The sequence below is a fragment of the Chrysoperla carnea genome, chromosome 1, assembly GCF_905475395.1.
Source record: "Chrysoperla carnea chromosome 1, inChrCarn1.1, whole genome shotgun sequence".
NCBI lineage: Eukaryota > Metazoa > Arthropoda > Insecta > Neuroptera > Chrysopidae > Chrysoperla > Chrysoperla carnea.
The window spans coordinates 8,357,032-8,501,210 of NC_058337.1; the positions used below are offsets into that span (position 1 = coordinate 8,357,032).

The following is a 144,179-nucleotide window of genomic DNA, read 5'->3' on the forward strand; positions in this document are numbered from 1 at the left end:
GTTACAAAAGATATTTTTGTGTTTTAATAATAAACATGTAAGCACTCGTTTCGTCCTTGACCGATATTTTCGAAAGAAACATTCCCACCCCTTTTGGTTTAATCAATTAAATGCATTAAACAATTAAATGATTGCAATAAAATTGATAACCATATTAACAAATTATTTCACATTAATAATCACTTAAAATATTAACAAAGTTAATAATTCTAAGTCGGTACGGAAATTCCAACAAACAGAAATGTTTAGTAAAAGACTTCAAAATAATTATGAAATACTCAAAAATACGTTGTTTTTTTGTAAATTATGCGGAGATTTTCTACCATTTGATGTGATTGAAACCAAAAATGAGAATTATTTTAAAATAAACACTTGTAAAGTTTGGTTTTATACAATTTTGTACTCGTTGATCGTTATAATTCATTTAACCGCTATGATCACTTCCCTACAACACAAGGATTTTCACATTCAAAAAAATTTTATTTTTGCATTCGGTGCATATGTTTTGCACGCAATTACTATAATTATAAATTTAATTGTGTTTTTATTTAATTTCAAAAAAATTTTGAAAATTTACAATAATTTAATTAAGTTTGATAAAATATTCCAAAACCTAAATTTAAGTCTAAATTACCTTGAAATAAAGAAAAATTTATACATCACCTTGTTATTGACTTATTTTCTAAACTGTACAATATTTTATGGATTTAAATTTTTGAGGATGGATAAATTCTACATAATTTCCTATTTTTTATTTGTTTGCGAAATTCTCTTGTCCACAATAAATACATATGGATTTCAAATGATTGTAATTTGTATTAATTTTCGTATGAAAATATTAAATAATTATTTAAAAAATTCTCTTAAAACGAGAAAAACTAACAAGACCCAATTAAATATTTTGTGTCAAACGATTCACAAATTACGGAAATTTTTATTTAAATCTAATTCGTATTATAATTTTATAATTTTAATGGCATTCATTTCGAATATATTTAGTTTGATTTCTATTAAATCTTTAATAGATTCGATTAGGGCTGGTCAAACTTTGCAATTTATTTTTGAACTGTCTCAAATGATTATTCGTATAATTAATTTGTTAATAATTATTTTTAATTGTGAATCGGTTAAAAACGAATCGGAAAGAACTGTTCCAATTTTAGGAGATATTTTAATGAATTCTTCACATTTGGACATTGATTTAGAAAATAGGGTATGTAAATGTATGTAATTTTAATTTTAATAAAAAGGAAACGTTGGGAAGTTTTCTCAAAAAGGCTGGTTACTAAGTCGAAAGTCGAAATATTGGATCTATATTCACTTCGTTTTTTAATAGTTTCTAATAAATAATTTTGTTTTTGTTCTAAGATAAAATTCTATTTCGAAGTTTTGGATAAAAATGGTATAAAATTTTCTGCTTGTGGAATTTTTGAAATTAAATATAGTATGATGATTTCGGTAAGATTTAATTTTTAAAAAATTTCAACTTTTAATTTATTCAGTTCCCACCTGAATATTAATTTTTTACAGGTTTTAACAGCTATAATTGGTTATTGGATCCTGTTATATCAGTTTCAATTGGTTTAACTTATCCCACCAAAAACATAAATGTGTAAAAAGGCGTAGATGTCACAGAATCCCAATAAACTCAATTACGTCAGCCCAAAAAAGTTGTGAAATCCCGTAGAGAAAAAAATTCTTCGAAAAAATTTTATGAAAATGGCATAAATTTATTGAGTAACTTTTCCGTAAAGAAGCATTAAAGTATTACATTAGCAACTTTTCGGTGACTACTATCTCGCTCCTCCCCTCTAATGTTATGACGTTATAATTTTTTCACAACTTCTATTAAACATCAAAATTTAAATTTAAACAATCAAAGTATTCTTTAGATTAAAGTCAAGCACCTCCTTAACAAAGGCCGAATTTTTTTTACTAAAGTACGAAAATTATTGGTTTAAATTTCTTATGTAAGTTTCTCCTTAGTACGTATTTATTTAATATTTTACTTAGCAAGTTTTTTATTTTTTAGATTCGTTTTTATATTCCGAAAACTTGCGAAGTAAAATATTAAATAAATACGTACTAAGGAGAAACTTACACAAGTATGACAAGCCGTATACATACTAACATTCATTCAAACATCCACACACAAACCGTGACAAACCATAATGCATGACGACTTGTATTTATAGACGAAGAAACGAAGCACTAAAAATGATCAAAGTTCGAAAAATTTGAGCAGTAAGTCGAATTTGAATGCGGTTTTCGGACGAACAAACGAAGGAATAAAGTTCGAAAAGTTTGAGCGTCAGGAAATTTTTTAACCTAATATGATTTATAAGAAATTAAAAATATGCAATTAGCATAATTTATATGCATTTTATAATTGCATTTTTAATTGACCGTAAATATGAAATTCATAATTCAGTTAATAGTGATGAAAATGATTTCAAAATTGTTACATGTGAGTTTTTAGGGAAGTTGAAAACGAATATTGCGACAGAATTGGTCTCAGAAGTATTCATTCTCTTGTCGCGCACATACTTAATGCAAATTTAAGACTTATATAGTTTTCTCATGAATGCCATTGTCAAAACTGGACCAAATTGAAGCGGGACCTCATGGGAAGCACCAGCTCCGACGCAAACTCCAACGCAAGGGGATAAGGAGGTGGATATGGTGTCAGAAATGGGAATGAACATTCGAATATTTTCAAAAATATCCAAGTGGGGTATTAAATAAAAGGGCATAACTTCTAAATTATAAAATAAAATAATTAATAGTTGTGAACTCGTTTATCGGGAGTCTGCCAAATTTTATTACTAGCTGTTAAACTTCTCATCTATTTCCATGGAACCATAATGTGACACAGCGAAGCATGACAGGGTACAGCTATTATTTTTAGATATTTTAAAGACACCAACTGTATGAATCAATTTTTGGTTTAATTTGATATAATATAAAACTCGGTTGTATGTTTTTATTTCTTTTAATGTCATAGATAATTAATTATATAATCTAAATAATTTGATAGAATTATATGTTATTTACAACTAGAATAATTTTTTGAAAATTAAGTACAATCATTTGGTTAGTTGAAAATATAAAATTTAAATTATATATTTTTTATGGAATGTACAATAATATATTACTAAATATACAGCCTGCTGCCTGTTCACTTTTTTAACAAACTCATCAAATAATTATCAAAATTAGTTTGAATGACAGGCATAATACAAATTTTATTTTAATCAATTTTATTTTAAAGCTTATAGTATCAATGATAGACTACAGAATAAATTTGTCATTAGCTTTTCCTAAATTTTATCGTCATAGGCCAATTTTTTAAATATTTTTTTTTAGTTTTCTATAACAGATAAATTTTTTTTCTGATAAAAAAATCCGATTCAAATTTCCAATTCATTCTGATTTAATTCCAATTCAATGCAATAGAATCTAATATGAAAGTTCCAATTCGATCCCATTTATGAATTGAAATCAATTGGAAATTTTCGATTAGTTTCTATTGGATTCTCTTGGAATGAATCATATAATTTTTCCAATTAAATCTGATTCATTTCTATAATTGGTTTCAATTAGAATGAATCGGAAATTTTTCCATTTGCATCCTCGATCGATTCATGGCCGAATTTCATAGCCGAAAATATATTAAATTAAATTATTTATTATTGCAAGCAATAATGTTTCACTATTATCGAGCATTTTAATTCTTTCTCAATCAATAGTAGGATTACTATTGATTGTAGGATTACTATTGATTATACTCAGATTAGGCTGCTTGTTGACGAGCTGGCCAACCCTTCACTCATTATAAAGAGGCACAATATTTTACCGATATATTCTCTGTTATAAACAAATTGGCCTGGTTCTACGAAAATTATTTTATGAAAATTTATTCTGTACAATATAAATCAAATTCCTACAAGCTTTTCAAATTATAACTACAACCACATATCGTTGAGTTATATTTTAATTTTCCGTTTAACATGATTTTTATTTCTTTTAATATTTGTGCAATAATTTTTAAAATAAAATTATTATTAAAAACTGATGGATTGCAAATTTGAAATAATTAATTTTTACAGTTAATCGAAGAGAACGCACCAAATTCTAGAACCGTATTGTACCTACTTCAATTTACGAAGTCATAGTAAATTCAAGAGAAAATTCAATGCCATTCGGGCCTGTAGAGTAAAAGTTTAAAAAAATCATGAAACAAACCTTTATTGTTGGCAAATTAAAAATACATTTGTTAAGTTTTAACTCGAAATACAAGATCTTGAGAAGGTATTTTGTAAAGCACTGTTCTTTTTTCAGTGGATTTTGATTATGACTTTGATTATGTGTAATCCTGTTCCATAAACTGGATTACACATAAATTTTAAAAGCACATTTGAGTTTTACGTTCAGTTAAAAAATTGTTCTTGATGCCCTGATTATAATGGCCTGATTATCTCCCTGATTTGAATTTGATTTTAGCGGATGAAAGGGAGTAAAAGAGCGTTATAAAAATTGTTTATGAAAACTCGTCTTTTCGAAAATAACAGCAATGAAGGAAAATGTGTGTCTCTAGACTTTTTCGAACGCTTAATTAAAGTTTAATACTGCAGGAAATGAAGGATTTGTCCCAGGAAAAGACACCGAACCAGTAAATTTTTAAGAAATAAGATGAACATTATTTGATTGAATGTACTCAACAAAATTATATTCATGCGAACTTGTGCATTTTCGATTTACGCCCATAAAGTGGGACAGAAGTATCCTACTTCCGGACACCACATTCTATTTATCAAAGATTTTTTAAAACTACTGAATTTCATATTTATATTTATTTATTTATGTTCAGGTCAAAAATTTTCTAAGCGTTTTTTGACTCTTAGCAATTTTTACCAAACCTCACCGTAAAGATTATCTTGTGGTTCTGATCAAAAATTTGATTTGAAAATCATATGACGAAATTATTTCAAATGCTTAACACTTTGGAGGGGCTCTTTCTCCTATGCCCCGTGAAGGCCCAGATTTACGATGAATGCATAGTAAGCACGTGTTTAGACCGGCAACAACTGAAGGTCGGCAAATTTTAGCGGAAAGCCTTCCCCCCGCGATTTGCCTTTAATAATACGGTGGTGTAAGAAAAGTTATACAAAATATTACGTTATATAATATCGTTTTATGAAAAAATTATTGAGTCTAAGAAAAAAAATATACACACCTTTGGTGTAACTTTTTATAAGCTACACTTTATCTCATTGCTATTTTTCTTCAAAAATTGATTTTTCTCTTCGAAAATTGATTTAGAAGTCGATTTTATTAACTTGCATCCCTCATTGTTCAACTAAAGCCCTGGTGGGAAAAATATTTGAATAAGAAAGAATAAGTTTTAGTAAATCTTAGAAACTCTGAATATTTCTCAACGTTTTTGGACTGTCTAATTCAGAGTTATCCAGACTTATTAAGTCTGAATTATACAATCCAAAAACGTTGGGAAATTCGGAGTTATTCAGCGTTCCTAAGACTTTTTCCAAGTTTGTAAGACTTATTAAAACATATTCTTTCATCAAATATTTTTTCCACCCGGGGGGAGTGTACGTTCAAGACATCGTAATAGAGATTATCATTCATATGAATTTTCACACAATTATTTTATTATTTTGTAAAAATATTACCTATATTTTCAAATACATCATATTATTATTAATTTTTAAAATATAGGCAATATTATTATATAAATGATTAGATAAATCATTGTGTGAAAATCTAATAAATAAATGCGCTAAATTCGGTTCTGCACGAAACGAATACGTAGTTTGAGTTCAAAAATTTGAGTGCGTTCTTGCGTCACAATACATAATCATAATTATTTTGGAGTAATTTACAAAAATATCTACTTATAACATATCTATATTTTATAATTTATATAAAATATGACTATATAAATATATAATTTATTATTAAATCTTTTATGTTTGTTTTAAATATACACCCGCCTTCAAAGTTTATAAATGTAGTCTTCTTTATTTAAATTTTCTTTAATCTTTGCTCATGTAATAATGACAAATTCCGAATAAATAAAAAATGTTCTTAAAAATTGGATAGACTATAAAATTGATTGTCAAAAATATACTAAGCTTCCGCTGCGGAGAGTAAGACCGGTGTCGGGTTTAGAACGGGTAGATCGGGGCACCAAGTTCAATAGAGTTCAATACCTATTTTTATTGATCTAAAAGATAACTAAACTCAGTTTATTAATTTTTATAAACTTATGTCGTAGAATGTTTGTAGTTTTCTATTAATTTAATAAAAAAATGTGGTACAAATTCGAAATAAGTTTTTTAAATTATAATCAACTAAGTCTACCTATTTTTACACCCTGTATACATAAAATATATCGAGGTATACTTTAGTACCAAGTTTGTAACGCTTAAAAATACTGTTGCTATGAACAAAATCTTGGTATGGGTGTTCATAAAATCACCTAATTAGTCCATTTTCGGTTGTATGTCGCATCTGTCCGTCCGACAACACGATAACTCAAAAACGAAAAGAAATACCAAGAGAAATTTTTATAGCGTACTCGGGGCGTAAAAGGAAGGCGAATTCGTAAATGAGCAATTTAGGTCAAATGGGTCCTGTATCTTGTAAACCGTTAGAGACAGAACAAAAGTTTAAATGTAATAAATTAGCGTTATAAAAAACAAGCTTTTGTTTAAAATTTAAAATATTTTTTCGAGAGCATCACTGCTTACCCGTGAGGACACAAATTAAGTTAGAAACCTTTTATAGTCGTATTATATAAACACGACTGTCTTTCTAAGACTGACTACCTTTCTTTACTTACATGGCATAAAAAAACAAACAACTATGTAAACAACACTGACCATACATGGTATTTCAGCAATTGACTGAGTTAATTGTTGAAATACTATGTATAGACAGTGTTGATTACGCAATCGTATGTTTTTTACGTCATGTAAGTAAAGAAAGCGAGACACTCTTAGATAGACACTCATACATGCATGTCACACACACATAAATGATATTACCATTTAATACTATAGTACATAATTTACGCCCTCATAGATAAACAGCAATGTTTACGAAACAAAAGTTGTATATTTTTTATAAGAAACATTTAAACTTTTGTTCTATCTCTAACGGTTTACAAGATAGGTCCCACGGACACAAGGTCAAATTGATCTATGTTGCTCATTTACGAACTCGACCTCACTTTTTAAGTCCTAAAAATTTCAGCTTGATCTTTTTTCGTTTTGAGTTATCATTTTGACAGACAGACAGACGAACAATCGAAAATGGACTAATTAGGTGATTTTATAAACACCTATAACAAAATTTTGTTCATAGCATCAATATTTTTAAGCGTTACAAATTTCGAACTAAACTTACTGATAGAGTTCTATCAAAACTAAGTGGCACCGAGCAAGAGAGAGTGTATGATGTATATGTATGTGCACTCGTATCTATACTCTCTCTTGTTCAGTGCCACTTAGTTTTGATAGAACTCTATCATGTATATATTTTATCATAGTATAAAAATAAAAGTTCAATAAGAAATTTACAAAATTTAAAAAACTCCCGGCAAATGCGATTTTTTCCGGGTAACTCTCACCAAACTGAACCGATTTTGTTGAAACATATCTAAGAACACTCTCCATTAAATTACCTTTCAAGCAAAAAAAATCTTAATCAGTTCATCTGTTTGAGAGTTATGATGCCACAGACACACAGACATAGCAGTCAAACTTATAACACCCTTCTTTTTAGTTGGGGGTTAAAAAAGATCTCATAAAATTTAAAATTAATTTGACTAGTAATACAAATATTCCTCCAAAAATAAATAGGAGACGATTATAACTCAAATTAGCCTGTTTTTGAATGCGTTATAATTTTGAATTTTATTTTGAAAGGACTTTTTAACTCCCGGCTCAAAAAATGTCTCCACACAAATACCAATTTGAATGTCCCGGTAATGTACTTTATTTCTACAATATACGTATATTACCACAGCTATGTATCAACCAAAACTGACATAGCCACACGGACCACACATTATACAATACATACGAAACGACCCCCGTACAATGTATATACTCGTAAATAGATGTCAGGAATCGTCACATTTTGCAGTTTATGTTGCAGTTTTTCCTGAAAACACGGATAAAACGATGTTTTATAAAAAAGAAACCTAGCTAGATCGCCCCAAAAAAACCCTGCATACTAAATTTCTTGAAAATTGTTGGAGCCGTTTCCGAGATTCCAAATCTTTTAATGGACAGTCTCTTATTAATACTTACAATATAGGGAATTTGTCAAAATATTATTACAAGACCAAACTTATATACAAGTGATTACTTAAGTGTTACGTCTACAAACGAGCCACATTATAAAAATATGACAAATAAGACATTCATAGAAATAAAATTCTTATAACAAAGACTAATATAACTATATCGAATGATACAGTTTATAGAAGGAAAATGCACCGGCTTAGTGCAGTCCGCCACCAAATTAGCAAAGAGTAACATTCACTAGCTAATTCTTACTGATGATGACTGCTTGGTAGTCGAAAATACGTATTTTAAAAATACAAAAAACTGATCTAGGAAATTGGGGTAAAAATCGAAATTTATTTCTTATTATTTGTTCTAAATAGTCTACGCTAAATGAATCAATGATTCATTAAATGAATCGTGTATGGAATCTGTTGAAATGAATGATTACCACGAGGAAAGTCGTGGGCAAGCAAAAGCTAGTAACTATTAATTGTATGAAAAAATATTTTTAAAGTTTTTTTGCATTTCTCACCGTTTAAGTTTTTTTTCTCATCTTAAGTTTGTAGTTTCTATAGCTCCCATATTTCACACATGCCCAATATAAAGCGATCAATGTCTTAAAATCAGGTTCTTATAATAAACACCCAACAATGATACAAAGTTCTTATCAGATTCGGGATGCAAAGACGAACAATGCATATTCCATGACTTATTTTCAACTTTCCTTTAGCTAAAGTTTAAGGAATAAAGACTTTTTTAACAAAATAATCTATCTTTGTTACACTTATAAATATTTTTATGAATATCTTTTTTTATTATATTTTTATTTATAAATCTGACTCTATATAGTGACACCCGGTCGGTAGTCTTGATAAAAATGATTTGATTTGTTAAATGTTTGTGATGTAAGGTTTCTTTGAATTGTAAAACGTATAAGTATTGTGCTTTACTTATATCAACATACTTATATGTTGTGTGTATGAAATATTTTTTTCTTTCAAATAATTGTCAATTGTAGAAATTACTTCAGATATACCCGGGTTATTTAAGAAAGGTCAACCTCAAAAAAAAAACAAAGTAGGTTTTTAAAGCACACAGTTTAATTTAACTGGTTTGATCTTTTAATTCTACTTTAAAATAGCTTATTTGTAGAAAAATTATAAATTCGAATCAATTAAATAGGGTATTCTACAATGTTGAAAAAGTACTTCAAAATATATTTCAGCAAAATAAACACGCTTTTTTGTCATAAAATTAAATTAAATTTTAAACCTTTTTATTCTCGGAAAAACGTCAGCCATTTTGGTGACGTAATATTGGTAAAAATATTGATATATGTAATTATTATACGTATAAATATAGTTGATGGTAATATAATCTATAATTACTATGAAAGCCATCAACAATTTAGTAATTAACACAAATTATTTTTGCCTATATGATGTCATATCATGGCGGCTTGAGTTTTAGGCATAGAGATATGATAGATAGAGAACGCTAGCCTGTAAGTCGATGCGATATGCGAAGCGGGAGAGAAGACTGTCAGTGAGTTCCCCTGTGTCCTTGTCTAATACATATACTTATACTTACTAATACATTTAATAAGTATATATGTGCATATGATTATGACAAGGACACAGAGGAACTATCTGACAGTCTTCCTTCTCGCTTCTCAAATCGCATCCTCTTACAGACTCCTGGCGTTCCCTAACTGTGTTATCTCTATGGTTTTAGGTTTAGTGATATACATATTAAAAATTTAGACTTTTAATTTTAATATAATAAAACAGTAATGTGCTTTTATGATTCAAAGTCATGAATATTTAAGTATATTTCTACAAAAATTTTATTTTTTATCAAATTTCATAATTGATTTTTCACTACCGATAGTAACTTATTGTACTATTAGAATCGAAAACGTATTTTGAAGTTCCAAAGGTTGGCCTCTTTAAAATAACTCGAGTATAGTTCTAAAACTAAAAAATACAATTAATTTTTTTTTTAATATTTTGAAAGAAAATCAAATGTATTCCAAAATTTTGGTACTTTTTTCTGTGCATATAAAAACTTCTGGTTAGTAATATTTTTATATTTTTACATACAAACATTCGCTTTAAAAATTTCTAAGCTATGTGAATCCATTGAACCTGGCAAAAGGCACATTTGCAAAAATTTATTTAAATATGATAACCTAACCTTTATTTGAGTTATATGTCGATGTCTATTCATTTTAAAATGTTTTTTATAACACGAACAGAATACTTAGTGATTTATTTCAATCTAAATTGCTAAATAATCGCATTATATTTTGTATTGCTAAATAATAATTACGGCTAAAAATAATTTAAAATTGCACATTATGCCAGCGTGTAACATGTACATAGTTGTAGTCGGCTTGATATTCGTTATTAATTTATTTCAATTACTTAATTAATATCAAGATTAAATTTATTTATTTTATATTTATTATATTGTTTGTTCTAATATGTATCAATGAATATAAAATTTGTTAATTAACAATCACTTTTGTTTTGCCACTTAGAGTCTAGACAACAAATTCAATTTGATGAAATATAGAGATAATAGTCGTAAAAATATGTGTGATAGCTCGTTGGATTCAGAATAAGGTCTAGAAAAATATACTAGAAACATCTTTTAGCACATAAATAAATGCAAAAGTTATATTAAAAATGAAAAAAAAGGTATTTGTTTTCCTCCCAATATTTCATAAACTAATAATATTTATGAAATTTTTCTTAGAAAAAAGATTCTTAAAGAGAAGGAAATTTTCAATATAATATTCCCACTCCCAGAAGTCTATCTCTATTATTTATAATTTTAATTTAACGCTGAAAAATAGGTCTTTATATTCAAGTTAATATTTCAACAAGCTAGATAATTGTTAATTAATAAAACTTCGGATTTTCGTCTTCATTATAACTACTACAACAATTTAAAAGTGACGCACGAAGACCTATTTTCAGCGTTAAATTTAAATAAATATTTTAGATAGAGTTCCGGGAGTGGGGGTTTTTTTTATTGGAAATTGCCTCCTTTTTATACCATGTATTTTATACCATGTATTTCATATATACATAGTATATTAAGTTTAGTCCCAAGTTTGTAACGCTTAAAAATAAAGATGCTAGGAAAAAAATTTTGTCATAGGTGTTCATAAAATTACCTAATTAATCCATTTCCAGTTGTCCGTCCGTCCGTCTGTGGACACGATAACTCAAAAACGAAAAAAGATATCGAGCTGAAATTTTCACAGCGTACTCAGGACGTAAAAAGTGAGGTCAAGTTCGTAAATGAGCATCATAGGTCAATTGGGTCTTGGGTCCGTAAGACCCATCTTGTAAACCGTTAGAGATAGAACAAAAGTTTAAATGTAAAAAATGTTCCTTATCAAAAATTAAATAACTTTTGTTTGAAACATTTTTTCGTAAACATCACTGTTTACCCGTGAGGGCGCCAAGTAGGCGGAAATTTTATAATATGTGCTATACTTGATTATCAGTTATGTATGTGTCACATGTTTGTATGTGTTATGTGATAAAGAAATCAACACTGCCTATGCATGGTATTTCAACAATTAACTCAGTCAATTGTTTGTTTTCAGTTGTTAAGAATCTTTTTTTTTAAATTTCTTAAATATTCATATTTTCTAATATGCGAAAAATGAAATACCTTTTATTTTTTACGAACACACGTATTTTTAAGACCCATTATCTGTATATTTCACCAATTTGAACTTGTTGACTAGACTATTAACTCTTATAATGGTACACCTCTTATGTTTTTATTGATATTTGTAGAATATATTTGACACCAAAGAATCAATCATCTTGATGTTAGAGCATTTAGAATCAAATTTTATATTCACATTATTTGTAGTTGTGGTGAAAGAAAGCAATTTTGTACACAAAGAGTGTAGCTGTAGCCGTAGCATACAAATAAATGTTTATTTTTTTTAAATTTTATTGTAATTAGACACTTTATGGCACAATAATTAATTAAAAGCATCGTTAATTTTTGAACACACACAACGCAATGCGATACTATAACCAAACTTCAGTTCAGTTATAGATTGTAAACGTTTTTAATTATTTTTGGCACTAATAACAATTTTAAAAATGATTATCCAAAAGCAGACTGACTATTTCTTGTTTTACAATTTTGAATGAATGCTATTAATATCAGCTGTTAAGACTCTCTATTTGCTATAAAACAAATTCCCTTTCTAACTCATTGCTCTCCAACTGTAGCTGTAATTGTAGCTGGCTAGCAGGCGTTGATGGTGTTTTACGATTAACATTTAATGGAACCATAATATCATGTGGTTGGTGTGTTGAATTTGATGATAAATCAAGTAACATTGTTTCTGGTGAAAATCGAACACGCGCACTTTGGTTAGAATCGCCTCTAGCTGATACAAAGGATGCATCATCACTAGTGAAACTGTCTGGTGGCGTATCAGGACTACATTTACTAGAACTACCACTACCACCAGATGCAGATGGATAATTGGATCGTTTTAAACTGGATCGTAATTTGGGTACACCTATATCTAATGTTCCCGGTCGTTCACCCGTTCGTTCTGATCCACCATTTGATTCATGTGAATTTTGTCTAGAATAATAATCTCGTGTTAAAGATGACATTTCACATTTGATATTATATTCGAATTCTGCATTCGATAATCTTCGTGTTGTATAATAATGTGTTGGAGTATTTGAGTAGGCATTATTTGATTGTGGATAATCAATGATATCGTCATCCAATCTAAATGTTGGATTTATATTTGAATTATTTGTATTTGTTGAACTAGCATTTGATACATTTGATGGTGTACGTCTATGTGATGAAGACGATAATCCAAAACGTGATGGAGTCCAATTGTGCGAACTTGGATTTTCATATGCATGTTGTCCATAGCTAATTAAATCAGTATTAGAATCGGTGTAAAGACCAGGAATACCCACTGCAGCTCCTGAATAATGTGCATTAGATGCATAGTCACTTGTCGATCCATTGTTACCACCGTAAGAATAATCATTTCTATCACTAAATTCACTACTGTAGTTAAATGCTAAATTTGTTTCTGTCCGTAAACCCTGATCTGTTTGTCTTGAACAATAACCTGCACTACCATAATGTCCAGTTCCAGTCATATCATTGGAACCATGATAATCACCAGGTATATAAATGCCAGGCACTCGTTCAAACGTATTGTAACCACCTGAAGCTGAATCCTTTCGATATGTGGCAATCGCCGTGCTATATGTATCGGAACCGTCATTTGATGTTGAACTTGACTTACGTCGCGGTGTTGTCGAGTTTATATAATGTTGTGGTGAATCAGTAAATCGAAGAGGTTTTTGTATTGTTATTAATTGTAATGGTGATGGAGCATTTGCACCAAGTGCACTTAGTGGTGGTCGTTGATGTTTTGTGCTTCCATGGTATGTGTTATGACTGTATGATGTGCCTGTACCTGATGATGAGCCGTATGTCATATCATCATACTCACTTGGATGTCCACTTCGCCAATGTATCATTTCTACTCCAGAATCAAGCCTAGATCATCAAATATATTCAAATTAGTAAAAAGAAATTTCATTTTAATACAAAATACACCATCAAACATTTAATAATCGAATAATAATACAGTAACCTTGTCGCCTGAAAGTACGGGTTAGTTTGTGTCAAATTCGGTAGTTCTAATTTTTTGCAGTCTTGTTTATGTTGGTCTAATGAATAATCCAAGTTTGTAACCTCGAGCGCTGAACGCAACTTTGTCAAAAATCGACAAGCTGTGAAAATTTCAGATTTTGGCGGTTATAACCTTTAAGGACTAGTTTTTGTACAAGGGCGTGTTTTAAGTAGACAGAATTTGCTACAATATGAGACTAGAACGGCCTCTATAGCCTCAATAGTTTCCGAGATAAAGCCTTTCAAAGTTTTTCAACATAACTTTATACAACACAGCTTACGTCAAATCCGGTAGTTTCGATTTTTAGCAGACTTGTTTATGATGTTGGTCCAATGAATAATCCAAATTTGTGACCTCGAGAAACCTTTTACAGTTTCGGAACAAATCCTAAGTGACAACATATTTTGGCATTGCAGCCAAAGTATAGCAATTTCAAAGGTGGCGCTCATTCGATTTATGGTGGTACTACTTACTTATAGAAAATGATTAATCCATTTTACTCATACGCCTTAGACTACAATATCGATTAGTTTAAGTTTTAAATTTTTTGAGTCACATTTACAAAACTTATCCAAATAAATATTAATTTTTTTTTTTACCTTTGAGGTTGTAGCCTTGGATGTAATGGTGATACATTCGATAGTCGTACATCATAGCCAGCAGCAACACCAGCCAGCATAGCTGCCATATTGTATAAGACTAGTTCGATTATACTTAATTTTGGTGCTTTGTTATTTCGGCCGCCTAAATAGAAAATAATTAATAATAAACTATTAACTAAAAACAAAGAAAGTACGACCAAAAATAGAACCTATTTTTGTTTTAAACGCCGCGACATCCATATAACAAAAAAAGTCAGAATGTTTACATGTTTATCAAAACTGAAGAAGTTTTTACAGTTATCGGTTCTCATAAACAGAAAGTAATTGAGACTAAAAATGAAACTTCTGTAGTATTATTACAGGGTGGACCATTTTAATATATAATGACTAATAGCTAATGGCTTTTGTAGTTAACCAGTCAAAAAAATAACTCAAACAAAATTCGCAGAGTTTAATGAGGGACATCATGTTCTGACATCAAATTGAACCTAGTTCTCCGGGTAGCTTTAATAATAAATTTAGATCCTAAAAGGTAAGAGATAAAAAATAACATTTTAAATTGGAAAGTTGATCTTCATAAAAAAAGTACCATTTTTTTAAAAATCGTTAGCTTTTGGAGGAAATGCGACTTAAATATTATGATAAAGTCATTATTGCATTTAATCAAAAGAAAACACGCTAGCTGTAGAAAAATGATCTTGTAAATTTAGCTTAAAGTTATTAACACAGACGAATTACCTTTATTGATCCTTTATGACTTGTGTCAATAAAGTTTTCAAAGGCAAGCGTATTTTTTTTATTAAATGCAATAATGACATAATTTTTTCTACGAATGCTAAAGCTTTACAAAAAAATGTTTTCAATAATAAATGTTAATTTTTGATGAGTGTCAACTTCCTAATTAAAAGTGTTATTCTATCTCTTACCTTTTAGTATCTAAATTGACTATTTAAGTAATCCGGAACACTAGATTTACTCCCATGATTGAGAGACTAATCAATCAAAATATAGGCTCTTTCAATAAAAATGATATTTTTGTAAATTGAAATTTCCAGTTGTTAATAATTTTTTTGTGGATGTGAATACAGTCTGAAGTTTTATCATGCAACGACTCGCGATTCTTGAACGCTTAGAAATTATTGAGGACAGTGTCTAACGTGTCTGTTAAGTCTTGCATGTAAATCATACTTAACTCGGAAAATTGTATATTTTGATTTTCGGGGCATAGACAATGAATTTCTTGGTCCCCTGGTTGAATTTTCCTTTTTTATTATGGTTAAAAAAAAACTTAAAAATCAATGACTTCCTGAGACTTTAGACTCTGTTTCTAAGCTACCCTGGTGGTAAAAATATTTGAAGAAAGAATAAGTCTTAAAAAGTTTTAGAAACTTTGAAAAAGTCTTAAGAACTCTGAATTTCTAAACTTTTTGGGACTGTCTAATTCAGATTTTTCTACCAGAGTATCAAGGATAGTGAGTGAAAATATTTCACACCTGGAATCACACAAAAAATTTTATGAAACTGCAAATTTAAAAATATTACTCTTATTGAAAGATCCTATACATTCCATTAAACTCCAAGTCAAAGTTGATTTTTAGCACACGGCTTTCTTAATTAGTTATTTCCAGAATCGCTTTATTGTGATAGAAAAAACAAAATAAAACAGATGCTAAATTTACAGAGAGAGCAACCGCGCTGTTTTTAAGCTGAACAAGACTATTATTCAAATGATTTCATTTTAGTATTTCTGATTCTGACTTTTTTTGATATATGTAATGGGTTATCCATCTTCAGTGTCCTGTATGTTTACAAAAAAACGCAAGGTAAATATTAATTTGCAAAATTACCGGAAACGTTTACGGAATGAATCGAAGAATTGACGCATTAAATCTTTTTGATTGACACGGCGCTTAATTTGGAAGTAATACAATATATATGTTTTATTTATATTGGAATTTAATTTTTGAATTTCCTGATGCCAATTCCATTATTTTAACACAATGTTCTTTTCATATGACATCTTATGGATTATCTTCAAAAAGGTTCGATTCCATAATACCACAAGTCACAAGTGCACTTGTTGAAAATGAACTAGTGGCATTTTAAAAGTTGGTTTTATACTTGTGGGCAGTACACATTTAAAAAATAAGCTAGTATAGAGCCACTTTCTCATAAATTGATTGTGAGCCATTCAGGCTTCCGTAGTCTTCTGTACTATCAACTATTGAAATGAGTTGCGCCAGGATCAGAATCCGGAAGCATTTTTCACGCTGATTACTGGTCTATTATAATTAAATACGTAGAATAATAGCAAAGCAAAATATGTCGTTTTCTATTTTCTTTTTATGCAATTTGCCAACCTGCAAATTTTTCAAAAAAATTTCGAAAAAATTTCCTTTAAACAGTTACCAGCTGCAGAAAGTTTTTGATCCTTAAAAATAATTCAAAAATATATTTTGATTTGCGTAAACAAAAAACATGTGGCGACTGAAGTTGGATTACCCTGTGCGTAGATGCCAAAAAAATCATTTTAATATTAAAACAAAAAGTATAGTACCCAATGCGCTTGTAAACTATTTTAGGCGCGCGATCTTTGCGCCATCTCATTGTTTACTTTTTAAATAGTGGTTCAGCGATAACTGACAAACATATAACATAATAATGTAAACAGACTATTTTAAATTTTACAATAACTAAATAATTTCTTTAGGATGTCAGTAAAAATATTAATCAGTGTCTTCCACGAAGTCCAATTGGACATTTTTCGTAAAAAGTGTATTTCGAAAGTTGCCAAGTTTGTGTTAAGTTTTCACGTTTCAAACGTGCATGAAAAGATCAATGAAAATATTATCGAGGAATTTTTCAGAAAATAGTTATAGTAATAAAGATTATTTTTTTTCAATGAAGTTTAGTAAATAAATACTTGCCCTGAGCCCTGCTGTTAAATCTTATCAACATAAAATGTTTAGGTTAATTATATTGAAAGATTGTTTACTTACCTTAAAAAACACTTCATAAAAATTTATTTATTTTTGGAACTGTTATGAACAGGTGTTTCTCGTAAAAATGTTTGAAAAATCCCTCGAGAATCATTTTCATTGATCTTTTCATGAACGTTTGAAACCTAAAAACTTGTACAGTAACTTTGGAAAAAGGCTCTTTTTACGAAAAATGTCTAATTGGACTTCGTGAAGCCACTGTTTTACATTTTTAATGACATTCTAAAGCTTTTACTGCCATATGTTTGTGAGTTTTCGCTGAACCACTATTTAAAAAGCCAACTATGAGATGGGGTAAAGGTCGCGCGCCAAAAATACATGACTAGCGTATAATTAAATGTATCACAAATGTTGTTAGCTTTATTGTACATTCTATATTTAAATGAATAAGACAACTAAGAACTATTTGAAAACATACCTTCATTAGGTACATATAATGTGGGCATTGGTATAGAACATGGAAGTAGTGCAGCTCCAAGGCTTACAGTGCTGGGGATTGAATATTCTGAACTCCATTCACAGTCTGATGTCATACCAAAATCTACCAAATAATACCCGCATGCACAAACCATATAACACAACGATCACAAAAATAATAATAACAAAACTTAATTAGAAAAAATTAAATCAATGTAATTAATTAGTCAACAAATTACAAAAATTAACACAACAAGCTATAACAATAATTTATTGCAAAATTGTATATACTCTGTGTCACAAAAAACACACATTGTACTATACAGGGTGGAACATTTTAATCTAATCAAAAAGCCCGTTTTGTAGATAAGCAATCAAAAAGTAATTTAAACAAACGTTGCAGAGTTTGATGAGGGACATCATGTTCTGACATCTAGTTCTCCAGGTTGTTTAATAGTCAACTTAGATCCTAAAAGGTAAATGAGAATAAAACTTTAAATTAGAAAGTTGATACTCATAAGAAACCAACATTTTTTCGAAAATCGGTAGCTTTCGGATAAATATGTCATTATTTAATCGAAAGAAAACACGGTAGCCACAGAAAAATGCTTTAGGCAAAAATTTTCGAGGGCATTAGAAGACATTCACCTGTGTCCATGACTTTGACCTGAAATTCTAGTTTCAAGGTCATTTAACTTTGATATTCAAATGATCTTAGTAGTGATCCTTACCTTTCCGAGAAAACGCGACTTAAAAATTTGCCATTATTGAATTTAAACGAAAGAAAATACGCTAGCTTTAGAAAAATTTTTTAGGCAAAAGTTCTCAAGGACAATAAAAATCATTCGCCTGAAACTAAAATTTCAGGTCAAAGTAATGGACACAGGCGAATGTCCTCTATTGCCCGTGACAACTTTTGGTTAAAGCATTTATCTGTAGCTAGCGAGTTATCTTTCCATAAAATGCAACAAAAACATATTTTTAAGTCGCATTTCCTTCGAGAACTAACAATATTCGAAAAAATGTTTTAAATACAAATTTTTAGTTTTTTATGAGGATCAACTTTCTAATTTAATGTGTTATTCTATCTTTCACCTTGTAAGATCTAAATTTTAATTTAAAGCAACCCAAAGAACTAGGTTCAATCTGGTGTGAGAACATACTGTCCTCCATCAAAGTCTGCAACTTTTGTTTATGTTATTTTAAAATGGGTTTACTACAAAACAAGCTATTACCCGTAATTAGTGTCCGGCCGAAGCTTCGGCTTCGGCCACCTTCGGCCAAAAAAACCACCTTCGGTCAAACATTCGGCTTCCGCCTGAATTCAGGCCGCAGCCGAAGCTTTGGTCGAAGGTTCTTAGCAAACGTCGGAATTGAACGAATTGTTCTAAATGTTATTATTTTGAAATAAATTTCAAGGTAATTTTTTTAATCATCTTTAGATTGACTTCTAGATCAACTTTTCAAGATCATTACCTCTAAATCAATTTCTAGAGATCAACTTTAATATTAAAGTTTTAAAATCATGTTTTTAAACGTTCGGCTTCGGCCAAAAATCGACCTTCGATCGGACACTACCCGTAATAGATTAAAATGGTCCACCCTGTATAAAAGTAAGTAAATCACAACATAAAACTAAAGAAATATACTTCCAAACTAAACTTATTGACACTTCTTCGATATCAAATTTTCGTTAGTCTGGGTTCCATTTTATTCCAAATAGTTTACAGAAAAAATTAGTTCAAATTAAATTTAACTGTATGATCAAAACGATCTACAGAAATGATTTTAAGTTTTTTATTTTCCCGTTTCTATTCTGCTTCAACTAAGGAGTCTAGTCCCCTTATACTTAATTTCTTATGTAAACCAAAATTTCGATATGTTTCTCTCTAACCCATGAACATTTTTTTATGAAACATGATATGAAGCCATAAATTCTTACATTTTAACTCGTTTTAATTCGTTTACTTATATTTTTCTCGATAAATTTCATCAATTAAAAATAATTCCTTAAGATGTAATCTCATGATGACACTTTACGCTGGTTTTTAGAGTCAAATTAAGGTTTTATCTATCTGAAAAAAATGTCTCTGAGTTTTGTCCAATGTCAAATTGTAAAAATGAACGACCAAAAAGTTCATTAATATCGTAAGTTGATATCTCAAGATATACACACTAAAAGTAAGTTCTTAACCTCATTGATTTAATTAAAATTTTATGTAATATTTTAAATTGATATATCTTCTATTCGATAGTTGAATATAAATTTATTTTATTTGGTTAAAATCAATAAATTGCTATTGTTTATCAATAAATAAAATCAATTTAGCTGATAAGTGGACGCTGAAAAGTTTTTTCCAGATGGCAGCACGGCTTAAATTGGCCACGTGGTCTCATGTGTCGCGCAAACTCAGCGTCAAGCGTCAGCACGAAAACACACCTTTATAAATACTGACAGCACGTCCCCATATAACAAAAACGTGAAACTCCTATGCCGAGCTATAAGCGCCCGTTTCTGAATTTACGGCGCCTATCTGGGCGAGTTCTAGTCATCGGCCGTTACGTACTTTTAATTGCGCATCAGGCTGTCTTTCTCTCGAACGCGAGAGAAAGCGATGTTTCACAGTTGAAACAATTGAATTTGTTTTCTATCACTTTCAATTGAATGAAATGAAAAAAGAGCCCTAATGATCAGTGCAAAGACCAAACGACCGAGGACTAGACCTCGCCCAGATAGGCACCTTTTTTTTTGCTACCATCTCTACTCGAGTTTTATGTCCTTGTTATATAGGTTCGTGACTCAAAGGCTAAATTAACCGTTCACCACTGATCCCCATATAAATGGATAGAGGATCCCATGTATTGAAACTGATCAAATTTGAATTATAAACTAGCGCCTTCAAAATGAGTGGATAAAAAAAAAAATATACGTCGCAAGCTCATATTTAACAAATATATCCTTCGCACATTTAGTTCCCAGACACTCAACCTGAAACGTTGGAAATGCTTCAATATTAGACCCTACATTTGTGAGTTTTTATAATGATTTTTGATTGGCTGTAACTTCGTTCATAATGGCTTCGTTTTAAGCTTAAATGTCTAGTTTTAAATTTTGACAGAAAAAAATTTTTTAGACCTCACGCTTGACCTCTTTAGGCCTCATTCTCAATGCGAAGAAAAAGTTTTCTCAATTTTTATATTTTTCAAAATTATTTATGAGATAAAAAAACATTTCCTGGCTAACCAATACTTGGATCGTTTAGCCTAGTCTGTTTTTTTCTTTTGTACGACCACTTATCTCTTAATGAAAAGTCAATTTTTTATCATCGATGTTTAATGAGCTAATTATGGTACAGCGAACGCAGGTGTGTTTTGACAACATCCATCAATGTTCTTTAATTGCCTTTCGGTATTTTAGAGAAGAATTATTTTTTGTATGCTCATTGTTGATTGGAAAAAGTTACTTTTGGAAAATATGCCATAACTTTGCAAATATTGCGAAAATTACAAAGATTCTAGGTTTAGATATATACAGGCTGTCCTTGAAAAGCGTGAACAGCGTTCTACGAACAGTACACTATTAAATAAGTCGATTTAGCAAAACTTACTTTTAATTCAATCAAATTAAACATTCGATCAAACTGCATCAAAGCTATTTTTTATTTTAGAAGGAGTAACTTTTAGTACAGGAGACGGTAGAAGATCGCCCTTTGCTCATCTGGCAATGAGATAAGAAATATTTTTATGAAATTTTATTGATTGATAAACACGATTATGATAGCTTGTCTATCGAAAAGAGTTCATGGCTAATTTTAATCAATTTTTTTTGCTGGCAAGCGTATAGCATTATTTTCGTAATTAAATTATCTTTCTTTTGATATACTCCAATCATCTTAGAGTTTCACTTCGGAATCTAACGGAATAAGCTGAATTTTTGTACAAACCTATATTTTGATAGTACAAATGTTGTCTCAAAAGTCACATATGGTCACGCGTGCGCGTCCTTAGATCTTCAAGGCCAAAGGCCTCGAAATCTGTTTTTTGTGAATATCTCATTTCTTTTACCTTCAATCGTATTAATATTTATTATAGAAGTTGTAAAGGGTAAAATTTTCTTCAAATTTTGTCGGAAACTTTTTTTGTATTTTGAACCATTTTGGAGATAGAGTGCTCAGAAGATGGTGAGCTCAGCTTATCTCTATAAATATTGACCCAGCACTGAAGTACGTTAAGCTGAGCCCTCCATCTTCTGCGCCCTCTATTTCAAAAAAGGTTCAAGATACAAAAAAAGTTTCCTACAAAATTTGAACAAAATTTTATCCTTTACAACTTTTATAATAAATGTTAATATGATTGAAGGTAAAAGAAATGAGATATTCACAAAAAACGGATTTTCGAAACCTTTGTCCTTTAATATCTAAGGACGCCATATGTGACTTTTGTTTTGAACAGATTGGTGTAGTAATAACGGTATGAACAGGAAAGTCAATATAGGTAACTACACCGATCTGTTAACCATTCGAAATTGATATCAGACGAAAGATAATTTAATTACGAAAATAATTCTATAAGCTTGGCAGCAAAAATAATTGATTAAAAATAGCCATGAACTCTTTTAGATAGACAAGCTATCATTGATAGGCGTGTTTATCAATCAATAAAATTTTATAAAAAATATGTCTCATCTGGTTATCAGATGGGTGAAAGTCGACCTTATACCATCTCTTAGACTATTTATAATAAAGTTAATTTAGCTAAATCTACTTAAAATAAGTAGGTGTCATAGCGTTGTTCCAGTCTTTTACAGCCATCCTGTATAATAAGTATATTATAAATGAAAAGCTTTTAAATTAGACTATAATTATTAGAATACCACCAAAAAATTAGAATCGATTAAAAGCACATATAAAAAAGCAAAAATAGCACAGAAACAGCTTACTTAGGGATAGCATGCAAATTGATTAAATCTAACAATAAGTGGGAAATGAAATACACATGCAGAAATAAAATAAAATATAATCAAACAATACATATTCGTTGCGTGTACCATTCATGTATTTATTTCATTAAGTTTTTTTACACAATGATTTCATCATTCATGTAATAATATTGTCTATACTTTTAAATAAATAATATTATTTAAAATTATAGGCAATTTTATTACATTAATGATGAAAGTATTGTAAGAAAATTAATCTAATGAATCAATCAAATTAAACATGAAAAAGGGGTGAACGTTACATCAAATCAGGTATGTTTATTTTTTGGATATGTTTGCAATGCAATATTAAGTTCAAGTTTTCGACCTCGGCAAACGACTTTTTTATTTCAGTTTTTACCGATTTTGACCTAGAAGCACTGGTTTTTCATCAAAAACTGTAGTATTTATTTTTAAAGAAGGTTAAATTTGCAACAATTTGAGATTTTTATAGGACCGATAATTTCGGAGATAAAGCTTTTTAAAGTTTCTATTTTTTCAAGTTATACTACGATTTTTCGTATAATTTCATTTTGTAAACCATTAGAGATAGAAAAAGTTTAAATACAAGAAATGTTCCTTTTAAAAAAATAAACAACTTTTGTTTGAAACATTTTTTCGTAAACATGACTGTTTGCCCGTGAAGGCGCAAATTAGAATAAAATTTTGGTGTCTAATTTTTCCACAACTATAAAAGATAAGGAGTTGAAAATTTGAAGGTAGCTTCAACTAGTAATCTTGTGTAACATTCTGGAAAAACGAAAAAAAATTCTAGAGAATACTTTTTCGAAAACCAGTGATATTTACGATGTTCCAAAAAAAACTTTTTTTTTTTACATTTAAGCTTTTGTTCCATCTCTAACAGTTTACAAGATGAAATTTTGCGTAAAATCGTGTAACTTGAAAAAATAGATAAACTTTGAAATACTGTATCTCTGAAACTGTCGGTCCTTTTATCTCAAATTGTTGTAATCGGCAAAAACTGAAATAAGGCTGAAATTTCGAGGTTTTTTTTATTTTTCGGCATGATCTGATCGTCTGCCGAGTTCGAAAACTTGGATTTAACAATGCCTATACTTTGCAAACAACATATCAAAAACCAAAAATGCTTGATTTGTTGCAACGTCCAATGTTGAATTTGATTGGCCTATAAATAAAAAAATGAATTAAAATTTTAAAATACAGTAGGTGGTGTAAATTCGGTTATGCACGCAACGAGTACTATATTACAGTTACAATTTTGAATGTAATACTGTTATATGTAATAATGTTTGGTTTAAATTTAAAATAATATAAATAAAATAAATAAAAACAAAATTAGAGTGTTGTAAACCAAAATTTATTAATACCTTATATTTACACATGTCACATGTTTTAACCATCACCAGGATAGGAATAGTAATATAAAAAAAAAGTTATAATAGTATCAAACAATACTTACACTTACTAAAATTTAATATTAATAATTAATTAATATTAATAATATTATATATTATTATTTATTATTTTAATACTTACTAATTCATTTATTTATTTATTATTTACTTCTAATTAGTAAGTGTAAATAAGTTGAGAACAACGGCAACGTAAAAAACAAGTTTTTCAGAAAATATCATTTACATTTATTGTCATTATCATTATCAGGAATGTTTGTTTTTATTACAAACAGTCATTTTAAACACTTTTCAAAATCATCAATAACATCAGTATAAACAAGTTGAAAGTTATTCCCTGAGATTGGGATTTTTGGAATTTCCGGTATTTATTACAGTAACTTTGTACATTACAGTCTGCATCAAATCCGGTAGTTCTGATTTTTTGCAGACTTGTTTATGATGTTGTCCCAATGAATAATCCAAGTTTGTGAATTCGAGAGCCGAACGCAACCTTGTCAAAAATCGAAAAATCTCTGAAAATTTCGGAATTTGGCGATTATAAGCCTAAAGGACTAGTTTTTTTGATAAAACCTTTTCAGAATGTTTTTAAAGTAGACTAAATTTGCTATAATATGCTATAGAATGGGTTCTGTAGACCCAATACTTTCCGAGATAAAGCCTTTCAAAATTTATCGACGTAACTTTATACATCAGAGCTAACGTCAAATCTGGTTGTTCTGATTTTTAGCAGACTTGTTTATCATGTTGGCCCAATGAATAATCCAAGTTTGGGATAGTTTTTTCCAAAGGGATAGTTTTTGAAGTACCTTTTCAAAATGTTTTTAAAGTAGACTAAATTTGCTACAATAGTAGTCACTGAAGATCCAATAGTTTCCGAGAAAAAGATGTTCAAAATTCATTACTTTTTCTAACTTCGAAATTTTTAAAATATTTTAGACGTCGCTCGAATTACTCTAGTGAGAAGTAGTTCTACTTACCTTCGACAGAGTGTGCTAGTGTTGTTCAGAGTCAAAACTCATTCAAAACGGCATAATATTGCAAAAACTTGCGAAGTAAGAAAAAATGATAAACTTTGAAAGGATTTATCTCGGAAACAATTGGGTTTTCAGTGACGATTCTAGTCTCATATTTTAATACATTTAGTAAGTTTAGTTTACGTCGATAAATTTTGAAAGGCTTTACCTTGGAAAGAATGAGTCTACAGAGTCCATTCTTGTTTCATATTTAGCCTACTTTAGTTCTTTAGCAAATTTAGTCTATTTTAGTTCTGAAAAAATTTATCAAAAAATTAGTCTTTAAGGGTTATAGTCGCCAAAATCCAAAATTTTCACGGATTTTTCGATTTTAGAAAAGTTGCGTATCATAAACAAGTCTGCAAAAAATCGGAACTTCCGGATTTGATGCAGGCTATCTCATACTTTCAAACTGTATTAATTAGTTAAAAAATATTAATTATCGCTGAAAACGCACTATACAAAAATATAAATTCGAATCAATTAAATTGTACTATTAAGCTCGAAAACACACTTTAAAGTTAAAAAAGTTGGCCTCGATAAAACAACTCAAGTATAGGCTCGTTGAAAATGGTAAAAATAGAGATAATGCTGTTAAAAATATGTGCGATAGGGCGTTGGGTTCGGAATGATGACTACAAAAATGTACCCGAATCGTTTTTAGCACATAAAAAATTTGCAAAAATTATAAACAATTAAAAATGAAAAAAAGAGATATTTTTGCCAATATTTCATAAACTTTTAATATTTATGAAATTTAAAGAACAGATTCTTAAAGAAGAGGAAATTATCAATAAAAAACTCCCACTTCCGGAAGTCTATCTCCATTATTTATAATTTTAATTTAATGTTAAAAATAAATCTTCGAGCTTCATTTTTAGATTGTTATAGTTGGGACAAAAATACTTACGTCACACACTAAATATTTTTTTTAAGGTATTAAATATTAATTTAAAAATTTGAAAAATTATGGTGTGTTCTGGAAAGTTTAAAGAATTTATTATCGTTGGAAATTTATATTTAAGTTAACTTTTCAACAAGTTAGACAATTGTTAATTAACAAAACTTTCTCGAATTTTCGTCTTCATTGTAAACTAAAAAAATGTTTAAATAATTGGGATTTTGAACCAAATTTTTATAACAAAACTTTTTTTATTTTTTCATGATAATTTTAAAGTTATAGGCAGTTTTAAAAAACTTTTCAAAATAGAAATGAAAACACTCGACAAAAAAATGTTCGTAAAACATCGTTGTGATTGTGACGTAATAATGTTAATTGAATAGTATACACTGTATACAATTATTAATTAACATTATGACGTTTTCGATTTTTTACGAACATTTTTTTTGTCGGGTTTTTTCGTAGCTCTTTTGAAAAGTTCTTTTAAAACTGTCTGTAACTTTAGAATTATCATGAAAAAATAAAAATAAAAACAGTAAAATTTTTTAGCTTCATGGAATTCTTCTTATGTAAATACTTATATAATAAAAAAAACAAGATCACGTGAGAAGAGTTTTTTATACTTTGCTTACAATAATTTTTTTAAGTTTATTAAGAAATGCACGATTTATCAGTTTTGTAAAATTAAAAAAAATATTATTAACATAAAATTAAAATTTTTAACGTCTTTTGACGTGATCATCTTAAGTATATATATAAGAAGAAAATTCCAGAAAATTTTGTTAATTAACAATTGTCTAACTTGTAGAAAAATTAGTTTAAATCTAAATTTCCAACGATAATAAATAGTTTAAAGTATTCGGAGAATACACCATAAATTTACAAATTCTTTAAATTAATATTTAATACCTTAAATAAATTATTTAATGTGAGATACTCGTTTTTGACACTATTACAACAATCTAAAATTGACGAAAAAAGACCTATTTGTAGCGTTAAATTAAAATTATAAATATGGAAATAGACTTCCGGAAAAGGGAGTTTTTCATTGGAAGTTTCCTTCTCTTTAAAAACCTTTTTTTAAATTTCATAAATATTAATTGGCGAAAATAGGAATTTATTTTATTTTTTTTATCTTTAATTGTTTATAAATTTTTTATGTGCTAAAAAACGCTTCCAGCACATTTTTCTAGACATCATTTCGAATCTAACAAGCTATCACATGTATTTTTATGACAAATATCTCTATATTTCATCAATTTGATCTTGTTGATACTATTTATTGACTTTCAACTGATTAATATTTTTCATTAGATGAAGTGCCAAAATGGCTGTTATTTAGGAATGTCAGCAAAATGTCTAATTAACCAAAGCAGAGTAAAAAAATTTAGTAAAAAAAAAAAGGATAATTAGTATTGAGTCTGAGAATTGATGACTCCCTAAAAAACTTGCTTTATTATTCAAATATATTATATAAAAAAAAACTACATATAAAGCCTAATATATTTGTTCTCAGTAACAATTACAAAGTAAATAAGATAAAATTTGTATTTTTATGAAAATCAATATAGGTGACTAAAAACGAAATAAAAATAAAATTTTAAAATCACTATAAAATAAATGAAACGCATATCTTTTAATGTCAATAAATATATGTTTAATAAAAAAAGAAGAATATCATTTACTAACGATACGATACGATACGATACGATAAGATACGATACGTTATACGCAAATATAAATAATTATGTAAAATTTTTTTGAGAAAATAAATGCAAAGTAACCAAAATTATGGCCCATCCGTCCGCCAAACTATTGAAAATCATAAACAATTAATGTATGTTAGAGAAATATAATATTAGTAAAGACGTTTTTATTTTTATGCTGAATCTTATTTTTATTAATTTTAATCTAAGCTTTAGAAAAAAGAATTTCCATATTCCATATGTGGTGCATTTCCTTATTATCAAGTTAACCGTAGAACATCTATAAATTACGTCACGCGCCAAGAGCTACAAGGATAAGGGCTTTCCAAGATATGTGGAATAAAGAGGTAGACTTAATAATACGACCGCGACATTTGGAAAGATCTATAGACCGAGTTCAAAAACATTTTTCATCGCTCTATTGACTTTCGTTGCCATTTTCAAAATATATTTTTCCACCGCTTCGAAGGTGTGGTTAGCACCCCCTGGACAAAAGCACCACTAGGCATTATATAACTTTTGATCTTGAGGGTGAACAAAGCTTAATCTTAAATTTTCATCGAAATCGGTGCTATAGATCAAAATTTTAATTTCGTCTTTTTTTCTCCTCGTTAATTGGAATAATAAGAAAATTTACAAGTACAATTACCTCTATCCGTGGACACACTGTATATAATGATTTTTTCTGTCGCTAAATTTACGATTCATAAAAGTTGGTGACGCAATTATAGAATGTTTCCTTACTTAGCATATGCAAAAGCATTCATGATTTTCGGCGGAGTTTGTTTTAACAAGGATTAAAAAGGCAAGAAAAGTCAAAAGTAAAATATAATTTTAAAAGTCGCTATCGAACAATCTATATTTCTCGCGAGAGTTATTATCAAAATAAAAATATAGCTTGTTTAGAAATGTGTCATATTTTGTACAAGTACCCTGAAATCACAGACAACTAATCTAAGTTAACGATAGTAAAAAAGAGATAATTAAAATCATGTATTTACGTTTGGTCAAGATAAAATCGAAAGATTTATCTAGAATATTTCAAAATTTAAATAACAAACAACATTTTTTAATGAGCCATTCCTTGAACTTAGAGAAGAATATACGGAGATATGAGTTTCACCAGCGGGAAGATGAAATAGAAAAATTGATAGAAATAGTAAAAACATGAGCTAAACTTTTATTATAAAAGTTTCTAATTTATTATTTTTATTATTAAGGTCAATCTTTAAAAATCAGATAAATGTTCTTGGTTACTACATAAAACATTTATATGTATCATAGTCTTGTTTTATACTTCCTGAAATCCAAAACATTATCGCTAGTAACGTATTTTTGGCACGCAACCTTTGCGCCATCTCATAGTTTAATTTTTAAAAAGTGGTTGGGCAAAAACTACAAACGTATGGCATAATAATGTAAACAGACTATTTTAAAATTACAATAAATAAATAATTTCTTTAAAATATCATGAAGAGATTGATGAAAATAATTATCTAGGGATTTTTCGAACAGTTTTACGAGAAACACCTGATCAAAACAGTTCAAAAAATGCCACAGACAGTCGCTTATAAACAAATTACTTAATTTGTTTAAACAATTGCAAAATACATGAGATATAATAACAAAAAAAAAACTATGTATTCTATGAACAAAACACAATCTTTTCACCAAAATAAAATATCTATACAAAAAAAAAAAAAAAAAAAAAAAAAAAAAATGTTAATTTTTGACCCTTAATTTGGTTATAACAATTTAACGGTCAAAGATAAAAAATCGCAAGTCGCAACGAGTCCCAAACGACGTATTTTGTTATAATTTTAATATTTTGGCTCTAAATTTTTTTTTTACCCGACACAGTGGTTTTCTTTAAAAAGTCAAAAAAACATCAGAGCAATGAAAATTGCCGCTCAAAATCATAATTTTTAACAATGAAGCTCATGATTTACAAATTTTTTTTTATCACCATCGTATTCAGGGAATTTTTTGTTATAAAAACAGTCAATAAACTAGCCTCTTTAAATTTCTGACAAAAATGGCTAATTCTGACTTCAATACAACCAACTTGAAAAAACTTTCTAAATTAATTTTTACTGGCATTCTAAAGAAATTATTTATTTGTTGTTAAATTTTATAATAACAAAAATAGTCTGTTTACATTATTTTTTTGTGAGTTTTCACTGAACCACTATTTAAAAAGTTAACCATGAGATGGCGCAAAGGTCACTCGCCAAAAATTCCTTACTAGCGTATTATCTTGGCAATTTTTATCTCAAGTATTAGTCTCTAAATGAAATAAATATACAAAAATAGCTTGTTAATTAAATTGTGAAATACTTGAAATAATTTTTAAAATAAAAATTGAAAAATAAAATGACTACGCGATAATTTTGTAAATATATAAATTCCCCAAGATGAAGTAATATGATTTTCAATTTGAAATACATAATTTATGACTATTAAAAAATAATAACTCAGACTCTAAGAAAGTAAAAAAAAAAAATAATGGGTGACTACTTGACAGTTGACATTATAAATAATATTTATAATAAAAAGCAAACTAGATATATATATAGAAAATGTTTGTTTAGCCATGCTTACTAAATTTTAACTAAATAAATAAAATAAAAAATCAATTTTGTATAATAGATTAGATATTTAATACGACTTACATTGTATGTATCGTAGATTTTCCACTAAAGCATGTAAAAATTTATTTATTTCAACTAAGTACTAAAAATTTTATTTTATAAAAAATACTCGTGTCAAAATATATTTTTATTTTTTTAAATTACACAGCCGTATTTTTTTTAAAAGTTAAAATATGGCAAAGAAATAAAATTGCACGGCAATAATAAAAAAAAATGTACACCTAACATTTATACAACTTAGCCGTAACGACACTGGCTCATTTAAAATTGAAATAACTTTAGTTAGTTTTAATTTTGTACTTTTTTACTTCAAATTAATTAATAACGCTCAATCTTCGGAGAATCATTTTGTGCTAAATTAATTAATTCTTTAAATATATCCTGAATTTTAAAAAATAAAAATTCAAATTAGAATAAAATTAACAGGCTCGTTGACTAAATTGTTTTTATCACTTCAGGTGAAGAATTCTCACTGCAGGAGCAGAAAGGTGAAGTTTGTTTTTGAAAATCTTTAGAAGTACGCAAATTATGAACGTTTAAAATTCCTAATTAAACAAAGAGGAAGATATAGGTTAGTAACGTCATTGTCCCATATCACCATAGAGATACATATAAAACTTTGTTTTGCCAAAAGGAGATGGACAACAATCTTTGAATGCTTATAACTTCTTCGTTGTTTAAATCAATTTTAATTTCACTTTCAAATTTTATTATGTTATATTGTCTAGTTTTACATTTTTATGCATAATATGGCAAATTTGACATCAGGCAACTATCATATTGGAGAGAAATGTCTTCTTATAGTTCTAGGGCAAGTATGCACGTCGGCAATTCATTTGCTTAAAAACCAAATTTTGGGATGTTAGTTTCAAGGTCACTTCTAACAACTGTTTCTTTTTATCTAGGATAAGCTTGAATCGAACGTTAATGAACATTTTTTGTTATTAGTAAGTTATCCGAAATAAAAAGTTACACATGTTTTGTTCGAAACTTTTTTTTTTTATAAAAAGCCAATTTTTTTTAAAAACTAATTAAACAATTTTTAACAATTAAAAATTGAGGCTTTAGAATCAAACAATCTGTAATTACTCTTCAAAACTTTATGAAAAATGTTCAAAGATGATTTTAAGATTTTGAAAAGCTCAAAAATTTAATTTAAAATAATAAAAATAACCTTTTTGGAGCATTTTTGACGTAACATTCTCAAAAAACTGTGGGTAACTTTATTTGTTTCAAAAAATTTACATTTGACTGTTTCTGTGGAGCAGGGGGGATATACAAAAATTGATTCGATAGGGTTCCTGGCAACATCCGGAATATTAATCTACAAGCTTTTCTGAACAAGAATCAAGTGACAAAATGTGGTCCTCGACTTCTGCACACTCAACTCTATCTAGCTCCTGCTCTATTTCATATTTTTAATTATTTTGTAAACTTACGTTTACCATCCATTATTAATAAAGAATTCCGATAAGTTTGCATGTTTATTAACGACGGTAACTAGCGTTTAATTATTTTAACATTAATACTAGATTTCTTCATTTCACTTGACATTATAGAAAAAAAATAGAAATACATAATCACAAAAAATAAAAAACAAAAATAAACTAATTCATCACAAAATGAATTGCGTTAATATTATTAATCTGAAGTAAAAAATATAAGATTAATTCAATTAGTTGCAGAAAATAATTGTGAATTTATTTTAAATGAGTCTGGTCTACGACTTTAAGGGCACTCTGTAAAAACATAATAATTAGTCAAGAATCATTTAATTGTATTTTTAAGATCCTAAGGAATCTAACGTTTTAAAGGTCCTTATTTTATAATTATCCTTTGCAATATTAAGAATATCGTCACGAATACTAAAATGGGAGAATTTAGTTTCTTCTCATATGCAATCTAATTTAAGTCGTACGTTTAGAGAAGGTCGAAGAAATAGGTTTTTATCAGGACACTTTAGAGTATGTAATATTTGCTGTTAAAAACTTTACGGGTTCGGCCTTATTTTAAACTGCTATTAAATATACACGTTATGTGAACGATGTCATCTTTGTAGTCCTTTCAATTCGATTTTTATAAATTAAAGAATACTTTAAAGTATTTCCTGCCATATTTGATATATCGTATTCTTTTTGAGTAAAAGTGCAAGTCTACAAGTTTAAATTGGTAAAATATAGAGGTAATGGTCGTAAAATAGGTGTGAGAGCTCGTTGAATTCGGAACGATGTCTAGAAAAAAGCACATAAACAATTTCAAAAGTTATTAACAATTAAAAAAGGAATTTCGTTTTCTCCAATTTTTTATAAAATATTATTTATTTATATTTAAGAAATTTAAAAAAAAGTTTATAATTTTAAAAACCACTAATAAATTTTTCGAGTACGGAACCCTAAACTCTTATTTGAAACATATCAAAGAACACTCTCCATTAAATTACTTCTCTCGTTAGAGCCTTCTCCAAACTGAACCGACTTTCAGGATCATCACCTATTTTTTAGTTGTTCCTGGTACGGACCTGTAACCTCGCACCTGAAACTTGGCTAAAAACAGTCCTCATTAAATTACCTTTCAAACGAAACAAAAAATTCCAAATCGGTTCATCCATTTAGGCGCTACGATGCCACAGACAGACACACATAACGGACAAACTTATAACACCCCTTTTTTAGTTCGGGGGTTAAAAAATGACGCATGAAGATCTATTTTCAGCGTTAAATTAAAATTTTACAATAATGGAGATAGACCTTCGGGATTGGGAGTTTTTTATTGAAAATTTCCTCTTCTTTAAGAATCTTTTCTATTTTTTTTTTTAAATTTCATAAATATGAATAATTTATGAAATATTGGCGAAAAATGATTTTTTTACGTCTTTAATTGTTTATAACTTTTGCAATTTTTATGCGCTAAAAAACGCTTCTAGTACATTTTTCTAAACATTATTCCGAATCCAGCAAGCTATCACACGTATTTTTACGACCCTTATCTCTATATTTCACCAGTTTGAACTTATTGACTAGACTACCAACAAATGTGATCTTTACAAAGATATAAGTTAGAAAATGTATCTTGTATAAATTGTGTAGCATTGTGAGAGGTAAATGTCTTGTTTTCCAGATAAAAATAGAAACATTCAAGAATGATACTAAATTGATTTGTTTGTAAATGAATAACTGAGTCAAGTCAATCCAATAATTTTTGGGTATCATCTTCAATAGAATCAGAATGTGATTGTGTATCAATGTCTTGTTGATTGTTGAAGTGTTCACAACAAGTGTGTGTGGTTCTTGTATTATCGTAGTCCATACTTTTACCTTTAGCAATAACAAATTTTTTTGCTGAATAAATAGTATCATAATTTTTAGTATCGGTTATGTCACCAATTGAATGTGAAAATCGTATCATTGATGAACGCTGATGATTTTCATCGATTATAATGTCTTTATTATTATGATGTTTACCCGATAATTTTAATGTTTTAAAATCAAATAATGAAAATTTTCTTGATAAATTTTTACATACTTCTTCTGGGAAGGATATTTTCTTATTTGAAAATGCTAAACAATCGGTTGATTGTTCGTGCTTATCTAATTCTAGACAACTTTTACACGTTGTATTGTTGTAATTTGTATTTGTTGTTAAATTAACTGTTTTTAATAAATATTCTTGATATGTATTAGAGTTAGTGTTAGTGTTACCTATATCATGTGGAGTTGCTGTACATCCTGGTGTAATTGCATGTGGTTGCTGTGATAATAACACTGGACTACCACTGATACTGCTGCCACTACGTATTCCTAATGATTTATCTAAATTTGGTGCACTTTTACTCCATGTGGCGCCACGACCAGCTGGATAATGTGCCATTGGTGAACCTAGTGATGGTAATGTACCACGTTCTCGTTGATGACATGTACTTGGACCCCATGTTTTGCCTTTCACACCATCTGCTGGTACTGTACAAAATAAAAACATTCAATCGTTAATACTTTCTTAAATATTATTTTTTCGCGGAAGTATTTATAATAAATTTCACACTCTACACATTTACTCTAGTAAACGAGTTAATTGTTGAAATACCATGTATAGACAGTGTTGATTACGCTATCGTTTGCTTTTTTTACATCATATAAGTAAAGAAAAATAGCCACACATACATACATGTAATTGTATTTAATTTGCGCCCTCACGGGTAAACAGTGATGTTTACGAAAAAATGTTTGAAACAAAAGTTGTAAGGAACAATTTTTACATTTAAACTTAGATGGGTCCTACGGACACAGGACCCAATTTACCTTTGTTACTCATTTATTTACTCGACCTCATTTTTATGTCCTGGGCACGCTATGAAAATTTCAGATTGATATCTTTTTTCGTTTTTGAGTAATCGTGTTAACAGACAGACAGACGGAGACAACCGAGAATGGACTAATTTGGTGATTTTATGAACACCTTTAGAAAATGCAGTCGCACGGTTTTTATAAAGATTCATTGACTTTCAATGGATTCAAAAATTTTAAGATATTATTTATACCTTATGGTTCTCTGTTATAGAGCGTAATGACATGATTTTTTGCATAGGTAATGGTAGTTTAAGGGTCATAAAAGGGCATAGACTAATTCCCGGAAAAATTCACGGTGCCTATGAGGAAGCATACAGGAACCGTGTTTTTTAAAGGATTTTGTAAAAGTTCGTGAAATATATTTTTAAGCATTTTTTTCATGAAGGCTTAATTAATTTATTTACACACAGTAACGACAAAATCTCTTTTAATCGCGGATAACATCGTGGGGCGCAGCTAATACTTTATAAACGTTAATATTATATGACTGCCTGAAAATTTTATGACTGCCTCTTGGTCCAATTATTTTTCAGTGTTTTATATTTCATTAAAAACAAGTGAAAACAAACAGTTGACTGACTTAATTGTTGAAATATAATGTATAAACAGGGTTGATTACTCTGTCACATGACACATACATACATGTCAAACATACATAACTGATATTCCCTTATATAATTTACGCATAATTTGGGCTCCCACGGATAAACAGTGATGTTTACGAAAAAATGTTTCAAGCGAAAGATGTTTATTTTCTTATAAGGAACATTTTTTACATTTTACGTCCTAAGCACGCTATAAAATTTCTGCTTGATATCTCTTTTCGTTTTTAAGTAATCGTGATGACAGACGGACAGACAGGCGACAGACAGACAACCGGAAGTGGATTAATTAGGTGATTTTAATGAACACCTATACCAAAATTTTGTTCATAGTATCAATATTTTTAAGCGTTACAAACTTGGGACTAAACTTAATATACCTTGGTATATTTCATATACAGGGTATAAAAACTTTAAGAGAACAGTACAAATAAAGCTGTTAGATAGGTAATACACCCAAATATAACACATTCATTCTTCCATTTACATTGAATACGCAAGAAAACATATAAATCATTAATTAATTCTTACATGCGATTGCACGAAGGTGAGGAATGGCAGGTGATCCAGGTGGACTTCGAGTTTTTCGCTCTAAGGCCATTGTATTTTGAACAGTAATCGTATGTCGAAAATCTGATGGAAAACTAATATTTTGACCAGGTTCCTTTTTCAATAACTTTAATCGTGATCGTTTAAATTTTCCTTTTCGTTTATTTGGTGTGGGCGTATTTTGATAAATCATCATGTGTAATTCTCGTTCAAGTAATTCAATTTCACGTGCGGCTAATTCTTCTTCGCGTTTTCGTAATTGCTCTTCAACAATTCGTTGTTTTAACTGTGCACGATTTAGAACTTCTTCTCGACAACGCAATTCCTGTAAAAATAATGCTTTTTTATTTTAAATAATTAACATTAGAATATGTTTATACCCTGAGTCTAGCCAATGTTAACGTGATAATTTATTTTCTAAGTTTTCGCGTTAAATAAAATCCGAAAAGAAAGAAACCAGTCCAGTAGTTTCCATAATGACTTTAACAGTCAAGGTCTATTAAAATCTAAACCGACTCAAATCTTTCCAGTAATGGGCCTCCACTGTTAAAATCGGTATGTAAACTACTGGATTTGTTTCTTTCTTTTCAAATTTCTTTAATGCAGTTGAGTTTTTGTGTTTTTTTAGTGTCCCAGCAATAAAAAAATCCTCTTAATATACCACTTCTTTAGTTTTTTTTTAAACTATCGTATCATATTTATGGTAAGTACGTAAATCTCTCCTCTAAATAAATAAAAAGCCTCTATTCTTTTGCTGGTTTGACACTAACCAAATGATCTTCACACACCTACTTCAAATAACAAAAAGAAAATTATAGACCGTTTAGTCATTTTATTAAGGATATTATTGGTATATGAGAAATATGAAAAAATTATCGTTAGAATAGCGTGCAACTAAACATTTATTAATTAAGAATATGAATATTTTACCTCTTCGTAAGAAATACATGCCTTCAAGAAGCGTTAAAATAGATTTTAATAAATTATTGAATTAATAAAATTGATTACAGATAAGATTAATAAATTAAAAGACTGCTTACTTTTTCTTTCATGCGTAAATCTAATAGAACTTCTTCGATTTCTTGCCGCCAACCATCTTGCATAGTATGAAAACTTTCGTGTGGTGTTTGTGTAAAAGCAGAGTGTGCAATTCCATCTAGTGCTTTTAAAATTTCCTCAAATGTTGGCCGCTGGTGAGGATCGGATTCCCAACATGCTAAACATCACATTCAACATTTTAAACTATTTTTTACAAAATAATTTACATAATTTTATCGAAGTTATGTTACAAACATGATAGAGCAAAGCTACATTTTGGCAACTCATTTAAATAAGTACAGAAATTTGAGAGGCTGTTGTCAAGAGTTCACGCCTAACAACTTTTACCTCTGTGGAAATTTTCATACCCAAGGATCTTCTCTTTCAGGAGACCCGGAAAATTTTTAATAGCATTACAAGCTAAAAATTGATTAATAAACCAATTAATCTGCGGAAACTCAATGTTAAATTTTACAAACTTGCTGTCAGAACATAGCGTTTTTTGTAAAACAATTTTCTTGCGATAAAAAAAAAAAAGTTGACGTCCAATGCAAAAAAATTAAATGGAAAAGTTTTAGACCTCAAAAAACCTATCGATTGACGGCTGGTAACTCCGTTTTGAGTAGGTGTCGAGAAAACTTGAAAAAATAAGCGAAAATAGTCGTTTTTATATTTGTTTATAACTTTTTGACTTTTTCGATTTTAAAGTTGATATTTGTCGAAGGTATAAGTAATAGGTTCATAAACCCTCAATTTTTTTTTTTTAATTTTTCGAAATATCGCATTTTTTTTAAAAAAATCAATTTTTGTTTTGAAATTTATAACTATATTGTTTATAACTTTTTTTCCATTTGAAACTTATAATTTTTAAAATTATGAGTAATAAAACTGTAAGATCACAAATCTTCAGTTTTTGTTTAACAAAAAAATATGGAAAATTTTTCGAAATATCGCATTTTTTCGAAAAAAACACCTTTTATAAAAACTTTCCTCTTGGTCGAGGAATTATGGTAGAGCGGTTTTTTGGAAATTTTAATTTCCGTGTAAATGCAGTTTTACTCTCACGGGCTCGAGGGCTATAAGCTATATGTGGTAGAGCGTTGTAAAGACCTTTTAGGGATATTCTGTACATTACAGCTGATTTGAACTGAAATAATAATAATAAAAATGATACTAACCTTCCATTAACTTTTTCCAAGTTTGCGGACATGTGCTTGGTATTGGTAATGTTAATTTATTTACAGCGACTCCATAAGCTACAGCCAATGTTGCAATACCTCTATAGGGCGTTTCCCCAGTTAATAGCTCCCACAATAAAACTCCATACGACCAAACATCACTAGCACGAGAAAACAATGATTGTTTAATGACTTCAGGCGCCATCCAAGCGTATGTTCCAGCTTGTGACATTCTGGTTGTTTTGTAAACTTCACGAGCCAATCCAAAATCGGTTATTTTTAACGTTTTATATTGTAAATCATCATTCTCTATCGCTTCGCTAATTAAAACTGAAACAAATATTATCAGGTTTTTGTTATTCAATTAATTGAATAATTGTATTTAAAATCATTATAATAATAAGGTATTATAGTTGGGTATATCTACCGGACGGATTTTGAGAGACGGCAAATTTTTTGTTAAATAGGGTTTTTTTGTTGTAAAAAACAGAGAATGGGAATTTTCCGGTTCCGGAACGTTCCACACGACCTTCTGCACGCAGTTTTAGGACAGTTTATCTCTACATTGTTTTCTTTAGTGACGTTTTCTTGAATATCTCTGCTTTTATTGATCGCTACGAATAAAATAATAATTGTTTGTTATGAATTTTTGCATTGATCTAGCCTGCTTTCGGATAATAAACAGAGCAAAATAATCTTAAGAAAACCTGTGTAACCTCATATTTTCAACTTTAATAACTTTGCGAAAAATGAAGGAATTAAGTTAAAATTCTGGAAAAAGATGGAACTTATGAGCATAAAAAAGGGTGTAAAACTTTAGCCCGATACATAACCTCAATTTTGAGAAAAACGGCTCTTCAACAGCTCGTACAATTCGAGTAATCATCGACTTTATTTTTTTTTTAATTGCAGGTTTTTTATGTAGGTACTTTCGGATAGTGCAAAACGATTTTTTTTCAAAAGATGATGAGGAGCCGAATCATTGCAAAACAAAACTCCAGAAAACTGGAAAAAAACCAAATTTACATCAATCTAATTTTTTTCAGATTTTTAAAAATACCGTATTCAAAACCTGATAAAAATTGGAAACTTTCAATTCTTGTACCTTTTAATGATGCAAATCTGGATTTTTCCGAATTTTTTGCATTTTTCTTTTGTAATGTTTCGGCTCATAATCAGGTTTTGAAAAAAATCGTTCTAAAAATTTCAAGCGGGCTAAAATTTGCCACACTTTTTACTATCATAAGTTACATCTTTTTCTAGTCAATTCCTTCATTTATTGAAATGTTATCAGACAAAGTTGAAAATATGACATTACTACGGTTTTCTTGAGACTTTGAGGTTTCGATAGTAGGCAAAGTCGATGCAAAAATTCATAACAAACAATTCTTTTTTCTATTCGTATCAATCCGATCAATAGAAGCAGAGATATTCAAGAAAACGTCACCCAAGAAAACAATGTAGAGATAAATTGCCACAAAACTGCGTGCAGAAGGTAGTACGGATCGTTCAAGCACCGGAAAATCCCTTTTGTCTGTTTTTTACAACGAAAGAAACCTATTTTAAGAAAAATTAGCCTTTCTCCCAAAATTTGTCGAATTGTTTATCTAAATCCGATAGATTTACCCCACTATTGGAGAATATTACACATCTAGGGAGCAAAAGTAAAGAATATCTTAGATCTCATGTACGTTGTCAAGATAAACATACAGCGGAAAATTGACACTTTCCGCTCGAAGGGGAAAAAAATTTTCTAGTTTATGAAGAATTTTTATGTTTATAAAAATTTCATGTCAATTTTGCTATTTTTACAAATCTTAATAAATTTCATGATTTTTCAGCAGACTTAACTAAGCAATGGCAAAAACACATTTTCTAATCAATATTTCTTTGTTCTCACTCATACGAACATTTTGAGTCGGGTTCCATTAAAATTGTATTCTTCTTTAGAATTGCAATCTTAAATGCTTCAATTCCTATAGTATGGCTTAAGCTGCCAATATTAATTTATATAAACAGAGATATTAAACCATTTGGCTAAACCATGGCGGCATTGTTGTAACTCTTTTTTGATTCTAGGGGTAGAACAGAGCTAGCGCCATAGGTAGCCATTTTACCAAATTCATACTTTTAGGATATTTGAAGTTATAATATTTTTTTATTTTTTTTCACGCTTAAGTAAGATTATAATTGGCAAAAATTAGTGATTAAATAATAAATTAGTAAATAATTAAACGTAAAATATTGATTTAAATATTGAAATATTTTTGAAATAAATGGTGTGTTAATTGGGCCTCTTAGAACGGTTGTGAAACCACGTTTGCAAGCAAAATGTGCTCCAAATTTTCGAATTCTCCTAAGAGTTACCTACAAATTTTCGCCTCTTTATCTTTTACATTATTGGAGGAAATAGACAAGAAACATTTACCTTAATTTGCACCCTCACGAGAAAACAATGATGTTTACGAAAAATTGTTTCCAACAAAAGTTGTTTATTTTTTATAAGCAACATTTTTACAATTATACTTTTTTGTTCTATCTCTAACGGTTTAACATAAACAAAACTCAAAATTTTAACATTTCTGAAAACCATTCAAATTTTTCAAGTTTCATATCTCAAAAACTATTGGATACACGGAGCTGAGGGTCAATTGTTAAAAATTTAATATACTTTCAAAATAATAGTAGCAACTAATATCAAAAGCTCATTGTTTTTTAATTGACCTGCAAAAACGAAAAAAAATCCGTAAATTTTGCAGTTTTTCACGGATTACGCAGGTCGCACAACTTCTTTTTTGTTTGCAAAACGTAGTTCCACACTCCCACACTCCCCTAAGGAGTCCAAATAAGATACGAAAAAGTAGCTTTACATCTCGTTTTGCGATTTTAGTTTTTTTTTTTTTGGAATATTTTTACTGGCGTATAAGTACATTTATTTCTATTTCAGTCGTCGATATTTCGAAAGACGCGGATCTCCGTGTCGTAAATTTCACACAGGTTAAACGCAAGGCCCAAAAAAAATGGCAGACCCTCATGCCCATTAGCTCGATCCCATTAAAGGCATGGCCAACCCGTGAATCACAAAGTGAGAAGATGCGAATGAAAATTCTCAATCCAAGATTCTAACTGTATATTCACGGATATCCGTGTCTGAAATTATCGGCACAAATATAAATGGCCGTTTTTTTTAAATTGACATATGCTTGAAACGGATATATGGTTTGGTATATGTGTAGCCCAAAATTTTTTTGAAATGCTTATTTTGGATTTAATTTTGACATCTAAGAGGTATTTTTAGTCGCTGAATACGAATCCGATGTTAAATAACTCGACTTCTGACACCTCTTCCGAAAATATGGCAATTTTTGGCAAAAAATTTGACTTTTTTCCACAAAAACGGTACAAGCAAATATTTTTCTGGCAAAAAAAAAAAATGTTTATATATTGACGTTGAAATTCTAAATTTAACATTTACACAATTATATCAAAGTAATAGCAAATTTTAGAGACTATGTTAAAAAAATGATTTAATTTTTAGTTACTGGCAAAAATGGTACGATATTTGGAAGACGCGACAGAATCCATGTAATCCCACATCGGATTCGTTATCAACGACCAAAAATACCCTCTAAAGCACAGTTTGACGATAAATATTTAGTTAACCGTTTTTGTACCAAAAAGTGAAATTTGCGACCAAAAATGAGACGATTTTCGAAATGCGTGACAGAATCACTGTAATCTGACATCGGATTCGTATTCAGACAATACATATGGCTGGAGCCCTATGCTCTCCTATTACTAGGTTGGCTGAATGTTCCTTGGGGTCCTATAAAAAAGTTACAAAAAGTTCCATTAAAATTGGTGACGATTCCCAACTTTTCCAATGCATCCCGGCTTATTAAAACTGTACCATTGATAAGAAACACATTTTTCCGCAAACCGTATAGTTTAGCCAAAAAAACAACTGGAAAGTTTTATCCAAAATTTTTTTTTCGTATTAAAATTGCTATTTTGTCTAATTGTTTCTGCGGAACCAAGCCACTCTTCGAAACAAATTTTTCAATTAAAATGTGATTTGTTTTTCTAAAATGATCGTTTTTGTTAAAATTGAATGAAGAAACGCGCAAAAAAAATTTTGCGTTTTTATCAAGAAGAACTTTCTAATTCAAAGTGTTTGTCTAATATTTGCCAGTTATTAATCAGAGTGAGGCTTTATTTGAACCTGAAAACTAAGATCGAATTCAACACTTGTACAAAGTGTGGCTTTGAAACAAACATTTTTCGTTTGAAACATTTTCCTCGATTAAACTTATTTTTCGAGCTTCTAGTATATGTCCAATTAAAAAACAAAAAAACAGCCTGTATATTAGTTATATAAATTATACGCACGGATATCCGTGGCTGGTGGCAATAGACCCTCTGATTTCGAAAACAAAATGAGATCTCGAAAATTGTTATTTATAACTGTATAAAAATCGATCATTAAATTTAGAATGGAGTTGTTCGAACACTATCGTATATTTAAGATAAGATTATTTGGAGTAGATGATAAGCGTGAACAGAATATCTAGGTTTTTCGAGCTTTTCTCAAATTTTCTGAGGATTCAGTGAATGAACGCAATCTCAGGGTTAACCAAAAAGCCAGATAAAATAAAGTTCAAAACCCCGCCGACTACAAAATCACGCTCTTAAAAGTATAAAAACAAGAAAACTTCTAAGAAAAGTTTTCCACAGGACAGAAGAGAGGTCCCCCGACTGTAATGACGATTTTACTTATCCTAACAATTTTAGATGAAAATATTTTTTTCGTGATTGTGCAGTCGGCGGGGTTTTAGTTTTTGAACTTTATTTTATTTAAACTATTTTGGGGTTATAATTCCTTGATAAAGTATAACAATAAATATATTATTTTGAAAAGTATCAACTACGCCGTTTGATTTGATACCTAACATGGTATCATTAAATTAAAATTTGTCTTTATGTCCTCTAGAGCATATATTATCCGTTTTAATGTGACGTCACATAGCCTATAACTAGCGGACGATCAAGACACTTTCAAAGATATCTCATTTGTCAAATTATGATAAGTAGTATGATAAGTTAGAAGGGAACAGATGAACACAAATATCGATCAAACACATAACCTTCGCCGTCGTCGGGATAAAAACTCACAGACCCGTGCTAACTCGACCCCATTAAAAGCATGGTCAACCCGTGGATCAGTGAGCGAACGCAATTATAGAAGGAACAAGTGAAAACAAACAATTGACTGAGTTAATTGTTGAAAAACCATGTATAGGCAGTTTTGATGACGCAGTCGTTTGTTTTTTTGACGTCACGTAAATAAATAAAGATTTCCACTCTTAAATAGCCACACACACATAACTGATATTCCCATATGAATACATATTACAAAATTTTCACATTATTAGCGCCCTTGTGGGTAAACAGTGATGTTTATAAGAAAATGTTTCAAACAAAAGTTGTTTAATTTTTTATAAGACACATTTTTTATATTTAAACATTTGTTCGACAGCCGACAGACAGACATACGGGAATGGACTAATTAGGTGATTCTATGAACACCTAAACCAAAATTTTTTTCGTAGCATCAATATTTTTAAGCGTTACAAACTTGGGACTAAACTTACTATGTATATTTCATATACATGGTATAAAAATACTATTAATTTTTCACCATCTCCGATAACGAATTCGTAATCTACGTAAAAAATGCTTTAATTTGAGTTCTAGTTCTAACGTTCTAGTTTTTCTACTTTTTTATAAACAATCGAAGACAAAAGCAGCGTTAACGTTAGATACCCGTTAGCAGGCCCGTGCGAACTTCCATTGAGAATCTCTCCATATAAATTTCAATTAACAATATAGTCTTGAGCTCGGTACATTCTTTGACTTTTTCTTTGAGTGAAGTACTTCAAACAGAAAATGTATATCTTGGTGAGGCTATCTAACTCCTGCGAAACAGATTTTCGAAAGAGTACAGAAAAATTTTCAAAATCGTGATTGATATCTGCGATGAATACGACATAGAACGCTCAAATAAATAGACTGATTCAGTTGAAGATTATAGATCGATTTTTCAATAAAATGAAAAATTTTTATGAAGACCCTTGCGCTCAACTTTTTGAACTAGACTATTCAATTTTGCAAGATGATTCCCGTGACATCTGGGTCGACGAAGTTCAATTTTGGAGAAAACGCATATTTGCAACAAAGATGCGTTTCCAAATTTATACCAAATGCATCCATCGTTTTCTGGCAGTTTTGCTTGTGAAAACAGCGACGATTGAACGCTCTTTTTCATCGTCTCAAAAAATACCTTAGATCGACAACATCTGATGATCGACTAAACGACTTAGCCTCACTCAAAATACATCACATAAAACATAAAAATAGTGACTGAATATCACATTATACGGCTGTTAAATACACGATAGTGTCCGAATACCCTTGCCGTTAAATTTAACAAGCAAAGAATTCGTAATCGAACTTTTAGTTGTATTCAAACATTTATTTTAAAGGGATAAAAACTTAATATTGATTAAAAGAAAGTATACAAACCGTTTGAACTTTTTAAATCCCTATGAATAAGTGAAATTGGTGCTCCAGAATGTAAATATAACATTCCACGAGCAATTTGTATTGCCCAATCAACTAAAACATCGGGTCGAATTTTACGTCCAGCTAAAACACGGTTTAACGATCCTCCACGAGCATATTCTAACACTAAACATAAATGTGGCCACTGTAAACAAACACCTTCTAATGCAACAATATTCTCATGTTTTAATAGTCCAAACAACTTAGCTTCTTTCAACACATTATCTAACGTTACAGAAACATCTTCTTCAGAATCTTGACGAACAGCTTTCACTGCAACTTCATGATCGTTCCAAACACCACGATATACTTTACCAAACCCACCCACACCAATCACTTCACCTAGTTCCAGTTCTTTAAAGTCGATTTCTTGTGGTTGTATATCTCCAATAACTGAATTTACATGTGTCGTATTAATTGGATCATCTTCTCCAACAAAATTTGCAGGAAATATACCGACTTTATCTCCAATTTTCCCCGTCCACCAACCTTCATCGCCAGATATTTTTGCATCTTTAGATAGCACCTCAACAACTTGGCCTTTGCGTAAGGATAACTCATCCTCACCGTTTGCTGTGTAATCATATATGGCTGTACATAATGAGAGCATTGTGGGACCTCCGTGAGTCGCCATTGAATAAGATGACGAGGAATTAATACTTTTTCCATTACGCGAAGATGCCATGGACTTTACGGAACAGCTAACAAAGTCCAATAGTGGAGGCATAAGTTATTTGCTAGTGTCAAAAATAATATTTAAAAAGTTCACACATTCCTAATAATGGCTATTGTTAAAAATAAAAGCATTTATTTTTATACAAACTTTTTGATTATTTATGTTTGACTTGATAGATGTTTACATCCACTAATTTGACTTATGATTTACACACACACAATATACATGGTTTTTTAAACACCACCACATTTTTAACTTTTTAATCATTGTTTTAAATAATCAGATGTTTTTTATTCAATTACTTCATATATTTTGTTTAATTATTCAATTCATTTATTGTTTTTCAAGTAATGCAACAGCTTTGACATGACGTTGAAAGTTTAATTTTAAGATACTAAAGAGATGTTTCTATTCTGTTACTGTAGTCTGTAATCTGTATCTGTAAGTGTATGGGTTACGATTGGTACGAAGTACGTCCCAATTTTATGTTCAAGTTATTTCACCCCGAGTTACAACAACAACAAAAATACGCTCAAAACTTTATTCCTTTACATTTTTACAACAAATATTACATATTTCATATTATTTCATCTATTTTATTTATTTATTGTTTTAGGAAAGATCAATTTATATTAAAATGTGTATTTATTCATATAAAAACAAGTTATTTTAATTATCATCAAGAGTTTAAAAAATTATTTTGAAAATAGTGGAATTTTAAGATCATGAAAATATTTTATTCCGTTTGTATCTTTGTTCAACTTGTACTTATTTAGATAAATCTTTGTTTGTTTATGAAACATTTCTACTTCCATAATCTCTACATATGGGAATTATCTTAAGGGCGTTTACAGCTATCATCCTTTATAAGAAAACATACTTTTTTAATTAAACAAATACTAAGATCAAAAATAACTAAGAACGAATATATTATGTTCAAATTCCTAATTAGATAAGAATGAAATTTGTTTTCTAACTATGTATACCGATTGGAAATTGGTATACAATCTAAACTCTTTAACAAATCTACCCTCAATCTTTCAGCTACATAAGTTCGAAAGCGGTACATATTATATTCAGCTCTATCGATTAACTCTAATATCCGGTTTTTTGGCCGTAAAATATGCTTAAGGCGTACGTTATGTAGACCGTAAAGATGCACGCTTCAAATCACAAAGGTTTCGGTCTTAATAATGACTATAGATTGTAACGACTGTCTTTTTGGTTTGATATGAAAGCTAAAATGGTACTGAGATAATCGTAGCTCCCTGAATTATTTGGAGCTGTTCAAAAAGAACAAGGTGTGTGTGCTTATATACATAATAAGCGTGTGGATTTTCAATGGTGAACTTAGACTTAGGCTTGATACCGTCTTAGTTCCAGTTTCATATGCCACCCTTTCGGCTGCCATTTATTTGATTTTCGAAAATTTTTGAAAGTATTTCTAGAATTATTTTTTTCATTTTTTGAGAATTCTGTTAAGTCAATTTTTCACAATGATAACTAGTTGAAGGTACTTCCAAATTTTCAACTGCCTATCTTTTATAGTTTTGGAGAAAATGGACATCAAAGTCTTGACCTACTTTACGTCCTCACGGGTAAACAATGATGTTTACGAAAAAATGTTTCAAACAGAAGTGTTTTCTTTTTTTTTATAAAATAACATTTTTTTACATTTAAAATGTTTTATCTCTAACGGTTTACAAGACCCAATTGACCCATATTGCTCATTTACGAACTCAAACTCACTTTTTACGTCCTGAGCACGCTGTAAAAATTTCAGCTTGATATCGCTTTTCTTTTTTGAGTTATCGTGTTGACAGACAGACAGACAGAGAGACAACCGGAAGTAGACTTATTAGGTAAATTTATGAACACCTATACCAAATAAAAATTGTTTCAGGGTGCTTTACATTGTATAATGAGATTAATTTCACTGAAAATACAAAAATTAAAAATCGATTGAGGAACATAAATATGTACACAAAATTTTTCAATTTATCTTTTTTTTCTTAATCCGTAATATTTTTCGATGAAGACTTATATTGATCAATTAAAAAATTAGTATTGCGGCAAATTAAAAAGTAAATTCATTCATTTAATTATTCAAACATTTTTTGACATAATTTGGATTGCCCTTAAATTGGTTCGCCTTTAAAATTTGGACGTTCCGAAAATTTTTCATCCCCTAAAATTGCCCCGCCTTAGGCCCTATAGGGCCTCAGCCTAAATCCAGGACTATGGATACGCACAAGATTGTAATTTTTTTCTACTAATTAAATGTTTACCAACTAACAATTTTTTAAAACAAATGAACGGACGAAATTGTTTAATACATCATATTTTATAAAACGTATTTAATATGAATAATATCAAGATTTATATTTTTAAATGTGTAAAATAAGAGAAATAATGAGAATAGAATGTCAATGATATTTATAGAAGAGTGGAAGTGATTGGATGAATTACATGCTGGTTGAGTCCGTGTAGGAGGTATTAAACAATAATTCAAAAGAATATAATCGACAATCAATAAAATCTGTATGGAAAATTAAGGACGCGTCGCAACAATTACGACGTTTACAATTACATTGAATGCTTCTAATTTCACACCTGTTTAAAATGTTAAAAAAAGTATTAAATAATAAGTTTATCAATAAATATGTTTGAATATGAATAAATAAAATGTTTGACTGAGTAATGGAATGTAATTAAATTGATTATAAAGTGCATAATGTGTGTTACTAAGCAAAGCGGTAGTAAACATAACCTATGTTTTAGTGAATAAATATTACTTAAATTAGTGTATATTTATAAACTTAAAAATTAGCATTTATTTCTGTAAAAGTATTGCAAATATGTGAATCACAAAAGGTTTTTTTATTTGATCGTCATAGATTATTTTCCATAAAAACAGTTGTGTTTGTGTTGATTACGACGAAAGTGTCACATTTGTGTCATTCAAACAAATTGATTAAGTGAATTGCATAAATAATATTTTTGATTATGGATGCAGATAGTTCATCATCATCCGATGAAGATTTAAGTAGTTCCGAATGTGATACAGATTCATCATCCAATGAAACACAATCTGAAAATTATGAGGAAGCCAAATTATTTGGACAGAGATTTCAACTTCCACAAGGACTCTGTGAAAATAAAAATGTATTTAAAGAATTATTTTCACCAAGATTATGGAATAGTTTGTCTGATGCAAATCGACAACATCTTAAAAAGTTCTTACCAAATTTCCCTGAAAATGATAGCGCAGAAAAAAATATTACATTACAAAAATTGTTTGGGAGTGAAAACATTGGTTTTTCAAATCCATTAGATGATTTTCATAAAAGTCTAAGAGCAGGTAATTACATTGTTTCTAATTTGTAAATAAGATCGTTTTGATAATGTTTATCGTATTTATCTAGGACATTATCGTCCAGAAATAGCACGAATGAGAAATTTAATGCGACGAGTGCAACGTCGAGAATCTCGAGCGCAGCAAAGGCGATATTTAAATCAATTGGTAAAGGATGTTGTAGCGTCTAGGCAGTGGTTATTGAATGTTGCCAATTCATTACCACCGGGTGCAATGGATACAGCAAGACTAGCACCTCCTCCACCACCTGTAAAACTTGAAACAATAATAAACGATCCCATACAACGAACGAAACGGAGATATTTTCAAGTAATTATTTAAGAATATAACATTATGTACTTATTGTGCTTTTGAAATTTTTTTTGGCTATACAAGGTGTTTTTTTAACTGGAGATTTACAAAAAATTATCTATGACTTCGTGTTTAAATAAAAAACACTTCTTCCACATTCTACGAATTTTCTTAAATAACAACAATTATCGCATAACAAATCTATAATAAAAATATTTGTTATTTTTTGCTCAAATAAAAAAAAATTTGCAAAAAAAATTTTTTTCAGATAAAGTTATATAGTGGAGAGTCGTTAGAAAAAGTTTACCATGTACTCTCTTCAAAAAACTTCAAATTTTTCAGTTATTTGACGTTAAATACTCCGAATTTCAATCACCAATAACTCGGAAAATATTGACTTTTCGAAATTGTATATGTGTATACATGCAGACGGTCAGACTCATCACTTGAAGTTGTATCACACACAGTAACACATAACCATTATACACAGTGCATATTACCTCTTTATTTTATACATAAGAACGTCCATAAAATCTCTTCTTACTTCATATATTTTATATAGCTAACAAGATAGCTCACAATCAGTATGTAATATACATTCCTCTTGGAAGTCTAGACGAAGAAAACCAAGACAAACTTTCCTCTTGGTCGAGGGATTAAAGTATAGTTTTTGTGCGGGGTTAATTGCTTCGTCTAGACTTTAGACATGATATTTTAACAGCAAGTGAAATTTTTTAATTTTTGATGCCGAAATCGGGCAACGAAAAAGTGCATTTTTTTGGATGAGTTTTTTGCGATATAAAGTAAAACTCGTAAAGCTCTGAAACTTGCACACGTTACTAATAAATAATTACTTTACATTAAAAAAATATATATATAGTTGTTATCTTTCGTGTAACGACGGCTATGATCTCGTTAAAATCGACTTTTTCTTCATTCCAAAAAATAGACTTTTTTCAAAGACCCAATTCGGCGTCAAAAATTAAAAAAATTCACTTGATGCTAATATATCATGCTCGAAGAAGTCTAAACGAAGAGATTAAGCCCGGAAAAACCGCTCTACCATAATTCCTCGATCAAGAGAAAAGTTTTTACAAAAGGTGTCCTTTTTCGAAAAAATGAATTATTTCGAATTTTCAAATTTTTTTTGCTAAAAAAACTGAAGATTTGTGAACTTATTACTCATAACTTCACCAAATATCAACTTTAAACTCGAAAAAAAAAAAATTTATAAGCAAATTTAAAAACGACTATTTTCGCTCATTTTTTCAAGTTTTCTCGGCACCTACGCATCGAAATCGGACTTACAAGAAGTCAATCGTTTTATTGAGATCTCGAACTTTCTAATTTAATTTTTTTTTTGCATTTAACGACTCCTTTTTTTTTTAATCGCAAGAATACCGTTTTTTTTACTTTTGCGAATTTTTTCGTTTAACTTAGGCATTGACTAGCCGTATTAGCCATAAAACATTTTTTCGAAAAAAGTTGGCTGTCGGGGTAAATACGACTTAAAAATATGTCATTATTGCATTTATTCGAAAGAAAATACGCTTAAAGTTTATCGATAATTGTAGGTCAAAGTCACGGACACAGGCGAATATCCTCTACTGCCCTTGACAACTTTTGACTAAAGTATTTTTCTGTAGATAGCGCTTTTGGCTAAAGCATTTTTTTGTACTGACCGTTTAGAATCTAAATTGAAAGATGAAAGAAACCCAAAGAACTAGGTTTAGTCAGATATTTAGGTGTATAGATCCTTTGATCTTCAATACAATGCATAAGTCTATATTTTCCGGGAAAATATTACTAGCAATTTTGAAAATTGAATAAAAGATTCTATCTTTAATGTGATAAAACTTTTAAGGCGGTTTTAATAGTATGGAATATACGTATATGGATGAATTTTTGTTGACTTCGAGTTGAGACATAGAATACCACGATACTCGAAATAAAATTGTAAAAAAAATACAATTAAAAAAAAAACATACAACAGACTTACATGTCGCTAAATATCGATATTTTCAACAAATTTAGCTACTGACGATGATTGCGTTGCAATCGAAATGTTGATATTTAGCGACGTGTAAGTCTGTTGTAAAACGATAGATGGATGATATGTTTTCATAGATTTCTCCCAAACTACTGGTGTAAATTTAAAATAAAATTTTTAAATTAAAATAATAATAAATTATTGAAAACAAAAACAAACCCGTTGTGCACGACTAATTAAGAATTTATGAGCACGGTAGTGGGGACACAAATTTAAAAAAATATTTTTTTTCAATTTTCATGGTGAATTTTATTATAACCTGACAATATAAGACAAAAAATAAGAATAAAATTTTTCGCTATCTAGAGTAATTTTCAAAATATCGAAAATTGAAAATATTGTGTAATTAGTTAGGGTTCGATATTTCGACGTTTTTGCTAGAAAATGTACTAATTGGCGAAAATCCACTCAATCCCAAAATACTAGATTATCTATTAAATTTTAGAAAAAATGTGTTGTGTTAACTGTATGCTATACAGATTTGAATGATAAATAATTTTAAATTTGTTTTTAAAGGAATTGGATGCAATTCGAACGGAAGTTGGTGAAACAGGTGCATGGTCTGAAGATGAAAATTATCCAGAAGGCATTGATAGTATACCATTATCGTCTAAAAGTAAACATAGAAGATTGAATGTACCATCTTCAAGCGTGATCACACCGCCAGAGAGTCCAGGAGCCGATGATGTAAATGTATCAACATTAGTTTCCCATCCTCCAGATCGAAATCAACCACAAGAATCACACATGAATGATGAAATATATAAAGCTTTATTGCTCAAACATAAGCTTAAACGAAATAACCAAACGGTAATTTATAAATTTTTTTTTGTGTTGCCTTTAAAACTAAATTAACCGTAACAACTATGAAACCACCAAATACGCCTGCAAACAACTATAAAACAAAAACATGTTAGGAAAATGATAAATTTTTAATTATTGACTAACAGTCTGCTCAAAAAATTAAAATTTGCGAAATATAGAAATACTGATCGTAAAAATACATGTGATAGCTCGTTGGATTCGAAATAATGTCCAGAAAAATGAATAGGGGGCGTATTTCGTTAAAATTTTTTAACAACTAAGTTAGACATTTGTTTATTAACAAGATTTTATCGAATTTTCGTTTTCATTGTAAACTAAAAAAAAATCTTAAATAATTACCGTAAATTTTTTTTGGCTTCGTGGTGGAGCAGCCCCTCTCATATACATACTTAACAACATCACGTCCAAAGAATTAAAAAAATTATTATAAACAAAATATTAAAATTTTTTAATCTTCTTTTTGACGTGATTTTGTTAAGTATATACAGGGTAAGGAATGAAGAAATAAAATTTCCAATTTACTTTGCTTAGTCCACTTTTATTTATTTAATATTTTAATAATTTAAAATATTTTTGACTTTTTTCGTCTAACACAGACATTTTCATAACTATATAGACATTTTCATATACAGGGTGTCTACTTTAGTTGGCTACATATGGACAATTTTTTTTTATAAATTTTACGAAAAAAAATATTCTTTTTAAAAATCTCTGCTTTCGAAAGTATTTACATTCAGCTATTCACTTTTTACTTGATTGGAATGTTAATGGTCGTTTAGAAATTAAGATCATTTTGAACAAATAAGGGACACGATTCAAAAAATCACTTCCAAGATATGTAGGAGTGTATTTAAACAATTTTGTAAAACAACAATTACATGCGTGGAACGTGAAGGTGGATACGTTGAGGCAAAAACGAACTAAAGATAACTGTTTTGGAATGAATTGTTAACGATAGGAATGTTTTGACCACTTCAATTTTAAATTAAATTTTGCAAATCCTACTTATAAAACACGTTATCTGTTATCCAAATTAACCCGTCATCGTAATTAAAATGTTGTTTTGCTAGTTTGAAATATTTATAACAAAATAATACAGAAAATTTATTTTTCATACATTACGTTACAATATTATTGTTGAGGTAAGTAAAAACAGTTATCTTCAGCTCGTTTTTGCCTTAACGTATCCACCTTCGCGTTCCATCCTTGTAAATTGTTCTTTTATAAAATGTTTTAAATACACTCCTACATATCTCGGGAATGATTTTTTGAACCATTTCCCTTATTATCTGTTCTAAATGGTCTACATTTCTAAACAACCATTAATATTTCAATCGAACTTTTCAATTGGTGGAACTCCTGTACATTCGATGTCAAGAGTGAATAGCTGAATGTTAATAGTTTCGAAAGAAGAAATTTTTATAAAGAACAACTTTTTTTCGTAAACCTTATAATAAAAAAGTTTTCCATGTGTATCAAACTTAAGTAGTGACTTCCTGTATGTATGCGCGGGTATCCGATGAGCTGATATAGTTTGGAAATATCGCAATAAATTATAGATTTTGATTATCCCACTTTCTTATTGAAAACCCGACATTTCTAGATTTCAGCATCCGCTATTAAGTGGAAAGATATACATTTCGATTTTCTTTAATTTTAGTAAAATTAAAATTCATTGATAAAATAATTTATTTTACATTTTTAGTTTATTCTGTTAATTACAAAAGTTGATTTAATTGTTTCAGGATAAAATGGAATTAAATACGTGGGGCGTTAATCTAAAGGATATTGCCTCAAGAACGTTATTATCTACAAACAACAAGAAAACGTTACTAAATTTACAAAAATCGATGTCAATTCAACAAAATTCTGAAAAACTAGCCAATCGTAAAACAACAGTTAAGAAGGAACCTGTACAGCATATAACTGTGTCTAAACCTAATAATCGATTTACTCCAATTAACAATCACCACGATACAAAATACAACCTTGGAAATCATTCTATACCATCGACGACTACCACCATTACTTATAAAGATCAACAGTCTTTAATGGGAACGGGTAACAACAGTTCTGGATCAGAACTTGATATGTCTGATACAGAATCATTGATTGATCCTGTAATGAGCCCAAAAACTACCATAAAAACATCAACACCAATGCAAATGCAAATACAAAAACAGACAACAACAACATCAAATACTTTATTATCATCTGCATCGATTGCAAATACAATCGATTCAAATATAAGTAACGATTTATTAGATGATCCGATGTTAAGTAAAACAATTAAAACTGAACCAACTCCCTTAACAGCTGCACCAACATTTAATATGATTACAAGTATATCACAATATGGGGGAAAAGTACAACCAGCAACTTTATCCGATTTAGAGGGTATTGACATGTTAAATCTTCCAGTAGATTTAGATGAATCCAACATTGGCATTTTAGATGAGATTACACGAAAAACACCAGAATTAATGCAAGAAACACATGCAAGCTTTTTATCATTAATTAGAGACATTATTTGTTCTACTCCAGATCATAGAATGAGTTACACCACTCTAGAAATACGTATGAAATCATGGCAAGAGAATCCAATCAGTCCATTAAATGATTGGTATAATTTAGTTGATAATTGGTTAGAAGTTTTATCATGTGCAGTTAGCTTTTTAAACGGAGATTTTCCAGAACAACCTGACGATTTTGTACCATATTTAGAATTAAAACCTGCTTTACAAGAATACCAGTGGATTGGTGCTGGTAGAGATAGCGATAATCTATTGACACCTTTATTTCAATATTGGATTGAACATCGTGAAGAAATGACTGCAGAAAAAGCTACTACACAACCAGTTGAAGTCGAACAAAATGAATTACCTAAGTCACCTCCACCACCAAGATGGCCAACCACCTGGACGGTTCGTAAAGCTGAACCAGATGAAATTGATACATTTCGTGAACAAGAACGCCGTCGTTACGAAAATCCACATAAAGCGTTTACATATCGAATGTTTGGTTATGAAAGTGTTGTCGGTCCGGTTAAAGGAATCTACAATCAAACTGCAGGTGTAACAAAACCTCGTGGCCATTCTATGTTAAGCTCGGATCGACCAAATTTTGTAACAATTCTTACATTAGTACGTGATGCGACTGCTAGATTACCAAATGGTGAAGGAACACGCGCCGAAATTTGTGAATTATTAAAATCGTCTCAATATATTGCTCAAGGTGCATCGGATACTGTTCTTCAGTCAGTTGTAAGCGGTGCTTTGGATCGAATGCATACCGAATATGATCCATGTGTAAAGTATGATACCAAACGAAAAATTTGGATATATTTACATCGAAATCGGACTGAAAGTGAGTTTGAAAAGATTCATCAACAGCATCAAGGTATGAGTAAACATCAGAAAAAGAATAATTCCCGAAAGAGTAAAGCAAAACCAAAAGTTGAAAAAGCATCTCCACAAAAAGTCCCACAAACTTCTGATGTTTTAGTTAATAACGTAAATACAAGCACGACCGATCCATTAACTATGGCTAAACAAAGATTTAAAACTCCAACAAATCGCAATGCCACTGTTAATACATCGACGTCAATCGTGAATTCAATACCAACAGATCCAATTAAATCAACACCAGCTGGAACTTCATTACTAATCAATCAAAATGCAAATAAGCAATCTTTGATAAATAAGAATGTCTTAGATAAAATACAATCTTCGGTTGCTACAAATATTAAAGTTCTTAGTCAAACTGTTCTTTCACAAGCAGCTAATTCACCCCAAACTCTTTTAACAAATGCTGTAAATAAATCTTCAGCTGTTACAACTACCGTGCAAACATTACAAAGTATAATTGCACCACGTGTTAATAGTCCTGTCTTGAAACCTGTTCAACAAATTGGTGGAAAAACAGGTGGAAAAAGTATTGTTAAAATTGTAAATAATCCACAACAAGGAAAATCATTAATCAATATGACTGCAGGACAATTAATTACAAATCACCAACCGCCTCAATTATTTGTTAAACAACAGGGAGTGGTTACATCAAGTTCTGGTGGTCAAGTTCAGACTATTATACCCTCAATAAATATTAAATCAAATCAAGCGGATGCTAATTTATTAGCGCAAATATCTCAACAGACACAAAAACAAGCAACAATAATTGCTTCACATCCGAATACACAAATTTTACAAACAATTGTTCAACAACCAAGACAGACGTTGGCAACACGACAAATTATACAAGGTATTTCTAATCAACAACAAATTGTTGGTCAGAAAACACAATCTGCTACATTGTTAACACAAGGCTCATTGCCTCAACAAATTATTCAAGTTGCTCCAGGGCAAAAAATTGGACAGACTGCAACTCTAGTTCAAACGAAACAAGGTGGTAAAACTGTGCTTACATCAGCTCAACAATTAATACAAAATATCAAACAACAAACAAAAACTGCAGGCATTCAACAGCAAACCACAATTTCAAATAATCCTCAAGCAATTTTGAAACAACAAGTTGCATTGCAACAGTTTCAAAAACAGTTACAACAACAAACGTCATCTACAACTGTTAAAAGTGGGACATCGTTGCTTGATCAAAGCAATCAAAGAGTACAAACTAATAAAACTGGTATAACAAATACACAAGCGCCACTTGTAGCAAAAGTATTAACAAATGCATCGGGGCAAGTCATTTCAGTTGAAAGTTTACTTGCACACCAAAAACAACATGGCAGTTTACCTCAAGGTACAACATTAAGAGTTGCTGGAGGAAAATTAGGACAAGCAAATTTAATTCAATTGTCTGGAGCAGTACCAAATCAAGTGACTCAATTTGCAGTAGTATCGCAAGGTAACCTTGTATCATTAACAGGTCAACCTCGTTTGATTGCTTCTGTTGCTCAACAAACATCTCAATCGACAAGCACGGTGAATACACCACAAATATTAGTGGCCACACCATCAAAATCACTACCTGTTAAAAATGTTCGACAAGCTACGGTTCAACAATCAAATGTAGCTAAATTAACGGTACCTAATAAAGTAACGCATCAACTAATTAATGCAAAATTTATAACTGCTCAAAATTTAACTCCAAAACTAACTACAACAAGTCAAGCAAGTCAAATCAAACATGTAAATCAAACTCCAAAAGTTGTATCTGCAGCAACATTGGGTAAACAAATCAGTAAAAGTGGAACAGTTGTTAGTACGAGTCAACCTACTGCGATTCGAATGGTAAATCCGACTGGTGGCGGTCTTAATTTTACTCATATAGCTGGTAAACCCATACTTTTAGCAAGTAAAGGAAATACGATTGGAGGACAAAATATTATATTGCGGCAAGGTGTTGCACAAGGGACAACTGGATCCAGTTTTGTAATATCAAATTCATCACGAACAATGGGACAATCGACTACAGCAACATTGACCAATCAAAATAATCAAATTGTTTTGGGTACACCTTTAAAAATACAAAATGTTAATGATGGTAGTTTGTTGACAGACAGCTCACAGAATAAAAGTGTAGATGCTGGTGGGGGACAACAAACTGTTTTACTTAGTACACAATCGTCAACGCAAGATGGTAACACAACAAGTTTACCAACACAACGTGTTGTTTTAGCTAGCCAAGGACAAGGTGGTCAACTTGTGGCACAACAAATATTATTGCCACAAGGTTTTCAAGGCGGCACAATTAATATTAAAACACTTCAAGGCTTAAAAGTTATTCCTTTAGCAGCTCAACAAGGGAAAGGTTAGTTTAAATTTTATTACTCAAATTATAATCGACGGTATTAAGGTTGATTCGCATTACGTGAACTATCTCGTTTCCATATTATTTTAGAGAAGGGGTAACGGAAAATTGGTATGACATTTTGCAATATCTGAATACAAAATCAAAGACCTGGCTGAAAGGTCAGGTCATGCAACCTAGACTTTACACTAACGCAAAACATTTTCTAATAGGTGGTAATCTCACCAAAATGGTCTGATGTTTAAAAAATACTTTTTATACCATGCATATATGCAATATGCAAGGTATACTAAGTTTAGTTCCAAGTTTGTAACGCTTAAAAATATTGATGCTATGAACAAAATTTTGGTATAGGTGTTCATGAAATCACCTAATTAGTCCATTTCCGGTTTTTCTGTCCGTCTGTCGGTCAACACGATAACTCAAAAAAGAAAAAAGATATCAAGCTGAAATTTTTACAGCGTATTCAGGACGTAAAGAGTGGGGTGAGTTCGTAAAGGAGCAACATAGGTCAATTGAGTCTTGGGTTCGTAGAACACATCTTTTGTAAACAGTTAGAGATAGAACAAAAGTTTAAATGTAAAAAATATTCCTTATAAAAACAATAACCAACTTTTGTTGCGTAAATTAGGCGTAAATTGTATAGTATGTAATGTATGGGGATATCAGTTATGTATGTGTGACATGTATGTATGTGCGATGTGATAGAGAAATCAATACTGTCTATGCATGTTATTTCAACAATTAACTCAGTCAATTGTTTGTTTTCACTTGTTTATAACCATTTCTGTGCTTAAAATTTTCTTCAATAGTAACCTGAATATGTGCAGCTATTCCGCGCTTGAAATAGCTTTTGATTTTGAAATACTAATTATTTTTCAATTTTTTTATCTAGTATATTTACTTCTAGTTTCTTCTAAGACCTCACTTATAATATAAATATCAACTAGAAGTAAATAACTAGATAAAAAATTTGAAAAAATAATTAATATAGTATTTCAAAATGTTTTACAACCGATTTTTCCCATGTTGTTAATTTTTTTGTAAACTTTTACATTTAAACTTTTGTTCTATCTCTAACGGTTTACAAGTTGGATACTTTTTTTCGTTTGATTGAATGAGCAAAAAAATTTCATTTTAAAATTCGCGTATTTCGGTCAATTTTGAAGCTAGAAAGTCGAAAAAAAAACGAAAATGTGCACAAATACTTCAGGTAGAACTTTTAATTGATCTTGTTTTTTATTTGATGTATAGTTTTTTGTAATTTGTAAAAAACTGATTAACCACCCCCCCCCCACAACTACCCCCAAAAAAGGGGGTTAGGTACGCCTCTGAGAGGTCGACTTTTTTTACACCGTCGTGAAGTTGGCCCCCGCATTTTTTGTTCCAGAATATAAACCATATGGTTCGATTGTACTCGCATTAAGATGGATTGTTCCAGAATTTCACTCTTTTGTACCACCCCATTCTCGAGATATTCAATTATATATGCGCGGGGGCCAACTTCACGCTAGCCCCCGCATTTTTTGTACTGAAATTTTAATGCTACCTTTCGGAAGAACAATCAAAATAAAGGATTGTTCCAGAATATAAAGGGAAAAAAATCAAAAATACGGGGTGGGGAGCCAAAAATATACCAACCCACTAATACAAGTTAACAAGTTACCAATTCAGTAGAATAACGCTATAAACATAGATTTCTTACAAAAGACTATAAAATTGATATTATTGTTCATTTTGAGAAATGTATACTGAAAACGGCAGCCATGGGGAGGATATTTATAAGGGTGCAATTACATGATGATGGAAAATTATGTAAATGCTACTTCTTGAGACGTTAGTACTGAGCTACTGTATGTGCCAATTGATAGATATACGTTAAAAAAGGATTTTTCCAGAATATTTAATCAATACAACTTCAAATGGGGCGTGAGGGAGCAAAAATTCACCCCCGATACAAGAGTAAGCACATAGCGCATTCGTTTGTACTGGTTTATGAATAGAATTTTTGGAAAGACCACTTATAGAATAACTTAGTTTTCAATTTTCACTACTTTTAAACCAAGAACGTAGCCACAGGGAGGTGATATATATTCGGGGGAAACCTAACCCTCGCTGTGCTGCTTCCTGTGACGTTTGTACTGGGTTACTGTATACGCCAATCGATAGATATACATTAGTAGAGGATTGTTCCAGAATATTAAATCAATTCAACTTCAAATGGGGCGTAGGGGAGGAAAATCAACCCCCGATACAAGAGTAAACACATAGCGCATTCGTTTGTACTGGTCTATGAATAGAATTTTTGGAAAGAATACATATAGAATAACTTATTTTTCCATTTTCACCCTTTTTAAACCAGGAACGTAGCCACAGGGAGGTTAGATATATGCGGGGGAAACCTAACCCTCGCTGTGCTGCTTCCTGTGACGTTTGTACTGGGATACTGTATACGCCAGTCTATAGATATACATTAGTAGAGGATTGTTCCAGAATATTAAATCAATACAACTTCAAATGGGGCGTGGGGGAGGAAAATTTACCCCCGATACAAGAGTAAGCACATAGCGCATTCGTTTGTACTGGTTTATGAATAGAATTTTTGGAAAGACCACTTATAGAATAACTTAGTTTTCAATTTTCACTACTTTTAAACCAAGAACGTAGCCACAGGGAGGTGATATATATTCGGGGGAAACCTAACCCTCGCTGTGCTGCTTCCTGTGACGTTTGTACTGGGTTACTGTATACGCCAATCGATAGATATACATTAGTAGAGGATTGTTCCAGAATATTAAATCAATTCAACTTCAAATGGGGCGTAGGGGAGGAAAATCAACCCCCGATACAAGAGTAAGCACATAGCGCATTCGTTTGTACTGGTATATGAATGGAATTTTTAGAAAGCCAACTTATAGAATAACTTAGTTTTCAATTTCCACTATTTTTAAACCACGAACGTAGCCACAGGGAGGTTAGATATATGCGGGGGAAACCTAACCCTCGCTGTGCTACTTCCTGTGACGTTTGTACTGGGATACTGTATACGCCAATCGATAGATATACATTAGTAGAGGATTGTTCCAGAATATTAAATCAATACAACTTCAAATGGGGCGTAGGGGAGGAAAATTAACCCCCGATACAAGAGTAAACACATAACGCATTCGTTTGTACTGGGCTATGAATGAAATTTTTGGAAAGAATACTTATAGAATAACTTAGTTTTCCATTTTCACTATTTTTAAACCACTTTTTGTGTTTAGTTTTTGAAAGGAACATTTTTTACATTTAAACTTTTGCTCTATCTCTAAAGGGTTAGAAGATGGGTCCTTCGGACCCAAAACCCAATTGACCTATGTTGCTCATTTACGAACTTGACCTCAAGTTCAAAATAAGCAACATAGGTCAAAAATAAAAGAAAAATAAACAAACAAAAAAATATTTCAATTTATTTTAAATATTTTTTTATGCACAAAAAATAATACATTTTTTGCCAAAAAATGATAAATTTCCCGTTTTTTGCAAAAACATGGATCAAGGAGCCAGTTTACGGGCATGCAACTTATTATAAAATCGATAGTTAATACTAAAACCTACAATTTAAATAAAAATTTAACTTTCTAGAACCCAATGGCTTAAAATGGCAGCCGTTCTGAAAAGATCATTTCTAAAAAGTGATAAATTTTCTGTTTTTTGCAAAAATATGGGTCAAGAAATCATTTTACGGACATGCAACTTCTTATAAAATCGAAAGATAATAAAAAATGCTACAATTTAAAAAAAAAATTAACACTCTAGGACCAAATGGCATAAAATGGCAGCCATTTTAAAAAAATCATAAAATTTAAAATTTTGGCCGAATTATTCGGCGAATTTAGTTAAAATTTTAACTGAAAGTTGTACGTGTTATAACCTAGTTTTGGTATAAATTTCATTAAAATCGGTCAAATATTTTTCAAGTTACAGTCAAATGAACTCATTTATCATATACATGTATAATATATATATATGTATAACTTGGGGAGGGAGGTAACAAAAACCCCCCCAAAAAAAATGTGGTGTAGTTTATAACCATTACTACAAACTTACCAAATTTAGATATGCTCCGATATCTCCTCTTTAAAATAAAAAATAAAAAAGATAAAATTTCTGAAAAAAATACCATTTTTGACGCCATTTTGTTTTTTTGACCTGTTGCACCACTCCGAGAAAGTAAAAAATTTCAAAAAATACTTATTTTTAAGTAAAAAGCAAAACCCCAAAGTTTCGTTGCCCGAACTTTTAATCCATACATAAAGCCTATTTTTATTCTACTAATACATGAGTGAGTGAGTTACAGTTGTAGTAGTTACAGTTGTAGTCATTTGAAACAATATGATTAACTTGTAGTTAATTCGCGTAGTGCTTTCCATATGGTACTTTGACTTATTAGGTATACAAAGAATATTATTTGGATAATTCAACATATAGATTGGTATCTTTCCGTTTAATATAACTTCGAAAATATTATTCTATCGTGGATTTTTATTGTGTCAATTTTTTTGCTTTTTTTCATTTATTATCATTTTTACAATTTTTTGCTTTTATAAGCTTTATTTTTCCTTCATATTTTTGGTGTTTTGATTTATTCGCCGAAAAATAAAATAATTTTTTTTTAATTTTTGATTAATTTTGTTTTTATTATATACATGTATAAATGTATGTATTTTTCGATTTTTGAGTTTTTTTTTTTGGTTTATAATTTTGTTTTATTGTTTGTGCTTTTTTTTTTTGTTCACTTATTTTTTCGTGTCGGAGTTTATTTTTAATTATTTCGATTTATTTTTGGAATTATTATTTTTTTTAAATTGAACTTGTTTTTGATTTTTTTTAAATTTAAATTTGTTTTATTACAAATTTAAAATGCCGAGAACTTTGAAACTACTCCCGACTGAAATTTTGGATGAGGCTCTTGATTTTAATCTTTATGATGAAATTGGTAAACTCATACCTCCGTCCAGTGGTATATGGAGAGAAATTAGTAAACGCCTTAGTAATCAAATTACTCCAAAACATTTATGGGTAATGTTTCATGGAAATCGATATAAGTTGAAAAATTTGTATTTCGAAGCTAAAGGACTCTTCATTCAAGAAGAAATTATTGAACCGAAGGAAACCGAAATAAACACTGGTGATATAAATAATACGTCTACAGAATCCGTTGCTTGTTCTGATTTATCTTATTCCATCATAGAAAAGAAAGATGTCAAAAGCAAAAACTTTCCTCTTTTGCATACTATTCTTACAATATCTGCGGCTCTTTGGTCTAAAATAATACCTTCCTCTTTAAACTACCAGGATAAACGTGATCACACTCGTGGATATTCTGTTTTAAGAAAAGGGTGGACTGATATAATTTATAATGCAATATGGGAGCAATTACGAATTCCATGTGCGTTTGTCTTTAAGCGAGGAATCATATCTGAAAGCCCAGGTTGTCCCTATTTAAAAATATCGGCCTTGTGCCATGAATGCCATTCAAATTTAAGTGCACATTTATTATTTAAGCCAAAAAAGACAGATGAAAATATTATTTTACAAGTCACGGCTTCTGACACCCGAGGTCATGCGCATATTAAAAAACGTCGCCTGGCTGGGCAATCCCGCCGCGAAATCGGAAAGGAATTAACTAGCACACAAGCAGCAAATTGGAGACGTGAAAACGCAAACCGCTGCATGCTATACGGCGAACCACAACCCGCAAATCTTTATAGTCTTGAAGTATTAAGAAAAGCAAAACAGGAGATTCGCGATGAGATTTTGATTGGAGGGAAATGTACCGATTTAGTAGAATCATTTCATAATCTTAATGAGTCTGTCGAATTTGCAGATATTATAAAGGAATTGTGCTTAAATAAATTTCACCTCATATACTGGACCATAAATCAAGCGACAATTTACAAAGAAATGAGCCACCGTGAGAGAATAAGCATTTCTATAGATGCAACTGGATCACTTGTGCAACAGGTACACAAAGGGAACGACTATTCCGGCAGTATTTTCTTATATCAATGTGTAGTTTCCTCAAAAAGTGCAGTGGTTCCAATTGTACAAATGCTATCGGAAAAACATAACGCAAACATGATAGCATATTGGCTTCGCGAATGGCTACGAACAAGACTCCCCATACCTTTTGAAGTTATCACGGATTTTTCACTGGCTTTGATGAATGCTGTTTCTTTGGCATTTAATGGAATGGAGCTATCCAACTATATTGACCTGTGTTTGCAAATTTTAAAAGATGCAAAAGATGACAATGTGCATTTACCCCGAACATTTTTACGCATTGATATAGCCCATCTTATTAATTTGGTATGCCGTTGGAAGTGTTTCCATAGTACACAATTTAAAGTGAAAGATTTCTACGTCCGTTGTGTTGGTATCCTGTCGCAGTGTACTACTTTGGAAGATTTTAGGGAAATTTTGCTTTCCGTTCTAGTCGTTTCACAAAGTAAAAGAAGCGGTCGAGTAAAGGATATGGATTTTTTAACGCCTTGTGAAAATCGGGAGGTCTTTCTCATGAATAGAATTAAAAGCTATAAAATAGAACAATTCGTTAATAAAACAACTAAAACAATTGAAGGGGATACTTTTGTAGACGATGTTGATAAGTACGAAGAGGAAATTTTAGCGGAGGCTTTCGTAAAAGATGCTACTAAGAATAAATTGACAGAGATACAAAAAATTCAAGCAGAAGCACTTCAAGAATGTGGTGTCCAAGGAAGTCGCCTTAATGCATATTACTTACCAAATTTTGCTCAAGATTTGTTAAGAATATGTAAACACTTCGTAATGTGGACAGGAGTTTTATCTTCGAAGTATATGGCGACTGTAACTGCATCGTCATCGTATGTGGAAAGTTACTTCAACGATTTGAAGAATTCTGTTCTCAAGAACGAGAACTTACCTATTCGAGCTGACAAGTTCTTTGTTCACCACGTACGATCTATTGAAGGTACAGTGAAATTGGTTAAATCAACTCTTTTACTGTCAAAGGAGCAACTAAAATTTAAACCAACACAAAATGTCAATTCTATTTTCATTGATAAAAGTGAAAATATCAGTCAAAATCTTGAAATATGTAATAATAATTTAGGGACCGATCTTGATCATTTAAACGAAGTTGAAAATTGGAAGGGAAAAGCAGCGCAAAAAATCAAAACGAATAAATATTTACAAAAATGTCCTGGAATGACATCAATTGAAGGCAAACCAATAACAATTAGTTCAAAAAAATTGTTATTAAGAAATGGGAGTATTCTACCTTCTTTAGTAATAAATGGCATGAAAATACAGGTAACATATACCTGTCCTTTTGATACTTTGGCCCAAGCATTTTCTGCCGCCTATGTCGATATAAATTCATATAATACATTCGTTGACAAAAGCGGCATTCAGTTTTTTGAATTAGTAAAAAATTTTGTAATGCAAGGGCCTAAGTCTTCTATTTATAAACAAAGGGCCGACCTCTTATTGAAATGGCGTGGGAATTCCCTGAAAAATAATGTATTAGATTGTTCTGGAAACGTAATAGAGCTGGCAGAATATCTCTTTAAAAATGAGCCCAGTGTCATAAATATCCGGAAATGTAAAAAATGTAATTCCGCACGTTCATCTTCTGTTGTTGCATTATGCTTAACTCCCCAATATTTTTATGAAACTGGTTTTGCTGGTGTCGAAGAAAATATAAAAAAATCTCTACGAATCGCTTTAAATCAACAATGCAAATCATGTAAGGAGGATATGGAAACTTCTACTGTTATTGGGAATCATTTAATAATTGACGTAGAATTTACAAACTTTCCGAAACACAATGATCCAGATTGGTCTGGCCAAATAAAATTATCAGATTTGCCTGTAGAGATAAATATTTTCAATGACAATTTTAAGCTTGTCGCTGCCATTACAAATTTACCTCCAAAGGTGGAGAATAGTATTGGGCACTATGTAGCATACTGCCTTCGTGCTTCAAGTAAATGGCAGCTACACGACGGCTTAAAGTCCGAAATAATAACGGTCAATCCAAATAGAATTAAAACAACGGTGTGCGTTTTAATTTTTGTTAGAAAGTAAATAATTTGCACAACACTTACCTAAACAATATTCCTCCCCTTCCTCTAGTACAACATATACAGACTTCATTTACACAAACTTCTCTCATATATATAAACTATATGTAAAATTCTATCACAAGCTGTTTGGACTCGGCGTCAACATATCAATCGGCACATTGTCTTTGTCCCCTCCACATAAATTCCCCCAACCTTCTGATAACAGCCCAGTAAAAACATTTTGCAAATATATTAGCTAAAAACGAGAAAGATATTTGTTGATTGTTGTATCGGTGGGATATAATACCGTTTACGTCCCCAACCTTTGCAGTTTGATTAATTTAATATCATGAAAAATCCTATTCTAAAGTATATCTGTCAATTGCCGTATACAGTATCCCAGTACAAATGTCACAGGAAGTAGCACAGCGAGGGTTAGGTTTCCCCCGAATATATATCACCTCCCTGTGGCTACGTTCTTGGTTTAAAAGTAGTGAAAATTGAAAACTAAGTTATTCTATAAGTGGTCTTTCCAAAAATTCTATTCATAGACCAGTACAAACGAATGCGCTATGTGTTTACTCTTGTATCGGGGGTTGATTTTCCTCCCCTACGCCCCATTTGAAGTTGAATTGATTTAATATTCTGGAACAATCCTCTACTAATGTATATCTATCGATTGGCGTATACAGTAACCCAGTACAAACGTCACAGGAAGCAGCACAGCGAGGGTTAGGTTTCCCCCGAATATATATCACCTCCCTGTGGCTACGTTCTTGGTTTAAAAGTAGTGAAAATTGAAAACTAAGTTATTCTATAAGTGGTCTTTCCAAAAATTCTATTCATAAACCAGTACAAACGAATGCGCTATGTGCTTACTCTTGTATCGGGGGTGAATTTTTGCTCCCTCACGCCCCATTTGAAGTTGTATTGATTAAATATTCTGGAAAAATCCTTTTTTAACGTATATCTATCAATTGGCACATACAGTAGCTCAGTACTAACGTCTCAAGAAGTAGCATTTACATAATTTTCCATCATCATGTAATTGCACCCTTATAAATATCCTCCCCATGGCTGCCGTTTTCAGTATACATTTCTCAAAATGAACAATAATATCAATTTTATAGTCTTTTGTAAGAAATCTATGTTTATAGCGTTATTCTACTGAATTGGTAACTTGTTAACTTGTATTAGTGGGTTGGTATATTTTTGGCTCCCCACCCCGTATTTTTGATTTTTTTCCCTTTATATTCTGGAACAATCCTTTATTTTGATTGTTCTTCCGAAAGGTAGCATTAAAATTTCAGTACAAAAAATGCGGGGGCTAGCGTGAAGTTGGCCCCCGCGCATATATAATTGAATATCTCGAGAATGGGGTGGTACAAAAGAGTGAAATTCTGGAACAATCCATCTTAATGCGAGTACAATCGAACCATATGGTTTATATTCTGGAACAAAAAATGCGGGGGCCAACTTCACGACGGTTTTTTTTACAAAGAGTTTACAACCTAATAAACAACTGTTGAAAGTTTCAAAGATGCATTAATTTTTTCTTTATTACCATGATATTCTATTTAATTTTATTAGACTAAGGCGGTATTCTCAAAATCTATTTGTACGATATTCTATTATGAATTAGTATTGTACTAGTAATTTAATTGTGTAATGTTTATAGGTTTAACAGCCGGTAGACAACAATTATTTACACGGATTGTAAATCCAGTGAGTGTAACAACTGCAGCAGTTAGTGAATCATCTCAATCAAGCTCAAGTAATACAGGTACTGTAAAAGTGACAACACATACGACAGAACGATAAAAATAAACATACCTAACGATAAAGATAAAGATAAATTGTAAATATTTAGTTAATTTAATCATGATTATAAATATAATATATTGTAAATATGCTTTAGAATTTAAGATATAAAACAAACAAATCATGTTGTTATCAAAATATTAATTCATAAAATATTATTTTTATTTATAGACAAAAACAAAATGTAAAAAAAACACATTCATTTCAATTCAACTAAAAACAAAATTATTATTATTATGTAAAAGTATATCCTATGTCCATGTCACCATCATATTTTTTTTTACAAAAAATATATCAAACATTTAATTATATTGTTAGTAGCTTACTCAATTCTTACTGTTTGTAACTTTGGACAAGCTGTGAAGCTTTTGAATCTAGAATAATAGGCTTTTGTCCTAAATTTGATAAGTTGGCTTATACATTACATTCATATCTGATTTACATTTAATAAAAAAAAAAAAAACACTAATTGTATTATTAGTCGCATAAAGGAATACATAAAATAGTCCGTTCCGATTTTGATGTTTTTTTTTTTTTTTGTTTCTTTTTATATATTGTTTAAAATCAGAAACCTTTCAAAGGGGGGATATTATCTGGAGAGGGAAAACGCAATGTCCCGATTCATATATCGACGCCCAGACTAAATCACTAATGATAGAAGTCATTTAAGAAAGGATTTTTCGAAATTTATCCCCTAAAAGGATGAAATAGGGCATGTAAGTTTGTATGAAAATATATACAAACCGTCCTTTTTGAGTTCATCGCTCAACCGATTAAAAAAATTCCTTCATCTACAGAATGCTACATTATCAGCAAGTATAATGGGCTGTATTTTATTTTCAAAAAAGTTAGGACCCCGCACCAAAAGTTAAAATCCATTCTTATTGTTATTAAGTTAAAATAAATGTGTGGAAAAAAAATCATGCAAGAGAGAATTTTTTTTATAAGTTGCACAAACATTGTTTACACAAGATAAATAACTAGCAATTATCCACTTTATAGTTTTCAACTCTCTTACCTTCACTTTTGTTCACTAATTAATGGATATTAACTTTTATTACGAATCCCTAATTATTTTGATACGAAAATACGGCCATGTCACTTGCTGATAATGTAGCATTCTATAGATGAAAGAATTTTTTAAATCAGTTCCGTGGTGAACTAAAAAATGTCAGTTTGTATATATTTTTATACTAACTTTTATCTCCTATTTCCTCCATTTAGGGGATGAATTTCGAAAAATCCTTTTTTAAATGGCACCTACCTATTCTCTCTAAATTTCAAACTTCTATCACTAGCGATTTAAGCTGGACGTCGATCTATCAATCGGGACATTCCGTTTCCCCCTTACAGTTTATTTCCCCTCTCTGAAAGTTTTCTGATTTTAAACAATATATAAAAAGAAACATTTTTTTTAAAAATAATCAAAATCGGAGCTGTTTTTGAGGACTACCGAGTAAAAACATTCATTGATGCGACTATATATATTTTGCATTTTCAAAAATCAAGTCAAATTTACTTCGAAATCAATGCAGAGTGTCATGGCGTCTTGAATGACATCACGACTTGCCATACAATCATTTTTGTGTATGCAAGTTTAAGCAGTTTTAATCAAGTAACCGGCTTCGTTCTATTAAAATGAAATGTTGTTTTCTGATTGGTGTTTGCTGTCACGTGACTGAATGCCTAATTTTACTAACATTATTTTATAAAAATAATAATAATCCTCGATTTTTATGAAAAATAATTTTGTGTTTTATTATCTACATATCATGATAATAAATCATTAGAAACTTCTATTCAATCGATTTATTCTTAGTGGACAAAAGCCTATTCAAGGTAGAGTTAAGATTATGTCGCCATTTTCAGCCAAACAGGAGATCCGCCAGGGTACACTCCTCTATTTACCAAAATTATTATAAAAATTCGTTAGGCCTAAATTATGTAACTGTATGAAAAGTTTTGTGTTCGCCATTTTCTGTTTTCTCTTACCTTTGGAAAATGAAGGCCTAACTTTATCAACAAAAGCTGAATTACAGCAACAAAATAAACCATAAAATTAAAATATAGAAATTGAAAAATTCTAATATTTGAGTGCGAATTATTTGCTCGAATAATATAAAATAAAGTTTTAGAAATTGAAAAATTCAAATAATTGAGTGAGAATTATTTGCTCAAAGAATATACAAATGTAATTCATTTATATTTTTAGACAAATAAATCATTAATCATTGGAGACCCAAACAAAAAATACGTTGTTACAACAAAACAAAACATAGCGTTTTTGTTTACGGATAATCAATGGCTAAGTTAAGCGAAAAATTCTCAAAAGTAAAAAAAATAGGTTTTCTTATGTTTAAAAAAAAATTGACATCCAAAGCAAAAAAAATAAAATTGAAAAGTTCTAGATCTCAAAAAAACCTATCGATTGACGTCTGGTAAGTCCTATTTGGATGCGTTAAGTGTCGAGAAAACTTGAAAAATTGATCCAAAATAGTCATTTTTACATTTGCTTATAACTTTTTTTCTTTTTCAAATTTAAAGTTGATATATAGTGAAGTTATGAGTAATCGATTTGCAAATCTTCAGTTTTTTCTTTAGCAAAAAATTTTGAAAATTTTTCGTTATATCGCATTTTTTCAAAAAAGGACATCTTTCGTACAAACTTTCCTCTTGGTCGAGGGACTAAGGTAGAGCGGTTTTTCGGGGTTTAATATCTTCGTCTAGACTTTAGACATGATATTTTAGCAGCAAGTGAATTTCTTAATTTTTGATGCCGAAATCGGGCAACGAAAAAGTGCATTTTTTTGGGATGGTTTTTTTGCGATAAAAAGTCAAACTCGTAGAGATTTGAAACTTGCACACGTTATTTATAAATACTTACTTTACATTAAAACAAATGTTTACAATTGTTATCTTTGGTGTAACGGCGGCTATGATCTCGTTAAAATCGAGTGTTTCTGCATCTCAAAAAATGCACTTTTTCGAGGCCCGTTTTCGAAATCAAAATTAAAAAATTTCACTTGCTGCTAAAATATCATGCTCAAAAAAGTCTAGAAGAAGAGATTAAGCCCCGAAAAACCACCTTTTTTTGCATTTTCAAGATTGTCACACTCTAAAACGTAAAACTACAAAATTTGAGGGGGGGGTAAAACTACAAAAATCGTTAAATAAAGATTTCGTTTTTTGTCATTTCGAAACGGAATTAAAAAGTGATATAATTTGTTTTTATGCAGATTTTTATAAGAATTACAGTGAATGAAAACAAAAAATGAAATGTTTAGCAAATAATACATGTGAACAAGTGAAAACATTTGATTGAGTTAATTGCTGAAATACCTTGTATAGAAAGTGTTGAATATCAGTGCTTGCATTATTTTTTTTATAAATTAGAAGAGTTTAAAAAACCAACACAATTGTGACGGTATATATTAAAGTATTTTCTAAATTTTTTTGTTTTGTTTTTCAAGAATGTTTCACAAAACCACTAGTTGAAGTTACCTGCAAATTTTCAACTCTCTATTTTATAGTTTTGGAGAAAATGAACACCAAAGTCCTAATTTGCTCCTTCACGGATAAACAGAAACATTTACGAAAAAATGTTTCAAACAAAAGTTTATTTTTATTTAAGGAACATTTTTTACATTTAAATTTTTGTTCTATCTCTGTTTACAAGGTGGGTATTGCGAGCCCAAGATCCAATTGACCTTTGTTGCCCATTTTCGCCTAACTTTTTACGTCCTGAGCACGCTATTAATATTTCAGCTTAATACCTCTTTCCGCTTTTGAGTGATCGTGTCCACAGACAGACAACCGGAAATGGACTAATTAGGTGATGTTATGAACACCTATTCCAAAATTTTGTTCGTAACATCAATATTTTTAAGCGTTACGAACTTGGGACTAAACTTAATATACCTTGATATTTATTACATATATACAGGGTATAAACTGTCAGGAAAATGACGTTTTACCTTACGTTCATCATTTAAATGCTCTATATGCAGACTTTGAAATAAGGTTTGAGGATGTTTTAAATATGGTAAAATACTGCAATGGATAATCAATTTAAATGGTGACATTGACGAAACGTATGTGTCATTACAAGAGGATCGGGTCAAATTAAGCACGAATGAAGAATTGAAGGTGTACTTGAGAAACGGGTATTGACTATTCTTGCGTCAAAAAGATATACCTGTAGGTTATTCCGCATTATGGAATATTGTCAGAAAAGTTTCAGCTCGGTTACCCATCCCCTGACACAAAAAAGAAACAAATTGGAAATAATAAACAGAGGAAGTTAGGTTAGGCTGTCCACGAAGGACAAACTTAAAATATAGAGCCCATTGTGATATATATGTGTTTTACCACCTTTTCCGCTGATAATTTCATTTATCAGCTCCTCAATTATTTTCAGAAGCTGAGTGCACTTCCTTCATGCATATACCATGTACTACAACCATTGATTAAATTAATTTTTGTTGTGACGGCGGGAATCGAACCGGCATACCGCGAGCGGAATTAGTTATGAGTTTCTTAGTTAGAAATTAGTTAGTTTATAGGAATTAGTTAGTTTTCGAAGGAAATAGAGCTATCGCTTTTCATCGATCCTACCTAATATATGTCAGAAATGACCATCGTTAATATATATATATATATATATATATATATCGTTTATTTCGAAAACCTTTACGATTATGGGGGTCACTTTATTACAAAGGATACTCAGAATTACAGACTTAAGCCAGTTATGTAAAAATAAATAGGGCATTCCATTTGATATAACGATTTTAGGCGTATTTATCCCAAGCAGTTATTCTAAGGAAAAAGGTACTCTGTTTAATTTTTTTCTAGACGCTTTAGTTTTCGAAATAAAAATTCTAGAAAAATTAAAAATGCAATATTAAAAAATGGATAATAACTAATGTTTTTTTACACCCGACTAGAGTTAGAAATGAATAAAAACACGTTTGAAGTTGATGAATTTTCAAAAATGCTAACCAGGGGGTCTACACAAAAACGAAAAACATGGAAGGTGATCCACGAGACTAAAAAGTATGAGGATCTCTGGTCTAATACATATTAAAGCTAACTTAACGTATACAGGGTGGGCCATTTAAATCTGTACACCTAAATATCTCGTTTTATAGTTAACCAATAAAAAAATAACTAAAAACAAAAGTTACAGATTTTGATGGGGGGGCATCATGTTTTGGTTGGACCTAATTCTTCGGGTTTCTCTAATGGTCAATTTAAATCTTAAACGGTAAGAGATAGAATAACAATTTAAATTAGAAAGTTGATCTTCATAAAAAATGACAAAATTTCGATTTTTGGCTTTTTTGGACAGTCCCCAGATAGAGGTAACTATACTTGTAAATTTTCTTATTTTGCATTTTAAGAAAAAAAGTCATTCTTTATAAGAAGTTTTGCTTATTCTGAAAAATATGTATGCATATTTAAAACTTCTAAATAATGTACAGGGTAGCCAAAAAATTGAGATCACTATTTTTCTTTTTGGTAAACTAGCCTAGGTTATAACTTTTGCAATTTTGTATGTACTAAAAAATGCTTCCAGCAAATTTTTCTAGACATCGTTCGGCATTCCGAATCCAACAAACTGTCACACGTATTTTTACGAGCAGTATGTCTATATTTTATCAATTTAAACTTGTTGACTAGACTAAACAGTGATTTGCAAATACTTTAAAATTAATAAATTATGAAAAACTTTAAAATTGAATTTTTAATATTTATTGTGTTATTTTTATCTTAACTGTATAAGAGCCCGTAACTGAAAAAGGTATACATCTAACGCCTCAAATATCTAAACTAAAAGTAACTGAAAAACATGTAAAAAACATGTTAAGCACGCCAGACTAATACAAATTTTTTAATTTTTGAATTAAGCTAAAAAAAATATCATTTTTTTTAAACCACCTTCTTAAAGTTTACCCAATTTGTAGTAAATAATGAACCATTTTTGAAAAAATTTGTCTGGCTTAAAATTTTTGTGAATTAAACTTCTAACAGACCATTTATTATAAATTTTTTTCTTTACGAAAATGCATTCCAAAACACTTTAAATTTTTTTGAAAATAAAGTTAAAGATCTCTCCTATCTGTTGCAACTTGTCTGTGTAAATTTGCCAGACTTAATTTTAAAATTGGTCTGTCAGCGAAAAAATGTTTTTTACTATGACAGACTTCATTTTCTGTGCATTCAAAATTAACCCTGGTGGAAAAAATATCTGAAGAAAGAATAAGAAATTCTGAAAAACTTTTAGGAACTTTGAATTTCTCAACGTTTTCGGACTAGTCTAATTCAGAGTTATTCAGAGTTCTTAATACTTTTTTAAAGTTTCTAAGACTTTTTCAGAGTTTCCTAACACTTATTAAGACTTATTCTTTTTTCCAATATTTTTTCCACCAGGGAAGTCTGACAAATTTAACCAGACAAGTTGCAACAGATAGAAGACATCTTAAACTTTATTTTCAAAAAAATTCAAGGTGTTTTGAAGTGCATTTTCGTAAAAAAAATTTTTTATAACAAAAGGTCTGCCAGAAGTTAATCAACAAAAATTGTATCCCAGACAAATTTTTTCAAAAATGGTTCATTATTTACTATAAATTGTGTAAATTTCAAGCAGGCGTTTTGAAGAAAAAAAATCTTTTTAAGCTTAATTCAAAATTTAAAAAAGATAACAATTAACAAATTTTTATTAGTCTGGCGGGTTTAACATGTTTTTCAGTCACTTTTAGTTTATAATTTTGAGATGTTAAATGAGTGCCTTTTTCTGTTATGGGCTCTTATACCATAATAATAGCATAGCTAATGAAATAGTTTGTGTTGTAGATATACATAATATTACTATAATTTGTACCATATACATAAAAATTAAATCATGTCATTAATGTTATTAATTAATTAATTAAAAATTTGTAAATATGTTTAAAAGATAATTAAGTGCATAATATTATTATTAACGATAATGTAAAATGTAATGATTGTATAAACATTTCGAAATATAAGTTGTTTTTAAATTTTGTATTTAATACTTAATTATGTATGATTTTGTTCATTTTTATTTCATTCATTTTATTCTAGTGGTTTATTTATATTCATATACAGGGTGGGCCATTTTAATCTATACATCTAAATATTTCGTTTTGTAAATTAATCAAAAAAAAAAAAAAAAAAACAAAAACAAAAAATAAAAAAACTTGAACAAAGTTTCAGTTTGATGGGACACATCATGTTCTGACATTAGATTTGACCTAGTTCTACGGGTTTCTTTAATAGCCAATTTAGATCCTAAAACTGATCAAAAAAAACAAAAATATTATTTTGAAAAAATTCAAAATTTTGTACTTTGCGTACCTTCCACCCCTTGTTTATTTGTCGATGTTTCTCATTCACGTATTTGACATTTCAAATACCAAAACCCTTCTTGATACCAAATTTTATTCAAATCAGACTTAAATTGTGACCGCTAGAGAGCGTACAGACACATAATTGTATACTCTTATATATAAATCTTCTGCGCCCTTTATTGCAAAAACGGTTCAACGTATAAAAAAAAGTTTCAGACAAAATTTGTAGAAAAATTTAACTTCTGCAACTTTTAAAATAAATATTAATACGATTGAAGGCAAAAGAAACGAGATATTCACAAAAAACTGATCTTCAAGAACTTTGACCTTGAATAACTAAGGACGCGCACGTGTGACCATATGTGACTTTTGAGACAACATTTGTACTATCAAAATAAAGATTTGTACAAAAATTCAGCTTATCACGTTAGATTCCGAGGTTGATCCCTTTTTTTTTAACTAAGATGATTGGGTTTCTATGCATTAATTCGTTATTTTATACATTTTTCTGTTGCTTATGGCTATATACTTCAATCAAATTAACTTTTCCTTATACCTATAAGGAAATTGATAGAAAAAAAAAATTTCAGTTCGAAAGATATTTAAATATGTGGGGGAGTGGTCTTGGATGCTTAACTTCCAAAATCGGGGATGCTACCCTTGGGGAAACGCACCGCCATCTTAAATTTAAGGGTACGTCCGGTTTTTCTGCCTTATCTCGTTCCCTAGCATTTTAACGAAAAAAGCAAAGAGATAAAAGTTATTGTAAATTAAAATTTCTACAAAAAAGGACATAAATTTTTGCGTTAACTTTTTTACTTAAAAAGTTATCGCATAATTTCGCTTAGAAAATAGGAGTTGAAGTTTTTTCCTCGTTATTTCCGCTGCTTTTTTTTTAAGAATTTGGTAGAATGTTTTTCATTCAGATGACTAATTTTTTACCAAACTTTTGTTTAAATATTATGCCTGTAGGACGCATAATTATTTTATTAGAGAGTGTTTCAAATTTTAGTGAAATTTACATAGTCGGATATCTTTGAATAGTCGACGAACTATCTTAAGTCGGATATCTTTGAATAGCTATTAAATAAACAAATCGATTGGCGTAAGTTATTAAGATCGGCTTAGTTTACACGTTTAGTCTCTAGAGCGCCACAAAGACCAAATATACGTATATAGGCTGAAAATGAAAATCAATGAATTATGGTGAGTGGGGTAGGTATATTTGAAAATCTTAACTAAAAAATTTAAAATAAAAAAAATTATTTCAAAAATCAAAAGACTCGACTGCGTTAAATAAAAACTGAAAAGAAAAAACAAGTCAAGTAGTTTACACAGCGACTTTAACAGTCGGGACCTAGTATTGGAAAGATTTGAGCCGGTCTAGATTTAAATGGGTCTCGACTGAATTTGTTTTTCTCTTTTCAGTTTTTATTTAGCGCAATCGGAAATAAAAAAATGCATGTTTTTTTTTAACTATTTATTTTGGTAGGTAAAATAAATTACAAACAGAACAGTAAGTAAAAAGTTTCCAATACAAATAATTACAAATGCAAATCATTTAATTTTACAATTAAATAAAAAATGTAAACTGATTGAATTGTAAAATAACAAAGCAAACCTTTGTAAAAGGCATTGGAATAAATTTGATTCCATAAAGTTCCTTAAAGCATTTCACTAAAATCTATTTGTAATTGTAACCATCAGATAAACCTCATTTATAGTTTACTTATCTTTTATCTAGTAGTAGGGGAGCTCAACAGAGGATTTGGATTCAACAACCTAATAGAACCTTTTTTTTTTAAAATCCTACTGATTTAGTATCGTGGGCTCCCCTACTAAAGTACCTACTATTTTATAAATTTAATTTATTGTAGACATTATTTTATTTTATTTCAATCATTTATTAAGTAAGCATTTCAAGCATTTTCCTTAAACGTTTATTTAGCCTCAATCAATTTCAAATCCACAAATATTAGAATAAAGAAAGGTCGCTAATCAATTTAATAAAAGTGAAAACTTTCACCTCTGCGATGAAAGTAAAATTATAAGTTCGTGCCACACCAACAAACTTAATAAACGTCATCAATTAAGAATGAAAATCTCTTTATAAGTAAACCATCACCCAGATCAAGTAACTAGCTAAGATTATTGATTTAAAAAAAATCATAGGTAGTATTGAACCCCAACCTCTTTAAACTTTAAAAAAAAAAATTTAATTATATAAGATATGAATTGAAAAATCTCGAATAGTCCATCAAATGGGCATAAATCCTTTAGCAATACACTGGATATAAAAATTCCGTTCGATTATTTCAATTTTCTACCACTGTGCCCCGTTATATCCAAGTTATCCAATTGCGACTAGAAACATTGTTTTCCTAGCCATTTCTTGTGGAAGCTGTAGGCAAGTATTTGGTGCTCGGCGAATACTTCAGGATGTGCGAAATGAAGGTCTCCACGGATTAAACATTGGGTTTACAACAACAAACAATTACAAAGTCGCACAAAATTATTTAGCAGTTTTTCTTTTTTTACAGTCTCATTATCCTAAATTGACTTAGGTCAGGAATGGCGAACCAATGGCACGCCACACAATATTTTGGGCATGCCACCGATATTTGTTATCAGACACATTTAATGGTTTGAAGAACAGCTCGTGCTATTTTAAGCATATTTTCATTAAAGACTTGCTTAAAAAGCATTTGACAAATGACTTTATTCATTCAATCAGCATGCATTCAAAGCATTCTGGTAAAAGTAACATCTATTGCAATCCTAATTTAAGTTATTTGCCATCTAATCTGTAACAACAGAGGTTAGAGGTTTCGAAAACATTTTTAAAAAAATAATCAAAATCAGAGCTGTTATGAAGGACTCTTTAAGAATGGCTATTTTATGTATTGCTTTATGCAACTATTATAAAACTGGCGCTGTTTGATTTTGATCACGTGTTCAAAGCACTGACAATGCCTTAACTCTAAAACGCCAGTACTTGCAGTACAAAAATGGCGGCGATATATGAGTTTTATGACGTCATTAATTCCTCTACAGTACTGTGGCATTGTACTGGAAGTCTATAACGGAACGAATTTCTCTACAGTAAGAGCACGTACAGGATACAGGATATAACGATTTGAATTAAGTGTATAACCGAGATTGCGCAAAATGTATTTTTTGTAGTAAATAAAAATGGCACCTTGATGTATAAGTGGTCGCCACTCCTGTCCTAGGCCCTTATTAAGAACCTATGTAAAATGTTGAATATTTCGATGTACTTATTTAATAAGACGATGTATTGTAGGTAAAGTTTAGGCTAGGCACTATAGATTCTAAAACGTATTGTATTTTAACTTTGTAAACTGACGATATAAATAAATTATTTTCAATTGAACTCCTAAGCCCTTATTAGGTTAAAAACGATCATGTCACACCCTATGCTTCATTCTAACTACCCATATGAATGGTAAAAAAATTATCTTACGAATAAAAACCATATAACATCATTTTTATGTGTTTTATTTAATTTAGATTTGAAATAGATTGATCTTCTACTAATACTGTTGCTTCAATATTGTTTATTTATTCATCGATTTTCTATAATAGATTAAAATAATTTTTCTAAAAAATTATCATTATCTACAATTAAATTATTTAATTATCACCTTTACTAAGTACATCATTAAATACCACTTTGACCAAATCGAACACAGCACTTGGAGATCCGTTCGCATCAATTCGTTTGACTAGACCTTGTTCATCATATAGATTTATAATTGGTAATGTATCATTCTGATAGGTTTGAAAACGTTTTTTTAAACTTTCAATGTTATCGTCAGAACGCCCACTGCCTGCAGCACCTCGTGACAAACATCGTTCTGTACACGTCTGAAATGAATTACATATTTTATTACATGATTACATGTAATCAAGCAAATAAAATCGAAAAAACAGTCTAACCAAGAAATAGACTCCTTGTCAATAGATTCTTTTAGGAGCCAGTAAAAAATGTTTACATGTAATCCAATTAATCTACGGAGGCCCAATTATAAATTTGACAAAATTGCTACGCATCCAAATCGATCTTACCATACGTCAATGGATAGATTTTTTTGTGGTCTAGCTAGCACTAACCAATTTAATTTTTTTTGCATTGAACGTCAACTTTTTTTTTTTTATCGCAAGAAAACCGTTTTTTTTACTTTTACGAATTTTTTCGGTTAACTTAGCAATTGACTAGCCGTAAACAAAAAACGATATGTTTTTTGGCTTGTTTCCTTCTATAACAACGTATTTTTTGTTTTCTAATAGCAATTTTGCCATCCGTTTCATAGATTAATTGGATTACTGAGTGCACTCAACAAAATTATATTCACGCCAAATTATGCTTTTTAAATTTAGGCCCATAAAGGTGGGCTCTTTATTTTACATTTAAAAAAATATTGTATTTATATTATGGATAATTACCAACACTTTTTAATTCCTGACATTTTTTACATAACTTCACCGTTTTCGAGATATAATAAGCATTTGAAAAAAAGACGGTTTTTCGCCGAAAACTCGTTATTGACGAAAATAAAGATTATTTTGAAGTTTTGGTCAAAAATTTAATTTGAAAGCCATTAGATATTATATTTTGGACAAATGTAACTATTTTTTTGCTCGTGACAATTTTCATCAAACCTCACCTTTTTCGGTATATAAACAATAAAGGACAAATTTTTTTCCGAAAATTCGTTACTGACGAAAATAAAGATTATCTTGTAGTTCTGGTCAAAAATTTGATGCAAAAACTATATGACTTTTTGTTTTGGACAATTCTATACACTTTTTGACTCGTGACAGTTTTTATAGATCGATAATCTCACCGTTTTCGATATATACAGGGTTTTACCGAAAATTTGTAATGGATGATTATAGAGATTGTTTTGGGATTCTGGTCAAAAATTTAGTTTGAAAATCATATGACGTGATATTTGGACAATTCTAAAGACTTTTTGACTCTTGACATTTTTTTACATTACCTCACCGTTTTCTTTTTTAAGTTGACATATGCTTGAAACTCGATAAATGTTAGTTTCAAAGGCACACATCTTATACTGACATGGAATTCGATCTAAATTTTCAGATTCAATTAAAACCTCACTCTGATTCATAACTGACAAACTTTAGATGAACGCTTTAAATTAGAAAGATATTTTTCATAAATACGCAAACATTTTTTTGTAAACCGAATAGTTTAGACACTAATTGGTAACAAAAATCTAGTTTTTTTGTGCGTTTGTTCATTCAATTTGAACAAAAATGGTCTTTATAGAAAAACAAACCACTTTTATTGGATTTATTGGAAAATATTTTTCGAAGAGTGCCTAGATTTTTTAGAAACAATTGTACAAAATAACAATTTTGATACGAAAAAACAATTTTGTGTAAAACTTTCCAGTCTCCGTTTTTGCCTAAACCGTACGGTTTGCGGAAAAATGATACTTTTTTAATCAATAAGAACATCCTAATTTAAAGTGTTCATCTATCGATTACCAGTTATGGAGTAGAGTGAGCTTTTCATTGAGCTTGAAAACTTAGATTAAGATGAATGTCTGCGTAAGACGTACCCAACAATTTTCGCTTGAAGCATTTTTAAAATTTATTTTTCGAGTTTCAAGCATGTGTCAACTTAAAAAGAAACCCTGTATATACAAAAAATCTATCATTTTATTTTATTTTTTCAAAAAAAGTGTTTGGATTTGTTCAAAATAAAAAGTCATATAGTTTTCACACCAAAATGTTGACCAGAACTTCAAAATAATCTTTTCTTTCATTGATAACGAATTTTCGGCAAAAATTAGTACTTTAAAATACTTATTGAATACTAAAAAACCAACATTTATTACGACTTCTTCATATACCACCATCACCATGTTAAAGGGCAAAATTTCAGTTTTTTTAGTAATACTTTCGTTTGGGTATCGAAACACCTTAACCTGGACTAGTAAAATTATGGTGCTTTTTTTATCCAGAGTGTCCACACTTAGATGATAACATGCCATTATTTTGTAACCATTCAACGTATCTATTTTGATGAGTTGTCATTCAACACGTCAACGTAGTTTTAAACTAAAGACCATAAGTAAATGAAAATAAATAAATAAATATAGCTTAAAGAATACCTTTTCATCGCATTCAAAGAAAAGTACAAATAACAGTTGAACTTTTTCAGACATTTGCTTGTTCCATCCAATTAAATTATCCTCATTCCTTGGAAATCCATCAATTAGAAACTTATCATTTTTTGAAACATTCATTGCTTTTTCAATTAATCTACATGTTATTTCAACGGGAACAATTTTTCCCTCTTTGATATGTTGTTCAATAAGTTCACCATCTGGAGATCCCGGTGTTTGCCTTTCAGCTCGTAATAAATCTCCTGCAGATAAATGATCAAATCCAAATTCCTGTAGGTATAATTTAAACACATGTATAAATCACAAACGATGAGACACAATCTCAAGCTCAAGTTAATTTAATACAATACAATACCTTAACAATGTTTTGACATTGAGTACCCTTTCCGGAACCTGGAGCTCCAAGAACGAATACAATTTTTGGTAACATGGTGGTTAATAATTTATTGGTTCGAATAGTACTAAGCATTAAGTAACTAAAATTTTTCAATATTTCATCGCTCGATAATTATTAATTGTTATACCTTTTTTTTTTTTTTTTTTCTTTAAATTCAAAATATGAATATAATTTGATTATAATAAATTGAAGTAACTATAAGTAATCTTGTTATAGATAATAAATAGAATTCTTTAAAACTACATAAATAGGTACTTGAAATTTAAGGGGAAGTTATCACGCAGAGAATGTAAGGAATCAAAGAACGATAAAAGAGCCAACGAAATGCCAACGGTTATACTGAAAAAGTGAAAACTGAACTGAAGTAGGTAGATATCTAATCTAGTAAAGTAATCAAACATGTACAATATGTAGCTATATGTACATGTAAGTCATAATCATAACTCATAGTCAATTTAAGTGATGACGATAGACCTTGTAAAATTATAATTTAAACTTTATAAATAGTAATAATTTTACAGTAATAATACATTTTTTAATAACAACAAATATATATGATAATATAAATAATTAAATAATAATAATATAATACAATAATGTTTAAAATATACAATTTTTATTCATAAATTAGTATTCAAGGTACAAAAATCATTGATCCTGAGTTCCTAACTAATTTTTCCTAGTAAGCTAGAAAAAAAAAACCTTTTGGAGTATGGAGGGTAGAGTGAATGAGCAAAATCTTATATGACTGAAACAAAAAGTGTCCAGAAAATATCAGGGAACAACAATGCCATCTTCATTTAATGCAATTTTAGGATTACTGTTTAAAACAGAGATTGTGCTCTTTCCCTCTATCCTCTATAGTTTAAGTATTTGGAGGCAGTAACACAAAATTTTGAACCATTTATTGTAGTATGGCCATAGAAGTAATAACATAGAACGGTAATGTGTCCATCAAACGGTGTTATAGAGAGAGATCTAAAAAAATAAGGGTATAGCTGTCTACGTCTGTCTTATATTACCTTTATGGTTATAGACATGGAGGTTATAGAGAAGGAGAACGATCGCTACGCGCTAAACCATTAGCGCGTCTGTCCCTGAAAATTTGTAGAATTTATAGTTAATTTTTCAACCACCAGCCGCGCTGTCGTCGGTAAGTAGTATCTGCGAAGTTAGCTGTTTATGAGTACAAGTAGATGAAGTTAGTACCATTCAAATTTATAAAGTAGTATAGATAAATTTATAAAGTAGAATAAATAATTTATAATTTATTCATTAGTAAATAATAATAATAATTAATAATAATTTCATTATTTGTTTTTTTTCTCCTTTGAATGATATTATATACACGTATATTAAACGTTGATAGATCATTTGAAATAAGCGCACAACAGCCCGCTTTTAATGAGACAACTTAGCGATCCCAGCGCCTCACTTATTTTGTCCATATTTTGGGGAAAATATTTTCTATAGCGATCGTTCTCCTTCTTTATAACCTCCATGGTTACAGACATGCACGTGCTTATAAAATAATTCAAAATATTAATATTCGCGCTTTGATAGGCTGCGAGACAAAGAAGGAAGACGGTCCCTTTTTAAGGTCTCTTTTTTAACGGTCAATAATTCACTTATTGCGTTTCCTATGTTTTTAAGCCTTTATATATAACCTTTTTGAGCATGGCACCGACCTGTTGAAAGGTAGAGCTCTATATATGTGGGTAAGATCGTTCGCCATTTGTATGCTAGCATCAACTGGATAAAATGTTCTAAATTAATATTTTTGAGTAAAAATAAGTTTGTATACCCTGTATATATGTAATATATATTGAGATATAGTAAGTTTAGTCCCGAGTTTCAATACGCTTGAAAATATTGATGCTACGTACAAAATTTTGGTATAGGTGTTCATAAAATCACCTAATTAGTCCATTTCCGGTTGTCCAACTATATGTGATCACGATAACTGAATAACGAAATAGAGATATCAAACTAAAATTTATATAGCGTTCTCCGGACATAAAAAGTGAGGCTAAGTACGTTTATGAGCAACATAGATCAGTCGGGTCTTGGGTTCGTAGCTACCATCTTGTAAATCGTTAGAAATAGAACAAAAGATTAAATTTAAAAAAAAAAATACAATTTTTGTTTGAAACATTATTCGTAAATGTCACTTTTTACCCGCGTGGGTGCAAATTAGGACAAAACCGGCAATTTGGGCAAAAATCTAAATTTATTTCGAAATATACAAGAGATCTCATTTAGTTTCTTTGATAATATATATACTCACATTTATAAATATACTTTAGAACATTTTGTCTATAGACCTTTTCATTTCATTTACGATTCATTATTGTTTCGAACAGACAGTAATAATATTTGTTATTCATTTTATCACCTTAGTTTTTTAACAAACTCTCCGAAACAAAAGGTAACCACTTTTTAAAATGAAAAGGTCTATTTAACATTATCGCAAAATGGCGAATGATCTTACCCACATATACAGAGCTGTACTTTGATTAGATTATGTACGTACTATAATGAGTATGGACGCATCCTAATGAAAAATAATGTAATTTATAAAAAGTATGAAGGCACCCTATTGATTATTATGTTTGTAATACACATGCTCGGAACCAAAGATATTGTAATAGTACTCGGAACCCAGTCATGTATATATACAGGTATACAGGGTGGGTCACCTCGTTTTGTAGTTAACTAAACAAAAAATAACTTTAATAAAAGTTGCTGAGTTTCATTGGGGACATCATGTTATGACATCAGACATAACCCAGTTCTTCGGGTTTCATTAATAGCCAATTTGAATCTTAAACGAATCAGCTATTTTTTATTCCATGATCATTTTAGTCATTAGGTTTAAGAAGGGGAATTCAAAACTTTTTGAAAAATCGCAAAAAAACTGAAAGTGGTAGAGTTTCTATATTAAATAACTACCAACTTTTTACTAGAAGGACAGAACCTTATTTAAATAAAACAATAAATATCTAACCAAAATATTTAAAGGGATAAAAAAGTTGTTGGGTTCATTTTACTTTTTAACACTGAATATTAATAGATTGGAGACTTCTATCCTTTTAATCATCTTTCAATATTGAGCGGAATGTACCTGTTTGACGCCATTTTGTTTGGAGTATCTGAGGTAAAAATGGAGCGAAAATATAAATGTGATTCGTGCGCTGAAATGAATTAGAGATCTCAAAATAATTTTTTTCTCTTGTCGTAAATAAAAATAAATTTTCGCGTCAAGTGATAAATTTCGAGATGACTGAAAATGAGCAAACTTTTTGCTAATAAAAACATAAAAATAGGAGTATGAAGAAGGAGCAAAATAAATTGATAATTAACGTAATGTTATAAAATCATTTCCTATAACTGTAATTTAATTCAACATTTCAAACATTACAATCTGCAATGTTTTGTTAATAATAATTTATTTCATACCTTCTATATTCTGTGTTATCTATTGTAAGAACAAATCGATCGATTTCATTTTTTTAATCATGGTTGAGTAGAGAATTTTATGTCCTTTAAAGTAATGTATACAGGCAAACAAAATATTTGCCGCACTTAACACTCATACCATATACAGGGTAAATTTAATCGAGGAAAATGTTTCAAACGAAAAATATTAGTTTCAAAAGGACACATTTTATACCGGCATCGAATTCGACCTAAGTTCATTCAAGTTCTAAGTTCATGTTCAATTAAAACCTTACTCTGATTCATAACTGACAAACATTAGATGAATGCTTTAAATTAAAAAGTTGTTCTTATAAATAAACAAACATTTTTTGTTTGAAACATTTTTTTGAAAACGAATCATTTTTATTGGATTTATTGGAAAATTTTTTTCGAATAGGGTCTAGATTTCACAGAAACTCAATTTTGGGTAAAACTTTTCAGTCCGTTTTTTGGCATTTATAGACTTCGAAAAGGCGATCGACTCCATCCACAAAAGTGCAATCTGGAAAATCGTGAAAGAGTACGGCATACCAGAAGAGCTAGTAAACATCATCAAGGAAACTTATGATGATTATTATGAATACCAAGTGATACACCAAAACAAACTCACTGACCCATTTCCCGTCAAAACGTTTGTAAAACAAGGCTATTTGCTGTCACAGCTATTTTCTGCTTTGATGGTTCTGGACAAAGTTATGAAGAAAATCAATGAAAACAAACGCAGAGGAATGAGGTGGAAGATGACTGACAGACTCGAAGACATAGATTATGGCGATGATTTATGCCTTCTTTTGCACAACATCAACGATATGAAATCCAAAATTAAAGATTTAGAAGAAGAAGGGAGGAAAATGGGGTTAAAGATCAACGGAGAAAAACTCCAAAGAAATGAGAATTAACAACAACAATAACGGAGGCCTCGAAGTTAACAGCGGGAAAATAGTAAGAGTGGTAGAATTCCAATACCTGAGTAGTATATTTGCGGAAAAGTGCGGTACCGACGAAGATGTGGTAAAAAGAATTAATAAAGTAAAAACAGCACTTGTACAGTTACAACCAATATGGAGATCATACCAACTTAGAAGGCATACAAAACTGAGAATCTTCGAAAGCAATGTTAAATCTGTATTGTTGGATGGATGTCAAACCTGGAAAGTTTTCAAATTAATAGCAAGGAAACTAAAAACTTTTACAAACCGTTGTCTTAGAAACATACTTTATATCTACTGGCCTGGAAGAATCTGCAATGAAGAGCTATGGAACATATGCCAACAAACACCAGTGAATATCATCATAAAACACCGTAAATATGGGTGGATTGGACACGTGATAAGAAAGCAAAATAACATTGCTAAAGAAGCACTGGAATGGAACCCCCAAGGAAACCAAAAATAAACCGCTCTCGACACTCCCGGCGAAGAACAATAGACAATAAAGTAGCCGAATAAAACAAGTATTGGGAAGAAATCAAGTCAAAGGCGCAAAATCGAATTCGATGGCGATCCTTTGTTGAGGCCCTAAGACCCCCTCGGGATTAAGCGTCGTAAGTCAAGTAAGTAAGTCTTTTTTTCACATTTTTAATACCGCGGAGCTAAGATCTTAAAAATATTATCGGATATAATATTTAAAACTATCTAGCTGGGAAATTGAGTCATCATAACGATCGCACTAACCGCCAGTCCGCCACCAAATTAGCAAAGAGTAACATTCACTAGCTAATTCTTACTGATGATGACTACTTGGTAGTCGAAAATACGTATTTTAAAAATACAAAAAACTGATCTAGGAAATTGGGGCAAAAATCGAAATTTATTCCCAATGAGTGTATTTGATGTATATGTATATCAAAAAGGGATTAAGAGTGCATATTTGAAATGAATGTTAAACAGCTCCTACACCAAACCCTGTTTAAAAATTCGCAAGAGTTAGAAAAAACAACAAAGAGTTATAAAAAAAATTATATATTTGAATATAAAATAACATACAAATATATATGTCAACAAATTAAGTACTAAATTCAATAATTTAATAAAAACTCTTAAAAATAATATTCTATTTAGGATTTTGTAAAAATTTAAATACAAAATATAGGTACCAATGTTTGGAAAATAACATCAAATATTATCTCATCAAGTTTATAATAAATTGTGATGTTCGATAATTCTTTTTAAGCACCTAAGTACACTATTATTCATAAAATTATAAACTAACCACAAACTTAAATGAAATAATCAACTACTTAACTAATATTTTGTTTGTTTTCTTTCTTTTAATTTATGTGATCAACCTTTTTAATTGTTGCTGCTCAATTTAGTCATTAGACCAAACTGGCATTAGCATCACAGATTATAATTTTTTATTTAAAACAGATATGCAACTCCCTGAGAAATGTTTACTATTTTTAGTTCTAAGAAGGTGCCTTACTCCAGATGGCTCTACGTACGATTAAATGATTGGGCCATCTATTAGTTTGGAGAATAATTTACCTATTTCAATGGTTTTTGGGGGAAAAAATATTTTATATATCAAATTAAAATTCATTAAGTTTCTTTGTGTGTATTTCCAATTGATTGCGTTTATTTACTTTCTTTGGACCATTTGTGTAGTGACTTTATTTAAGTGTTTAGGCCGTTTTCATTAACTAATTAGTGTAATTTAGTTTAGATCGTTTTAGGTGTGTTTATATATATTTTTTCTGATTTTTTTATAGTATGTACTGAGTATTTTAGTGCTTAGGTCTTGTTAATCGTGTTGATTACTTTTAGGTCTTTTTAATTTGTGATTATTATTGACTATTAACGAAGTAAAATGGTTAGACATTGCATTCACCTTACACCAAATTAGTAAATAATAATTTTAAATAGGTTAATAATAAAATGAATGCTATTTTGTTTCAAATATTGCAAAAAATTATTATTTTATTTTATTTTACTTGTTATTTTATTTAAAAAACCTCACTTTATTTTATTTGAAGACAAATAAGTACAAAAAAATTTAAAAAATGATAAACTGAATAGAAATAATTCAAATAATACCTAATTCCCACCATTTAAAAAAAAAAAAAGTTCACTTAAAGTGCCTTACTCCAGGGGGCTTTTTGAACAACATTTCATGTTCAGTAGAGTTGCCTATCTATTTAAGTAATAAACTCGTTGACGTTATAGTTATATAGACTGAGTGCTAAACGATTTTAAGCGTGCCAACATCTGAGGTAATGGCTTAGGTCCAACCATTGTAGATTCGTAAGAAAAAATTTAAAGTGATACGTGATAAGTATTTTTTTAAGTCATAAAGCGAAAAAGTTCAATGAAATCACGATGTTTTATGTAAAACATTTTGTGATATGAAAATTTGACATTCAATGTATGCGTTTTTGATAAATGTCCTTATATTCTTTTGATAATTGTATTTTTTTTTAATAAATATCCCTAGCTGACCTAAGCAATTACCTCCGATGTTGGCACGTTTCTTACTGTACGGAAAGATAGGCGATGCTTAGTCCATATAAAACTAAAAAGTCAATGAATAAACTATAATCTGTGGTTGGTATACTCTAATGTACACAGGTAAACTACTGTACATCAATTGTGAGGCAAGTAAATCTATACAGAAAAACAAGTGTACATCTATTAAGATATAACTAGATCTATTTGATCCCAGTTTTACAATTTTTTTAATCAAAAGAAATCATCGAAGATATCCTGATATAAAATCCAGTTTTTCCCGGACTGTAGTCGTAGTCTGCACCAGTAAGTACATCACATCATTTAAATAATGTTAATAATTAAATTGTTATGTTATAATCTTAATTTGCCTGTATTAATTTGTTCATAAATATCGTTTGTTAATGGTGAATAAACGCCATTTGAATTCATATAGTATAGTTGATCACTGATCGTGTTTGGATTGAAACCTTCTTTTTGTAAATCAACTTTTTTTAGTTTATATGTGCCAGTTAAATCTAATTTATTTAAAATTCTAATGATTTGAGGTCGAGCATACGATGGTAATTCTTTACTCACACCACTGGCAAGTAACTCTAAATTTAATGTATTGTTTGGATCATAAATAGCTGCCATGCCAGCCCGACCTTCTTGACCATGTATTTCAACACCATACACAACAGCATCTTTGTAATTTATTAAATTACTGACAACAGCTTCAACTTCACTTGTTGATACATTTTCACCTTTCCATCTAAATGTGTCACCAGTTCGATCTTTGAAAAATAAGTAACCAAATTCATCAGCTACTAAAATATCACCTAAAATAAAAAAAAAAAAAAACACATGAAAATATCGACCGACTATAATAGATTTAATTGTTTAAGGATGTACGAGCGCCAGGGAAATTTTGGATAAAAGGCTATCAATTCTGAAAATTTTAGTGGGGATTGCCCGGTTATTTAAGTAGATAAATGACTTCAAAAATTCGCATACTTAACATTAGTATTATGGTTAAATGGTAGATGGATGATATGTTTTCATAGATTTCTCCAAAACTAGTCGGTGAAAATTCTCCAGTTTTTTTATGAATTGCGTACCGCTCAAGGTGTTCTTTGGATTATTTGAAGAATTTTTGCTCAATAGAAAGCGATAAAATAAAAAAAAATGTATAGAAGCGCCTTCTGGTGGCACTCAAAAATAAAAATAAATGCCAAAAATGTTATTGAGGACTCCCGAGTAAAAACATTCATTGATGCGACTACTAGTATATAGAAATTCATAATTACCAGATAAAAAGGCTGAATCGCCTTTTTTAAATACATCTCGTACGATTTTCTTTTCAGATGCTTTTTCATCAACATAACCCAAAAATGCTCGTGATGGATCATTTTCAATAATTTTTCCAATAAATACCCCGGGTTCATTTGGTTTACAGGACATACATAGGCCATTTGACCCACGGATTGGTTCACCTTCTTCATTCACTCGAATAATAGATATTGGATAAAATGATGGAGCGATTCTTGATACGAAACCAATGGCTCCCAATTTGTTGTCAATGTTTACTGGAATTTAAAAAAAACATTAAGTGTTACTTATTAGACTCATTAATATAAAAACAATGAATGCAAAACTTCCCTTATTGGCTCAATGAATATTTTTGTATTCATTCAAGGCATACCTATATTAAAATTAACGGCCGTCGACATCAAACAACTTGTGTTATATCGCATGTTGTATAGTCTAGTCAACAAGTTCAAATTGATGAAATATAGAAATAATAGTCTTAAAAATACGTGTAAGAGCTCGTTAGATTCGGAATGATGTCTAGAAAAATGTACTAGCAGCGTTTTTCACGACATAATAAATTTCAAAAGTTATAAACAATTAAAGATGAAAAAAACAATTTTTATTTCGTTTTCCGCCAATATTTCATAAAATACTAATGTTTAAAAAAAAAAAGATTCTTAGACAGAAAGAAATTTCCAATAAAAAATCTCCACTACCGGAACTCTATCTCCATTATTTATAATTTTAGTTTAATGCTGAAAATAGATCTTTTTGCGTCATTCATCAGATTGTTGTATTAGTGTCAAAAAAAACGAGTATCTATCTCACACTAAATATAGCAAAACTGTTTTTATTTTTTCATGATAATTTTAAAGTTGCAGAATTTTTAAACTTTTCAAAAAAGAAACGAAAACGCCCGACAAAAAAAATGTTCGTAAAAGATCGTTTAACGTCATAATGTTAATTAATAATTGTATACAGTGTATACTATTCAATTAACATTATTACGTCACAGCGATGTTTTAACATTCTTTTTGTCTAGCGTTTTCGTTTCTTTTTTGAAAGTTTAAAAATGTATGTAACTTTAAAATTATCATTAAAAAATAAAAACAGTTTTGCTATATATAATCTTTCCATTTTTCTCAAAAAAAAGAAAACAATTTAAAAAAAAAATTGAAAAATTAACTTAAAGATAAATTTCCAACGGTACTAAATTATTTAAAATGTTCAGAACACAAACTTAGCCACAAAAAAATTGAACCATCCCACTTGTGGAAATGTTACAGGACTCCACTGTTCCGCTTTACCGTTTTGATAGCAAATTTTAGGTAATCGTTCCATCCCGTGAAGAATGAGAACGAGATCCGCCTAACTTTTCACCCCTTCTTGGACCATGTCTTTATACGCATGGGTCAAGGGCTGGGTATCTATCTGGTGCGAGGGTTTAGGGACCTAGAATAAAGGAATCGACCCCTCTTGGTCAATATGCGACGATTTTTCAATCGGAAATCTTCGCCCTATCAGCATCTTCTCAGATAGTCAGGCCACTCTTCCGGCCCTGGAAGCGACAGGATTTAGATCAAAGATAGTCTATGAATGCTTCGAGCAGCTGAATCACCTGGCACTGAACAACACATTCAGGTTGATCTGGGTTTCGGGTCACTCTGGCGTTAAAGGGAATGAAGCAGCAGACTCGTTGGCACGAGAGGGGTCGTCTCAAACGTCCTTTCACCTGAACCTGTCATTCCCATAGCAAGATGCTCTGTAATTTACCGAATCAAAGAAGTGCTACGACAAGCCCATCTTGATTACTGGAACTTTGCGCAGGGCATGCAACACGCCAAACTGTGTATAACCACAGCAAGGCCATTCGACTGTGATCGCCTGAAACTTACTAGAGTACAGTTGAGAAGGGTGTTGGATCCCACTTGTAGAGCCTGTATGGAGAATAACGAAATCTCTATACATGTCATTTGCACCTGAAGAAATCTGCAAGGCGTTAGATTCAGAATGTTTGGGTCCGAAACCTTGGATCCAACTATCCTGGGAGAGTTTCCGACGGAGAAGCTGTGGGTTTTCTGTGTGGTGTCTGCCCTCGACAGAATCCTTTAGCATCATCCGATTTAAATAGCGCCTCCTACTCGAAGACGGCTCGTCTTCGGGTCACAGGTCGTTCTCAAGGAGGACACAAAGGACTCTTGGTCTAGGTGCTAGAGACCCACTTGCGGTACCTCTCTTTTGTTTTATTATTATTATTATTCTATATTTCACCAATTTGAACTTGTTAACTAGACTAAACAGCCCGTATAAAATTATGAACCTGCTTCTAGGGAAACTAGACTGATAACTAATAGCGGTCACACTGCACTACTACCCTTGCGTGCAGAGAGTTGTGTTTTTCAAAACTATAATTCTATCTACCATGAGATCTTACCAATATTAGCATTGCCTTCCGTGGCTCCATAAAATTCCGTAACTTGTGGTATATTAAAACGATCAACAAACTCTTTCCATATTTGTGGCCGTAGTCCATTACCAAAAATAATTCGTACATTATGCTGTTGATCTTCTGGCTTCGGTGGTACAGCTAATACATAACGACACATTTCACCGATATATTGTGCAATGGTACAATTATATTTACGACAATCAGAAAAGTATGCAGACGCTGAGAACTTTTTACGTATTACAACTGTATTACCAAATAATAATGCTTGTCCAATGGTCATACAACCTCCTGCTGTATGATACAATGGTAACGGAGTGTATAATCGATCATCTGCGGTGAATCCAGCTACATATTTAATACCAGCAGAAATAAATACAAATCGTGAATTATTAATAACAGCCGCTTTAGGTAATCCTGTAGTACCCGATGTATAAATGTAAACAAGACGATCGTTGTAGCCAACTTTATAAGTTAATTCTGGTGGTTCTGACGATGCTTCTTTTAATAGTGCATTTAAATTATGTTCTTTTAATTCAGTGGTTGATACATCCATCGATTTTGTATTCAATTGATAAAGTGCAACATTTGAATCTAACTTCTGTGCAATATCCTTGACAGCATCAAATAATTCAGCACCAAAAATAATAGCTTGTGATTTAGCAACATTAAATGAATGTATTAAAGATGTCTGTCGTAAATTTGTATTAATTAATGGTATAATAACACCGAGTTTTGATAAACCTAACCACATACAAACAAATTCTGGTTTATTTTCCATAAATAATGCAACAGTATCACCCTTTTTGTAGCCATGACTTCGAAATATATTTGCTATTTTATTACTGTACTCTTCCACTTCAGTAAATGTCCATTCTGTGTCTTCATAAATAAAACATACTTTGTTTGGATATTTAAGTGCATTTTGACGAAATATATCGGCGATGGTTAAATCTTTTTTCTCGTAGGCTCGTGTTAATAGTTTTAAACGTATAAAACGTGAGATGGCTCTGGAAAAGACAAAAAATTATTGTTAGTAAAAATGGATATAGTCATGAAAATCGGTATATGGGTTTTAATAATTTTTTTCGATATCTCTAACGCTAAGCAAAATATTAAGAATCGGCCCTATTTGTCGATTTGTAACGAAAATATGAGGTGTCTTCATCTTATAAATGCGACACACTGTAATAAATGATACCCACTCGCTTATAAATGATACCCACTCGCTTCGCTGGGTTTAAAAGTAAAGATTGATAAAGATTGCTCCCTCTTATCCCTTTTCTATAACACTCGAAATAATGGTGGGATTGTTTTACACAGGTAAAATATATTATTACTACAAAAAAATATTTCGTACAAAAATTATTCAGATTAAAGTGGGACATTATATTCTAGTATTCTAGTAGTCATAATTAATAAAAAAATGGAATAATTAATTTAAAAAAAAAAAGAAAGTTACTTAAGGATGTTCCCTCGGCAATAATAAAAAAAATAAATTAGTAGATAAGGATCCGAATTTTTAGTATGTTATAGTTAACGAAATATATTATTGTATAAAACAAAAATTTGGGTATCTTACCGATCAATTAAGAGAGTTTTTATTAATTAAAAATACACTAAATAACATACCATCCTCATAACAGGTTATGTTATTTAGTGTATTTTTAATTAATAAAAACTCTTTTAATTGAACGGTAAGATACCCAAATTTTTGTTTTATACAATAATATATTTCGTTAACTATAACATGCTAAAAATTCGGATCATTATCTACTAATTTATTTTTTTCTATTACTGGCGAGAGAACATCCTTAAGTATACTTTAGATGAATTATTCTTTCATTTATTCATGAATTTGTGGCAAAAAAAAAAAAAAAATTAATGTAAGTTCTCTATTGGAAATTTTTTCTTGTATCAAATTACAGGAGTTATTTTTTCTAAAAATAGGTTTATTATCACGTACTAAATGTAATGCAGAGAGTCCTTATAAATTTAAGGGGCGGAAGTGCCACCCACCATTTTGAGAAAAGACGTTTCGTAATCGCTGCTTTTGCAGGTAAAATTATAAATTATTTATTGCTAATTGTGTCACTATCATTAATCTTTTTTTATATAATTATTGAATTTTCATCATTTCACTACGCATACCTCTTTTTTATTAAACTTGCACCAGGTGGTTGCAACACTGAACGCGTTAAACCTTTATAAATATTAATTTTAGAAAAACAAGTAAAAGTTTTAGGAAATTTGTAGATTTAAAAGTTAAGTTATTAAAATTTTATTTTTTAAACAAATATTAAAAGAGATATCGGTCAAATAGTCAATAAATAAATCATCATAGTCGTATAAGTCATAAACGGTTAGTGATACAAAAACAAAAAATTTTACAAAAAGATAGGAAATATAATTATCTATAATAAAGATTATTACCATTTTTGGTCTAAAGTGCAAGGTTACGGAAGTATAGACCAGGGCGGATTTCCTTAAAATGGAACTTCCGCCCATTTTTTTTTTTGGTAAGGATTTTGAGTATTTACATTCAGTATATTCAGTGATACTGAACCTATTTAAATAAAAAAATAACTCCTGTAATTTAATACATTATGAACAAGAGTAACGAATGGAAAATAAAGGACCTAGGGGAATCGAAGTCCTTATAATACTTAAATATGGTAGCTAGTAGATATACGTATTTTCCGTTGCGATCGGATTATTTTTGGAAAAGCGCTTCTATCCTCAAATAACAAATCTTTTGAATTCTACATGCTTTGAAATGCGACATCCCAAATTTTTCAGAGGGGAGGAGGAGGTTAAAAATTACAAAAAAAAAATTGATCACAATAGGAAAAAAGCTTTTTCTACAACAAATAATTTAAAAGAATCTTTCGAATTTGTTTATTAATTGAAAAAAAAATTGCTATCTTCAGACATTGAATATTTGAACATTGAAAAGATGAATTTTTTTTAACAATGATAATATCAACGTTAAACAAAACAAGTGACTGAGTAAATTGTTTAAATACTATGTATAAAAAGTATTGAGCACGTAGTCGTTTGTTTTTTTTTACGTCGTGTAAATAAAGAAGGATAGCCACTCTTACACACAAAGTAATTAGAGTATCATTTTTCTCACTTCCTCAGTGTATATAGTATATGATGAAAAACAAACAAACAGATCCTTACTTCCTTACTAATATTATAAATGCGAAAGTAACTCTGTCTGTCTGTCTGTCTGTCTGTTACTCTTTCACGCCTAAACGGCTGAACGGATTTTGATGAAATTTGGTATGGTGATAGATGATAATCTAGAAATGATCATAGGCTATAAATAATCACGCCATCGTTCTTAGGGGGTAGGCAGTAGGCAGATAACTAAATTGAGTCAGTGATTTTTAGTCGTTTTTGTTGGGACTTTTGCTCTTTCACGTCTAAACGGCTGAACAGATTTTGATGAAATTTAGTAAGGTAATAGATGGTTACCTAAAAACGGATATAAGATCAAAATGATCACGTCATCGTACTTAGGGGGTAGGAAGTAGGCAGAAAACTGAATTGAGTTAGTGATTTTTTTATGGTTTTTGCTGGGAGTTTTGCTCTATCATGCCTAAACGGCTGAACGGATTTTGATGAAATTTAGTTAGGTGATAGATAGTAACCTAGAAAAGGATATGGAATATGGGGGAGGGGTGAAAGTGGGAATGTTGCCCAGCAAAGCGGGTAGTTCACAGCTAGTACATAATACATGTAACGTACAAATTTTAAATATATTTACAATACCTGTATAAGACATACTATATAACGTTTCTAACCTAATTTGCACGCTCATGGGTAAACAGTGATTGTTTATTGCTTTTCAAAGGAACATTTTTTACATTTAAAATTTTGTTTTATCTTTTACACAACCCAATTGGTCTTTGTTGCTCATTTACGAAATTGACCTCATTTTTTGTGTCCTAAGGACGATATAAAAATTATAACTTGATACCTCTTTTCGTTTTTAAGTTATCGTGTCCACAAGCAGACGGATGGACGGGCAACCGGAAATGGACTACTTAAGTGATTTTATGAACATCCATATCAAAGCTCTGTTCGTATGAATATTTTTAAGCGTTACAAACTTGGGACTAAACTTAGTATACCTTGATATATATGAAATATACATGGTAATTTAAAAATTTTAAATTTCCTGTAGTGTCAAGGTTTTATATACAAAGTAAAATAAAAAATTCAAATATTTAAAAAAAAAATTGCTGACCAGAACAATTTTAAATGAGTAGTTTTTTTTTTTTGATGTTTCAGAAAATGAAACTAATAACGATGCTACTGAGTTCTGTATATGTACTTATGTAAATATAAAATGCACTGTAAATGATTTCACACAAACTTGTATCTGCGTTCAAAAATACAGTGTGTCCACGAACAGAAGTAACTATACATGTAAATTTTCTTATTTTACATTTTAATCTTTTTTTTCTCACTGCATGCATATTTAAAACTTTTAAATAATTTATGGTGGCCAAAAATTTGGAATCACTATTTTTCTTTTAGGTAAACGCAATTAACAATTATGACTCTATACAAAATATCAAGAATATCCGTGTACTTAAATTAAAAGTTCTCCTCCTACCATAACATATTTTTCAACCAAAACCCTAAATTTTTTAGAAACTTTATCCAGTGGATGTCCATTTATCTTCATTAACTGCTTCTGTGATTTTTTGTTTTAAAATATTTTTGATTTTTTGTTTTAACAGATTTTCATCGTCACTTATTGTCAAAATTGGAAAGTTATTCTTGAAATTTTGTATAGAGTCATAATTGTTAATGGCGAGCTACTTTTTCTAGTAACATTTTGTCAACTTATAAACAAGAAGAGTAGTTTACCAAGAAGAAAAATAATGATTCCAAATTTTTGGCTACCCTACCTATTATTTAGAAGTTTAAAATATGCCTACATACTTTTCAGAATAAGCAAAATTTTTTATAAAGAATGACTTTTTTTCTTAAAATGCAAAATAAGAAAGTTTGCAAGTATAGTTACCTCTATGCGTGGACACACTGTACATGTATTCAATGATACCTAACATAGTACCTACGCTGATTTTCAATTTTTTCTTTTTAACAATATGGTCTCTGGTTTCTGCCATATTATATTTTCATAACACTCGCAAGATTTTAAGACAAATCGATTGACGTAAGAATCATCAAAATCGTTATCTCTAAAGTGTCATAAAGGAACAAACATACATAAAATACGTACATGCATAGACTGATAAATACATTATCATTTTTTTGCGTTGCGCAGTTGGGTAAAAAGGCCGAGTACTGATGAGTATCTGTTTTTTATCATCTAAGGCAAAAATTATTAGTTTGAGCCTCTTTAAGGATGTATGAGCATCACAACAATGTTTGATTTAAAGGCTCAAAATTTGTTTGTAGGTAGTCTTTTACTCAAAGAATATGTGGTTAAAATTTCAGCTTAGGTACCCGTGCAAATTTTTAAGAAAAAAGTCATTAAAAATCGATATAAAATACATTGGCTCTTATGGAGGAATCTCGAAAAACGACATATTTTGGAAGTTTTTGATAATTTTCATTTGGAATGAATGAAAACAAATTTAAAAAAAACTTTTTAATAGAAAGTAAACATATTAGCAATGAATTAGAAAAGAAAAAAACTAAGTGTCACCGTCCATATAAGGGATGTAAGAGGAGGGTAGATTAAGGGTTGAAATTATTTTTATCTTATTTTCAACTTTGATGATGAATTTTGTTATAACTTCATGAATGTAGATGAAAAATAAGAATAAAATTTTTCGATATGTGTCTTCGTTTTCGAAATATCGAAAGCTAAATAATTAAACAAAATTTTCAATTTTCGATATTTTGAAAATTAAGCCAGATATCGAAAAATTTTATTCTTACTTTTCGTCTTATATCGTCAAGTAATAATATAAATTTATCATCAAAATTGAAAATATCTATTTTTAAATTTGTGCCCCCACTACCATGCTCATACATCCTTAAGTAAAATTTTTTGAATAGAATCAAGGGGATTAGTTATTAGTAACATTTTGTGTACTAAAAAACCCAAAATTTCTTTGGTCCTTGTTACCCAATAGGTTGTCGATCTCTGTTGTATGGTACATTGGTTTTACAAGATTTTTGAGTGAGTATTTTAAGGTCACTGTTGTATGCACTTCTTCAACCAACAGTTCAATAAACGAATCAATGAATATAAGTTGTAAAACCACTCTCACTTTATATTCACTTATTACTTATGATTTAAAGTCATATTTTTTTTGAAAATATAGACTTATGTACTCTATCGAAGGTCAACGGGACAAAAATATTATTTTTACCCGACTGAGCAACGCAAAGGAATGGGAATGTGTTTATCAGTCTATATATGTGTGTTACTTATGACACACTAGAGATCAAACGCGTGGATCGATTTGTCTTAACCTAGCGAGTGCAACTGAAGATATGGCAGTAATAAAAATTCAATATGATGATCACCAGACGCTATATTGTGAAAATGTGTGTTCCTATGTGGCACAGTAGAAACCAAACGCCGATTTTAATGATTATGACGTCGCGTCAATCGATTTGTCTTTGTCTAAATGTGATCTTAATAAAGTAGGTCAGGTGCTCGGAAAATTTCTTAAAAATTTTTTATTTTAGAATCATACTTGTTTTATGGGTACTACAAAAATTATACAGATTATGCCACTCAGGGCCGAATTTATATTTAATTTTTCACTTAATTTGAATTGAAATTTTTGTCTAACTTGTCAGATTAGTAAAAACGAAATTGCGATATTTGAAGAACTCGAGCGCGTCAGATTAAGATATGGTGGGTTAGTTGCATGCTAAAAAATGTACATTCCAATAATCTGACGATTTAAGCGAGACGCAAAGAAATGGGAGGCCTGCAAAGTTTTTTACCCGTAGTAACTCGAGCGCGATCAATTTTTTTTCATATTATTGAAATTTACATTTTTCATCATGTAATTAACCCACCATAATATTAATCTAACGCTCTCGAGTTAATTCAACTATCGCAATTTTGTTTTTAATAATTTGACCGTTTGACCTACGCGGGTCCCCTCATATTTAGGGCTAATATTTGGTGGAGGTACTAAGGAAGGATCAAGGAACCTTCCATATCTTAATCTGACTCGCTCGAGTTACTACACAAATCCCCTCTTGGGCTCCCCTACCATAAAAAGAAAAGTACAAAACTATATTTTCATGATTACTCCGTCAATTTTCATTCAAATGGAAACTTTTCCCATTTTAATGATTTTTTACAGCACTTTAAAAAGTGTACCATCTACTTTCTTCAAAAAATTTCAAATTTTTCAGTTATTTGACGTTAAATACTACGAATTTCAATCGCCAACAACTCGAAAAGTATTGGATTTTCGAAATATACTTAAATGACTTTTTTTGCTTAGCATCCTTAGTATGTTTAGCATCCTTCTATCGATTCCCGTTATCATTTTTTACATTAACTTTTCCACCAAATATACAGTGATTTAGTTTCGGTTTAAAAAAATGAACTTCCACAAAGTAAAGCTCGAACTAATTAATTTATATAAAAGTACACAAAAATTTTAAATAAATGTAAAAAGTTTAGTTTCATAGTAAAAATATGGACTATTATTGTTTACGCAAAAATCTACATTGCCATAAATATTATATAGTAATAGTTTGCACTAATTACACATGTCAGCATGAACTTTAGTCAATATTAGATTATTACAAGGTCCTTCAATTTATTATTAAAAATTTTATATCACAAAAAATTTATTCACTAAATATTTTTGTCATGCTTACTGTTAAATATCATTTGGCTAATTATGATAATTTATTTATTAATACTTTATCATACCTGATTTAGTCTAGGAAATAGCGCGTGAATTTATACGTTGAAAGACCGTGACCCATTTGCAAGTCATTAATCGAAAATACTATTATGCGTACCTAGGAAAAATTTAGTGCTTGGTGGTCGGACGAAAACTGGCGATATTTGTAAATGACAATTAGTCGCTATCTATGTCTATTGGAAAAATAACTTTGCTATGTGACCACCGGAAGATTAAAACAGAACCTCGAGGTGCTTAAAATAGATGTGAGCAAATGTAGAATACAAAAATTCGTAGCGCAGGAGCTGCATTAGCTAAGTGAATTCCCTCAGAGATTGAAAAAAAAATAACACATTTTTGTTAAAATCGAATATTGAATTTTTTATTTTTCAAAAATTTTTATAGCAAAAACTAAGCGCTTCAAGAAAAATTCACAATTATACTTTTTTTCTTAAAACTAATCAAAAAATATTTTTTATTTTGACAAAATTCAAAATTTTGTAATTTGCGCATCCCCCCACCAGTTGTATATAGGTCGATTTTGTTTTCATTAACTTGACCGTACAAATACCAAAACCCTTATTGATACCAAATTTTACTTTTATTGCGACCGCTAGAGAGTTTACAGACATATAAACGTATAGATAGACATATGTAAATATGTATAAATTTTAACGATGGTCATTTTTGACATCTATTAAGTAGGATCGATGAACATTTGAAGAAATTTTTTCAAAATTCCATCATCACTAAGCAATAGCTCCATTTCCTTCAGCAATTCGCTAATAAATGGATAAGTAATTGGGTAAAAAACTCTTAAAATGTATGAAATGTAGGAAAAACTGGGTAAAATTTTATTTTATACAAAATTTCCTCAGGGATTCGGGAAAAATAGTTTTGCTTCGATCAACCATCGTCTTCATTCGTTTATTTAACAATTTATATAATACAGTAACCTTATCGTTTGAAAGTATGGGGTAGTGTGGGAAAGTATGGGGAAGATTTGTATTGCAACTTTCCAATATTATGTTAATTAGGACAACATCATAAACAAGTCTGCTAAAAATCAGAACTACCGAATTTGACGTTAGCTCTGATGTATAAGCTTTCGTCGATAAATTTTGAAAAGCTTTATCTCGGAAAGTGTTGTGTTTACAGAGTCCATTTTCGGCGCATATTGTAGCAAATTTAGTCTACTTTAAAAAAGTTCTGTTTTATCAAAAAACTACTCCTTTAGGGTTATAATCACTAAATTCCGAAATTTTCCCGGATTTTTCGATTTTTTCCGAGAACTACCGGATTTGATGCATACTGTAATGTATAAAGTTACAGTAATAATAAAAAAAAGTGGACATTTTTATTCAGATTATAGCTTATATCTCCGCTTCTAGAGTCCATGGAGTACTCAAATAAAGGTCAGGGTGATGACACGGCAGTATTAAGTTATTTCCAGCATGAAAGCACTTGTCGACAGATTTTTTTTCACAGGCTCAGAATAATGTAAGCTGTGGGAAAGTGCCAGAATTTTTGGTCGTTTAGATAGCGAGACAAACAGCTGCAAAGTTCGTTATTTCGAGGGTCAAAGCATGTAAAACTCACACTGTCCTCCCAGCTACTTTTTACGATATTACGAAGCATCCCACGGTTCAAAATGCAACTAAAATTTGCATAAAAACTCAATTTATATGAAGCACGACAAATGCAAAGGTTGGTTTATTGTATGATTGAGAAAAATAGATTGAAAATTTAAGACAACATAACATAATGGAACGATTTCATTGATCCGTATTACCATATATACTGTTGGACCGGTAATCAACACAGCGTAAAACAAAGAGGGTAAGAGCCAAGGCCTTGTAAAATTAATAAACAAAAATTTAAAAACATAGACATAGTGAAATACGTAATATGCGAATGGACATCTAGTCGTTAGAGATAGAACAAAAGTTTAAATATAAAAAATGTTTCTTATTCGTTGTGTGCGTAGTCATGGTAGGGACAATAAAATCGATGCCAGCGCTTCCAGTGAAAAAATTTGGCGTTAAAGGGGGCTGTTATTACTAATTTGCAGTTCTTTACATGTTAATGTTATAGAAATGTCAAATTAAAATTATTGTAAAACACGAATTAATTAAACTTAATGCATTAAAAATTGTGAAAATAAGAAATCAAATTGCACAAATATTATTTTTCAAATGTAAATTATCATAATTATTTATTTAAATTTGTGAGACAATAATATTAAATTTTCAATGTAAGTCTTAAATGCAATCCATACAATTATATATGCATCCATACAATTCTATAATTAAAGTAGTGTATCGTTACTATGGAAACGAAACTCACGCACGGAGCGAATAAATAAGGAATATATGAGGGTGTCTTCATCTTAAAACCGCACACTGTATGTATATGGTATAAAAATTGAAATGAATTATAGAAATTGATTAATATTTTTTTTCAAAATTCCAATTTAAACTTAATTTTTCCACAAGTAAATTTTCCGGTGAAATTATTGCAGTCATATATAATATATATTAATACGTACATGTAGTAATGTTAAACCATAATAAAAATTGCGGTTAATGGAAATATTTAAGTTTTTTTCTGAAAATGATGACGACTGAGTTAAACTACAAATTGTAAATTCGAATCCTGTAAAAATACTATAACCCGATCATCTTAGTCAAAAAAAAACTAGCCAACATCGTTATCTAACGGAATAAGCTGAATTTGTATCCCTTATAATTTTTCCTCGTACCTTAGTGCAGGGTCAATATTTATAAATATAAGGTATTAAATAATTATTTAAATAGTATTTAATCGATAATTAAATAAAAAAAATCGTATAATAGGCAGGGTCAAACGTGAATCTCAGTCTATTATGCGGTTTTTTCCTTAATTATTCATTAAATACTACTTAAATAAATATCTTATATTTATAAATATTGACCTAGCACTGAAGTACATTAAGCTGAGTCCTCCATCTTCTGTGCCCTCTATTTCACAAACGGTTTAACGTACAAAAAAAATTTCAGACAAAATTTGTAGAAAAATTTTATCCTTTACAATTTTTATAAAAAATCTTAATACGACTGAAGGCAAAAGATTCACAAAAAATTGATTTTTGCAACCTTTGACCTTGGCGTACGCGTTACCATGTGCGACTTTTGAGATAACATTTATACTATCAAAATAAAGGTTTGTACAAAAATTCAAGTTATTCCGTTAGATTACGAAGTGAAATAACAGATAACGTGTTTTATAAGTAGAATTTTTAAAATTGAAGTGGTCAAAACATTCCCAACCGTTAACAATTCATTCCTAAACAGTTATCTTCAATTCGTTTTTGCCTCAACGTATCCATATTCGCGTTCCATACATTTCTTTAACAAAATTTTTTTAAATACACTCCTACGTATTTCCGAAGTGATTTTTTTAACCATTTCCCTTATTATGTGTTCTAAATGGTCTACATTTCAAAACGACCATTAACATTTTTCAATGTGTGGTCAGCCTGTACATTCTATGACAAAAGTGATTAGCTGACTGTTAATATTTTCAAAAGCTGAGATTTTTACAAAGAATCAGGGTTCGAAAATATCCGATATTTATTATAAATATCAAAATATCGGATATTTTTGATATATATCCGATATATATCAAAAGTTTGATATTTAAAAAAAAACTAAAATGTTTTAAAGGTTTTATTTACTTAGGCACTTCAAATCAGACAAAGGAAACCAAAACATAAAATATTCTTCTAGATCAGGCAAAAGCAATTAAAAATAATAAAATTTTTATAAATAAAAATCAACTCTAAAACAAAAAACAATTTTAGAAATTGTTATCAGTCAATGGTCATACCTACACTTAGGCAACAAAACAATAAACATTACAAATAATAACTCTAGAGTATAATCAGTCTTTTAATTATCAAATCAGTCATCAGTCATTCGTAATAAACTGTTAATTATCAAATAAAAAATAAAAAAAATGTCGTTTCATAATTGTGCTTGGTTTGACTGCAAGGAAGATAAAGCTAGATCATCTTCCGATTCTGAATCTTACTTAAACTTACTCTTTAGTAACGCACTTTTTCTGACACGACACGATTTGAGCTTAGTATTTAGTAGGTTTTAACTCTACTCCAATGCCATCATAATTTGGGAAGTAGAAATACGGTAACAAACGCCAAAAATTACTAAATAATATTAAATTTTTTTAAATCATTTTTGTATTGATATATATCATAAAAATTCACGTGATATATATCGGATATATATCCTCGAACCCTGCAAAGAATAACTTCTTTTTGTAAACCTTATACATAATAAAAATATGAATGATATATGAAGCCAACTTTAAGTAGACACGCTGTATATGAAATATATCAAGATACACTAAGTCAATGTACACCTTAGTCCCAAGTTTGTAACGCATAAAAAAATTTATGATACGAACATAATTTTGGTGTTCATAAAAACACTTAATTAGTCATAAAATCTCTTATTTCCGTTTGTCTCTCCGCCCGTCCGTCATTAGAATAATTCAAAAAAGCAAAGAGATATCAAGTTGAAATTATTATAACGTGCTCAGGATGTAAAAAGTGAGGTTGAGTTCGTAAATAAACAACATAACTCAAGGTTTTGGGTCCGTAGAACATATCTCGTAAATCGTTATAGATAGAACAAATGTTTAAATATAATTGTTCCTTATAAAAAAATAAACCACTTTTGTTTGAAACATTTTTTCGTAAATATCACTGTTTACTCGTGAGGGCGCAAATTCGGTTAAGAACATTATACAGAATGTTCGATTTACATCTATAAATATCACGAGTATGACAGAATACATGCGTTAAGCAATGCATCAAAGTGAGTGGTAAAATATACATGTGTTGAAGCTTCGATATGCGTTGAGATAGTTGTAAGACGCTTGGAGAGTGGGAGTTTCTTAGTTGAATAGATGAACTTCTACAGATAAGCTACGATACAAGTCACTTTTACAGTTTCATATAACACCTATTATACCTCTTACTTAGATGCATTGCTTAACGGATGTACTCTGTCTGTACTCGTGATATTTATATGCCTAGATGTAAATCGAACATTCTGTATATGATGTATACATGTATTGTATTGTATCAAGTATACATGTTTTGTATATATATGCACGTCTTTGATTATAGCATATAATATACCCACTGAGGAAGTGAGAAGAAAGATACACTTATGACTTTGTGTGTAAGAGTGACTATCTTTCAACACTTCTAACACTGTTTATACATGGTATTTCAACAATTAACTATGTCAATTATTTTTTCTCCTGTTGTGGATATAAAAAGTAAAACAAATTCGCTTCTTTTTGGAGCATTTAAACGCATCTTGTTTAGATGTTGAATCGCTGGAGAACTTTCACTAAATATGTCCAACATTCTAATTATAAATGATACTAATGATATTTGTGCTATTATTAGCATCTAAACTTTTCATGGTGTATTTATTTTTTTCAAGGCTACGTTTTTATTTTATTATACTGACTTGATAACCTCTCTTTGACATAAGGATCTTTCTTCAATTAAAATGTGTATTTCTTTCATTCTTAGTAATATTTTCTTTAACAAGTGAAAACAAACAATTGACTGAGTTAATTGTTGAAATACCATGCATTGTCAGTGTTGATTTCTTTATCACATTACACATACAAACATGTGACACATACATAACTGATAATCAAGTATGTACATATAATAAAATTTCCGCCTAATTGGCGCCCTCACGGGTAAACAGTGATGTTTGCGAAAATATGTTTCAAACAAAAGTTGTTTAGTATTTGATAAGGAACATTTTTTACATTTAAACTTTTGTTCTATCTCTAACGGTTTACAAAATGGGTCATACGGACCCAAGACCCAATTGACCTATGATGCTCATTTACGAACTCGACCTCACTTTTTACGTCCTGAGTACGCTGTAAAAATTTCAGTTCGATATCTTTTTTCGTTTTTGAGTTATCGTGTCCACAGACGGACGAACGGACGGACGGACAACCGGACATGGACTAATTATTTGATTTTATGAACACCTATGACAAAATTTTTTTCCTAGCATCATTATTTTTAAGCGTTACAAACTTGGGACTAAACTTAATATACTATGTATATTTCATATATATACATGGTATAAAAATTGAGATGGAATAGTTGATTGTACTCGTGCGTCGATTCGTACTAGACAATACCAAATTTTGGTAAAATTAAACATATAATATCTTGTAAAAATGACATGATTATTCACTTGACAGACAAAACCGGTTTAACAATTATTATAACTACATTTACTATACTTTTTTAATGTAAATTCATTCTAATTTTCCATGATATATTTACAGTGGCCTTCATAGATTTTATAAAAATTTCAAATCAAATAAAGTATTTAAAAAAAAAAAACCAAGTTTTTATTTATATTATAAAAGTCCACTTGAAACTCTACGTCATAAAAATGTTTATTATAATAATTAAACACAAAAAAGAAAAAAATTATTAATAAAGAAGTTAACACAAATTAAAACTTTTCCAAATTAGAAAAAAAATCTAATTAATTTTCATTATTTCTTTTCTTAAATCAACGCTCTGAATTGATATATTACGTACAGGAGTGGGGATGAAACAATTGACAACCGTTAAATTATAAAGAACACGAAATTGGATAAAAGAGTTTCTGGTTGGTCAAACTATTTAATTTTAATATACAAATACTTATTAAAATTCTCTCTATTCACATAAATTCTTAATAACCCGATCATCTCAGTCAAATTAACTTCGGAATGTAACGGAATAAGCTGATTTTTTTGTATAAACCTTTATTTTGATAGTAAAAATGTTGTCTCAAAAGTCACATATGTTCACGCGTGCGCGTTCTTAGATATGCATGGTCTAAGGTCGCGAAAATCAATTTTTTGTGAATATCTCGTTTTTTTCCTTCAATCTTATAAACATTTTTTATAAAAGTTGTAGAAGATAAAATTTTCTACAAATTTTGCCTGAAAGTTTTTTTTTGTACGCTGAATCGTTTGTGAAATAGAGGGCGCAGAAGATGGAGCACTCAGCTTAACGTACTTCAGTGCTGGGTGCTGAGTCAATGTTTATAAATATAAGATAATTATTTAAGTAGTATTTAATGTATAATTAAGAAAAAACCGCATAATAGCCTGGAATTCACGGTTGACCCTGTCTATTATACGGTTTTTTTTACTTAATTATCGATTAAATACTATTTAAATAATTATTTAATACCTTATATTTATAAATATAGACCCTGCACTAAGGTACGTATAACTGAGATACTATTTGAAAGTTTTTTTATACGTTGGGCCGTTTTTGAAATAGAAGATGGAGCGCTAATTAAGTGAAAAAATAGACATAATCAATCGTGAATCTCAGTTTATTATGCGGTTTTCGCTATAATATGGGGATGAAACTATAGGGTATTTTAATATATTTGAAAAAGTACTTCAAAATGTTGATTTTCTAAATAAAAAGCTACAAGAAATATATTTCGGCAAAATAAACACGCTTTCTTGCCATAAAATTAAATTAAATTTTAAAACATTTTTATCCTCGGAAAAACGCTGTCAGTCATTTTGGTGACGTAATATTGATAAAAACAACAAATTAATAATTACTAGATATTATTTTTGCCTATATGATGTCACATCATGGCGGTTCGTGTTTTAGGTCACGTGATGTACAGATTAAAAATTACGCTTTTTAATTTTTATCGAAAGTATCCTATTGATAACCGTCAAATTAAAAATAAAAAGAACACGAAATTGGATAAAAGAGTATTTTGGTTGGACAAACTACTTAATTTTAATAAACAAATATTTATTAAAATTCTCTCTATTCACATAAATTCTGAATATTGTTGATGCATTTAAGTATACTTCTTAAATAAAAGAGAAAGTTATCATGTTCTTTCTACAAATATTACACTTCTTTTTTTATAAGAATGTTTAAAGAAAGTAAAGTATACATAATGTAATCGAATGAAAGAATATTCTATTCTATTCAATAAAAAAAACATGAATTTGCTTAAAAATAAAAAACAATAGGAAAAAAAAATTTATATACGTATTTACACTTTTGACCTGAACAAAAAAGAATTAAAGGAAAAATTGAATATAATAAAATTGATTATAAACTTACTTTAAATCTCTAGGTAATGTCATAAACGCAACATAAAACCATCTATAAGCTCCACTCGATAGTAAATATGTAAAACCAGCAACAGATATCAATAATGCAGCTACAATTGGTCCAAAAAATAACCATACTAATGCAACTAACGCAATTAAAACACTTGAAAATAACATAATTAACAATGATGCACGCACTAAGGCACGTTGATATTTAATCGATGTACTATTACTTGATGTTTTTGTTGAATTTAATGTATCTGTTAATACTGTTTCTTTTTGTTGTTGTTGAAGTTGAACGATTGTAGCGGGTAAATTATTGTTATTGTTACTATTACTACTATTTGTTAAGTCTTCATCGACCTCAACTACAATGCTGTTATTGGTGTTTTTATGATTTGTTGTAGTATCCACCACACTTAAGTTCTGTTCTAAAGGTGTTTCTCCTTCCACTTTATTGTCTTCGTTGTTGTCGTGTGGTATTTGTATAATTGCGTTATTAATATTATTGTGTTCGTCTTCAATAACTGAAAAATTTAAAAAGTCACTTTGTTATTCAAAGATTATTTTATTCAAATATCAATATTTTATATTATTTGAATTTTTTTGAAAAACTTATTCGAGTTTTAATTGTTATCAAGTAGAACAATATTTTGGGGGGGGGGGTGTATAGGGAAAGTGTCAAATTTTTCGTGTGATAAGAGCAATATATACTTATATGGAATTTGTATCTATTTTGATAACAAGTACTCTTAAAGTATTCATGAATGAATGTTTTAGTCAATGAATTATAAGCGGGAAGTCCGTGACAGTAAAACTGCTCTTACACGGATTTCGAAATTTCACATACGAATCAATGCGTTACTCAGTGGCGGATTTAGACTTGCTGCCGCCCTAGGCCCCGTTCGATGCGCCGCCTTTTTTGATGGAATGAATTTCATTAATTTTGATCCAGTTTATTTTTTAAAGTAACTTAATTTATTGAAATATAATTTTTTAAATATTACTGATAAACAAGACAGATAAATATATATATGTATATACTTTAGACAGATAAATAATTCATATTTCTTTTAATATTAATCAATTTGAAAATTTCTTTTTCCTGGCTTTGGTCCGTGCAAAAACGTCAATTATGTCGTCGTAATTAATTTCTTGGACTAGTTGGGCTTCAATAGGCAGTAATGCAAGTGCATTAAGTCTATCTTGGCCCATGCTTGCGCGTAAATAGGTTTTTACCCTTTTAAGAGTAGAAAAAGATCTTTCTCCTGAACAATTTGTAGCCGGAATACTCAAAAAAATACGGAGAGCAATGTCCACATTCGGATAAACATCTCGAAGATTCCGTGAATGCAATACATTGCATATTTTTTGTGCAGAGCGTACATCTTCCATATTTGCCAAGGTATCTTTGAGTTGACAATGTAAATAAATGCATTCATTGCCTAACGTCTCTTCCAAATCATCAGAATACTTACTGATTAGTTTTTTGGCAAGATTTTTTAATTCATTCGTGTCTATTTCAGATAAATTATCAAAAAAATTTATGTTTATAAACAAAAAATGTTCTGGTACTAAATGAAAATTACAACGATATTCAATACCTCTGAATAAAAGAAAATATTGAGACAAAGAAAAAAGTATTAAAAAGTATTAGATTGACTAGAAAACCAATACTTTTCAATACTTTTTTCTTTGTCTCCATACTTCTTTTTTTTTATCAGGGACATACAAATCTTCGGTATTTTTATTTCACATTAAAAACAAATTGAGAAGTCATTTGGATTAAATAATTTTAAAATGCTTCATACACGTGAGATTAATCTCACTAAAGGAACAGAAAGTAAAGAACATTACTCGATAAAGAATATCATTGATCGATTAAAAAATTAACATCTTACCCACACAGATTTAGAAGTAGATTAATGAATTGGATTATAATATTTTCTATCGAAAATTTTTTACAAAAACTATTCTGAACCAATTTTTATAATTGATTGTCTTTACTTTTTTGTGACTCTAAAATTTTGGCATTTCATAAATTTTGCCGCCCTTCAAATTCTGCCGCCCTAGGCCCTAAATCCATCACTGGCGTTACTTAACGATAGGTACAATACGGACTAGTTGTGCCAGGGTTTATCCCGGAAGAAATAAATTTTTATATTTTTAATGATTACAAGTATTTTGCACTTTGATGGAATTAATTTGTAAGAGACAGTTTTATTTCAAATTTTTATCTATTTTCAGGAAAATTTCGTGTGATAGCTCTTATCGTGGCAGAAAGGTCTGTCATATCGATTTTTAATATATAAAGCCAATAAAATTTTACCCTTATCGGGGAAATACTTTTTTTTTATAAATTTTTTGTTTTGAGTTCTACTTTGGAAATATCTCGGTGTGACAGCTCAAAACTTGACCAAAATATCATATCTGTCACACCAGTAAAAAATAAAAAAGTTCCTGGCAAAAAATATTTCTGCCAGGATAAACCCTGGCGCACCTTGTCCATATTGTACATACCGTTACATAGCATTGATTATATTATTTATATTCATATGCGAAATTTCGAAATTCGTGTAAGTGCAGTTTTACTGTCTCGGGCTTCAGGGCTATTATTGTAACTGTATTTAATATTTATTATATAAAATTTTTCAATCTACGATTTTTACAGGTGTATGTTTCCCTACACTATTGTCTAGTTCTACCATGTATAATTCAAATACATGCTTTGTAGTCAAATAATGTGTTATATTTAGCTTTAAACAATACCACGCAACTACAAAAATATATAATATATTGTGTGCAAGTGATGCTTATAAATTTGATAATATAGATATCGCTATTCAATCATCAATACTCTAACTATAGTCGTCTCTGTACATCAAATGATGGATCTTCGAAATTTAATAATTAAATTAAAATTTTGTTTTTATATCATCGACAAAGTTATATTTTTATGGTATTATTATAAACTATAAGATTGTCTAAATATTTTAGATAGTTTTTTATCACACTCTCGAAAATATATAGGATAACCTATATGATTCATCATTTTTCAGCCAACTTTGAACGATAAAATAATAATAAAAAGCCCGATGATCTAGGAATTTTTTGTGATTTTTGGAAACTTTGTTAATAAAAAAATGTGTTAATAAAGCTTTATTGAAATTTCTAGCATTATTCAAGGCATATCTCCTTAAAAATATATTTTGGCTATTTTTCTTTACTTATAAGACGGTATAATAAACAAACGATTACGTAATCAACACTATCTTTACATGGTATTTCAACAATTAACTCAGTCAATTGTTTGTTTCCACTTGTTTTTAATTAAGTTTTTTAAATAGAATTTCTTGTCATACAATTTTATTTCGAGTATCGTTGTATTTATTTCAATAACTATGTCTCAACTCGAAGTCAACAAAATTCATTCATTATATATTTATATGCTTCTAGTAGATTTTCTAGACAATATTCCGAATCGAACAAACTATCACACGTATTTTTACGACCAGAATTTCTATACCAATTTGAACTTCGATTATTATTGCTGTTTATTAATTATTTATCGGTTAATCGGTTTATAATATCGATAATCCCGCTGAGTAGATATAAGACTAATATAATATGTAGGTATTGTAATCAATAATAATGTTATCTTTTTACAAATTTACAAAAGCAGAATAAAGTCATGAACTTAAAAAATGACTTTAATATTTCAGACTACAGAGAAAATTTTTCTGCCTTAAATTACAAGAATAGACGGGGGAAGTGCCTCCATTTTAAGGAAACCCGATTAGACGTTTTCCACAACCGTGCACTTCAAGACCAAAAATGGTAATAACCTTTATTGTAGATAACTAAATTACCTACCTTTTTTGTAAACTAATTTTTTTTTGTATCTCTAACCGTTTATGACTTATACAACTAAGACGATTTACTTATTGACTATTTGACCGATATGTCTTCTAATATTTGTTTAAACAAGAAAATGATAATAACTTATTTCTTAAAACATTTGCTTGAAACTTTTTTTTCTTAAATTAATATTTATGACGTTATAAAACGTTTAATATTCTATTACAGCTAAAGATAATTGAGAATTATTTCTTGCACTAATTCCCAGGAGTTATTTTTTTCTAAAAATAGGTTTATTATAACGTACTGAATGTAAATACACAAAATCCTTACAAATTTATAGAGCAAAAGTGCCGCCTATAACCCCACAACCGTGCACTTTAAGCCAAAATGGTAATAACCTTTTTTGTAGATAATTAAATTTCCTATCTTATTAGTCAATTTTTTTTTGTTATCCCAAAAAAACATTTCAAGGGGTGGCCCTGGTGGAAAAAATATTTGAAGAAAGAAGAAGAAATTCTGAAAAAGTCTTGGGAACTTTGAATTTCTCAACGTTTCGGACTAGTCTAATTCAGAGTTATTCGGAGTTCTTAATACTTTTTTAAAGTTTCTAAGACTTTTTCAGAGTTTCCTAAGACTTATTCTTTTTTCAAATATTTTTTCCACCAGGGAGGGGGTCGCTGCTTTTGCAGCAAGAAGAAGGCAAACTATTTATTGTTAAGTTTGTCACTAACGTTAACATTTACCATATATTTATTGAATTTTTATCATTACGCTATGGAAACTTCTATTTTAGGAATCTTGCACCCGGTGGTTGCAACATTAAACGTGTTATAACTTCATAAATACTAATTTTAGAAAAAAATGCTCAGGGTAGGTAAATGTTTTAGGAAATTTTTAGTTTTAAAAGTTAAGTTATTATCATTTTCTTGTTTAAACTAATATTAGAAGACATATGGTCAAATAGTCAATAAGTAAATCGTCATAGTTGTATAAGTCAGAACGGTTGTGATACAAAAAAAATTATTTTACAAAAAAGGTACGTAATTTAATTATCTAAAAGTTATTACCATTTGTGGTCTAAAGTGCACGGTTATGAAGATATAGCCTAAAACGGTTTTCCTTAAAATGGAGGCACTTCTCCCGCCTATTTTTGTAAGGATTTTGTGCGTTTACTGTCAGAACGTGATAGTGAACCTATTTAAATAATAAAATAACTCCTGTAATTTAGTGCATTATGGACAAGAGTAATGAGTTTCTATATTACCTGTAGTATTACTAAAAACTAAATAATTATGTACTATAGTTACCGATTAAACATTTCTATTTTACATAAAGTTTTAAGAAAATCACACAAATCATCTTCATACCATTTTTGATTGATATTTATGGCATATTCTATTATTTATTTAAATATTTCTTGCTGAAAATTTGAATTGTATCGAAAACTTTTTAATTTCGAAATGTCATTCAATTGTAGTGTCATTGTAATTTGTCCAATGGTTACTATGTAAGTCAGGTAGTACCGGAGCTGGCTTAGAAGAAATAGTTAATCCTTAGTCACCCTTTAAAGAGATCGTTCTTCTAACATATAGTTGGATAAAGAAATACATACAAGTGAAAACAAACAATTGACTGAGTTAATTGTTGAAATACCATGCATAGTCAGTGTTGATTTCTTTATCACATAACACATACAAACATGTGACACATACATAACTAATAAAGTATAGTACATATGTAAATGACTTTATAGGTTTCTGCATTACCGACCGACATTTAGTGTATAGTTTGTACACATATTATAAAATTTCCGCCTAATTGGCACCCTCACGGGTAAACAGTGATGTTTACGAAAAAATGTTTCAAACAAAAGTTGTTTAATTTTTGATAAGGAACATTTTTTACATTTAAACTTTTGTTCTATCTCTAACGGTTTATAAGATGGGTCCTACGGACCCAAGACCCAATTGACCTATGATGCTCATTTACGAACTTGGCCTCACTTTTTACGTTCTGAGTACGCTGTAAAAATTTCAGCTCGATATTTTTTTTCGTTTTTGAGTTATCGTGACCACAGACGGACGGACAACCGGAAATGGACTAATTAGGTGATTCTATGAACACCTATGACCAAATTTTTTTCCTAGCATCATTATTTTTAAGCGTTACAAACTTGGGACTAAACTTAATATGCTTTGTATATTCCATATATGCAAGGTATAAAAATAGCCATGCTTAGGGAATCCTCAATAACAGCTCCGATTTTGATGATTTTTTATTTTCAAAATGATTATTTTTGTATATTATTCAAAATCAGAAACATTTCAGAGAGGGGAAATAATCTGGAGGGGGAGTAGGCAATGCCGCGGCTGATATTATTATTTTCATTTTATACATGAATGATATTTTTAAAGAACTTCCTGAAAATTGCTTGGCTGCCTATGCTGATGATATAATAATTAAATTTTCGAGTAAAACCTGGTTTGAAGCTCAATCAAAAATGACTGAGCAACTTGATCAATAAGGAAATGGATGTGTAATAAATATTTAACTTTAAATGTAGATAAAACAAATTACATAGCTTTTGGTTTATATAAAGATAGCATACCAGATAATTTTGCGCTGAAGCACATTTTTCCTTTATAATATTAAAATTAAAAATCGTAATTTTTAAACTATTTATCACGTGACCTAAAACGCGGGTAAGCCCTGATGTGATGTCATATCGGTATGAACCATAGACCATCAGTTAGTTCAGTGTAGACAGCTGGGTAAAATATATCCATAAATAATAAATATTTATATTTATTATAATTAGTTGTCTATGAATATATCTGTCAAAGTTATCTGTGTTATTTCCTATAATGATACCGATATTACGTCACTAAATTGGATGCCCGCGTTTTTGATAGTTTAAAAAAGGTTTAAAATTTAATTTAAGTTTTTGGCAAAAAAGCGTGTGTATTTTTCCAATAAATTTTTTGTGACTTTTTATTGGCAAAATCAACATTCTGAAGTCCTTTTTTAAATATAGTAGAATAGCCTATTATAAAGGTCAAACCCTTGCAATTACCAAAGATAAAGAAAAATATATCACAAAAAAAAACTCAAAATATATATAGCAATTAAGTATTATAATCAATAGACCTTTTTCATGAAAAACAGAAAAGCTTTTTGTTAATTTTTTATGAAAATAAAGGTCGACTAGAGCATGTAACTCGAAAATTACGCATTTTTAATAATAAAAACACTATGAAAAAACAATTTGTAAAAAAGTCACAATATTTGAAATAATTTAAAACGATTTTTTTTGACTCCATCGCACACGTGATCTGTGACGTCAATTCGACAAGCAATGATAATAAAACAATGTCAACAGTCGTATTAATATATCGTTAATATCAACTTTAAAGGGATATTGTCTATACTATATCATTTCTGAAAGTGAAGAATATAATGGCACCAAGAATCGGTCTAGGATTTTCAAAGGCAGATCAAGAAAATTATTATTTTTATGGAAAAACCCCCCCGCCTATTTTTGTAACGAATTTTGTGCATTTACATTCAGTACGTGATACTGAACATATTTAAATAAAAAAATAACTCTTGCAGTGAAATAAGTTCATAATCATGGAAGAAAATGCAGATAATTGTGTATTTTTGCATTTGACCTTCTACCACGTCTGGGGGAGTGTTAGCCCCTTCGGATTGTTCTGTCTTTTTCAATATTGACTTAAAATGGTCATTTGAACACTCTGTGTAAATTTAAGCTTTTATAGTTTAACGTGAGAGAGCTCGGGTACTGCGCCCCTGATTACCTGCTACCTACCGAAGGAACCGTTAGCCAAGGTTTGTAGCCCCCAAAGATTGTTCCCTACACCAGTGAGAATACGCAAAAAAAATTTCAGCTTTTATACTTTAACGTTTGTCTGGCAGGCGCTGGCTCTTACTCTATTTATATCATAAAAAATTTTTTTATTTTTCCAAATTTGTTTTTCTGCTGTAATGAATTTTTCAACTGTAGATTTGAATTCAGCAACCTCGAAATCCTCTTGGTTAGCGTAAATTTTTTAACTTTTTGTTAGAATTACTGCCTATTATTTTAAAGTAGCGACATGTGTATTTTTGGCTAGAAATAGAATTTTCTGTTCACCATTTAGAACTTTCACATTTTTTAACTTCAGATTTGGATTTAGCGATCTCAAAAACCCCTTTAAAACTATTTTCCTGTTAATTGTTAAGCAAAAAACTGCATTTTCCGGCCGCCATATCAAATTTTTGAGCTTGCATTTGGATTCATCGACCCCGAAAACACTTTACATAGGTTTATTTTATATTTTTTATGTTTTACAATAGGTTCACCGTTTTTTGGAGGTTTACAATGGAAGAGGGGTCGTGGAGCAAATTCTAAAAGTATGGCTTTTTTTCTAAATTAAATTACGGACAAAACGAGCCGCGTTACATCTTATTCAGACTGTTCTCAAAAAATTAGATTTAAAAACTCTATTTGCCCGTACTGCAATTTGCTATTCCATATACAGAGAGTTTGGTGATTCCATGACCATCTTGAAAGAACTTATACTATAGAGGATATTATCAAAGTTGAAAAATTGAGAAAAATGACTCTTTTATTAAAAAATTCATAACTCAATATTAAGGCCTAAAAATTTAACAAAGTTTACTTTAGTTTAATACTAAGTTTAATGGATCTTTCAAAAAGTATATTTATTTTGGAGAATGATTGCTGAGATGAAAGATGAAATACTTTTTTTCAGCTGTTGGAATCTTATATTTATTCAAAATCTTATTATTTTATTAATTTATATGAAATTAATATAAAATGAATGAAACATCCTAAAAAATAGTATTTTTTTATTATTCCTGATAAGAAAAACTTAATAAATTTCGATTTTTGCCCCAATTCCTAGATCAGTTTTTTGTATTTTTAAAATACGTATTTTCGACTACCAAGTAGTCATCATCAGTAAGAACTAGCTAGTGAATGTTACTCTTTGCTAATTTGGTGGCGATTTTTGCCCCGCTAGGAATTGGGGCAAAAATCGAAATTTATTTCGACATATCCTAGAGTTCTCATTTATTATCTTCGATAATATTTATATTAAGAAAAACTTTGTAAATTCGAATTCAAATTTTATATTCATTCGAATTTTGTTATTGTTTATGCAATACAAATTACATATTTGGTGTAATATTGTGTAGAAGTTTCGCTCCAATAAACAATTATCGTTATTAAAATATTATATAATTGTTATATTATAATTTGTTAAATTTATAAAAAATTGAAACGTTTCTAAACATGTATTATACACTTTTTTCTCAAATTTAAAGTCAAAATACATTAAAAAAAATTTTATTCCAAAAAATCAATTTCAAACATACTTACCACACTTGGGTCATTCAGATCCAGATCATTTTTTCAACAGCTGCTAAAAATCTACTAAGGACTCTAACGTTACGCAAAGAGGTTTGAAAGGTGGTTAAACTTCTCAACTATTGGGAAATGGTGTAGTAGACCGGCTTTTAGCTTTAAGTACTTAAAATTGAGATGCTAAAATAGACCCAGTGTGGTAAGTAAAGGTTAATTAATCATACAAGACCACAAAAATAAGTAAAAAAATTAAAAACTTACTGCTTGTTTTATTATTCAGTATATCCGTTGCATTAATCACAATTGAATTTTCCATTTTTGAATTCAATTCATTTTTATTATTTAAAATTACTGTTTTATTAAAATTCTCATCTGTATAACAATTTTTTGCTTTTTCACTGATTTTATTGTTATTCGCAAAATCTATATCGATTTTTGTTCCATTTTGATCCTGAAATTATACAAAAAAAAGGAATTATTAATTATGCATGATTAACAAAATAATTTTGTAAAATCATCATTCGCTTATTAAATAAAAATATGTCAAAATTTGTATTGTATTTAAATTTATGATAATTTAAAAAATTACTTTAAAGGTTGTTTTAGCTGATTTGACTTTAATGCTTCTCATTGTACATATGTTAATGCATTACTAATATGTATTTAAAGTTGTCTATCTATCAATACTAAATTATATGTTGAACAATGATGAAGATTCTTACAAATTTTATAACAATAACAAAATTATTGAATGTTAAACGATTATACAGAGTGGTTCAAAAAAATGCATTGGTTTCAATTTCCTATTTTTTTAAACTTTCTTTAAGCAATAAAATTTTTTTAATTATACTTCGAAAAAAAATTAGAACCAAGTTGATTTTAATCTTTTTGGAAGTAAATATTATTATTAAAATGCATATATTTATGTATGGTAATAAATAAATAATAGTCGCATAAAGGAATACATAAAATAGCCATTCTTAGAGACTCCTCAATAACAGCTCCGATTTTGATAATTTTTTTTTTTTGTTCAAAATGATTCTTTTTGTATATTATTTAAAATCAGAAACATTTCAGAGGAAGGAAATTTTCTGGAGGGGGGATAGGCAATTTCCAGAGTGATTTCTTCTTTCTCCCTCTTTTCGGATGTAAATCGAAAAATATCGATTCTAGGGAAAAATTGATCATGAACAAATTTGTAGGAAATTTAATTCCCAAGAACTTCAGTGGTAACCATTTTTCACGTTAAATTAAAAAAAAACGAGTTATGCAATAAACAAAAATTTCACGAACATCGCTTTTCGGTTTTAAATCGAAAGATATCGATCCTAGAAAAAAATTGAAAAGGTCCAAAACTGTAGACAATTTAATTTAAAAAAACTTTGGAAATAACTATTTTTCGTGTAAAATTGAAAATAAACGAGTTATGCAATAAACAAAAATTCACCTCCTCTTTTCGGGTGTAAATCGAAAAATATCGATCTTAATTAAAAATTGGTAAGGGAAAACCACAAAGATGTAGGAAATTTAATTCCAAACAACTTTGATAATGACCAATTTTCGTATAAAATTGAAAGTAAACAAGTTATTCAATAAACAAAGATTCCCCCTCAATTTCAAGATGGCGGATGACGCAACAGGGTTAGAACCCCCAAAAATCGAAATGTAGACTGCCAGTGAGCCTGAACGATATCTGAAAGAAAATTGCTGTTATTCTTCCCGGGGAAAAATTCCAATTCGATTAGACTAATCTCGCGCTCGCATCTATAGCGGACTCTCAATGTGTCTGGCAAGATGTAAAACCATTAAAAGAGTCTGGTTATTGAGGTTACATTTTTTTGTGGGTCCCCAAGTAACATAAAATTCAGCTTTTATATTTATACTATAACGAAAGTATAGCTATAATTTAAAGTATAAAGTCCGGCAATAAATAACGTGATTTTTAAAGTTCTCCTTGAAGAAAATATAAAAAAATTGAACTTTATACTTTAAGGAATTTAAGGTACTAGTTTATACACTTTTACTACTTGTTACCTGCCCAAGTAACCACAATCCAATTTCTATAGTCGCAGGTCGTTCTTACCTTTGTTGGAGGCATACACAGAGAAACCTTCAGCTTTTATAAAATAACGAAAGTCTGGCCGTTATGGGCTCTTGCTCTTTATATTGGTGGGTGCTTTGGTTTTTTTTTTGGTTCAATTTTTCCTGTATTTTCGCATTGTTACCGTTGACGTTGAAGTATTTTGTTAATTTTCAAATTTTTGAAATATATCAAAAAGTCACAGAGCACTAGCATAAGTCAAAAACATGAGGTCTGGCACATCTGCATCACATTATTGTAAATGCAAAACTAACAAGTGAAAACAAACAATTGACTGAGTTAATTGTTGAAACACCATGCATAGTCAGTGTTGATTTCTTTATCACATTACACATACAAACATGTGACACATACATAACTGATAATCAAGTATAGTACATATTATAAAATTTCCGCCTAATTGGCGCCCTCACGGGCAAACAGTGATGTTTACGAAAAAATGTTTCCAACAAAATTTGTTTAATTTTTGATAAGAAACATTTTTTACATTTAAACTTTTGTTCTATCTCTAACGGTTTACAAGATGGGTCCTACGGACCCAAGACCCAATTGACCTATGATGCTCATTAACGAACTTGACCTCACCTTTTACGTCCTGAGTACGCTGTAAAAATTTCAGCTTGATATCTTTTTTCGTTTTTGAGTTATCGTGTCCACAGACGGACGGACAACCGGAAATGTACTAATTAGGTGATTTAGTGAACAGCTATGACAAAATTTTTTTCCTAGCATCATTATTTTTAAGCGTTACAAACTTGGGACTAAACTTAATATACTATGTATATTTCATATGTACATGGTATAAAAATTATTTTCATGACAAGTATATGTCATAAAAGTATGTTGAATAATGTTATGTTACACAAGTTGCCGACACTTAAAAACTATACATTATAAAATAAACAAAATTTGTATTTGAAATTTATAAAATGAATTTAAACTTTTTGAATATTTAACTTTCATTTGACGTAGTTACAACATAAAAATAAAATACATCCTTGAATAGTTAAACAAAAATTATATACAATTTATATAAAATTGAACACAAAGGGTTATAAAGATAGACAGATAAATAGATGGATAGATAGATTATGAAGGATCATTTTATACCATGTATATATGAAATATACATAGTATATTAAGTTTAGTCCCAAGTGTGTAACGCTTAGAAATAATGATGCTAGGAAAAAAATTTTGTTATAGGTGTTCATAAAATCACCTAATTAGTCCATTTCCGGTTGTGCGTCCGTCCGTCCGTCCGTCTGTGGACACGATATCTCAAAAATGAAAAAAGATATCGAGCTGAAATTTTTACAGCGTACTCAGGACGTAAAAAGTGAGGTCAAGTTCGTAAATGAGCATCATAGGTTAATTGGGTCTTGGGTCCGTAGGGCCCATCTTGTAAACCGTTATAGATAGAACAAAAGTTTAAATGTAATAAATGTTCCTTATCAAAAATTAAACAACTTTTGTTTGAAACATTTTTTCGTAAACATCACTATTTACCCGTGAGGTCGCCAATTAGGCGGAAATTTTATAATATGTACTATACTTGATTATCAGTTATGTATGTGTCACATGTTTGTATGTGTAATGTGATAAAGAAATCAACACTGACTATGCATGGTATTTCAACAATTAACTCAGTCAATTGTTTGTTTTCACTTGTTATTTATGATATTGAAATTTATATTATACCTACAATCAGTAATAATTATTAATGTATTAGTTAAAAATAATAACCATTAACAATAATAACTTTAATACAACAATTATTATGATTAGTCTGTTATAATTTCATCGAAATGGCATATAGAAATACGCACTGTCTCAAAGGTTAACTGGGAGTGATGGGAATGCTTTAAAATTGGTTTGACCCTTCACTACCACTTACGGGGAGTAACACGCTTACCATACCCAAGTCCTTTGGACCCGGGCATGAAAAATCGTTATAAAAAAAAAACTATTGCATAGTTATACTTCAAAATTTTTTTTTTTTGAGACTTTATTGAAAAATTGAAAAAATCTTTTTATAGTGTAAGCGTTCTACTTTTTTTTAACGAAAAAATTCGTTACGGGCAAACTCAGCGGGAAAGGGTAAAAAAAGGGATAACAAATGTTGCCGGTGAAGAAAAGTGGGGATTTAAAGAAAAAGAAAACGGTTTTTTGCGATTTACGGCGATAATACTTGCCCTATCACAAAAAGATAAAAGGATTAGTTCTAGATAGTAAAAAAATCTAGAACTTTTATTTTTATCATTTTTTAACATAGCCTCAAAATTTTCGAGTAAAACGCAAAAACCATTTTTTTGTGTTTTTAATTTTTTTATGCTGCGAAAAAAATGTAATCTTTATGTAATTTGGTACAGTTGAATCTTTTTGAATTCCTAATAGCTCGATTTTTTTTTGTTTATTTTAAGGTTAGTAGTTTCAGAGAAATTGGTAAAAAAGATCTCTTTTTAAATTAGATAAAATAAATTTTCAGGCAATTTCTGCGGCGGTCATTTTCTTCTTAAATACATCAAAATTCATATATATAAAAAAAAAATAATGTATGTAACAAAAAACATTACAGAAAGCGAAAGTAAATCTGTAATTTTAGACGAATCATTTTAGCATTTCAAAGAGAATTTGGTTGTACCTCGACCTATAGGGCAGATTTTTAAAAAAAATCTTTATGAAGATCCATATATCAAAATCTATATCTAACTTGGTGCCACTAGAAAGTTTGGCCATTGTTATGAACCAAATAGGCCAATTATAAGAATCCATTTTTGAGGTGATTTTTGAAAATTTTAAAACTTCGAAAACATTTAATAAAATGGGCAAGAAACGTATACTCGGGAGCTTTCGTGGTCGCCGATCACTATTCCGTAATCAGAATTTCGATATATTCCCCCTCCTGGGGTTATTCGTCTCGCTGGTCCAAAATAGCAATATCCTTTAAATATTCAACAAACAGGACCTAAAAGGAAGGAAGTATACTCGGGGGTACTTGCTGATCACGATTCCGTAGTTAGAATGTGGATATAATTCCCTCCTTTTCTGGTAAGTCACCTTCCGCTGGCCCAACAAAGCAATATCCACATACTAACTTCGGAATCGTGATCAGTGACTCCCAAAATCCCTGAGTATACTTTTTTGATCCATTTTGTTAAATATTTACAGAATATTGCTATTTTGAATCAGCGAGGCTAATTACAAAAGGAAGGGGGAGTATATCGTAATTCTGATATCGGAATAGTGATCAGCGACTCCGACAACCCGCCTTTTTACGTTTCTGGACCATTTTGTTGAATATTTTCAAAGTTTTAAAATTTTTAAAAATCACCTTAGAAGGATTTTAATAATTGGCCTATTTGGATGTCTAGCGGCAGAAAGTTAGATGTAGATTTTGATATATGGACATTTAGAAAAAAATTGGCCCGATAGGTCGTGGTACAAAAAAAAAACGACGTGTTGCACTCCGGGAGTGCCGGCAGAAGTGAAAACTTGAATATTAACGTTGTGCATTTTTGATATTTTGGAATGGCCAGGGAATAATTTTGTACGAATTGCTTTAATTATCAGTATAAAAGTACTATCATTTATGTGGTAGAATACAGTATTTATTTATTGCGCTATCCTACACAAACATGACAATTTCATGAACGAACATTTTTTACCCATTACCAAAAAAAGTGTATAACGCCGCTAAAGAAGCCTTCACTTGAAAAAAAAAAAAAAACAAAAAAAAAATTATATTTTTAATAAAAAGGCAACCGCACACAGTGTTCCCAAGCGGTCACCCATCCAAGTACTGACTGTACCCAATGTTGCTTAACTTCAGTGATCGGGCGAGAGCCGATGTACTGACTGTGACATAGTCTTACGCTTTTTCGATCAGGACACGTGACCCTGTCGCGAGTTTAACATTTTTTACCCATTACAAAAAAAGTGTACAACGCCGCTAAAGAAGTTTTCACTTCAAAAATTCTTCATTTTACATTTTTTTCGTCTAAAATGATTCGTCTAGTTATATATAAATTATTTTTTGAATTTTCAAAATGAAAGTGATAATTAATTAAATGATTTTTTTCCTTTTGCTTTATGAAATTACATTTATTCAAACGGGTTTTAATATCACCTACTTATATTAGAAAACATTGTTCTATTTCCACTGAATGTATTTTAGAGTGCTTAGTATAATACTCTAGTACTACCATTTTTTCACAGCCACCCTTTAAAACATTCACCCCTCCCCAAATTTTCAAATGGATGGCGATGAAAAAATCAAAGTTTAATTATTATTTGTTCTCTACACTATTTATCTTATCTTATATATTTAAACGAGCAATTCTTGTGTATATATATATATATATATATATATATATATATATATATATATATATATATATATATATATATATATATATATATCAACGATCTTGGAAATGGCTCCAACGATTTTCATGAAAATGAGTATGTAGGGGTTTTTCGGGGCGATAAGTCGATCTTTCGGGGCGATAAGTCGAAACAAGGTTTCATTTTAAAAAAACGTCGTTTTATTCGTTTTTTCATGAAAAACTGAAACATACATCGCAAAATATGACTCTTCCTGACATCTATTGGTGTATATCGTAGTTAATGAAATACAATGCAAATTATAACTCTTCCTGACATCTATTGGTGTATATCGTAGTTAATGAAATAAAATACATTACCGGGACATTCAAATTGGTATTTGTGTGGAGACATTTAAAACGGTCTTCTATTAGTGATAAAATTTGTGCCTTTTTAAGAATACCGAGCAAAGCTCGGTCATCCAGATATTAATTATAATTGATTTACTACACGATATTGATATTTTTCTTCTGTCGTTTTATGCATTAAGAAATTTTTTCCGTAAACTACGAGCAACATTGCCACTCATAACTTACGTGGTGAAAGTTTTACCAAGCCAAAACTCTTAAACTATAAATGTTACGGAAAAAAATTTTGAATGAAATTAATGGGAAATTTAGCAATAACCATATTGAAAAAAGTTTTGAGCGCTATAAATAAAAACTTATGCATTATACAGAAAAAAGTTTTAAATAAAAGTTCTTGAGAATGTTATTATCCACGAAAATGATCTCTAATATTTTTGTCGTACGATACGACGCACGGTTCACGGCATAGGTGGCTGTAGGTCACGCCCCCCTGTCCCGCCAACTTGAATTTACATTCAGGAGACACCCCTGAACACATTCAAAGAAGAAAATAAATGTGTTAGAAAATAGTATTAAATTTTCAATGTAAAACATAAATACAATCCATAGACTTATATATCTATCCATACAATTATATTAACAAAGTAGTGTATAGCATAGGAAGGCCGCTATAGTTGTGTTGGTTTTTTAAACTTTTCTAATTTATTAAAAATAATACAAGCATTGACATTGAACATTTTCTATACAGGGTATTTCAACAAATAACTCAGTCAATTGATTTTTTTTACTTGTTTCTTCGTAATATTATAAATAATCATTTTTTGTTAACAAAAATTAAATTTAATAATTAAATTTACGAGAGCTAATTTATTCAAATAGAAAAATTTATATTATGCAGATTTAGGTGAGGTCAATGAATTGTCGATCTAACTTTCAATTACTTTATTAAGTTTGAAATTTCACTCATGCTCAAGTTTCAAATTTTTTAAGCAGGACTTTTTATAAAGAATAATAAAACATAATTAAACTTTTTTCCCCATGGTAAACTTAATTTGTGGACATACTGTATATGATTAATAATAATGATTTTTGTACAAAATAAATAATAATTAATTATTAAGTAACATAATATTGCATAATTTTATTAGATTTTAGAGAATGTACATTTTAATATTTTGAAATAGCTACATAAACTAACTATACGTCTATTAAGTAGGTACAATTATCTAAAAAAAATTATTAAAATTGCATGCATAAAAAATATTTTTATTTATATATTAAAAGAATAAAAATTCGTAGCGCAGAAGCTGCGTTAGCTAAGCGAATTCCTTCAGACAATGAAAGAGCACATTTTTCTTAAAATCGAATATTGTATTTTTAGTTTTCCAAGAATTTTGATTTCAAAAACTAAGCTTTTAGAGAAAAAATCAGCTTTTAGAGTACTTTATTGCTTAAAACAGATTAAAAAAATTTAACATTTTGTACTTTGCACACCCACATTCCTTGTTTATCTGTAGATTTTTTTCATTAACCAACTTGACTTTTCAAATACCAAAACCCTTCTTGATACCAAATTTTATTCAAATCGGGCTTATATTGCAACCGCTAGAGACACATAAACGTATAGATACATACATAGGTGCACACATACACACACACCCACACACACACACATATATATATATATATATATATATATATATATCCCTATCCCTATTCCTACATATTATAGATGTGAAAGAAAGGCTGTTTGTTTGTTTGCCACGCTTTCACGCAAAAACTAATGAATGGATTTGAATGAAACTTAACAATAATAAAGCTCATACATCAGAATAACACATGATCTATAATTTATAAAGATAAATTAAAAACAAAAATTAATTTAATCTGACATTACCATAAATTACAGATTTCTGTAAAAATTGTCAATGTAAAACAATTCATGGCCATCTGTTCTGATATACTCCTTGAATGATTGAACTATTTTACATTAAAAAAAATTGTACCTATATTTTACCTGTTGTACATATATTTTACCTGTGTGTAAATAATCCAAACCATTATTTCGAGTGCTATGAAAAGCTTATTATTAACTTTTAAACCCAGCGAAGCGGGTGGGTATCAAGCTAGTATATATATATGTATGTATCTTTACGTTTATGTGTCTGTAATTTTTAACGATGGTCATTGTTGACATCTATTAGGTAGGATCGATGAACATTTGACGAAATTCCATCATCAGTACAAAAGCAATAGCTCCATTTCCTTCAGCAATTCGCTAAAAATCAATAAGTAATTTATTCAAATAGTAAAATTTATATTATGCAGATTTAGGTGAGGTCAATGAATTATCTATCTATAATATTATGATAATTTCGCTGTGGGCTTTATTTATAAATATCAATATTTAGTAAATTAGGTAGGTATTCCTTTATTAATTATCGATTAAGAAGATGTAAGTATTTTTCCCACTCAAATATGTAGGTTTTCTAATTTTTTGTGTAAATTATGTAATAATTTGTGAATTTTTGTATGTAATCGGGCACAAGAAAAGGTTGGAAATTTAGATGCACGAAGAAAGTAAATAATTTAATCAAATTAAACATTGAACACTGCATCAAATCAGGTATTTTTGTTTTTTTGATATGTTGTTGTGCGCAAAGTATAGGAAATGTTAAATTCAAGTTTTCAACCTCGGCAGACGACTTGGTCATGCGGAAAAATAATAAAACTTCGAAAATATTGAACTTATTTCAGTTTTTCTTGATTTTGACCAGGAAGGAATGGTTTTCCATCAAAAATTGTGATATACATTTTTAAAGAAAGTTTTTATAGAACCGATAGTTTCGGGAGGCACAGTGACCTCGGCATACGACCGGATCATGCCGAAAAATAAAAATAAACTGAAAATATTGACCTTATTTCAGATTTTCCTGATTTTGACCAAAAAGGACTGGTTTTTCATCAAAAATTGTGTTATTCATTTTTAAAGAAGGCTTTTATAGAACCGAGGTTTTCAAAGTTAGTCTATTTTTTCAAGTTACACGATTTTTCGCAAAATTTCATCCTGTAAACCGTTAGAGATAGATAAAAAATTTTAAGTGTAAAAAATGTTCCTTAAAAATAAACAACTTTTGTATGGAAATTTTTTTCGTAAACATCACTATTTACTTGTGAGGGCGCAAATTAGGACAAAAATTTGTGTCCATTTTCTCCAAAACTGTAAAAAATAGGGAGTTCAAAGTTTGCAGGTAGCTTTAACTAGTGGTTTTGTGAAACATTCTGGAAAAATCAAAAAATTGGAAATACTTCGAAAGAATTTTTGTATTTTCTAGAATTTTTTTTTTCGTTTATCGAAAAAGTTTCATAAGACTATTTGTTGAAGCTACCTTTCAAATTTTCAACTCCCTAAATTTTTGAACACCTACACCCAAATTTTGAAATTTTGTTCGTATTGTAACGGACTGATGATTCTTATTTCTTATTAAATAATATTTCTTATTGAATATGTATTATATTTCTTAAATAAAATTCTAAACAAGTGAAAACAAACAATTGACTGAGTTAATTGTTGAAATACCATGCATAGTCAGTGTTGATTTCTTTATCACATTACACATACAAACATGTGACACATACATAACTGATAATCAAGTATAGTACATATTATAAATTTTCCGCCTAATGGGCGCCCTTACGGGTAAACAGTGATGTTTACGAAAAAATGTTTCAAACAAAAGTTGTTTAATTTTTGATAAGGAACATTTTTTACATTTAAACTTTTGTACTATCTCTAACGGTTTACAAGATGGGTCCTACGGACCCAAGACCCAATTGACCTATGATGCGCTTTTGCGAACTTGACCTCACTTTTTACGTCCTGAGTACGCTGTAAAAATTTCAGCTCGATATCTTTTTTCGTTTTTGAGTTATCGTGTCCACAGACGGACGGACGGACGGACGGACAACCGGAAATGGACTAATTAGGTGATTTTATGAACACCCATGACCAAATTTTTTTCCTAGCATCATTATTTTTAAGCGTTACAAACTTGGGACTAAACTTAATATACTATGTATATTTCATATATACATGGTATAAAAATTTTCCTCAGTTGAAGAAATATTGAAAAATTTATTAATATCAATTTAAAATTTTTAAATTGAATATTGTTAGTTTTTGCATTTTTTCTAATGCGGGGGGGGGGGGGTAGTATGTAACAGGCTGGTGATTCTTATTTCTTATTAATCGTATGCAAGATCAATGAGATCCGCATGGTTATCATCTCGTTCATATTACTTTGGTTACACAAACAACCAATTACCCTCATAAAGTGAATTTAAAGACTCCAAATGGTTGTTTTGCGTTTCTTCGCCATATTCCAGCATTTAAATGTATGAGCAACCTCCTACAGTATCATCAATATTCTAAGCGTTACAAATTTGGGACTAAAATTAATATACCCTCCCTGTATATATTTCATATATTGTTAGGCCCTGGACGGCGTTATCCTTAAAAAAGTGGCTCTAACACACAAATCAATCAAATTAGTATTATTAAGTAATAATATTTTAATAATGTTATAACCTAAATTGTAATAGTAACATGGTTTGATTTATTTAGCTGGTCAGCAAAATTAATATTTAATATTTAAAATTTACGTCACAATATTTCATATTTTGACCTAAATGTTTTATATTTAAAGGGAAGCTAAATATTCAAAAATCATACAGTGATTATACCTACAACTTGAACGTCAACTTAATTATACAGTAATTATACAACTTGAAGATAAAATAATTACTCGATTGTAACATCGTTAAAATACTCCAGCAAATTTCAATACCAGTGATAACTTTGTATAATATATTCAAACACATCGAATTATTAAAAATCATACGAAATATCAATAGCAGTATATCAGTGTTTATTTTGTTAGACTTCGTATTCATCCCCAAGGATTCTCAAAGTCTTTCCTTATAAAATATTAAGATTTTGTGGTGGCAGCATCTTCTCTGGACCCTTAACCAAGGCAGTCCCGTAACAATATACAGAGTATCATTATCATAAACATTAATTTCGCAAGTTTATAAGAATTAGTTGTATTAATTTTTTGCACCTGTATTAATAATAAAATCAATGCGATGTAAAAATTTAAAACAAAAAATTGTTGGTTTAAGCTCATACTAAGCCTTTATTCATTTTAACCTTGAAACTTAAATTATAAAATATTAATTAGGTATTGCAAAAAAAATACGTTTTTTCTTGCAAAGGCACTTTGGCCAACACACTTTTGAGAAATAAACATGTAAATAAACACAGAACTGTTCGTGTTTAAAATAAAATTCATGGATTTTAAACAGGAAAATCAGTTTGTTTCATAAAATTATATTTTTAAAAAAATTATTGGAAAAATAGAACCAACTTAATAAAATTGTACATAAAAGTAAAAAATAATTTTATACATAAGTTTTAACATTTTTATATAAGGCGAAAAATAGCGTTCTGGTGTTCAGGAAAACTTTGGCTTCTAAACTATCTAATACTCTGATTACGGAAACAACCAACATTTATTTAATTAATACATTTTGTCAGCGAAGTATTTTTTTCCATGGATATTCTGATGATTACTTGTTAATATCTTTTCCTAATAAGCAAATATCTTCGCAACCCCTGGCTTTAGGAAAGATATGGAAGATTATGAAAATGAATGTAAAAAATCTTTTATTTCTTAGTAAAATCGAGGACATAAAACCGAACGCTCATATAATGGGACAGAGGTACCCTATTTCCGGACACCACATTCTCTTAATTTAACATTAAAAAAAAAACTATTGGATAATGATTATTTTGTTGTTTCGGACAAAAATTTAAAATCAGCCAATCTATGGATATTTGTGCTTGCAAATACCTACATTATTATTTACTTCATGGCCATGACGATGAACCAAAACCAACATGCAATATTTGTGATTGTATAGTAACTTTTAAAAATTTCTGCTAATCCTGTCAAAAAACTCAGTGCACTGCTCAATAACATAACGTGCCATGAGGATGGCTATGTTATTTAGTGTATTTTTAATTAATAACTCCTCTCTTAATTGATCGGTAAGATACCATTCTTTATACAATAATATGTTTCGTTAACTATAACATACTAAACATTTGGATACCTATCTCCTAATTTATTTTTTCTATTACTGCCGAGGGATGGTCGTTATATAAAGAAAAAGAATTATTGAATAGCGAAATAGCTTTATCTATACGCACACAAAATTACATATGAAATGACAACCTCCTCGTATTTTTGCAATTGGTTAAATAAAAAAATAAAAAATAAGTAAGGAAAATAAATATGTTAAAAATATTTGTAAATAATACCATTTAATAACTTTAATTAGGTATTTAAATAATCATGATAATCGTATGTACCCAAAAACAGTAGTTGGCCTTGAACAATACATTATTACACAACGTCTGACTAGAGTTGGTCGGAATACCCTTTTACCCTTCAAAAAACGTGCAAATCATGCGTTCAAAGTACTGAAATGGCCCATAAGGCTGAAAAATTATAGAAAATTATAAAAACAACTTAAGAATGCTGGATATATTTATGATGAAAATAAAACTATTCTATTCTAGGACTATTTTTATGCATCGCTATAATATTCTTACACCCTGTATGGAGGGTGCTTTTTTAAGTTGACATATGCTTTAAACTCGATAAATAAATTTAATTGAGGAAAATACTTCAAACGAAAAATGTTAGTTTAGTTAGTTAGTTAGTTAGTTAGTTTCAAAAGCAGCCATCTTATACTGGCATGGAATTCGATCTAAATATTCAGGTTCAATTAAAACCTCACTCTGATTCATAACTGACAAACATTAGATGAATGCTCTAAATTAGAAAGTTATTTTTTATAAATAAGGAAAGCAAGCATTTTTTTGTAAACCGAATAGTTTACACAGTAATTGGTAACAAAAATCTAGTTTTTTTGTGCGTTTGTTCATTCAATTTGAACAAAAATGGTCTTTATAGAAAAACAAACCACTTTTATTGGGTTTATTGGAAAAATTTTTCGAAGAGTGCCTAAATTTCGCAGAAACAATTATACGGAATAACAATGTTGTTACCAAATGTTGTTACATAACAATGTTATGTTGAATACCAGTTATGGAGTAGAGTGAGCTTTTCATTAGTAGAGTGAGCTTTTCATTGAGCTTGAAAAAATAGGTCAAGTTTAATGCCTACGTAAGATGTGCGCCCACAAATCAAACATTTTTCGTTTGAAGCCTTTTTATCAATAAAAGTTTTTTTTCGAGTTTTAAGCAAATGTCACCTTAAAAAAGACACCTGGTTTATGAAATATATGTCAATGTATACAACGTGTTCTCTTATTGATTGCAGAAACCTAGCTTCCGAAAATAAGCTCGGCAACAACAACAAAAAAACTCTTTCGCAAATTTGGATCTGCGGCCTAATTTGGGAGAAACGGGTATGGCAAAAATTGATACAATTGTTCATTCACTGACTATTATTCGATAATCAGTAGCCAATGATAATCAATAGATATTAGTAAATTTCATATAATTTATTTAAAAAAGTATAAAATGATTTAATTGGTTTATATTATTTTGAAAAAACATTAGACTATTGTGCGTAAACAAACAAACCATGCAACAATGAGTGCGATTTGTTTGTTTACGCACAATGATAAATTGTTTACTTATAATTATTATTAATTTCTAACGACAATATAATAAAAATATAAAGTGGGACAGTTTGACCAAATTAAATTAAATAATTTTATACTTTTTTTTAAATCCCTTCCATTATTAAGTGAAACTTACTAATATCTACTGATTATCATTGAACTAGCTGTGAACTACCCGCTTTGCTGGGCAACATCCCCACTTGCACCCCTCCCTCCACATTTCCTTGCGTGGGATAACAGTTTTGTAATGTACACGTCATGCTCTTTTATTTGATACCCCACTTAGGTATATTTGTAAATATTCGATAATTCCTTCCACTTTCTCGCTACACCTTTCTACCCTCCGAAGGAAAGTAGATAAAAACAATAGATCTTTGAAGCTGGTTGTATATCGTGTCAATATTTGAGCTTAATCGATGCACAACTTTTTTAGTTTTTGAAGCATATCCCTTTCAACCCCTTACTCTACTATAATATGGATGTATTATACATAAAAACCTTCCTCTGGAATCACTCTATCTATTAAAAAAACCGCATTAAAATCCGTTGCGTAGTTTCAAAGATTTAAGCGTACAAAGGGACATAGGGACATAGGGAGAGAAAAAGCGACTTTGTTTTTTACTATGTAGTGATACTGGTTATCGAATTGTTACCACTGGAATCTCATTGTTAATCCCCTATTCTTTTCCGTTTTCCTACATGGTCTCTACGCGGAAATTTAAAAAAAATTAATACGATAACCTCTATACTATACATAATTAGCTATACCTATTTTAAAACTAAAATTTAATCATGGGCATAATTACATATAATTGACAGATAGATATTCATATTCAAATATTATTATTTATTTAAATCCATGCAAAATTTATTAAAATTTAAATCTTTCCAATCTCTAAGTAAAGTTTGCGTGCGAAAAGTCCTTGGTAAAATAGCTGAATATATTTTTGAATCAGCCTATCCATCAAATTATATTTTTTTTATTGACTAGAATTAAGTAAAACTAGCTCGACTCGTGGGGAATTCCACTCCCGTGCTACCGGTACCCGTGGTTTCAAATGACAACTTAATTGTTTAAATTGGTATTAGGAGAACAGTTAAAAAAATATTTCATATAAAAATAACTTATATAGTTGTGAAATATCTGTTGTTCTGAATTAATGATGTCCTCTGTATTAGGAAAACATTCATAAAAACTAACATGTTTGCCTAATAAACTTATTATTTACATAAACTTATTATTTACATATTAAACTTATTATTCTTCCCCCGGCCCCGCTGGCTTAACACAGCACTATTCGTTAAATATTCAACTAAATGGACTAGCAAAATGTATTCGGGGTTCCCCTCCTCCTGGGGTAATTCGCCTTTGGTTGGCCCCAACACAGCAATATTCTGTGGTATATTCAACAGGTATATTCAACAAAATGGATCAAGTATTGCTGTGTTGGGCCAGCGTGGGGCGAATTACCCCAAGAGGGGGGAGTATATCCACATTCTAACTTCGGAATAGTGATGAGCGACCCCGAAAACCCTCATCTATACGTTTCTGGCCCATTTTGTTGAATCTTTTCAAAGTTTTAAAATTTGCAAAAATTATCTCAGAAATAGACTCCAATACCTATTTGGCCCAAACTTTCAAGCGATACAAAGTTAGATATAGATTTTGATATAATAATCTTCCTGAACATTTAAAAAAAAATTGGCCCCATAGGTCGAAGTGCAAAAAAAAATTCTTCATTTTACACATTTTCGTCTAAAATGATTCGTTTAGGGTGAAGGTCGACCTTATATTAATACAATCTCTTGTACTAACTATTATTAGACCATAAAAATGTTTGGCTTAATAGCAATTTTATAATTTGTATATTTGCGTCATTCCAATAAAAAGACAGTTTTATTTTTTTTAACCGACTTCAAACAAAAAAGAAAGAGGTTTTCAATTAGACTCAATTTTTTGTTGTTGTTATGTTTGTTGCCTCAGAACTTTTGACTGGGTAAACCGATTTTGATGATTCTTTATCGTGCTTTCCGTGTTCCCATTTCAATTTAATCTAGTTCTGACAATGGTATCCATGTGAAAACCATATAAGTCTTAAATTTGCATTAAGTATGTGCGCGACAAATGGACGAATAACTCAGTATCACTTCAACCGATTTCGATTTTTTTTTTTAGTGATAAATTAGTTAGTGTACTTCACTAACAATCATAAAATAACAAAACTTATATGCACAGGCCCGGATTTACCATGCAGGCATTGTAGGCAGTCGCCTACAGCGGCAAGAATTGAGGGGCGGCAAATTTTAGCGAAAACTTCGAAAACTTCTTCAATTCGCGGGAATTGAATTTCTCACCTGGTTTGTTGGCACGCGTACCAACATCAAAAGTGGAAAATGTCTGAATCGAGAAAATAATCGATTTATAGAGTCATCTCGACACTGACTTAATATCGAATATTCGATAAGTTTCTATATAATCATGTTGATTTCTCCTATACGTGTTGTGAAATAAAACATAACCTCCTCTGTGATTATTTACGAACATTGCCGGTCGAGAATTCATTGTGTTAATTCATTGTCAACAATACGTGTGCTGCGACAAGTTTCAATTGCATAAATTTCAGGTGTGTTATCTTTACAAGTAAGATTTTTCCTACAGCAATGATTTTTGTATAACAGTTTATCTAACTTTATCTATTGTAGAAAAAACTTGAATGCTCAACAAGCAGTTTACGGATTTTAATAACTGAAAGTAGGATCAAACTTTAAAAAGCGTAAAAATAGTGTAGAGTAAGGCTACAAAAAAAACTATTTGAGATCAAAACTGGTTGCGGAACGAATAAATGCACTTGCTTTGTTAACTATAGAATCAGATTTGCTCATGTCTCTAGATTGTGATTACATTATCAATAACTTTGCCATTCTAAAAACAAGACGTAAAAATTTGGGCCAATAAGCAATAATTTTTGTACAAAAGACAATAGCATAAATAATGGTATTGTTGAATGACATTAAGTCATATACCTCATTATTATAAGGCTACTGATTATAATTAAATAAAATATTTGCTTTCAGAAAAATGCATTCTATTGAATAAAACAAACTAATTCCACCATTTAAGAAATTTCAAGGGTGGTGGAAGGGCGCCAATTTTGGCAACTGCCTAGGGGCGGCAAATTTCTAAATCCGGGCCTGTATATGCACCAAAAATTAAAAAACAACGAAAATATAATGTAGTTACAATTATTATTATTTTTGGAGTCGGTGTCAGCCAAGTTAATGTAGCAAACTGTTCTGTCAGAGTTGTTTCCTTGACTGACACCGATTCCAAAAATGACAATAATTGTAAGTCCATTATATTTTCGTTATTTTAATTAATTTGTTTTTTAATTGTTGCTATTTTGAAGTCGGTTTTTTTTGACAAAAGTTTTTTTTAATATTTTACGATTAATAAATAAATACTTACAACAGATGAGATTATTAGGTTTTTTTAACGGCATATCTGTTTTACGTGCAGAATAATATTTGCTGATGGTTTGTAATATAGTTAGTTAGTTAGTTAGATATATTATTGTAAAGAAGAAGGTCATTTAATTATATGATGTTTGACCTAGTGATTAACTTAGGTACTCATTACCTAGATTTATTTGTTATACTTCAACAAACATTAGTATATACTTTGTATAATTAAAAGAACTGCAGAGTGGATCTACAGATGTTACTATTTTAAGCAGAAAAAATGCAAACTTTCTTTCTTTAGGTAGATAAATGAAAATCAAAATCAGACAAGAAAAAAAACTAATCTTGGCAATATCATGATGAATATTTTTGTAAATGCGACATAAAATTTTAAGTATAGTGCAAAACGTAAATATTTATTTTTTTTAAATCTATATTAAGGTAGTATGAGCGCCAAGGTAAGTTTAGACTTGTGGTTGAAATTATTTGTGCCTTATTTTCAACTTTGATGATAAGTTTTGTTATAACTTCATAGGTCAATGGGGTCTTGGGTCCGTAGGACCCATCTTGTAAACCGTTAGAGATAGAACAAAAGTTTAAATGTAAAAAATGTTTCTTATCAAAAAATAAAAAACTTTTGTTTGAAACATTTTTTTGTAAACACCACTGTTTACCCACGAGGGCGTTAATTAGGTGCAAATTTTATCGTATGTATTAATATAGGAATATCAGTTGTGTGTATGTCTATTTAAAAGTGAATATCTTTTGTTATTTACGTGACGTCAAAAAAACAAACGATTGCGCATCAACACTGTCTTTACATGGTATTTCAACAATTAACTCAGTCAATTGTTTGTTTTCACTTGTCATTATTAATTTTTCCCACCAATGAATATTAAGAAGATTCTTAAGAAGAAAACTTAAAAAGATTCTTAAGAAAATTATTAAGTTTCGCGCCAATTTAAGAATGTATAAAATTTGTACATAACAGAAATTTTACTTGACTCATAAACTTTAAATATGTTGCGTTTTTTTAATAATATGGCACTGCAAACTGATTCAAGAGGATATAAGAATAAGTTTTAGATTCAATCAATCAATATTCATTGTTAAATTTCAATAAAAAAATAATAGAAAAGATTAAATTTTGTGTGTGCATAAAACAGTAATTTAAAGAACAAACCATTGACAGACTGTACAGTACATTGATTGGCTACATGTATAGTGCTAGTCAACGCATGGAGAAATGGGAAAGTTTGTTGACCTTATTTATGTTTGAATTACTACACATTTAAAAAAGAAGTATGCCAATTTTAATAATTACCTAGGTACTTGTTCATGATGTATAGCGTGTTACAATAAAAAAGGGCATAGCTTTGTTTCACAAAACTTATGGGAATGAGGTTAAAATCTTTTGATGATTTCTTTGAGTTAAGAAATTTTCAGCATGGTATTTGCAGTTTCTATGCTAAAACTATGGTAAAACCCTTCTTTTGACAGAATTAAACGAATTTTTTTTTTCAAAAGACTAAGAATAGGGCTTGCTATTAAATTCAAAATTTTAGAAACCTTGACCGTTTAAAAAAAGGAGATAATTTACCTAAGTTCCCAATTTTGACCCATTTACTTCAAAATTAATATATCGAAAATAAAATGACGTGGTGTTTTTTTTTAATTCTAGAAATTTTATATGCTTTGGCCTTGGAGCTGATTCTGCGATAGCTAACATTATTAAAACCCAGCCAGACATGCTTCTATTACTAAGTGCTCTGTCATTGGATAAATTTATTAATGGATTTGGTTAATTATCTCGGAAATTAGGCCTCAGATCCAAATTTGGTAAATAACTTTTTCGTTCGTCTGTATATCTTATATATTTAAACTATATATATATATATATATATATATATATATATATATATATATATATATATATATATATATATATAACGATCTTGGAAATGGCTCCAACGATTTTCATGAAAATGAGTATGTAGGGGTTTTTTGGGGCGATAAGTCGATCTAACAAGGTTTCATTTTAAAAAAACGTCGTTTTATTCGTTTTTTCATGAAAAACTGAAATATACATCGCAAAATATGACTCTTCCTGACATCTTTTGGTGTATATCGTAGTTAATGAAATACAATGCAAATTATAACTCTTCCTGACATCTATTGGTGTATATCGTAGTTAATGATATGTAAAATACATTACCGGGACATTCAAATTGGTATTTGTGGAGACATTTAAAACGGTCTTCTATTAGTGATAAAATTTGTGTCTTTTTAAGAATACCGAGCAAAGCTCAGTCATCCAGATATTGCTTATTTAAGAAGCCAAGAGTTATGTAGACAATTTTAGAACACCTTGTATACAGTGTGCGAATTTAAGATGAAGACTCCCTCATATTTTCGTTATTTATAGGAATATCAATTTGAAATTTCGCACAGATATACAGAGGGGATGGGACACATTTTTTAAGAGGTTTAACTGAAATCAGAACTTTAAACTCAGCCTATAACTCGTTTACCGATTTTCATGACAAAATTCACAATTTAAGTTTTTTCATTATTTTGGTCCACACTCGTAATTATTACAAGTTTATTGAAATATTTGAATACATAATACTATAAAGTTATCAATCTGTCCAGTTTTTACATTCCATAGCACATTAGTTATATATTTCAATAAAGTCAAATATTTCAATAAACTTGTAATAGTTTTGAGTAAAGACTAAAATAGAGAAAAAATTAAAAATGCGAATTTTGTTATCAAAATCGGCATATGGGTATAGAAAAATATTTTAAGCAACTTTTTCTAATAGGTTTTTTCGATATTTCTTACCATCTCTGACGCTAGGCAAAATATTAAGAATCGGCCCTATTTGTCGATTTGTAGTAGGCTGGGTTTAAAGTTCTGATTTCGGTTTTGTATCTTTAAAAATGTCATCCATCGCCCTGTATGACTGTGCAAAATTTCAGATCGATATTCTTTTTAATAACGAAAATATGAGGGTGTCTTCATCTTAAATGCGACACTCTGTACAACGATTATGGACAATTTTTTCTAAGCTAGTTAGTAATTTGAATGTTTTCGGTACTTCCTGTAGAAAATACTTTTAATTACTTATTATTTATATATAAATATATTTATATATAATAAAATTGACTTTAATATAGAAAGTTTCATTTTTTTAATTATTTCTGTGAATAATTTTTTTATAAAGACAAGATTTATAAGTGCATGGGTCACTGTAACTCAGGTCCGCAACACAGATTGTGGCGCCCCCTGTCAACTACGATATTACAATTAAATAAACAGAACGAGTTTAACAGTTTGCTAAACTAAACTTACCTGTAAAATTTTTAAAGGTTATACATATGGGTGTGAAAAATTAAAAACTTTAAAATAAATAATAATTTGTTTCTTTATTTTATAGAAATTTAACTCTTCCTGCCTTTATATTTCTGAAACTTGAGCTATCTCGAAATCTGTTATTAATTTTTAAGTATCCAAAAGAGATAATATTTCATGTTCAATTGAAACTAGAGCTTAATAACTTCCTGGTGCATTATTCAAAAAATGTTCTTCAGGCACTTTAAAAATTACATGTTCTTCAGGTACTTAAAAAATTTAATTAACATTTTAAAATCTAATTTTCAATTATACGAGGTATCATAATGCCAGGCGATTTGGTTGGACTTTAAATGGTGGCAGGTGATTTAAAAGTATATCTCGAGACGCGAGAATATTGAGGTAGGTACGCTGGAATTTATACCATATAATTGTTGTGTTGTAAATATGTCATATTAATGACAGACCCTTCTGGCAGTGATTTATTGTAGTCAGGCGATGATCGTTATTGCATGTGAGTGCGAGTGAGCAGTATTGTGGGTTGCTACGAGTGTGAAAGATAGCTTATATCTGCGGCCGATTGAGTGTCAATATACAGTGTGTCGCATTTAAGATAAAGACATCCTCATATTTTCGTTATTTATAGCAGGCATGGGCAAACGTGGCTTAGAAAAGTTCCTCATACTTCTGTAACTAAAATACGAGTAAGACAGTGACAACCTAACCAAAAACAACATTTTTTTCTACCTATCTCAGTTTCTCTAAAAGTGATGAGATAGGTAGAAAAAAATGTTGTTTTGGTTAGGTTGTCACTGTCTTACTGGTATTTTATTTACAGAAGTATGAGGAACTTCTCTAAGCCACGTTTGCCCATGCCTGATATAAATAACGAAAATATGAGTCGTAAGCTCGTCTCGCTTCCTTCTCTATGAGCAATGCGGACTTGGATAAAGAGACACACAATAAAGTTTATGGCACACAATAAAGGTCTTAAATGCGACACACTGTATTAACTAATTTTGACCCAAACATAATATTGCAGCGAAATTGATTTATGAATTGGTAAGACTTTTTTAAAAAATCGTAAAATAATATGAAATTTTATTTTATTTTGATAGAATAAAATGCCATCCTCAAATGCCGCAAATGAGCTCGAACGCAGATAAAATTATCAAAAAATATTTTTGGGCATGGCAACGGAAATAGGTTTAAATAAATGAATATTTATGCACAGAAAGTTATATTTTAAAATTTTTTAAAATTATTACAAAATCAATACAAAAAATATAGTAAACAAAAAAAGTTATTTCAAAATTTATAATTAATTAATTAAATTACTTTTTTTTTTGGGTATTTCATTCTTGTTTATTCATTTCATAAAAATTATTTTTACATCACTTTTTTTTTACAAAAACACAAACTAGAATCTTCTCTGCCATGGTTAATATATAAGAGTTAGTAATATTGATTATTATCGTATTAAATCAAAAATAACTAAATGAAATTCTGAAAATTCAAATTACGTATCCGTTGCTACAAATTAAAATTAAAGTTAGTTTACTTTAAAATCATTAAGCAACAGATGTATACTTGCGTTAATGAAATTGCTACAAAATTGTATATCGGATATATTTGGTGGCATTAAAACAAATATTAAACAAGTCAAAACAAACAATTTATGTACAGACAGTGTTGATTACTCTATCACATTACATATACATACATGTCACACATATACCATGTGTGTTTGTACCATCTAGGCATATACATATCTGTAGTATGACAGAATACATCCGTTTAGTAATGCATCTAAGCAAGAGGTATTATATACATGTATTGAACATTAGTTGGAAGATGCTTGGAGAGTCTGAGTTTTTTAATTACAGATAACTAGTAAGTTCATCAAAACTCCAACTCTCTGGATGCATACAACAGAAGATCTGTCGTATCGTATCTGTAGTCTTACAACATATGTATATAATACCTCTCGCTTAGATGCATTACTAAAAGGATGTATTCTGTCATACTACAGATATGTATATGCCTAGATGGTACAAACACACATGGTATAACTAATATGCCCATATAATATAATACTATACAATTTGCGCATAATTTGCGCTCTCACGGGTAAAAAGTGATGTTTACGAAAAAATATTTCAAACAAAAGTTGTTAATTTTTTGATAAGGAACATTTTTTACATTTAATTTTTTGTCCTATCTGTAAAGGTTTACAAGATGGGTCCTATTGGGCCAAAGACCCAATTAACCTGTGTTGCTCATTTACGAACTCGGCCTCACTTTTTACGTCCTAAGCACGCTATAAAAATTTCAGCTTGATTTCTCTTTTCGTTTTTGAGTAATCGTGATGACAGACGGAAAGGCAGGCGACAGACAGACAGAGAGACAACCGGAAATGGACTAATTAGGTGATTTTATGAACACCTATACCAAAATTTTGTTCATAGTTTCAATATTTTTAAGCGTTACAAACTTGGGACTAAACTTAGTATATCTTGGTATATTTCATATACATGGTATAATAATGTGTATTTCAACTACCAAATATATCTTATTTATCGATCTCTCACACTCGTAGCCCCACCCCATAATGCTGCTTTGTGTTTCATTTTCAATACAAAACAAGAGAGTTTAGTTTTCCGGGTTTTAATCTCAAAGTCCCCCGTAACAAATCCCTGAATAATATTAGTTACCAAATGGACCTACGAAAAAATCAACCGCGTATTTTATGTGTGTAATGGGTGTGCAGTTTTCGTAAGTAAAACATAAGAATTGCTAAAAAAAAATTTATTATGAATTGTACAAAAAAATATAAAAAATATTACTAACTGATCTAAAAAATAATCTAACCGTGTCTAAAAAATTATCTTTTTTCATAATTAAATAATGAAGTATCAAAAAGTGGTGTATAATATTTTTTTTATACCATGTATATATGAAAATTCAAATTTCTAATTTTTTTTTTTCAATTCTTTATTCTTCGCTCTCTTTATTATTTTCACTAAAAATACTTGATGTAAGAGACGTTGTAAGGTTGAATTTCACCCATCTAATAACTATAGATGAGACATATTTTTTATGAAATTTTATTGATTTTTAAACACGCTTATAATAGTGTTTCTATCGAAAAGTGTTCATGGCTATTTTTAAATTATCTTTCTTCTGATACCAATTTCGATTGGTTAACAAAACAGTTAAGTTACCGAGATTGACTTACCTGTTCATATGTTATCAACAGCTCTACACCGATCTGTTAATTAATCGAAATTGTTATCAGAATAATTTAATTACGAAAAAAAATGGTATAGACTTGCCTGAAAGAAAACCGATCGTGGAAAAATTGAATAAAACTAATTTAATTAAAAATAGCCATGAACACTTTTCGATAGAAAAATTATGATAGGAATGTTTAAAAATCAATAAAATTTCATAAAAAATATGTTCCATCTAGTTATCTGATGGATGAAGGTCGACCTTATATTAATACAATCTCTTGTACTAAGTATTCCTAGTCCATAAAAATGTTTGACTAAATAGCAATTATATAAATTGTATATTTACGTCATGACAATAAAACAACAAAGTTTTTTCTGATTTTTTTTATACCATGTATATATGAAATATATCAAGGTATACTAAGTTTAGTCCCAAGTTTGTAACGCTTAAAAATATTGATTCTACGAACAAATTTTTGGTATAGGTGTTCATAAAATCACCTAATTAGTCCATTTCCGGTAAAAAGGAGAGGTAAAAAATGACGTCGAGTTCGTAAATGAGCAAATTAGATCAATTGGGTCTTGGGTTCGTAGGACCCACATTTTAAATCGTTAGAAATAGAACAAAAGTTTAAGTTATTGTTAAGTTTAGGTATGTTAATATTAGTTATGTGTGGCTATGCCAGAGTGACTATCTCTCTTTACTTACATGACGTAAAAAAGCAAATGATTACGTAATCCATAATGGTATTTCAACAATTAACTCAGTCAGTTGTTTGTTTTCATTGGTTTTTTTTCGAATTAAGTTTAAATTCAATTTGTTTAGATAACTATCTACTGGTCACATACTATGGCACCACGTATCGGTTAATAGTTAATAAAATTATATAAATTAAAAAATTAAAAATTAAATAATTTTACCCCGACTATACAATGGCGAGGGTTATGTGTTTGACCCATGTGTATGTAAGTTCATGTGTTCGGATCTAGCTTCTAAACTACTGATCGTAATTTGACAAATGAGGTATCGTTAGAAGCGTCTTGATCGCCCATTCGTTATAGGCTATGTTCCATCACATTAAATTAAATACGGCACCCTCTAGAGCACATACAGCTATGATAGCACTTTTCAAATATATTTATGTTGTTATACTTTCTCAAGAAATTATAACCCCAAAATGGTTTAAATAAAATTACTCGTAGGGTAATACTTCTGTAATTGTCGGGGTTTTAGTTCGAAAACTAAAACCCCGACAATTACAGAAACGCGCTCTTAAAAGTATGAAAACAAGAAAATATTTTCATTTGAAATTATTACGATAAGTAAAATCGTCATTACAATCGGGGAACGTCTAAGATTACACAGTTTTCCATAGGACCGAAAAGAGGTCCCCCTACTGTAATGACGATTTTACTTATCATAACAATTTTAGATGAAAATATTTTCTTGTTTTCATAATTTTAAGAGCGCGATTCTGTAACTGTCGGGGTTTTTTGTTTTCGAACTTTATTTTATTTAGTTTGGCAATGGCTAAAAAGAAGCTACATCGTGAAGTCATTGCTGGCTAGGTTCACTAGAAAATGTTGAGGTTTGACTAAAGTCTCTTAGTCAAGGCCTTGTCATGGATGAGTTAAAATTCTATTCATCCATGGTAGAGTAAAAAATATTAATTGCATACTAATAATAATTTTCCTAGTACAAATTATTAGCTATATGTATACCTTCATTAAATAGTATGTCTCAGAAGTCCTTAGCC

The 144,179-nt window shown here is 29.9% G+C and overlaps 4 protein-coding genes across 4 annotated transcripts; 1 reads left to right on the forward strand and 3 right to left on the reverse strand.

Moving 5' to 3' along the window:
- Positions 1 to 12,484: 12,484 nt before the first annotated feature.
- Positions 12,485 to 45,838, reverse strand: LOC123290649 (mitogen-activated protein kinase kinase kinase 11-like). The gene is made up of 8 exons (XM_044870908.1): positions 44,988 to 45,838; positions 38,406 to 38,735; positions 37,230 to 37,405; positions 36,172 to 36,514; positions 34,394 to 34,651; positions 18,051 to 18,173; positions 14,631 to 14,775; positions 12,485 to 13,895 (listed from the first exon to the last, which is right to left on the reverse strand). Exons 1-8 carry the CDS (start codon positions 45,751 to 45,753, stop codon positions 12,539 to 12,541), a joined length of 3,498 nt encoding a protein of 1,165 aa, XP_044726843.1. The 5' UTR covers positions 45,754 to 45,838; the 3' UTR covers positions 12,485 to 12,538.
- Positions 45,839 to 48,629: 2,791 nt separating this feature from the next.
- LOC123290648 (nuclear factor related to kappa-B-binding protein) lies at positions 48,630 to 67,956 on the forward strand. Its single transcript, XM_044870907.1, has 5 exons — positions 48,630 to 49,063; positions 49,128 to 49,387; positions 51,936 to 52,229; positions 53,990 to 58,013; positions 67,785 to 67,956. The coding sequence occupies exons 1-5, from the start codon at positions 48,709 to 48,711 to the stop codon at positions 67,925 to 67,927; spliced, it is 5,076 nt and encodes a 1,691-aa protein (XP_044726842.1). The 5' UTR covers positions 48,630 to 48,708; the 3' UTR covers positions 67,928 to 67,956.
- Positions 67,957 to 77,072: 9,116 nt separating this feature from the next.
- On the reverse strand, positions 77,073 to 82,190 carry LOC123290661 (UMP-CMP kinase). Its single transcript, XM_044870923.1, has 3 exons — positions 81,838 to 82,190; positions 81,468 to 81,752; positions 77,073 to 79,188 (listed from the first exon to the last, which is right to left on the reverse strand). The coding sequence occupies exons 1-3, from the start codon at positions 81,949 to 81,951 to the stop codon at positions 78,955 to 78,957; spliced, it is 633 nt and encodes a 210-aa protein (XP_044726858.1). The 5' UTR covers positions 81,952 to 82,190; the 3' UTR covers positions 77,073 to 78,954.
- Positions 82,191 to 89,035: 6,845 nt separating this feature from the next.
- On the reverse strand, positions 89,036 to 118,207 carry LOC123290651 (long-chain fatty acid transport protein 4). Its single transcript, XM_044870910.1, has 5 exons — positions 118,126 to 118,207; positions 108,625 to 109,141; positions 92,530 to 93,551; positions 90,092 to 90,370; positions 89,036 to 89,623 (listed from the first exon to the last, which is right to left on the reverse strand). The coding sequence occupies exons 1-5, from the start codon at positions 118,178 to 118,180 to the stop codon at positions 89,157 to 89,159; spliced, it is 2,340 nt and encodes a 779-aa protein (XP_044726845.1). The 5' UTR covers positions 118,181 to 118,207; the 3' UTR covers positions 89,036 to 89,156.
- Between the last annotated feature and the right edge of the window lie 25,972 nt (positions 118,208 to 144,179).

What these genes read in the sequence shown, in the direction of transcription:
- LOC123290651 (XM_044870910.1), bottom strand. Translation starts at nt 118,180, where the DNA reads ATGGAAAATTCAATTGTGATTAATGCAACGGATATACTGAATAATAAA. An exon ending in ACATTACCTAGAGATTTAAA is followed by an intron (nt 93,552 to 108,624) that starts GTAAGTTTATAA and finishes TGTCTTTTCCAG; the next exon opens with AGCCATCTCACGTTTTATAC. An exon ending in CGATTCAGCCTTTTTATCTG is followed by an intron (nt 89,624 to 90,091) that starts GTAATTATGAAT and finishes TTTTTATTTTAG; the next exon opens with GTGATATTTTAGTAGCTGAT.
- LOC123290648 (XM_044870907.1), top strand. Translation starts at nt 48,709, where the DNA reads ATGGATGCAGATAGTTCATCATCATCCGATGAAGATTTAAGTAGTTCC. An exon ending in TCATAAAAGTCTAAGAGCAG is followed by an intron (nt 49,064 to 49,127) that starts GTAATTACATTG and finishes GTATTTATCTAG; the next exon opens with GACATTATCGTCCAGAAATA. An exon ending in CGAAACGGAGATATTTTCAA is followed by an intron (nt 49,388 to 51,935) that starts GTAATTATTTAA and finishes TTGTTTTTAAAG; the next exon opens with GAATTGGATGCAATTCGAAC.
- LOC123290649 (XM_044870908.1), bottom strand. Translation starts at nt 45,753, where the DNA reads ATGCCTCCACTATTGGACTTTGTTAGCTGTTCCGTAAAGTCCATGGCA. An exon ending in TCACCTTCGTGCAATCGCAT is followed by an intron (nt 34,652 to 36,171) that starts GTAAGAATTAAT and finishes TATTTTGTACAG; the next exon opens with TACCAGCAGATGGTGTGAAA. An exon ending in ATTATATGTACCTAATGAAG is followed by an intron (nt 14,776 to 18,050) that starts GTATGTTTTCAA and finishes TTTTCTATTTAG; the next exon opens with GCGGCCGAAATAACAAAGCA.
- LOC123290661 (XM_044870923.1), bottom strand. Translation starts at nt 81,951, where the DNA reads ATGCTTAGTACTATTCGAACCAATAAATTATTAACCACCATGTTACCA. An exon ending in AATGTCAAAACATTGTTAAG is followed by an intron (nt 81,753 to 81,837) that starts GTATTGTATTGT and finishes TTATACCTACAG; the next exon opens with GAATTTGGATTTGATCATTT. An exon ending in TCTTTGAATGCGATGAAAAG is followed by an intron (nt 79,189 to 81,467) that starts GTATTCTTTAAG and finishes AATTCATTTCAG; the next exon opens with ACGTGTACAGAACGATGTTT.